At 49.3% G+C, this 144,179-nt stretch overlaps 1 protein-coding gene across 4 annotated transcripts; it reads right to left on the reverse strand.

Annotated features, from left to right (window-relative positions):
• Nucleotides 1–2,401: 2,401 nt before the first annotated feature.
• Nucleotides 2,402–106,419, reverse strand: ARAF (A-Raf proto-oncogene, serine/threonine kinase). 4 transcript variants are annotated; one of them, XM_063936132.1, is made up of 17 exons: nucleotides 106,319–106,419; nucleotides 45,603–45,656; nucleotides 44,574–44,759; nucleotides 44,037–44,140; nucleotides 42,869–42,971; nucleotides 42,591–42,742; nucleotides 42,247–42,333; nucleotides 42,009–42,147; nucleotides 37,901–37,928; nucleotides 37,406–37,524; nucleotides 37,074–37,276; nucleotides 36,812–36,988; nucleotides 24,586–24,632; nucleotides 24,159–24,277; nucleotides 23,928–24,059; nucleotides 15,828–15,962; nucleotides 2,402–3,684 (listed from the first exon to the last, which is right to left on the reverse strand). In XM_063936132.1, exons 3-17 carry the CDS (start codon nucleotides 44,733–44,735, stop codon nucleotides 3,544–3,546), a joined length of 1,848 nt encoding a protein of 615 aa, XP_063792202.1. In that variant the 5' UTR covers nucleotides 44,736–44,759; nucleotides 45,603–45,656; nucleotides 106,319–106,419; the 3' UTR covers nucleotides 2,402–3,543. The 4 variants fall into 4 exon arrangements, with proteins under 4 accessions (XP_063792202.1, XP_063792199.1, XP_063792201.1 ...); XM_063936129.1 differs by having other exon boundaries at nucleotides 44,574–44,829; XM_063936131.1 differs by lacking the exon at nucleotides 106,319–106,419 and adding an exon at nucleotides 106,232–106,314.
• Between the last annotated feature and the right edge of the window lie 37,760 nt (nucleotides 106,420–144,179).

A 144,179-nucleotide genomic window follows, 5' to 3' on the forward strand; every position in this document is an offset into this window, starting at 1 on the left:
CTTGGTGAAGACTGATGTCTTCTGCCGCCGATTTTCCGGACCTCTTCTTGCTTCTGGCTCTGTAAGGGGGACGGCGGCGCGGCTCCGGGAACGAACACCAAGGCCAGTTCCATGCGGTCGATCCCTCTGGAGCTAATGGTGTCCAGTAGCCTAAGAAGCCCAAGCTAGCTGCAAGCAGGTAGGTTCGCTTCTTCTCCCCTTAGTCCCTCGATGCAGTGAGCCTGTTGCCAGCAGGTCTCACTGTAAAATAAAAAACCTAAAATAAACTTTCTTTCTAGGTGCTCAGGAGAGCCCCTAGTGTGCATCCAGCTCGGTCAGGCACAGAAATCTAACTGGGGCTTGGAGGAGGGTCATAGTGGGAGGAGTCAGTGCACACCAGGTAGTCTAAAAGCTTTCTTTTAGTTGTGCCCAGTCTCCTGCGGAGCTGCTATTCCCCATGGTCCTTACAGAGTTCCCAGCATCCACTAGGACGTCAGAGAAAAATTCAATATAGAGGCAGATTGGTTGATATTGGCAACTTCTTCACTATTTAGAAGGTTTGATACATCTCACACTGAGTGAGACCTGGGAGGAGCCTGCTCATATAATGATCAGAGTGGGGTACAAGCATGAGTGTCATCTGGGTAGAGAGATTGAATAGTGAACTGTTTATACATTATTAATGTATTTGTCAGGGTTTCAAAGCGTGCTAGGTCTACAGTACTGGGTCTGCTAAGGGATAAGTGTCCCCGTAAGTGCTGACTTTGTGCAGGAGCTATGACGTGTTAATTCCAGGTACCCCATTCAACAGTGAGTGCAGGTATGTAGCCCAGGCATGCCCCTTTACACGAGCTGGAACCACATACCAACGCTGAACACATAGAAATGCTGCTCAAACAATGCCATCCCTATACTTGGTTCATTCTACACTATGCCAAAGTGTTCCGTCCAGTCTCAAGCTAGGTAGGTGTAAACGCAAATGAGGGAACGACTTTCTACCTGTATTCTGCTTGTGCCCCAAAACAGAGCATGTATCGGAAGGAGGTGTCTACATGGATCACCACTGTTGCCGACACACTCCAAGCGCTCTTCCACAGATTATCCACTGTTGCTCCATGACAAATGCTTAGTAGGACCTATATTGCTCGTCATGAAAGTTATCACCCAAGCTTGCTGCACACAAGACCACCCAGACCAAGATCCAGGACGCTTGTCATGTGAAATCCCTCCAGTTTGAGATCAGCTCCACTAACAGAAGCATTACTGGGACAAATGGAGACAACTTCCAATTTACTAATCCATGAGTCACAGGTGCTGGAGGTTCTAACCCACTAGGAGGCCCGGCCAACCTGTTGCTCTCCAACTGTTGAGAAACTACGAGTCCCAGCATGCTCTACCAGCTGACCGGATGGGAGGGTATGCTGGGACTTGTAGTTTCAAAACAGCAGGAGAGCCACAGGTTGGCCAGGCCTACTGTAGAAGATCTGCTTTCACTACTGCAATGGTTGTGTATCTATGTTGCCACTGTTGCTAGTCGTCATCTTCACTCAATTCGTTTCGGGAATAGTCTTTAGTTCTAGATCAGGGATGGGGAACCTTCAGCCCTCCAGCTGTTGTTGAACTACACATACCAGCATGCCTTGCTACAGTTTTGCTATTTGGCCATGCTAAAACTGTTGCAGAGCATGCTGGGATGTACAGTTCAACCAGCTGGAGGGCCGAAGGTTCCCAATCCCTGTTCTAGATAGTTTTTAGAGAACCCGTCTACTTTGTGTAGGAGTCTTAAGAGGCAATTCAATTAGAGACGATAAAGGCGATAGAAAGCAAGTGTTTTTCTGCAAAATAAATGCTCTACTTACACTAGGGGTGCATAAAATTGGGTAAAAACCTATTTTCACCCTCAAAATGACATGTAATTATTGGGCAATTTAAGATCATTGAAACATTCTAAGTATAGGGAGGGTGTCCCAGTGGTTCAGAACCAAGTCCCGCCATAGGAATTTTCCCCGACTTTTCACCTGCTCAGAGGGGTGGTGAAAAAACATTTGTGTTAAATCCTATGGACAATTATCGCATGTTAACTTCACCTGCAACTGAATTGGCCGATAACGGGTTATCACCTGCAACTGAGCCTTAGCCTTAGTGAGCTATGCCCCTTACAGCCAGCAGAGCCCATCACATTCGTTGCGCCCGTGGTAGGGTCACATAGGTGTATTTGCCTCTCATGTGCTCCGCCATGTACAAAGAATGTGGTCCAAAACGGAAAAAACACTGATAATGGCTCTTCCATGTTCCCTTGTCATTGAATAATACATGTTACATTAACCTAATTTTACCAGCTCCTCCTAAAGAAGGGCAAGGCTGTAAAATAAATGGGAACGTTTTCGGCGTTAACCATTTGTAGAAAGATATGAAAAGTCCACTTTTTACTTTTTTTTTTTTTACACCAAAAACTTATTTTTTATTTAAAACTATATATATTACACATCCTTATGTTCAAATGCATTTAAGATCTGTGTGTATATTCCCACACCTTACAGTTTTATTCACGCCACAAGGTTTCTCAAGCATCACCAGGCTTAAATTAACCCTCTCGTCACTGCGAGGAGAAGGCAAGCACTTATTACAGTTGCACGAGAGACTGACGCTCAATAAATTTCCTTATATCGATTCGCAAAAGAAACCCCCCTCCCACCCCACCCCCATCAGTGAAAACTTTGCTGCAGATTTCCCCCGAGTGACGTAATCAGGCACATTTTAGTCTAGGCAATAAATATCTTCCATAAAGACGAATCATGGCTTGCGTGTGTCTGGGATTTTCAACGTTCCCCGACGTCAGTCTCTTAAAAATGAAATGCGGAATTGATTTTGCACCAGAAATAGGGGCTCTGGCCGTCGGATACAGCAATCATTTAAAAAGTAAAATGCATAGGGGTGGGGTCATATACACCGATTTGCTAATAAAAAATAATCTGTATTGTTTCACAGTGGACGAACCACTTTTTTTTTTTTTTTCCCCCACTGTGTGAATTTACAGAGTCACGGTTGGAGGAAGGCACAAAATGTCACAAGTCTTTCCTGAAATATGTTGCGACACGCACCGTCCACACATTACACCTGCCAGGGTATCACTACGAAACACTGGTCTTAGCATGCGTCACTTGACAAGCTGACCACACACAGTCACGGGATTAGAGGCACGTACGAGGGTCAAATATCTTCGGCAATCCTTTCTTATTCAATCACCCGAGTTGTGTCCTTTTTTGCCGGATAGGTCGGAAATCTAGGAAGAGGGCTCCAGACGGACAAATGCCCAGAGGAGCAGATTGGAGGAAATCTCAGGTAAGAAGACTGACTGTATGTAGTTAAGAGGCGCAGAAAGACAGAGCCAAAGAGGCCAAGCAACATTGAGTATGAAATTGTACCAAGGAGAGAGAGACCACACCGAAAGGACAGCTTATTAATTTCCTGTGTCGTATGTGAGACACCAAAACCAGAGATATACCGCCGCCGCCTCCTCGGGGGGGGGAGGTGATAAAACCGTGGACACCGCACTTCGTCCGGTCACTGGGGAACGAGGCGGAGCGTGTTAATTAGGAAAGGGTTGAGGTCCTCCGAATTGACCGCTCGATGCAATGATGGTTCCGATGCACTGCGCTCTATCTTAGGAAGCGCTCGCTGGAGTAGCTCAATGGAAGAGAGGATCTAAGAGGAAGAGATGAAAGAGAAGACTCAGGACGGAGCCATTCTATACATATACAATAATAAACTAGTAATAACACTGTTCCTATAGTAGGCGAGAGGCCCTCGCATAGCGTAGGAAAGCATTTTGTGGGCTGAATGACCGACATCAGAGAGAATAGTCAATTTAAGACCATTTTAGGGAAGCAATGTAATACCGGAAGCCACACGTTACTAGCAATAATAAATCTGAATTTTAAATATTACAGTAAGGGGCAGATTTACTAAAGTGTGGAGAGAGATAAAGTACCAAACAATCAGCTCCTAACTGCCATGTTACAGGCTGTGCTTGAAAAAATAAGATTTTACTTACCGGTAAATCTATTTCTCGTAGTCCGTAGTGGATGCTGGGGACTCCGTAAGGACCATGGGGAATAGACGGGCTCCGCAGGAGACATGGGCACTTTAAGAAAGAATTTAAATTCTGCTGTGCTCTGGCTCCTCCCTCTATGTCCCTCCTCCAGACCTCAGTTAGAGAAACTGCCCGGAAGAGCTGACAGTACAAGGAAAGGATTTTGGAAATCCAGGGCAAGACTCATACCAGCCACACCAATCACACCGTATAACTTGTGATAAACTTACCCAGTCAACAGTATGAACAACAACAGAGCATCAGTTCAACCCTGATGCAACAATAACATAGCCCTTATTGCAGCAATAACTATATACAAGTATTGCAGAAGAAGTCCGCACTTGGGACGGGCGCCCAGCATCCACTACGGACTACGAGAAATAGATTTACCGGTAAGTAAAATCTTATTTTCTCTAACGTCCTAGTGGATGCTGGGGACTCCGTAAGGACCATGGGGATTATACCAAAGCTCCCAAACGGGCGGGAGAGTGCGGATGACTCTGCAGCACCGAACGAGCAAACACAAGGTCCTCCTCAGCCAGGGTATCAAACTTGTAGAACTTTGCAAAAGTGTTTGAACCTGACCAAGTAGCCGCTCGGCACAGCTGTAATGCCGAGACCCTTTGGGCAGCCGCCCAAGAAGAGCCCACCTTCCTAGTGGAATGGGCCTTAACTGATTTTGGCAGCAGCAATCCAGCCGCAGAATGAGCCTGCTGAATCGTATTACAGATCCAGCGAGCAATAGTTTGCTTTGAAGCAGGAGCACCAAGCTTGTTGGAAGCATACAGGATAAACAAAGATTCTGTTTTCCTGACCCTAGCCGTTCTGGCTACATACACCTTCAAAGCCCTGACCACATCAAGTAACTCGGAATCCTCCAAGTCAGTAGTAGCCACAGGCACCACAATAGGTTGGTTTATATGAAAGGATGAAACCACTTTTGGCAGAAATTGTGGACGGGTCCGCAATTCTACTCTATCCGCATGGAAAACCAGATAGGGGCTTTTATGTGACAAAGCCGCTAATTCTGACACACGCCTAGCCGAAGCCAATGCTAGTAGCATGACCACCTTCCACGTGAGATATTTCAATTCCACCGTTTTGAGTGGTTCAAACCAGTGGGATTTCAGGAAACTCAACACCACGTTAAGATCCCAAGGTGACACCGGGTGCACAAAAGGCGGCTGAATACGCAGCACTTCCTTCACAAACGTCTGAACTTCAGGTAGAGAAGCCAGCTCTTTTTGAACGAAAATGGATAGGGCCGAAATCTGGACCTTAATGGAACCCAATTTTAGGCCCAAAGTCACTCTTGACTGTAGGAAGTGAAGGAAACGGCCCAGCTGGAATTCCTCCGTAGGGACATTCCTGGACTCACACCAAGCAACATATTTTCGCCATATACGGTGATAATGTTGAGCTGTCACGTCCTTCCTAGCCTTTATCAGCGTAGGAATGACCTCATCTGGAATGCCTTTTTCCGCTAGGATCCGGCGTTCAACCGCCATGCCGTCAAACGCAGCCGCGGTAATTCTTGGAACAGACAGGGCCCTTGTTGCAACAAGTCCTGTCTTAGAGGAAGAGGCCACGGGTCCTCTGTGAGCATTTCTTGCAGATCTGGATACCAAGTCCTTCTTGGCCAATCTGGAATAATGAGTATTGTTCTCACTCCTCTTTTTCTTATGGGTATGAGAGGAAGAGGAGAAAATACATAGACCGACTGGAACACCCACGGTGTCACCAGTGCGTCCACAGCTATCGCCTGAGGGTCTTATGACCTGGCGCAATACCTCTGTAGCTTTTTGTTGAGGCGGGATGCCATCATGTCCACCTGTGGCAGTTCCCACCGACTTGCAATCTGCGTGAAGACTTCTTGATGAAGTCCCCACTCTCCCGGGTGGAGGTCGTGCCTGCTGAGGAAGTCTGCTTCCCAGTTGTCCACTCCCGGGATGAACACTGCTGACAGTGCGCTTACGTGATTCTCCGCCCAGCGAAGAATTCTGGTGGCTTCTGACTGAATCAGAACCGGTTGGTCGCGAAGCAGGGTCTCCGCTTGACGAAGGGCGTTGTATACGGCCCTTAGTTACAGGATGTTGATGTGAAGGCAAGTCTCCTGACTTGACCACAGACCTTGGAAATTTCTTCCCTGTGTGACTGCTCCCCACCCTCGGAGGCTTGCATGTGTGGTCACCAGGACCCAGTCCTGAATGCCGAATCTGCGGCTCTCGAGAAGGTGAGCACTCTGCAGCCACCACAGGAGAGACACCCTGGCCTTGGGGGATAGGGTGATTAACCGATGCATCTGAAGATGTGATCCGGACCACTTGTCCAGTAAGTCCCATTGAAAGGTCCTCGCATGGAACCTGCCGAAGGGAATGGCCTCGTATGATGTCACCATCCTTCCCAGGACTCGAGGGCAGTGATGCACTGACACCTGTTTTGGTTTTAATAGGTTCCTGACCAGTGTCATGAGCTCCTGAGCTCTCTCTATCGGGAGATAAACCCTTTTCTGGTCTGTGTCTAGAATCATGCCTAGGAAAGGCAGATGAGCCGTAGGAATCAACTGCGTCTTTGGAATATTTAGAATCCAGCCGTGTTGCAGTTACACTTCCAGAGAAAGTGATACGCTGTTCACCAACTGCTCTCTTGATCTCGCTTTTATGAGGAGATCGTCCAAGTACGGGATAATTGTGACACCTTGCTTCCGCAGGAGCACCATCATTTCCGCCATTACCTTGGTGAAGATTCTCGGGGTCGTGGAGAGACCAAACGGCAACATCTGAAATTGGTAATGACAATCCTGTACCGCAAATCTGAGGTACGCCTGATGAGGTGGATAAATGGGGACATGAAGGTATGCATCCTTTATGTCCAGAGACACCATAAAATCTCCCCCTTTCAGGCTTGCGATGACCGCTCTTAGCGATTCCATCTTGAACTTGAACCTTTTCAGGTATATGTTCAGGGATTTTAAATTCAATATGGCTCTGACCGAACCGTCTGGTTTCGGGACTACAACATGGTCGAATAATAACCCCCTCCTTGTTGAAGGAGGGGAACCTTGACCACCACCTGTTGAAGATACAATTTGTGAATTGCAGTTAACACTATTTCCCTCTCGTGGGGGGAAGCCGGCAGGGCCGTCGGTGGGGGGGCATCTCCTCAAAGTCCAGCTTGTATCCCTGAGACACAATATCTATTGCCCAGGGATCCAACAGGGAGTGAACCCACTTGTGGCTGAAATTACGAAGACGTGCCCCCACCGGGCCTAGCTCCGCCTGTGGAGCCCCAGCGACATGCGGTGGATTTTGTAGAGGTCGGGGAGGACTTCTGTTCCTGGGAACTAGCTGTGTTGTGCAGCTTCTTTCCTCTGCCCCTGCCTCTGGCAAGAAAGGACGCACCTCGGACTTTCTTGTTTCTTTGTGATCGAAAGGCTGCATTTGATAATGTCGTGCTTTCCTAGGCTGTGCAGGAATATAAGGCAAAAGATCAGAATTACCAGCATAGCTGTGGAGACCAGGTCCGAGATCCCTTCTCCACACAATCCTCAGCCTTCCATATGCCTCTTAAGTCTGCATCACCTGTCCATTGCATATTCTACAGGACACGTCAAGCAGAAATCGACATAGCGTTGACTCTAGAACCCAGTAGACTAATGTCTCTTTGGGCATGTTTTATATACATATATCTTAAGACAGCATCTTTAATATTATATATATATATATATATATATATATATATATATATATATATATATATATATATATATATATCTATCTATCTATCTATCTATCTATCTATCTATCTATATCTATATCTATATCTATATCTATATCTATATCTATATATATATATATACACACATATACACAGGTTGAGTATCCCATATCCATATATTCCGAAATACGGAATATTCCGAAATACGGACTTTTTTGAGTGAGAGTGAAATAGTGAAACCTTTGTTTTTTGATGTCTCAATGTACACAAACTTTGTTTAATACACAAAGTTATTAAAAATATTGTATTAAATGACCTTCAGGCTGTGTGTATAAGGTGTATATGATACATAAATGAATTGTGTGAATGTAGACACACTTTGTTTAATGCACAAAGTTATAAAAAATATTGGCTAAAATTACCTTCAGGCTGTGTGTATAAGGTGTATATGTAACATAAATGCATTCTGTGCTTAGATTTAGGTCCCATCACCATGATATCTCATTATAGTATGCAATTATTCCAAAATACGGAAAAATCCCATATCCAAAGTACCTCTGGTCCCAAGCATTTTGGATAAGGGAGACTCAACCTGTATCTATCTATCTATCTATCTATATATATATATATATCTCTATATATATCTCTATATATATATATATATATATATATATATATATATATATATACATACATACATACATACTAGGGTCTCAATCTCTGCTGATAAGGTACCTGTCCACGCTGCTACAGCGCTATAAACAATCGCCGGTCTGAGTAGTGTACCAGAATGTGCACGCTATCTGCAGGATCCCTGAGGATAGCTGTTAAGTCAGGGCTACCTTTTGGGCAAACGTGACACCCTAGGGCAGTGGTTCCCAAACTTTTTTAAATCACGGCACCCTAGAGTATCATAATTTCTCTATCGTCCTAGTGGATGCTGGGGTTCCTGAAAGGACCATGGGGAATAGCGGCTCCGCAGGAGACAGGGCACAAAAGTAAAGCTTTCCGATCAGGTGGTGTGCACTGGCTCCTCCCCCTATGACCCTCCTCCAAGCCAGTTAGATTTTTGTGCCCGGCCGAGAAGGGTGCAATCTAGGTGGCTCTCCTAAAGAGCTGCTTAGAAAACGCCCGTTTACTTTAGTCGGTCGACACAGACACAGACAGGGACACTGAATCCAGTGTCGACGGTGAATAAACAAACGTATTCCTTATTAGGGCCACACGTTAAAGGCAATGAAGGAGGTGTTACATATTTCTGATACTACAAGTACCACAAAAGAGGGTATTATGTGGGATGTGAAAAAACTACCATAGTTTTTCCTGAATCAGATAAATTAAATAAAGTGTGTGATGATGCGTGGGTTCCCCCCGATAGAAAATTATGGGCGGTATACCCTTTCCCGCCAGAAGTTAGGGCGCGTTGGGAAACACCCCTTAGGGTGGATAAGGCGCTCACACGCTTATCAAAACAAGTGGCGGTACCGTCTATAGATAGGGCCGTCCTCAAGGACCAGCTGACAGGAGGCTGGAAAATATCATAAAAAGTATATACACACATACTGGTGTTATACTGCGACCAGCGATCGCCTCAGCCTGGATGTGCAGAGCTGGGGTGGCTTGGTCGGATTCCCTGACTAAAAATATTGATACCCTTGACAGGGACAGTATTTTATTGAATATAGAGCATTTAAAGGATGCATTTCTATATATGCGAGATGCACAGAGGGATATTTGCACTCTGGCATCAAGAGTAAATGCGATGTCCATAACTGGCAGAAGATGTTATGGACACGACAGTGGTCAGGTGATGCAGATTCCAAACGGCACAAAGGTGTATTGCCGTATAAAGGAAGAGGAGTTATTTGGGGTCGGTCCATCGGACCTGGTGGCCACGGCAACTGCTGGAAAATCCACCGTTTTTACCCTAAGTCACATCTCTGCAGAAAAAGACACCGTCTTTTCAGCCTCAGTCCTTTCGTCCCTATAAGATCATATCTGCCCAGGGATAGAGGAAAGGGAAGAAGACTGCAGCAGGCAGCCCATTCCCAGGAACAGAAGCGTTCCACCGCTTCTGACAAGTTCTCAGCATGGCGCTGAGACCGTACAGGACCCCTGGATCCTACAAGTAGTATCCCAGGGGTACAGATTGGAATGTCGAGACGTTTCCCCTTCGCAGGCTCCTGAAGTCTGCTTTACCAAGGTCTCCCTCCGACAAGGAGGCAGTATGGAAAAAATTCACAAGCTGTATTCCCAGCAGGTGATAATTAAATTACCCCTCCTACTACAAGAAAAGGGGTATTATTCCACACTATATTGTGGTACTGAAGCCAGAAGGCTAGGTGAGACTTATTCTAAAAAATTTTTTGAACACTTACAAAGGTTCAAATCAAGATGGAGTCACTCAGAGCAGTGATAACGAACCAGGAAGAAGGGGACTATATAGTGTCCCGGGACATCAGGGATGCTTACCTCTATGTCCCAAATTTGCCCTTCTCACTAAGGGTACCTCAGGTTCGTGGTGCAGAACTGTCACTATCAGTTTCAGACGCTGCCGTTTGGATTGTCCACGGCACCCCGGGTCTTTACCAAGGTAATGGCCGAAATGATGATTCTTCTTCGAAGAAAAGGCGTCTTAATTATCCCTTACTTGGACGATCTCCTGATAAGGGCATAGTCCAGGGAACAGTTGGAGGTCGGAGTAGCACTATCTCGGATACTGCTACAACAGCACGGGTGGATTCTAAATATTCCAAAATCGCAGCTGATCCCGACGACACGTCTGCTGTGCCTAGGGATGATTCTGGACACAGTCCAGAAAAAGGTGTTTCTCCCGGAAGAGAAAGCCAGGGAGTTATCCGAGCTAGTCAGGAACCTCCTAAAAACAGTGCATCATTGCACAAGGGTCCTGGTAAAAATGGTGGCTTTCTACGAAGCAATTCCATTCGGCAGATTTCACGCAAGAACTTTTCAGTGGGATCTGCTGGACAAATGGTCCGGATCGCATCTTCAGATGCATCAGCGGATAACCCTATATCCAAGGACAAGGGTGTCTCTCCTGTGGTGGTTATAGAGTGCTCATCTTCTAGAGGGCCGCAGATTCGGCATTCAGGATTGGATGCTGGTGACCACGGAGCCCAGCCCGAGAGGCTGGGGAGCAGTCACACAAGGAAAAAATTTCCAGGGAGTGTGATCAAGTCTGGAGACTTTTCTCCACATAAATATACTGGAGCTAAGGGTAAATTTATAATGCTCTAAGCTTAGCAAGACCTCTGCTTCAAGGTCAGCCGGTATTGATCCAGTGGGAAAAACATCACGGCAGTCGCTCACGTAAACAGACAGGGCGACACAAGAAGCAGGAGGGCAATGGCAAAAACTGCAAGGACTTTTCGCTGGGCGGAAAATCATGTGATAGCACTGTCAGCAGTGTTTCATCCCGGGAATGGAAACTGGGAAGCAGACTTCCTCAGCAGGCACGACCTCCACCCGGGAGAATGGAAACTTCATCGGGAAGTTTTTTCCACATGATTGTAAACCTTTGGGAAATACCAAAGGTGGACATGATGGCGTCCCGTCTGAACAAAAAACGGGACAGGTATTGCGCCAGGTCAAGAGACCCTCAGGCAATAGCTGTGGACGTTCTGGTAACACCGTGGGTGTACCAGTCGGTGTATGTGTTCCCTCCTCTGCTTCTCATACCTAAGGTGCTGAGAATTATAAGACGTAGAGGAGTAAGAACTATACTCATGGCTCCGGATTGGCCAAGAAGGACTTGGTACCCGGAACTTCAAGAGATGCTTACAGAGGTCTTATGGCCTCTGCCGCTAAGAAGGGACTTGCTTCAGCAAGTACCATGTCTGTTCCAAGACTTACCGCAGCTGCGTTTGTCAGCATGGCGGTGGAAAGCCGGATCCTAAGGGAAAAAGGCATTCCGGAAGAGGTCATTCCTACCCTGGTCAAAGCCAGAAAGGAGGTGACCGCACAACATTATCACCACATGTGGCGAAAATATGTTGCGTGGTGTGAGGCCAGGAAGGCCCCACAAAGAAATTTCAACTCGGTCGTTTCCTGCATTTCCTGCAAACAAGAGTGTCTATGGGCCTCAAATTGGGGTCCATTAAGGTTCAAATTTCGGCCCTGTCGATTTTCTTCCAGAAAGAATTGGCTTCAGTTCCTGAAGTCCAGAAGTTTGTCAAGGGAGTATTGCATATACAACCCCCTTTTGTGCCTCCAGTGGCACTGTGGGATCTCAACGTAGTTCTGGGATTCCTCAAATCACATTGGTTTAAAACCAGTCAAATCTGTGGATTTGAAGCATCTCACATAAAAAGTGACCATGCTCTTGGCCCTGGCCTGGACCAGGCAAGTGTCAAATTGGTGGTTTTTTCTCAAAAAAGCCCATATCTGTTTGTCCATTCGGACAGGGCAGAGCTGCGGACTCGTCCCCAGTTCTCTCCCTAAGGTGGTGTCAGTGTTTCACCTGAACCAGCTTATTGTGGTGCCTGGCACCTACTAGGGACTTGGAGGACTCCAAGTTGCTAGATGTTGTCAGGGCCCTGAAAATATGTTCCAGGACGGCTGGAGTCAGGAAAACTGACTTGCTGTTATCCTGTATGCACCCACCAAACTGGGTGCTCTTGCTTCTAAGCAGACTATTGCTAGTTGGATGTGTAATACAATTCAGCTTGCACATTCTGTGGCAGGCCTGCCACAGCCAAAATATGTAAATGCCCATTCCACAAGGAAGGTGGGCTCATCTTGGGCGGCTGGCCGAGGGGTCTCGGCTTTACAACTTTGCCGAGCAGCTACTTGGTCAGGGGCAAACACGTTTGCTAAATTCTACAAATTTGATACCCTGGCTAAGGAGGACCTGGAGTTCTCTCATTCGGTGCTGCAGAGTCATCCGCACTCTCCCGCCCGTTTGGGAGCTTTGGTATAATCCCCATGGTCCTTTCAGGAACCCCAGCATCCACTAGGACGATAGAGAAAATAAGAATTTACTTACCGATAATTCTATTTCTCGGAGTCCGTAGTGGATGCTGGGCGCCCATCCCAAGTGCGGATTATCTGCAATACTTGTACATAGTTACAAAAATCGGGTTATTATTGTTGTGAGCCATCTTTTCAGAGGCTCCGCTGTTATCATACTGTTAACTGGGTTTAGATCACAAGTTGTACGGTGTGATTGGTGTGGCTGGTATGAGTCTTACCCGGGATTCAAAATTCCTCCCTTATTGTGTACGCTCGTCCGGGCACAGTACCTAACTGGCTTGGAGGAGGGTCATAGGGGGAGGAGCCAGTGCACACCACCTGATCGGAAAGCTTTACTTTTGTGCCCTGTCTCCTGCGGAGCCGCTATTCCCCATGGTCCTTTCAGGAACCCCAGCATCCACTACGGACTCCGAGAAATAGAATTATCGGTAAGTAAATTCTTATTTTTTTTCATGGCACCCCTAAGCCAATACTTTTTTATTGAAAAATGTATAAAGAAATATTAAATTAAGTAAATTGTCTTTATAGGTCATCCTTAGGGTAACTTATGTGGTGAGGGACAAGATTTGCTTCTGATTGTCAATATATTTTATGATTGGCAGCCATTGACACTGGTTTTGCTTTTTACATTGACCATGCAGAATTTAAATTGGTTCTGGACCACCAACCCGAGGCACCCCTGCAAGTGTCCCGAGGCACCCCAGGGTGCCACGGCACACAGTTTGGGAACCACTGCCCTAGGGGAAGATTCCCATCGTATCCTGGCCCTAGTAGGGAAAGGATACTCCCTGAGAATTCTGTGTGGGAAACTGCAGACTCTTGTCTGGAAATTCCCGCTCTTTTTCATCATGAAAGGAGGGAAATTTACCTCAGCTTTCTTCCCCTTAAACATGTGTACCCTTGTGTCAGGGACAGATGAGTCATCAGTGATATGCAAATCATCTTTTATTACAATAATCATATATTGAATACTTTCCTGCCATTTTGGCTGTAACTTTGCATTATCGTAGTCGACACTGGAGTCAGACTCTGTGTCGATATCAGTGTCTATTATTTTGGATAGTGAGCATTGAGAGACTCTGAAGGTCTCTGCGACATAGGGACAGACATGGGTAGATTTCCTGTCTGTTCTCTAATCTTTTGTGCAATAAATTCACCTTAGCACTTAATTACACATATCCAAACAGGTGTCGGCGTTGTTGACGGAGACACCCCTCACACACACATTTGCTCCATCTCCTCCTTAGGGGAGCCTTTTACCTCAGACATGTCGACACACACGTACCGGCACACCACACACTCAGGGAATGCTCATCTGAAGACAATTCCCCCACAAGGCCCTTTGGAGAGACAGAGAGAGAGTATGCCAGCACACACCCCAGCGCTATTAACCCAGGAATAACACAGTAACTTAATGTTAACCCAGTAGCTGCTGTTCATATTGATTTTTGCGCCTAATTATGTGCCCCCCCTCTCTTTTTACCCTCTTCTACCGTGTATCTGCAGGGGAGAGGCTGGGGAGCTTCCTCTCAGCAGTGCTGTGGAGAAAAAACATGGCGCTGGTGAGTGCTGAGGAAGAAGCCCCGCCCCCTCGACGGCGGGCTTCTGTCCCGCTTAAATATACATTTTCATGGCGGGGGCTCATACATATATACAGTGCCCAACTGTATATATGTGTACTTTTGCCAAAAGAGGTCCATATGCTGCCCAGGGCGCCCCCCCCTGCGCCCTGCACCCTTACAGTGACCGGAGTATGTGAGGTGTGTTTGGAGCAATGGCGCACAGCTGCAGTGCTGTGCGTTACCTCATGTGAAGAACGGAGTCTTCTGCCGACGATTTCGAAGTCTTCTTGCTTCTCATACTCACCGGCTTCTGTCTTCCGGCTCTGCGAGGGGGACGGCGGCGCGGCTCTGGGATCGGACAACGAGGGTGAGATCCTGTGTACGATCCCTCTGGAGCTAATGGTGTCCAGTAGCCTAAGAAGCAGGACCTAGCTTCAGAGAGTAGGTCTGCTTCTCTCCCCTCAGTCCCACGATGCAGGGAGTCTGTTGCCAGCAGAGCTCCCTGAAAATAAAAAACCTAACAAAATACTTTCTTACAGCAAGCTCAGGAGAGCTCACTGAACAGCACCCAGCTCGTCCGGGCACAGATTCAAACTGAGGTCTGGAGGAGGGACATAGAGGGAGGAGCCAGAGCACACCAGAATCTAAATTCTTTCTTAAAGTGCCCATGTCTCCTGCGGAGCCCGTCTATTCCCCATGGTCCTTACGGAGTCCCCAGCATCCATTAGGACGTTAGAGAAAAATGACAATTCGGAGCTGATTGGTCAGTGCTTTATCTTCTCCTACATGTCTATACCTTCTCCCTGGGTTGCACAGCTGACACCCAGACTAATGAATGTATACGAATATAACGCTGCAGCCCCCAAAAAAGGTTAGAAAGTCATCTTCCCTACAGACCCTGTGTTCCTGTCGCTGTCCCATAGTACCCCTATCTACTGGTGTGTTCACTCACATCTAGCCTCCTGGCACGTTAAGCAGTGGCATCAGTCGGTAGGGCCATTCATCTTTTTGTGCGACCTTGTCCAATAAAAATGAGTCTTATTCGCAAAATGATGCAAATAGGATGCACGAGCAGCTTACGCTGATTAAAATATTTGTCATGCCTATATTCTATGTACGTCTGCATCTGCATAAGAAATGGTACGTGCTTGTGCGTCCCTTTTTCTGCAAAAATGATGCCTGACGCTAATGGAGTTGCACGGGATCTGTCAGCTCACTCACGCCAGACAGCTCACGCTGCATGGCGTATTGAGGCTAGATGTGTGAGGACACAGCTGTACTACCAAAACCGTACTGATGACTCTCCACGTGTCACAAGACGTGTGGGCTTTTGTCCAGTACTTACAAGGCTTTATCAATGAACGTGTTTGTGATTGGCTAGCCATTAATGTGCCTTATGCAGGTTATAAGCGAGCACACTATCCAAATTATTCTACACTGGACCATTGACTTCTATGTGCTCGTGGTCTGCGCCTGGAGCTCACCTGGGTGAATAGCGGGCGCTCCTCCCTCTTGAATTTCAGGCAGTTCACTAGGAGTCTTTTCATTGCTTTAGGACAGTTATTGGACACTTTGCTGAGGTCAGGACTGAGGTACCCGCGGCCAACCATGAAAATGATCTGTGGATAGAAAGACAGCGGGATAAAATGATTATTAATGATTTCACAATGTGTCCACGTGGCATAGAGGTATCCTGGGAGCGGGCATAGAGCAGGGCATAGGGAGGGTGGCACAGAGCTGTCCTGGGAGCGGCAGCGTGGCACAGAGCTGTCCCGGGAGCGGCAGCGTGGCACAGAGCTGTCCCAGGAGCGGCAGCGTGGCACAGAGCTGTCCCGGGAGCGGCAGCGTGGCACAGAGCTGTCCCGGGAGCGGCAGCGTGGCACAGAGCTGTCCCGGGAGCGGCAGCGTGGCACAGAGCTGTCCCGGGAGCGGGCATAGAGCTGTCCTGGGAGCTGCAGCATGGCACAGAGCTGTCCCGGGAGTGGGAGCGGGCACAGAGCTGTCCCGGGAGCGGCAGCGTGGCACAGAGCTGTCCCGGGAGCGGCAGCGTGGCACAGAGCTGTCCCGGGAGCGGCAGCGTGGCACAGAGCTGTCCCGGGAGCGGCAGCGTGGCACAGAGCTGTCCCGGGAGCAGCAGCGTGGCACAGAGCTGTCCCGTGAGCGGCAGCGTGGCACAGAGCTGTCCCGGGAGCGGGCATAGAGCGCGTGGCATAGAGCTGTCCCGGGAGCTGCAGCATGGCACAGAGCTGTCTCGGGAGCGTGGCACAGAGCTGTCCCGGGAGTGGCAGCGTGGCACAGAGCTGTCCCGGGAACGGGCATAGAGCTGTCCCGGGAGCTGCAGCATGGCACAGAGCTGTCCCGGGAGTGGGCACAGAGCTGTCCTGAGAGCTGCAGCATGGCACAGAACTGTCCCGGGAGCGGGAATAGAGCTGTCCTGGGAGTGGTAGCGCAGCACAGAGCTGTCCCGGGAGTGGGCACAGAGCTGTCCTGGGAGCTGCAGCATGGCACAGAACTGTCCCGGGAGCGGGCATAGAGCTGTCCTGGGAGTGGTAGCGCAGCACAGAGCTGTCCTGGGAGTGGTAGCGCAGCACAGAGCTGTCCTGGGAGTGGTAGCGCAGCACAGAGCTGTCCTGGGAGTGGTAGCGCAGCACAGAGATGTCCTAGGAGTGGTAGCGCAGCACAGAGCTGTCCTGGGAGTGGTAGCGCAGCACAGAGCTGTCCTGGGAGTGGTAGCGCAGCACAGAGCTGTCCTGGGAGTGGTAGCGCAGCACAGAGCTGTCCTGGGAGCGGGCATAGGGCGCGGGCACAGAGCAGCCCTGGGCGCGGGCACAGAGCAGCCCTGGGCGCGGGCACAGTGCTTTCTTGTGGCAGAGAGCTGTCCAGAGGGGGCGGTTGCGGCACAGAGCTGTCCGGGGGGTGGGGTGGGGGGGCGGTTGTGGCACAGAGCTGTCCGGGGGGGGGCGGTTGTGGCACAGAGCTGTCCGGGGGGGGGCGGTTGTGGCACAGAGCTGTCCGGGGGGGCGGTTGTGGCACAGAGCTGTCCGGGGAGAAGGGGGCGGTTGTGGCACAGAGCTGTCCGGGGAGGGGGGCACAGAGCTGGGGAGGGGGGGGGGGCACAGAGCTGTCCGGGGGGGGGGGGGGGGTTGCGGCACAGAGCTTCCCGGGGGGGGGGGGGGTTGCGGCACAGAGGAATAATGACTGCATGCACACCTGACACTACATCCACCCCATAATGACAGAAAGTTTTTGATGATTTGGAGTCTTATCAATGCAATTTGTGGAACCAGATGGCATTTCTTTTGTAGCATATTGGCGTGAATAACTTAATTTTAATTGTAACATAGAAAGGGATGGGAGGGGGGAGAATTGAAGACATTTTGTGTTTCAGACTGACCTCACTGCACCATGGTTGGGCGCAGAGTGGTTGGATCTACGAGTCAGAAGCAAATAAATAAAAGGAGCAGATGACACTTCGGCAGAACCACGCTGGACTAGAGACGGACAGCGGAAGCCCAGCATGGAATGGTTGCTAGCCTTCTAACATAAAATCCAGCAATGATGGATACTGGCCAACGATGGAATAAACCCACAATTTCATAGGAAAAATAAGATTTTACTTACCGGTAAATCTATTTCTCGTAGTCCGTAGTGGATGCTGGGGACTCCGTAAGGACCATGGGGAATAGACGGGCTCCGCAGGAGACATGGGCACTTTAAGAAAGAATTTGGATTCTGGTGTGCTCTGGCTCCTCCCTCTATGCCCTTCCTCCAGACCTCAGTTAGAGAAACTGTGCCCGGAAGAGCTGACAGTACAAGGAAAGGATTTTGGAATCCAGGGTAAGACTCATACCAGCCACACCAATCACACCGTATAACTTGTGATAACTTTACCCAGTTAACAGTATGAACAATCACAGAGCATCAGATAAACTCTGATACAACTATAACATAACCCTTATATAAGCAATAACTATATACAAGCATTGCAGAAGTAGTCCGCACTTGGGACGGGCGCCCAGCATCCACTACGGACTACGAGAAATAGATTTACCGGTAAGTAAAATCTTATTTTCTCTAACGTCCTAGTGGATGCTGGGGACTCCGTAAGGACCATGGGGATTATACCAAAGCTCCCAAAAGGGCGGGAGAGTGCGGATGACTCTGCAGCACCGAATGAGCAAACACAAGGTCCTCCTCAGCCAGGGTATCAAACTTGTAGAACTTTGCAAAGGTGTTTGAACCCGACCAAGTAGCCGCTCGGCAAAGCTGTAATGCCGAGACCCCTCGGGCAGCCGCCCAAGATGAGCCCACCTTCCTTGTGAAATGGGCCTTAACTGATTTAGGCAGCGGCAACCCAGCCGCAGAATGAGCCTGCTGAATCGTGTTACAGATCCAGCGAGCAATAGTTTGCTTTAAAGCAGGCGCCCCAAGCTTGTTGGAAGCATACAGGATAAACAAAGATTCTGTTTTCCTGACGTTAGCCGTTCTGGCTACATAAACCTTCAAAGCCCTGACCACATCCAGTGACTCGGAATCCTCCAAGTCAGTAGTAGCCACAGGCACCACGATAGGTTGGTTTATATGAAAGGATGAAACCACTTTCTGCATAAATTGTGGGCGGGTCCGCAATTCTGCTCTATCCGCATGGAAAACCAGATAAGGGCTTTTATGTGACAAAGCCGCCAATTCTGACACACGCCTAGCCGAAGCCAAGGCTAATAGCATGACCACCTTCCACGTGAGATATTTCAATTCCACCGTTTTGAGTGGTTCAAACCAGTGCGATTACAGGAAACTCAACACCACGTTAAGATCCCAAGGTGCCACTGGAGGCACAAAAGGGGCTGAATATGCAGCACTCCCTTTACAAACGTCTGAACTTCAGGCAGAGAAGCCAGTTCTTTTTGAAAGAAAATGGATAGGGCCGAAATCTGAACCTTAATGGAACCCAATTTAAGGCCCAAAGTCACTCCCGCCTGTAGGAAGTGAAGGAAACGGCCCAGCTGGAATTCCTCCGTAGGGGCATTCCTGGCCTCACACCAAGCCACATATTTTCGCCATATACGGTGATAATGTTGAGCCGTCACATCCTTCCTAGCCTTTATCAGCGTAGGAATAACTTCATCCGGAATGCCTTTTTCTGCTAGGATCCGGCGTTCAACCGCCATGCCGTCAAACGCAGCCGCGGTAAGTCTTGGAACAGACAGGGCCCCTGTTGCAACAAGTCCTGTCTTAGAGGCAGAGGCCACGGGTCCTCTGTGAGCATTTCTTGCAGATCTGGATACCAAGTCCTACTTGGCCAATCCGGAACAATGAGTATTGTTCTCACTCCTCTTTCTTATGATTCTCAGCACCTTTGGTATGAGAGGAAGAGGAGGAAACACACAGACCGACTGGAACACCCACGGTGTCACCAGTGCGTCCACAGCTATCGCCTGAGGGACCCTTGACCTGGCGCAATATTTCTGTAGCTTTTTGTTGAGGCGGTATGCCATCATGTCCACCTGTGGCAGTTCCCACCGACTTTCAATCTGCGTGAAGACTTCTTGATGAAGTCCCCACTCTCCCGGGTGGAGGTCGTGCCTGCTGAGAAAGTCTGCTTCCCAGCTGTCCACTCCCGGAATGAACACTGCTGACAGTGCGCTTACGTGATTCTCCGCCCAGCGAAGAATTCTGGTGGCTTCTACCATCGCCACCCTGCTCCTTGTGCCGCCTTGGCGGTTTACATGAGCCACTGCGGTGATGTTGTCTGACTGAATCAGAACCGGTTGGTCGCGAAGCAGGGACTCCGCTTGACGTAGGGCGTTGTATATGGCCCTTAGTTCCAGGATGTTGTTGGAAATTCCTTCCCTGTGTGACTGCCCCCCACCCTCGGAGGCTTGCATCCGTGGTCACCAGGACCCAGTCCTGAATGCCGAATCTGCGACCTTCGAGAAGGTGAGCACTCTGCAGCCACCACAGGAGAGACACCCTGGCCCTGGGGGATAGGGTGATTAACCGATGCATCTGAAGATGTGATCCGGACCACTTGTCCAGTAAGTCCCATTGGAAGGTCCTCGCAAGGAACCTGCCGAAGGGAATGGCCTCGTATGAAGCCACCATCCTTCCCAGGACTCGAGTGCAGTGATGCACTGACACCTGTTTTGGTTTTAATAGATTCCTGACCAGTGTCATGAGCTCCTGAGCTCTCTCTATCGGGAGATAAACCCTTTTCTGGTCTGTGTCTAGGACCATGCCTAGGAGAGGCAGATGAGCTGTAGGAACCAACTGCGACTTTGGAATATATAGAATCCAGCCGTGTTGCCGTTACACTTCCAGAGAAAGTGATACGCTGTTCAGCAACTGCTCTCTTGATCTCGCTTTTATGAGGAGATCGTCCAAGTACGTGATAATAGTGACACCTTGCTTCCGCAGGAGCACCATCATTTCCGCCATTAACTTGGTGAATATTCTCGGGGCCGTGGAGAGACCAAACGGCAACGTCTGAAATTGGTAATGACAATCCCGTACCGCAATTCTGAGGTACACCTGATGAGGTGGATAAATGGGGACATGAAGGTATGCATCCTTTATGTCCAGAGTCACCATAAAATCTCCCCCTTTCAGGCCTGCAATGACCACTCTTAGCGATTCCATCTTGAACTTGAACCTTTTCAGGTATATGTTCAGGGATTTTAAATTCAATATGGGTCTGACCGAACCGTCTGGTTTCGGGACTACAACATGGTCGAATAATAACCCCCTCCTTGTTGAAGGAGGGGAACCTTGACCACCACCTGTTGAAGATACAATTTGTGAATTGCAGTTAACACTGTTTTCCTCTCGTGGGGGGAAGCCGGCAGGGCCGTCGGTGAGGGGGCATCTCCTCAAAGTCCAGCTTGTATCCCTGAGACACAATATCTATTGCTCACGGATCTAACAGGGAGTGAACCCACTTGTGGCTGAACTTACGAAGGCGTGCCCCCACCGGGCCTAGCTCCGCCTGTGGAGCCCCAGCGACATGCAGTAGATTTTGTAGAGGCCGGGGAGGACTTCTGTTCCTGGGAACTAGCTGTGTTGTGCAGCTTCTTTCCTCTGCCCCCACCTCTGGCAAGAAAGGACGCACCTCTGACTTTTTTGTTTGTTTCTTTGTTCGAAAGGCTGCATTTGATAATGTCGTGCTTTCCTAGGCTGTGCAGGAATATAAGGCAAAATATCAGAATTACCAGCTATAGCTGTGGAGACCAGGTCCGAGAACCCTTCTCCACACAATCCTCAGCCTTCCATATGCCTCTTAAGTCGGCATCATCTGTCCATTGCATATTCTACAGGACACGTCAAGCAGAAATCGACATAGCTTTGACTCTAGGACCCAGTAGACTCATGTCTCTTTGGGCATGTTTTATATATATATATATATATATATATATAAAAATCTCTTAAGACAGCATCTTTAATATATATATATATATACACACACATATACATACTAGGGTCTCAATCTCTGCTGATAAGGTACCTGTCCACGCTGCCACAGCGCTATAAACCCATGCCGACACAAATCGCCGGTCTGAGTAGTGTACCAGAATGTGCACGCTATCTGCAGGATCCCTGAGAACAGCTGTTACGTCAGGGCTATCTTTTGGGCAAACGTGACACCCTAGGGGAAGATTCCCATCATATCCTGGCCCTAGTGGGGAAAGGATACTCCCTGAGAATTCTTTGTGGGAAACTGCAGACTCTTGTCTGGAGATTCCCGCTCTTTTTCATCATGAGAGGAGGGAAATTTACCTCAGCTTTCTTCCCCTTAAACATGTGTACCCTTGTGTCAGGGACAGATGAGTCATCAGTGATATGCAAATCATCTTTTATTACAATAATCATATATTGAATACCTTTCTGCCATTTTGGCTGTAACTTTGCATTATCGTAGTCGACACTGGAGTCAGACTCCGTGTCGATATCAGTGTCTATTATTTTGGATAGTGATCATTGAGAGACTCTGAAGGTCTCTGCGACATAGGGACAGACATGGGTAGATTCCCTGTCTGTTCTCTAATCTTTTGTGCAATAAATTCACCTTAGCACTTAATTACACATATCCAAACAGGTGTCGGCGTTGTCGACGGAGACACCCTCTCACACACATTTGCTCCATCTCCTCCTTAGGGGAGCCTTTTACCTCAGACATGTCGACACACACGTACCGACACACCACACACTCTGGGAATGCTCATCTGAAGACAATTCCCCCACAAGGCCCTTTGGAGAGACAGAGAGAGAGTATGCCAGCACACACCCCAGCGCTATAAACCCAGGAATAACACAGTAACTTAATGTTAACCCAGTAGCTGCTGTTTATATTGATTTTTGCGACTAATTATGTGCCCCCCCTCTCTTTTTACCCTCTTCTACCGTGTAACTGCAGGGGAGAGGCTGGGGAGCTTCCTCTCAGCGGTGCTGTGGAGAAAAAACATTGCGCTGGTGAGGGCTGAGGAAGAAGCCCCGCCCCCTCGACGGCAGGCTTCTGTCCCACTTTCATGTACAATTTTGGCGGGGGCTCATACATATATACAGTGCCCAACTGTATATATGCAAACTTTTGCCAAAGAGGTCTCTAATTGCTGCCCAGGGCGCCCCCCCCCCCCCTGCACCCTTACAGTGACCGGAGTATGTGTGTGTAGTGTGGGAGCAATGGCGCACAGCTGCAGTGCTGTGCGCTACCTCATGTGAAGACTGGAGTCTTCTGCCGCCGATTTCGAAGTCTTCTTGCTTCTGTCACCGGCTTCTGTCTTCCGGCTCTGCGAGGGGGACGGCGGCGCGGCTCCGGGATCGGACGACAAAGGGTGAGATCCTGTGTACGATCCCTCTGGAGCTAATGGTGTCCAGTAGCCTAAGAAGCAGGACCTATCTGCAGAGAGTAGGGCTGCTTCTCTCCCCTCTGTCCCACGATGCAGGGAGTCTGTTGCCAGCAGAGCTCCCTGAAAATAAAAAAAAAACCTAACAAAATACTTTCTTATAGCAAGCTCAGGAGAGCTCACGAAACAGCACCCAGCTCGTCCGGGCACAGATTCAAACTGAGGTCTGGAGGAGGGACATAGAGGGAGGAGCCAGAGCACACCAGAATCCAAATTCTTTCTTAAAGTGCCCATGTCTCCTGCGGAGCCCGTCTATTCCCCATGGTCCTTACGGAGTCCCCAGCATCCACTAGGACGTTAGAGAAAGTACTTCCATAAACTTGGAAACATTGATGGTTGCTAACTACCGGCTTCCGATGTTCATCCCTACATTGCATGACAGGTTTTCCCCACATGTACAAAAATAAATGCATTTGCCCCCCCCTTCCTTCCCCCTCGCATTGCAAAATGGTTTGTTCCAGGAGGAATCTCTATCACAACCTCACACTAGCCGGCACCAAGCCAGTGCAGTGTGGTAATAAGCTACTACCGTGATTTCTGGTCACACGATCGCCTGTGATTAAGGGAACGTGGATTCCGACAGCCACAGATTGTAGTTACTCTACAGCCGCAATCTGACTGCACCTTCGCCCGGCCGGTGTATGAGCGCCACCTTGTGGTCTAATCCGGATTATATCCGCCTCTCACCTGGTCTCTGTTGTTGATATGTGCATAGGGTAATAGTCCGGCCATCAGTTCGTACAGAACCACCCCGTAGGCGTAGACGTCGGACTGGAAGCTGTACGGGCTGTTTTCCTGCATTCTGATCACCTCTGGGGCCTGTCAGAGATAAACAGCAGACGAATAAGAAAAGGTCAACTATAAACAATCACACGCAACAGACCTGATAGAGCCACGGACCTGCGCAGGAGAACCTACCATCCATAGGATAGAACCACTAAGCTGCTCCACCTGCTGTGATCCGCTCCACCGCGTCTTCACCGTGGCCAAGCCAAAATCGCCGATCTTCACGGTGAGCCCCTCGTGCAGGAAGATATCTTTTAGGTAGGGATAAGGAGGAGACAACGGTAACTGTGCCAACAAATCAATGTAACAGACCAACGCAGCACCTGCTTTCTGACTATGGACACATTAATGATGCAGCAGTGAAATTACAGAGAGGCTCTAGGATATATATTTATTTATTTTTTATATTTTTTTTTTTTTTTTTAAGTGTCCAGTAACCCTGATCTGCTTTTGAAGTCGGATTAGTAATCGTTCAGCCTCCAGAGGCTCCCTAACATGTAGACAGACCCCACAACGTTTTACAGCAACACAGACTGTTCTATAGTACACTGAAGGATACTGTTGGATTTCAGGTCTCTGTGTATGATATTCTTGGCATGGAGGTAACTAGAGATAAAAGGACAGTACATGTAAGTGAGATACAACTGTGGCAACTTTGTGCGTTTACTGTACATGGAGCGAAACGCACTTAGGTCAATACAATACAGAGGTACAAAATGCATCCATGCCAAAATAAGAATTTACTTACCGATAATTCTATTTCTCGTAGTCCGTAGTGGATGCTGGGAACTCCGTAAGGACCATGGGGAATAGCGGCTCCGCAGGAGACTGGGCACAAAAGTAAAGCTTTAGGACTACCTGGTGTGCACTGGCTCCTCCCCCTATGACCCTCCTCGAAGCCTCAGTTAGGATACTGTGCCCGGACGAGCGTACACAATAAGGAAGGATTTTGAATACCGGGTAAGACTCATACCAGCCACACCAATCACACCGTACAACCTGTGATCTGAACCCAGTTAACAGCATGATAACAGAGGAGCCTCTGGAAAGATGGCTCACAACAACAATAACCCGATTTAGTTAACAATAACTATGTACAAGTATTGCAGACAATCCGCACTTGGGATGGGCGCCCAGCATCCACTACGGACTACGAGAAATAGAATTATCGGTAAGTAAATTCTTATTTTCTCTGACGTCCTAGTGGATGCTGGGAACTCCGTAAGGACCATGGGGATTATACCAAAGCTCCCAAACGGGCGGGAGTGCGGATGACTCTGCAGCACCGAATGAGAGAACTCCAGGTCCTCCTCAGCCAGGGCATCAATTTTGTAGAATTTAGCAAACGTGTTTTCCCCTGACCAAGTAGCTGCTCGGCAAAGTTGTAAAGCCGAGACCCCTCGGGCAGCCGCCCAAGATGAGCCCACCTTCCTTGTGGAATGGGCTTTTACAGATTTTGGCTGTGGCAGGCCTGCCACAGAATGTGCAAGCTGAATTGTACTACAAATCCAACGAGCAATAGTCTGCTTAGAAGCAGGAGCACCCAGCTTGTTGGGTGCATACAGGATAAACAGCGAGTCAGATTTTCTGACTCCAGCCGTCCTGGAAACATATATTTTCAGGGCCTTGACTACGTCCAGCAACTTGGAGTCCTCCAAGTCCCTAGTAGCCGCAGGCACCACAATAGGCTGGTTCAGGTGAAACGCTGACACCACCTTAGGGAGAAACTGAGGACGAGTCCTCAATTCCGCCCTGTCCGAATGGAAAATCAGATAAGGGCTTTTACAGGATAAAGCCGCCAATTCTGACACGCGCCTGGCCGAAGCCAGGGCCAACACATGACCACTTTCCACGTGAGATTTCAAATCCACAGATTTAAGTGGTTCAAACCAATGTGATTTTAGGAACCCCAAAACTACATTGAGATCCCAAGGTGCCACTGGAGGCACAAAAGGAGGCTGTATATGCAGCACCCCCTTGACAAACGTCTGAACTTCAGGAACTGAAGCCAGTTCTTTCTGGAAGAAAATCGACAGGGCCGAAATCTGAACCTTAATGGATCCTAATTTTAGGCCCATAGACACTCCTGTTTGCAGGAAATGCAGGAATCGACCTAGTTGAAATTCCTCCATTGGGGCCTTACTGGCCTCGCACCGCGTAACATATTTTCGCCAAATGCGGTGATAATGCTTTGCGGTTACATCCTTCCTGGCTTTGATCAGGGTAGGGATGACTTCATCCGGAATGCCTTTTTCCTTCAGGATCCGGCGTTCAACCGCCCTGCCGTCAAACGCAGCCGCGGTAAGTCTTGGAATAGACAGGGTCCTTGCTGGAGCAGGTCCCTTCTTAGAGGTAGAGGCCACGGGTCCTCCGTGAGCATCTCTTGAAATTCCGGGTACCAAGTCCTTCTTGGCCAATCCGGAGCCACGAGTATAGTTCTTACTCCCCTCCGTCTTATAATTCTCAGTACTTTTGGTATGAGAGGAAGAGGAGGGAACACATACACTGACTGGTACACCCACGGTGTTACCAGAGCGTCCACAGCTATTGCCTGAGGGTCCCTTGACCTTGCGCAATACCTGTCCAATTTTTTGTTTAGGCGGGACGCCATCATGTCCACCTTCGGTTTTTCCCAACGGTTTACAATCATGTGGAAGACTTCTGGGTGAAGTCACCACTCTCCCGGGTGGAGGTCGTGCCTGCTGAGGAAGTCTGCTTCCCAGTTGTCCACTCCCGGAATGAACACTGCTGACAGTGCTATCACATGATTTTCCGCCCAGCGAAAAATCCTTGCAGCTTCTGCCATTGCCCTCCTGCTTCTTGTGCCGCCCTGTCTGTTTACGTGGGCGACTGCCGTGATGTTGTCCGACTGGATCAGCACCGGCTGACCTTGAAGCAGAGGTCTTGCTTGGCTTAGGGCATTGTAAATGGCCCTTAGCTCCATTTATGTGAAGTGATGTCTCCAGGCTTGACCACAAGCCCTGGAAATTTCTTCCCTGTGTGATTGCTCCCCCGCCTCGCAGGCTGGCATCCGTGGTCACCAGGACCCAGGCCTGAATGCCGAATCTGCGGCCCTCTAGAAGATGAGCACTCTGCAACCACCACAGGAGAGACACCCTTGTCTTTGGTGACAGGGTTATCCGCTGATGCATCTGAAGATGCGATCCGGACCATTTGTCCAGCAGGTCCCACTGGAAAGTTCTTGCGTGGAATCTGCCGAATGGAATTGCTTCGTAGGAAGCTACCATTTTTCCCAGGACCCTTGTGCACTGATGCACTGACACTTGGCCTGGTTTTAGGAGGTTTCTGACTAGTTCGGATAACTCCCTGGCTTTCTCCTCCGGGAGAAACCCCTTTTTCTGGACTGTGTCCAGGATCATCCCTAGGAATAGAAGACGTGTCGTCGTGATCAGCTGCGATTTTGGAATAATGAGAATCCAACCGTGCTACCGCAACACTACTTGAGATAGTGCTACCCCGACTACCAACTGTTCCCTGGATCTTGCCCTTATCAGGAGATCGTCCAAGTAAGGGATAACTAAAACTCCCTTCCTTCGAAGGAGTATCATCATTTCGGCCATTACTTTGGTAAAGACCCAGGGTGCCGTGGACAAACCAAACGGCAGCGTCTGAAACTGATAGTGACAGTTCTGTACCACAAAGCTGAGGTACCCTTGGTGTGAAGGGTAAATTGGGACATGTAGGTAAGCATCCTTGATGTCCAGAGACACCATATAGTCCCCTTCTTCCAGGTTTGCAATCACTGCTCTGAGTGACTCCATCTTGAATTTGAACCTCTGTATGTAAGTGTTCAAGGATTTTAGATTTTAAATAGGTCTCACCGAGCCGTCCGGCTTCGGTACCACCAATAGCGTGGAATAATACTCCGTTCCCTGTTGTAGGAGGGGTACCTTGATTATCACCTGCTGGGAATACAGCTTGTGAATGGCTTCCAATACCGCCTCCCTGTCGGAGGGAGACGTCGGTAAAGCAGACTTTAGGAAACGGCGAAGGGGAGACGTCTCGAATTCCAATTTGTACCCCTGAGATACCACCTGAAGGATCCAGGGGTCCACCTGTGAGTGAGCCCACTGCACGCTGAAATTTTTGAGACGGGCCCCCACCGTGCCTGAGTCCGCTTGTAAAGCCCCAGCGTCATGCTGAGGACTTGGCAGAAACGGGAGAGGGCTTCTGTTCCTGGGAACTGGCTGTTTGCTGCAGCCTTTTTCCTCTCCCTCTGCCACGGGGCAGAAATGAGGAGCCTTTTGCCCGCTTGCCCTTATGGGGCCGAAAGGACTTATGTTGAGAGGCTACCTGGGGTAAAAATGTGGATTTCCCAGCCGTTGCCGTGGCCACCAGGTCTGTTAGACCTACCCCAAATAACTCCTTTTTGTAATCAGCATCACCTGACCACTGTCTTGTCCATAACCCTCTTCTGGCAGAAATGGACAGCGCACTTACTCTTGATGCCAGTCGGCAAATATCCCTCTGTGCATCACGCATATATAGAAATGCATCTTTTAAATGCTCTATAGTCAGTAATATACTGTCCCTATCTAGGGTATCAATATTGTCAGTCAGGGAATCCGACCAAGCCACCCCAGCACTGCACATCCAGGCTGAGGCGATTGCTGGTCGCAGTATCACACCCGTGTGAGTGTATATACATTTTAGGATATTTTCCTGCTTTCTGTCAGCAGGTTCCTTAAGGGCGGCCGTATCCGGGGACGGTAGTGCCACCTGTTTAGACAAGCGTGTGAGCGCTTTATCCACCCTAAGGGGTGTTTCCCAACGTGCCCTATCCTCTGGCGGGAAGGGGTATGATGCTAATAACTTTTTAGGAATTAACAGTATTTATCGGGGGAAACCCACGCATCATCACACACTTCATTTAATTCCTCAGATGCAGGAAAAACTACAGGCAGTTTTTTCTCACCCAACATAATACCCTTTTTAGTGGTACTGGTATTATCAGAAATATGTAAAACATTTTCCATAGCCTCAATCATGTAACGTGTGGCCCTACTGGAAGTCACATTCGTCTCTTAATCGTCGACACTGGAGTCAGTATCCGTGTCGGCGTCTGTATCTGCCATCTGAGGTAACGGGCGTTTTAGAGCCCCTGATGGCTTTTGAGACACCTGGACAGGCACAGGCTGAGTAGCCGGCTGTCTCATGTCATCAATCTTTTGTAAAGAGCTGACACTGTCACATAATTCCTTCCATAAGCTCAGCCACTCAGGTGTCGACTCCCTAGGGGGTGACATCTCCATTACAGGCAATTGCTCCGCCTCCACACCATTTTCCTCCTCATACATGTCGACACAATCGTACCGACACACAGCACACACACAGGGAATGGTCTGATAGAGGACAGGACCCCACTAGCCCTTTGGGGAGACAGAGGGAGAGTATGCCAGCACACACCAGAGCGCTATATATATATATACAGGAATACCACTATAAAATGTGCTTTTCCCTTATAGCTGCTGTTATTATTAGAAACTGCGCCAAATTAGTGCCCCCCTCTCTTTTTTACCCTTTTCTGTAGTGCAGGACTGCAGGGGAGAGTCAGGGAGACGTCCTTCCAGCGGAGCTGTGATGGAAAATGGCGCCCGTGTGCTGAGGAGATAGGCTCCGCCCCCTTCTCGGCGGCCTTTTCTCCCGCTTTTTGGTGAGTTCTGGCAGGGGTTAAAATACATCCATATAGCCCTGGGGGTTATATGTGGTGTATTTTTGCCAGCCAAGGTGTTTACATTGCTGCTCAGGGCGCCCCCCCCTAGCGCCCTGCACCCTCAGTGACCGAAGTGTGAAGTGTGCCTGAGTAACAATGGCGCACAGCTGCAGTGCTGTGCGCTACCTTGTTGAAGACTGATGTCTTCTGCCGCCGATTTTTCCGGACCTCTTCTTGCTTCTGGCTCTGTAAGGGGGCCGGAGGCGCGGCTCTGGGACCGAGCTCCGAGGCTGGGCCTGTGTTCGGTCCCTCTGGAGCTAATGGTGTCCAGTAGCCTAAGAAGCCCAAGCTGGCTGCAAGCAGGCAGGTTCGCTTCTTCTCCCCTTAGTCCCTCGATGCAGTGAGCCTGTTGCCAGCAGGTCTCACTGAAAATAAAAAACCTAAAACTAAACTTTCACTAAGAAGCTCAGGAGAGCCCCTAGTGTGCACCCTTCTCGGCCGGGCACAAAAATCTAACTGAGGCTTGGAGGAGGGTCATAGGGGGAGGAGCCAGTGCACACCAGGTAGTCCTAAAGCTTTACTTTTGTGCCCAGTCTCCTGCGGAGCCGCTATTCCCCATGGTCCTTACGGAGTTCCCAGCATCCACTAGGACGTCAGAGAAAATATGTTTAAGCCTGCAATGTAAAAGGACAATGCTTTTAAAGGCAGAACAAGGGGTGTTTTGCTATTAAAAGCATTGTCCGTATAAAGTTCAGGCTTAAACAGCAGCTTGCTTAGTAAATACACCGCCCAGTCCTAAGCTAGTGCTAAATTCAAGTCCCCTAGTGGAGGAAGTGGTAATGGCTGTACTTCCTTCCACATAGGAAAGAGCACCCAACCTCTGCCCTCTCCCAAACCCAGGCACCCTGGCAGAAATCTATGTGCAGGGCCCCAAGGGTATGGGTCATTAGGTCAAGTAAAAAAAAAAAATGAAAATAAATGTGAAAAACTCATGTCGACCTTTTTCCATGTCGACCAATAGTGGGCAACCTAAGTCTTGTCGACCTAAATTACCGTAAGCCGGCCCCAAATAGGTTTCACCATTTTGCACATCTAAACGTTCCGCTCAAGGCTACCTCATACTGACAACGTTAAAAAATGCAGACATCGGAACTCCGAAAACACCAACAAAAACACTGTAAATAAATAATAAAAAATAAGATTTTACTTACCGATAAATCTATTTCTCGGAGTCCGTAGTGGATGCTGGGGTTCCTGAAAGGACCATGGGGGATAGCGGCTCCGCAGGAGACAGGGCACAAAAAGTAAAGCTTTTCCGATCAGGTGGTGTGCACTGGCTCCTCCCCCTATGACCCTCCTCCAGACTCCAGTTAGGTACTGTGCCCGGACGAGCGTACACAATAAGGGAGGATTTTGAATCCCGGGTAAGACTCATACCAGCCACACCAATCACACCGTACAACTTGTGATCTAAACCCAGTTAACAGTATGATAACAGCGGAGCCTCTGAAAGATGGCTTCCTTTAACAATAACCCGAATTAGTTAACAATAACTATGTACAACTTATGCAGATAATCCGCACTTGGGATGGGCGCCCAGCATCCACTACGGACTCCGAGAAATAGATTTATCGGTAAGTAAAATCTTATTTTCTCTATCGTCCTAGTGGATGCTGGGGTTCCTGAAAGGACCATGGGGATTATACCAAAGCTCCCAAACGGGCGGGAGAGTGCGGATGACTCTGCAGCACCGAATGAGAGAACTCCAGGTCCTCCTTAGCCAGAGTATCAAATTTGTAAAATTTTACAAACGTGTTCTCCCCTGACCACGTAGCTGCTCGGCAAAGTTGTAATGCCGAGACCCCTCGGGCAGCCGCCCAAGATGAGCCCACCTTCCTTGTGGAGTGGGCCTTTACAGATTTAGGCTGTGGCAAGCCTGCCACAGAATGTGCAAGTTGGATTGTGCTACAGATCCAACGAGCAATCGTCTGCTTAGACGCAGGAGCACCCATCTTGTTGGGTGCATACAATATAAACAACGAGTCAGATTTTCTGACTCCAGCTGTCCTTGCAATATATATTTTTAATGCTCTGACAACGTCCAGTAACTTGGAGTCCTCCAAGTCACTTGTAGCCGCAGGCACTACAATAGGCTGGTTCAGATGAAATGCTGACACCACCTTAGGGAGAAAATGCGGACGAGTCCGCAGTTCTGCCCTGTCCGAATGGAAAATCAGATATGGGCTTTTGTAAGATAAAGCTGCCAATTCTGACACTCTCCTGGCAGAAGCCAGGGCTAGAAGCATGGTCACTTTCCATGTGAGATATTTCAAATCCACCTTTTTTAGTGGTTCAAACCAATGAGATTTTAGGAAGTCCAAAACCACATTTAGATCCCACGGTGCCACTGGAGGCACCACAGGAGGCTGAATATGCAGCACTCCCTTAACAAAGGTCTGGACTTCAGGGACTGAAGCCAATTCTTTTTGAAAGAAAATCGACAGGGCCGAAATTTGAACCTTAATAGATCCCAATTTGAGACCCATTGACAATCCTGATTGCAGGAAATGTAGGAATCGACCCAGTTGAAATTCCTCCGTCGGAGCACTCCGATCTTCGCACCACGCAACATATTTTCGCCAAATTCGGTGATAATGTTGCACGGTTACTTCCTTCCTTGCTTTAATCAAAGTAGGAATGACTTCTTCCGGCATGCCTCTTTCCTTTAGGATCCGGCGTTCAACCGCCATGCCGTCAAACGCAGCCGCGGTAAGTCTTGAAACAGACAGGGACCCTGCTGAAGCAAGTCCCTCCTTAGAGGTAGAGGCCACGGATCTTCCGTGATCATCTCTTGAAGTTCCGGGTACCAAGTCCTCCTTGGCCAATCCGGAACCACTAGTATCGTTCTTACGCCTCTTTGCCGTATAATTCTCAATACTTTTGGTATGAGAGGCAGAGGAGGAAACACATACACCGACTGGTACACCCAAGGCGTTACCAGCGCGTCCACAGCTATTGCCTGCGGATCTCTTGACCTGGCGCAATACCTGTCCAGTTTTTTGTTGAGGCGAGACGCCATCATGTCCACCATTGGTCTTTCCCAACGGGTTACCAGCATGTGGAAGACTTCTGGATGAAGTCCCCACTCTCCCGGGTGAAGATCGTGTCTGCTGAGGAAGTCTGCTTCCCAGTTGTCCACTCCCGGGATGAACACTGCTGACAGTGCTATCACATGATTCTCTGCCCAGCGAAGAATCCTTGCAGCTTCTGCCATTGCCCTCCTGCTTCTTGTGCCGCCCTGTCTGTTCACATGGGCGACTGCCGTGATGTTGTCCGACTGGATCAATACCGGTTTTCCCTGAAGCAGAGGTTCTGCCTGGTTTAGAGCATTGTATATTGCTCTTAGTTCCAGAATGTTTATGTGAAGAGACGTTTCCAGGCTCGTCCATACTCCCTGGAAGTTTCTTCCTTGTGTGACTGCTCCCCAGCCTCTCAGGCTGGCGTCCGTGGTCACCAGGATCCAATCCTGTATTCCGAATCTGCGGCCCTCCAATAGATGAGCACTCTGCAACCACCACAGAAGAGACACCCTTGTCCTTGGAGACAGGGTTATCCGTAGGTGCATCTGAAGATGCGACCCTGACCATTTGTCCAACAGATCCCTTTGGAAAATTCTTGCGTGGAATCTGCCGAATGGAATCGCTTCGTAAGAAGCCACCATTTTTCCCAGGACTCTTGTGCATTGATGTACAGACACCTTTCCTGGTTTTAGGAGGTTCCTGACAAGCTCGGATAACTCCTTGGCTTTTTCCTCCGGGAGAAAAACCTTTTTCTGAACCGTGTCCAGAATCATCCCTAGGAACAGCAGACGAGTTGTCGGCATTAACTGGGATTTTGGAATATTCAGAATCCACCCGTGCTGTTTTAGCACTTCTTGAGACAGTGCTAATCCCATCTCTAGCTGTTCTCTGGACCTCGCCCTTATTAGGAGATCGTCCAAGTATGGGATAATTAATACGCCTTTTCTTCGAAGAAGAATCATCATCTCGGCCATTACCTTTGTAAAGATCCGAGGTGCCGTGGACAATCCGAACGGCAGCGTCTGAAACTGATAGTGACAGTTTTGTACAACGAACCTGAGGTACCCCTGGTGTGAGGGGTAAATTGGAACGTGGAGATACGCATCCTTGATGTCCAAGGATACCATAAAGTCCCCCTCTTCCAGGTTCGCTATCACTGCTCTGAGTGACTCCATTTTGAACTTGAACTTCTTTATGTACAGGTTCAAGGACTTCAGATTTAGAATAGGCCTTACCGAGCCATCCGGCTTCGGTACCACAAAAAGAGTGGAATAATACCCCTTCCCTTGTTGCAGAAGAGGTACCTTGACTATCACCTGCTGAGAGTACAGCTTGTGAATGGCTTCCAACACCGTCTCCCTTTCGGAGGGGGACGTTGGTAAAGCAGACCTCAGGAAACGGCGAGGTGGATCTGTCTCTAATTCCAACCTGTATCCCTGAGATATTATCTGCAGGATCCAGGGATCTACTTGCGAGTGAGCCCACTGCGCGCTGTAATTTTTGAGACGACCGCCCACCGTCCCCGAGTCCGCTTGAGAAGCCCCAGCGTCATGCTGAGGCTTTTGTAGAAGCCGGGGAGGGCTTCTGATCCTGGGAAGGAGCTGCGTGTTGCTGTCTCTTCCCTCGACCTTTGCCTCGTGGCAAATATGAATAGCCCTTTGCTCTCTTATTTTTAAAGGAACGAAAGGGCTGCGGTTGAAAAGTCGGTGCCTTTTTCTGTTGGGGAGTGACTTGAGGTAGAAAGGTGGATTTCCCGGCTGTAGCCGTGGCCACCAAATCTGATAGACCGACTCCAAATAACTCCTCCCCCTTATACGGCAAAACTTCCATATGCCGTTTTGAATCCGCATCGCCTGTCCACTGTCGCGTCCATAAAGCTCTTCTGGCCGAAATGGACATAGCACTTACCCGTGATGCCAGTGTGCATATATCCCTCTGTGCATCACGCATATAAAGAAATGCATCCTTTATTTGTTCTAACGACAGTAAAATATTGTCCCTGTCCAGGGTATCAATATTTTCAATCAGGGATTCTGACCAAACTACCCCCGCACTGCCCATCCAGGCAGTTGCTACAGCTGGTCGTAGTATAACACCTGCATGTGTGTATATACTTTTTTGGATATTTTCCATCCTCCTATCTGATGGATCTTTAAGTGCGGCCGTCTCAGGAGAGGGTAACGCCACTTGTTTAGATAAGCGTGTTAGCGCCTTGTCCACCCTAGGAGGTGTTTCCCAGCGCTCCCTAACCTCTGGCGGGAAAGGGTATAATGCCAATAATTTCTTTGAAATTATCAGCTTTTTATCAGGGGCAACCCACGCTTCATTACACACGTCATTTAGTTCTTCTGATTCAGGAAAAACTATAGGTAGTTTTTTCATACCCCACATAATACCCTGTTTAGTGGTACCTGTAGTATCAGCTAAATGTAACGCCTCCTTCATTGCCAAAATCATATAACGTGTGGCCCTACTGGAAAATACGGTTGATTCGTCACCGTCACCACTGGAGTCATCGCCTGTGTCTGGGTCTGTGTCGACCGACTGAGGCAAAGGGCGTTTCACAGCCCCTGACGGTGTTTGAGTCGCCTGGACAGGCACTAATTGATTGTCCGGCCGTCTCATGTCGTCAAACGACTGCTTTAGCGTGTTGACACTATCCCGTAGTTCCATAAATAAAGGCATCCATTCTGGTGTCGACCCCCTAGGAGGTGACATCCCCATATTTGGCAATTGCTCCGCCTCCACACCAATATCGTCCTCATACATGTCGACACACACGTACCGACACACAGCAGACACACAGGGAATGCTCCTAATGAAGACAGGACCCACTAGCCCTTTGGGGAGACAGAGGGAGAGTTTGCCAGCACACACCAAAAGCGCTATATATATATCAGGGATAGCCTTATAATAAGTGCTCCCCTATAGCTGCTTTGTTATATAAAAATATCGCCATAAATTTGCCCCCCCTCTCTGTTTTACCCTGTTTCTGTAGTGCAGTGCAGGGGAGAGACCTGGGAGCCGTCCTGACCAGCGGAGCTGTGAGAGGAAATGGCGCCGTGTGCTGAGGAGATAGGCCCCGCCCCTTTTCCGGCGGGCTCGTCTCCCGCTATTTTGAGAAATCAGGCAGGGGTTAAATATCTCCATATAGCCTCTAGGGCTATATGTGAGGTATTTTTAGCCTTTATAGGTACTATTTTGCCTCCCAGGGCGCCCCCCTCCCAGCGCCCTGCACCCTCAGTGACTGCCGTGTGAAGTGTGCTGAGAGGAAAATGGCGCACAGCTGCAGTGCTGTGCGCTACCTTTAGAAGACTGCAGGAGTCTTCAGCCGCCGATTCTGGACCTCTTCTGTCTTCAGCATCTGCAAGGGGGCCGGCGGCGCGGCTCCGGTGACCATCCAGGCTGTACCTGTGATCGTCCCTCTGGAGCTTGATGTCCAGTAGCCAAGAAGCCAATCCATCCTGCACGCAGGTGAGTTGACTCCTTCTCCCCTCAGTCCCTCGCTGCAGTGATCCTGTTGCCAGCAGGAATCACTGTAACATAAAAAACCTAGCTAAACTTTCTCTAAGCAGCTCTTTAGGAGAGCCACCTAGATTGCACCCTTCTCGGCCGGGCACAAAAATCTAACTGGAGTCTGGAGGAGGGTCATAGGGGGAGGAGCCAGTGCACACCACCTGATCGGAAAAGCTTTACTTTTTGTGCCCTGTCTCCTGCGGAGCCGCTATCCCCCATGGTCCTTTCAGGAACCCCAGCATCCACTAGGACGATAGAGAAATGTATTGAGCTTTAACATAATATTACTCGGCAGTATCATATTTGAAATCTGCATTAACACGAGCCAGCCACCAGGTGGCGATGTAAGTACGGACGTCATGCAGGTTATTGCACAGGCAGATGTAGAAGATAAACACACAGAATGAGACAGACTATGGGGGAAGTTGGGACATACTGAGAGGTCTAAATGCAGCCAGAAGCAGAGTGCACACAACACAGAATGAGGGAGGGGGGGGGGGGAGGCAATCACTCACTCCATGCCTTGCGCTGTCTGGCGTGCAATGTCGATCAGCTGGAAAATGTCGAACCGCGTCTCGATCACGTGCAGATGACGGTAGAGGCTGCTTCCCTCGCACCACTGAGTGATTATTGCAAAGTTTGGCCTGGTCATGAATCCCATGAAGAGAAGGATGTTGACATGACGCGTTTTCCTGGTAACGGCAAAACGCGCCATTAGAATCAGACGCAAAACACTGTGGGTACGGCAGTCTCCAGGGCCCCTTTCTCTTCTCTCACCTGAGAACCTGCATTTCGTTCTTGAAGGCCTGGATTTGTTCTGCTGTGGGATTGGTCACTTTCAGTATCTTAACTGCCACGTCGCCGTGCCACTTGCCGCGGTACACGGTGCCGAAGGAGCCCGTGCCGATGCGTTTCAGCACCACCACTTCGCTGGAATTCACTTCCCAGTAGTAACTAGAATCCCGGTAACCCAACTGTTTCTGTAATGGGAATAATAAATAACAACAATTAAAACTTTATTTACATTGGCCTGGAATACAGCCAGGTGCGGGAATGAATTTCGTTATCTAGTGTATTACGCTATAAGCCTGTAAGCGCTAACAACTCACCACTTTCTTCTTCTCCTCTGAGGCAGAGGACTTTCGTTCTCTTGTCGGCTCCACGGGCGACTTAGCCGGCGGAGATTTACTCCCAAGAGGAACGCCACCTTTGGGGGTTCCGTCCCTAGCTGAAACCACAGGATACAACAATCGACATGAATATGATTTAGGAGGGGTGGTACTCGCGGGACAGGCGTCACAGCGAGCTGACGTCAAGCTAACAGGTGGAGCAGGATGTATATATTAGCAGGAGGGTGCATACTTGCGGATTAGGGTGCGTGTTAGGGGGGGGGGGTATGAAGACAAGCTGCGTAACTAGGGTACAGTGGCTGGGGGAAGAGACAGGAGGTTATGGAAAAAGCTCATAGTTGGAGGGGGCATGAAGAGCATAGTGGGGGGGGCTAGAAGGGGGGCAGCTGGAGCAGCACAGTGGGTGGGGGGGGGGGGACACAATGTACAGGAGGAGTATACAGACAAGTCGGGTTCTTAGATGGTTTTACTCACGGGTGATAGCGGCGCTCCTTAGTGCCTCCTGACAGAACGTAAAAAAGAGAACAGAGCATGTAAATACAATGAAATGATCAGCTCGTTATCGTCTGGGGGTGACCTCTATTTGATTCAGTTTCAGTCTATACAGAGAGACAATGTGTTGCTGCAGGGGACGGAACGTCAGGTGTGACGGGAGAGGAGGTGATGGCAGGTTATAGCCCTATACCGCACCCTTACCTACACGGTCACTAGATGTCCTCATGTTAAGAACTCGCTGTGACAGGTTACATGTTCCCAGCGCTACATATAATTCATCCCCTAAAAAAATCATCTTCTGCCAGTTTATCCGGTTATAATACAGTACTCCCTGGTCAATGAAATGTGGGTACTCCTATTATTGGCTGGGGCTGAAGAATCATTTATATCTTACACTGTAATACGTACAGTAAGTGGTGCTAACCTACGTAATAAACATCTATGAATACGACATATATACGCAGTGACTTCTGAGGTCATCTATACGATCTGTGCGTTCTATTATCACCACCCCAGTGTTTACTATGAGTGTATTACAAGGAGCAACTCACCGAACTATTCTAAAGATCACTGATATTATAAGTCACCTTGGATTGCTTAGGCTATTATAGGGGCACTTGCGCTACAGTCACAAAAACTCCTCGGTGACTTCCAATATCCCCATAATCACAGGAAGGCCTGCATTATCCATATAAAGAAGTAGCAATAACCGAACATCCAGAATCTGGGGGGGAATAAATGAGAATGTTCCGGGACTCTTCCTCGGGAAATACATGGAGCACGATGAGGGAAAAGATAGAAGTGGTGATTATGGCTATATAAGGCCGCGTTACTGTAGAATTTTCCTCCAGGCACCACATACAGAAAGTGTATGATCTACCAAGCCTCAGCCACCAGGAGCTCCACAACTATATACTGTACAGGCAACACAAACATACTGAAATGAGAAATTAGGAGACCGAAGTGATCCGTATGTTGTTCAGGCAATAAAATCCCTGTTGGTCCCACACCGGGTCATACCAAACTCAAACACACCCCTGCTAGCCTCACACCAGGCCATACCAAACTCACACACCCACCTGCTAGCCTCATACCAGGTCATACCAAACTCACACACACCCACCTGCTAGCCTTATACCGTGTCATACCAAACTCACTACCCCCCTGTTAGCTTCACACCGGGTCATACCAAACTCACACACACCCCTGCTAGCCCCACACCACATCCTACCAAACTCACACATCCCACCTGCTAGCCTCATACCAGGTCATACTAATCTCACACACACCCCTGCTAGCCTCACACCACGTCCTACCAAACTCACACATCCCCCTGCTTGCCCCACTCCAGATCCTACCAAACTCACACACCTCTCTGCTAGCCTCATAGCAGCTTATAACAAACTCACACATCCCCCTGCTAGCCTCACACTGGGTCATACCAAACTCACATACACACCTCTGCTAGCCCCACACAGAGTCCTACCAAACTCACACATCCCACCATCTAGCCTCACACCAGGTCATACCAAAATCACACATCTCACCAGCTAGCCCCACACCGGGTCCTACCAAACTCACACATCCCACCATCTAGCCTCACACCAGGTCATACCAAAATCACACATCTCACCAGCTAGCCCCACACCGGGTCATACCAAACTCACACATGTCACCTGCTAGCCTCATACAGGTCATACCAAACTCGCACATCCTACCTGCTAGCCCCACACCGGGTCATACCAAACTCACACATCCCACCTGCTAGCCTCATAACGGGTCATACCAAACTTGCACATCCTACCTGTCAGCCTCAAACCGTGTCATACCAAACTCACACATCCCCCAGCTAGCCTCATACCGGGTCCTACCAAACACACACACACCTTTGCTAGCCCCACACCGAGTCCTACCAAACTCACACACACCCCTGCTAGCCTCACACCAAGTCCTACTAAACTCACACATCCCACCTGCTAGCCTCACACCAGGTCATACCAAACTCACACATCCCACCTGCTAGCCTCACACCAGGTCATACCAAACTCACACATCCAACCTGCTAGCCTCACACGGGGTCATACCAAACGCACAAATCCCACCTGCTAGCCCCAACACTGAGTCATACCAAACTCGCACATCGCACCTGCTAGGCCCACACCGGGTCCTGCCAAACTCACACACCTCCCTACTAGCCTCATACCGAGTCATATCAAACTCACACATCCCCCTGCTAGCCTCACACCAGGTCATACCAAACACAAACCCCACCCGCTAGCCTCATACCGGGTCATACCAAACTCGCACATCTCACCTGCTAGCCCCACACCGGGTCCTACCAAACTCACACATCCCACCTGCTAGCCTCATACCCAGGTCATACAAAACTCACACATCCCACCTGCTAAGCCTCACACCAAGTCATACCAAACTCACACATTTCACCTGCAAGCCTCATACCCGGGTCATACCAAACTCACACATCCCACCATCTAGCCTCACACCAGGTCATACCAAACTCTCACACACCCCTGCTAGCCCCCCACCACATCCTACCAAACTCACACATCCCACCTGCTAGCCTCATACCAGGTCATACTAATCTCACACACACCCCTGCTAGCCTCACACCACGTCCTACCAAACTCACACATCCCCCTGCTTGCCCCACTCCGGATCCTACCAAACTCACACACCTCTCTACTAGCCTCATAGCAGCTTATAACAAACTCTCACCCCCCCCTGCTAGCCTCACACTGGGTCATACCAAACTCACATACACACCTCTGCTAGCCCCACACCGAGTCCTACCAAACTCACACACCCCTGCTAGCCTCACACCAAGTCCTACCAAACTCACACATCCCACCATCTAGCCTCACACCAGGTCATACCAAAATCACACATCTCACCAGCTAGCCCCACACCGGGTCATACCAAACTCACACATGTCACCTGCTAGCCTCATACGGGTCATACCAAACTCGCACATCCTACCTGCTAGCCCCACACCGGGTCATACCAAACTCACACATCCCACCTGCTAGCCTCATAACGGGTCATACCAAACTCACACATTTCACCTGCAAGCCTCATATCCGGGTCATACCAAACTCACACATCTCACCTGCTAGCCCCACACTGGGTCATACCAAACTCACAAATCCCACCTGCTAGCCCCAACACCGAGTCATACCAAACTCACACATCCCACCTGCTAGCCTCATAACGGGTCATACCAAACTTGCACATCCTACCTGTCGGCCTCAAACCGTGTCATACCAAACTCACACATCCCACCTGCTAGCCTCATAACGGGTCATACCAAACTTGCACATCCTACCTGTCAGCCTCAAACCGTGTCATACCAAACTCATACATCCCACATGTTAGCCTCATAACGGGTCATACCAAACTTGCACATCCTACCTGTCAGCCTCAAACCGTGTCATACCAAACTCACACATCCCACCTGCTAGCCTCATAACGGGTCATACCAAACTTGCACATCCTACCTGTCAGCCTCATACCGGGTCATGCCAAACTCACACACACAGACACCTCTGCTAGTCCCACACCGAGTCTTACCAAACTCACAAACACCCCTGCTAGCCTCACACCAAGTCCTACTAAACTCACACATCCCACCTGCTAGCCTCACACCGGGTCATACCAAACTCACACATCCCCCTGCTAGCCTCACACCAAGTCCTACTAAACTCACACATCCCACCTGCTAGCCTCATACCGGGTCATATCAAACTCACACATCCCCCTGCTAGCCTCATACCGGGTCATACCAGTCACCTCCAGTCATACCAGTCACCACCATTCCCCCTCCAGTGCCACACTGAACGGACCATACCAAACACAGACAGCAGACGTCTTTCCACCCATCCCTCAGCCTCTGCATGACAGGCCCCCGGGCTGGTTTGCCAGTTTTGGTGGTCACCTATGTTCTATTCTCCATGCAGACTGAAACAGTCTACAGACAAACAGGATGTCACACACACAATCTGTCTCCGCTGCGCTGGTCTTCCTGCTCCTAGAACAGCCGCAGAGACCAGCTCCCTCCCTGACAGGGTACCTCAATAATGGAGTTATCCACGGGGCCCGTGGTGCTGTCAATATGAACGTTGGGGGTGGAGGTGGAGCGATGCCGTTGCAGGGGTTGCCCCTCGCCAGGGAATGAAAAGGAAGCAGCTCCTGGGTGTTGTGTCCGGGGGCTGCGGGAGGGAGAGATGGAATGGGGTGGGAACCAGGCAGAGAAATGAAGAGGAGAAGAGTGTGACTGTACAGACAATGAACAGATGGGGCCTCATTACCTGGACGGCTGCGGGGTGTAAGGTTCATGGATGATGCCGTGGGAATAATCCATGTACAAGCAGAAATCTTGATAATTGCCTATTGGCCTGGATAAACGACAGACAAACAAGAAGCATTAGGACAATAAGTTGCGGTGACACAGGATGAGATCTGACTGGAGAGCGTGATGGAGAGAGAAGTGCGGCTCGCCCATCCTGCTCACCCAATTATTGCTTGGTGGCAAACTCACACTATCACTGACCAACGATGGGGGCTGCCCTGATCACACGGCTGAGGTGATCAGAGTAGATGGACGGGGAAGGGGCGCATGCAGACTGAGAGGATAGATCTGATGGCCACTTACTTGGGCAGTTTAGCCATGTCCACACACGCCGTGGGCACTTTACTACTGCAGTGCTGGTGAAACTTGTAGCCACACGTCTGGCAGCGGAAACCGTGAAAGAGAAATTTGAGGCAGAAATCGCAGAACGCCAGGTTGAAATGTGTCTTCCTGACCTGGAGCAAGGAATTGTGGGAGAGGGAAGTGTTACTTGGAGGCAGCAGCAGCTGCTGCTGAGAAATAAAACATAAAAAGCAAAATACAGCGGGTAAAAAAAAAAAAAACAGGGGTGCATTACTCACAAAGTTGTGCATGGACAGGGGGACATCAGCCAGAACTTCCACCATCAGTTCCTCTCCCACCAGTGGAGTAATGTCCGTCTCCCAGTCTGTGAGGGTCTTACGCCTGCAGCAGGAATATATGGGGGGGGGTTAGGTTGGGAGCATAAGTCTGAGAAACGGCCGCAATTACGCAAAGGAAAAACATAACATTTTATTACTGACTTAGGTGGGAATTCAATTGTTTTTTTGCACTCCTAATTATTGGGCGCCCGACAGAGCAATACAATTGTTGCTCCGATCGGTCACGAATGCCGCAGGCAACCATCGTTTCTGTGTTGGCAAGCAGAAAGTGCATAAAGTCAGGCTTTTGCCCACCCAAACTGCATGTGGGTGCAACATGCCCAATAAGTAATGGGCACACAAAAACAATTGGATAGCTTCGCTGGACAGCCGTTACTTACCAGTGCACAAGAAAGCCCATCTGAATAGCACCCACCCCCTAAAAACACAGAAGTTTATTCAAAAGGCCCTAAAGTGCAGGTCTGCAAAGGTGGAGCCCATAACAACCAATCAGATTCTTCTTAACATTTATCTAGCACGTTCCAGAAGATAATAGCTGGAATCTGACTGGTTGCTATGGGCAACATCTTCACGTCAGAAAAGCCCACATTTCAGTAAATACTGTTGTGGCCTGACCAATGAGCATGGCAGTGCCATCTGTCACTTTATGAGCCACCAGTGACATCTACGGAGACCGAGCACCTGACTGGAAGGCTGCACCCTCAGGGACTCAATCTCCAAAATGGCTGCCTCATGTACACAGCCTGTAAGAACGCACCAGAACATTCCTGTCAGTGATCAGTCCAATGCAAGACCGACTAAACAGAGCATCTGTAGCAGCCTGGCGTTACCTAATCCAACGTACGCCCATCTCTGAGTTGTGTTACACAGCGGTGATGCCAGTTTCCAACTAAGCAGAGAAATCAGCTTCTTGGTGCCGACTGACAGAAGCCCATATGCCTGACTGAATATTTATAGAAATTTAAATAAAAACCCAAAAATAGAGAATATTTACCTCATGAAGTACAAAACGCCTCGACACTGATCCTTTATATTGATAGCTTTGTTTTATGTCATCATGTATCATACATAAAAACACATAGTCATACACAAAAACATTGTTCTGTACCCGTGTAGAAGGCGATAGACAGCGCAGCACTGCTGGTTCAGACCGCGCACTTTCAGGGCCTTATCCAGCGAGTCGTAGACAGTCATCCCAGGTCGGACGTTGACCTGACGGCAGACAGAATAACGTGAGACGAGAGAAAATGGCTGTAAACACAATGATATACCCTCTCGCTCTGGGACTCTATTCCGTGACAGGAATATTTGTTCCTGGTCACTGTATACAGCAAAACTGATAGCAGATCACCTGGAGGTCTAGCAAACGTGTTCGCACTGCTGGTACTTATTGGATAAACCGCACATTGGCACTCGAGTGCCTCCAATTCAACCCAAGCCTCTCATCTAGTTAGATTGTAAGCTCTGCAACAAGTCCCTCTTCCCATGCCATAGGTCATCTAACCACAATGTCGTCATTTTTGTGTGCCCTCTAATTCTTGTACATCAGACAAGATTATATATACATACATACATACATACATACACACACACGGTCTAGTCTTAAATATAAAGAGACAGTGAAACCAAGAATAAAAAGACTCACCACCGTCCTCTGCTGGTTCGGTAGATAAACTTTGACAGTACCCCCAGATTTGCCCTCCGGCGGCGGACCTTCGCTCTGCGACCCCCCTCTGGAACCATCGTGCTGGACAGATACCCGCGTCGTGCCAGGGCTGGGCAGCTCCAGGACGGCCGCCGACAACATGACGGCGCTGCCCTTGCCAAGCTCCTGTGATAGAGACCGCAAGGCACCATTGGCAATGTTCGCCGGAGGGGTGTGGGATCGCTTCATTGGTACACTGAAAACAAAACCGGCAAAAATGGCAGGGAGAGACAGACGCAGGTTTTCTGCTTTCCACCCAGAGAAGAAGGACGCCTTCCGTCTGCCTTCCCCGCGCTCACCCACTGCCCTGCGTCTGTAACCAAGCTGCATGTTTCACATAGGAAAGCTTGTTTATGCCATTTGGTGGAACAATACTGCGGCAGATGGGAAAGAGAAAAGACTCATAGGACAGGGAATAGTGGGAGGGGGAGAAATAGACTGCAAGCAGAAGCAGCAGCGAGGCTGGGAGACTGCTTGAGTGTCATAGAGACGGAGAGGGACAGCAGCACAGGAAGCGACAGGCCACAGCTGACAATACGCACAGCGCTGACTGCGGGTGCGAGGGTTGGCACGCAGCGGTGCCGTGCATTATACTGCAGGGCACCTCTCTGCTCAGAATCTTATTGGTCAAGCTGACAGTGCCTGGCATTAGGCCACTATGCACTTATGCGACAGTCGTGAGAAGACCTTATATCCCGGTGGTCAGCAGGGCACGTCGAGCTGCCAGTGAATTTGCAGTGGCGGACTCTGGCACACCCAGAAAATGGTCCCGATTACCTGTCACTCACTTTGCAAATAAATCCTCTGTGCGTGCGCCATAGCTAATCAATTGCTGTGTGCGTCAGTGCGGCTATGGAGCATGTAGTAGGTAACTGCTCCGCTGCGTACAATACTGAAATTGCATACATCTCTGAATCAGGCCGGCAGAACCTGCGCTGACTGCAGTAGGTTAAATTACAGCGCTCTCACCTGGCTGCACCTGGTCTTCAGACACCTTTCCTCAGGCTCCGCAATCTCCACTACCTGCAGAAGAAAGAGGGGTCATGTCAGCATCACCATAAATCACCTCTGTATAATAGCAGGACCTCTGACAGGCCAGTCTGGAGCAGTCAGGTCTGTGTTACCACCTCTATATAATAGCAGGACCTCTGACAGGTCAGTCTGGGGCAGTCAGGTCTGTGTTACCACCTCTATATAATAGCAGGACCTCTGACAGGTCAGTCTGGGGAAGTCAGGTCTGTGTTACCACCTCTATATAATAGCAGGACCTCTGACAGGTCAGTCTGGGGCAGTCAGGTCTGTGTTACCACCTCTATATAATAGCTGGACCTCTGACAGGTCAGTCTGGAGCAGTCAGGTCTGTGATACCACCTCTGTATAATAGCAGGACCTCTCACAGGCCAGTCTGGAGCAGTCAGGTCTGTGTTACCACCTCTATATAATAGCAGGACCTCTCACAGGCCAGTCTGGGGCAGTCAGGTCTGTGTTACCACCTCTATATAATAGCAGGACCTCCGACAGGTCAGTCTGGGGCAGTCAGGTCTGTGTTACCACCTCTATATAATAGCAGGACCTCTGACAGGTCAGTCTGGGGCAGTCAGGTCTGTGTTACCACCTCTATATAATAGCTGGACCTCTGACAGGTCAGTCTGGGGCAGTCAGGTCTGTGTTACCACCTCTATATAATAGCAGGACCTCTGACAGGTCAGTCTGCGGCAGTCAGGTCTGTGTTACCACCTCTATATAATAGCAGAACCTCTGACAGGTCAGTCTGGTGGAGTCAGGTGTATGTTACCACCTCTATATAATAGCAGGACCTCTGACAGGTCAGTCTGGGGCAGTCAGGTCTGTGATACCACCTCTATATAATAGCAGGACCTCTGACAGGTCAGTCTGGGGCAGTCAGGTGTATGTTACCACTTCTATATAATAGCAGGACCTCTGGTAGGTCAGTCTGGGGCAGTCAGGGCAGTGTTACCACTTCTATATAATAGCAGGACCTATGGTAGGTCAGTCTGGGGCAGTCAGGTCTGTGTTACCACCTCTATATAATAGCAGGACCTCTGACAGGTCAGTCTTGGGCAGTCAGGTCTGTGATACCACCTCTATATAATAGCAGGACCTCTGACAGGTCAATCTGGAGCAGTCAGGTCTGTGTTACCACCTCTATATAATAGCTGGACCTCTGACAGGTCAGTCTGGGGCAGTCAGGTCTGTGTTACCACCTCTATATAATAGCAGGACCTCTCACAGGTCAGTCTGGGGCAGTCAGGTCTGTGTTACCACCTCTATATAATAGCAGGACCTCTGACAGGTCAGTCTGGGGCAGTCAGGTCTGTGTTACCACCTCTATATAATAGCAGGACCTCTGACAGGTCAGTCTGGGGCAGTCAGGTCTGTGTTACCACCTCTATATAATAGCAGGACCACTGACAGGTCAGTCTGGGGCAGTCAGGTGTGTATTACCACCTCTATATAATAGCAGGACCTCTGACAGGTCAGTCTGGGGCAGTCAGGTGTGTATTACCACCTCTATATAATAGCAGGACCACTGACAGGTCAGTCTGGGGCAGTCAGGTCTATGTTACCACCTCTATATAATAGCAGGACCACTGACAGGTCAGTCTGGGGCAGTCAGGTCTGTATTACCATTTCTATATAATAGCAGGACCACTGACAGGTCAGTCTGGAGCAGTCAGGTCTGTGTTACCACCTCTATATAATAGCAGCACCTCTGACAGGTCAGTCTGGGGCAGTCAGGTGTGTGTTACCATTTCTATATAATAGCAAGACCTCTGACAGGTCAGTCTGGGGCAGTCAGGTCTGTGTTACCACCTCTATATAATAGCAGCACCTCTGACAGGTCAGTCTGGGGCAGTCAGGTGTGTATTACCACCTCTATATAATAGCAGGACCTCTGACGGGTCAGTCTGGGGCAGTCAGGTCTGTGTTACCATTTCTATATAATAGCAGGACCACTGACAGGTCAGTCTCGGGCAGTCGGGTCTGTGATACCACCTCTATATAATAGCAGGACCTCTGACAGGTCAGTCTGGAGCCAGTCAGGTCTGTATATTACCAAAACTAGAGACAAAGATGGACGCGATTTGCATTCCAAAATGACAAATCGCATCCATTGCCAATAATTGAATGTCTCCCCCCTCTTCCCCCCCCAAATGTGATTCTACCATCAATAAATGACTGAACAGATTATGGCTCCTGGAATGACACGGGCGAATCTGCAGCAACTGAACCCACCACTGACACCACATCATTCTAGAGGAAAGTGCATGTGGGGCGGCTTCTTCTTTACTACAGAAATACGTAGTGCCAATGTAAAAGTGACAGGAGAGTAGGGCTTTCACATCTTAGGGCTCGGTGAGGACTTGATAATGGTAATTATATCCGGATATACAAAAGCACAGATGTGAGAGGGTGATCTCCCGTGATCACATGACTAGATCTGGCATCCGTATACTCAGGAGAACCAGACTTCACAATCCTCTGCTTGCGCCAACTGCAAATTAGTAACTAATAAAGTGTTTTTGGTTTCTTTAAGTTGTCGTTTTCTCCATATATAAAGAGCATAAATAATACATCACCACGCGCGCCACACACACACACACACACACACACACACACACACACACACACACATTTTCTCAGTAAGCAGATTCAATGATCGGTGATGTGCACATCATGTAAGACTCCCATTGGTTCAGAACTCTTTGGAGCCAATTCAATAGACTCCGTGTCAGCTGGCGGCATAAGTACTTACAGTAGCCATGGACTGGCTGATTACTACCTGCAGTAAAAGTCTGCTATTCGGGGTGAGATGAGGGCGAGATTAGGTGCTGTTGCATCGCTTCACCTCGCTCACCCCTAATTGAATCAACCCCTTTATATGAAGAGAATACATATACTGCCTATAAAGACACAGCAGCGTGTCCTAACATTTGGCCTACCCTCTCCGTAGACACATATCCTGTAACATATACACCATATGTAATTACAGCACAGCATATATAACCTCCAGCGCATACACATACCATAGAGGATCGCAGGACATATATCCTGTAACATATACACTATATGGGATTACAGCACAGCATATATAACCTCCAACGCATACCATAGAGGATCGCAGGACATATACCCTGTAACATATACATCATATGTAATAACAGCACAGCATATATAACCTCCAGCACATACACATACCATAGAGGATCGCAGGACATATATCCTGTAACATATACACTATATGGGATGGGATCACAGCATATATAACCTCCAGCACATACACATACCATAGGGGGATCACAGGACATATATCCTGTAACATATAACTATATGGAATTACAGCACAGCATATATAACCTCCAGCACATACACATACCATAGATGACATATACACCATATATAATAATAGCACAGCATATATAACCTCCAGCGCATACACATACCATAGATGACAGCAGGACATATATCCTGTAACATATACATCATATGGAATTACAGAATATCTAACCTCCAGCACATACACATACCATGGGGGATCGCAGGACATATATCCTGTAACATATACACTATATGTAATTACAGCACAGCATATCTAACCTCCAGCACATACACATACCATAGATGACAGCAGGACATATATCCTGTAACATATACATTATATGGAATTACAGAATATCTAACCTCCAGCACATACCATAGGGGATCGCAGGACATATATCCTGTAACATATACACTATATGAAATCACAGCATATATAACCTCCAGCACATACCATAGGGGATCGCAGGACATATATCCTGTAACATATACACTATATGAAATTACAGCACAGCATATATAACCTCCAGCACATACCATAGGGGATCGCAGGACATATATCCTGTAACATATACACCATATGTAATGACAGCACAGCATATATAACCTCCAGCGCATACACATACCATAGGGGATCGCAGGACATATATCTTGTAACATATACACCATATGGAAATACAGCATATCTAACCTCCAGCGCATACACATACCATAGGGGATCGCAGGACATATATCCTGTAACATATATACCATATGGAATTACAGCACACACAGATAGATAACTGCAGAACATATAACCTCCAACACAAACTGGGAGCAAATTAGTTAGACGCAGGCATAATAACGGCTTATGAACGCAATATAACAGCACTCTACAGCGCCTCCTACTGTGCGCCTTACCACACAGCGCCATCGCACAATGTATGCCTAATGTATGTATGGGATGTGGATGCACTGCACATAGCCCGTACATATGCCAGACACAGTACACTAGTATTCTATATCACCCAAAACACACAGTACAGTGTGTGTGTGTGTGTGTGTGTGTGTGTGTGTGTGTGTGTGTGTGTGTGTACATATATATATACATATATATTTTATGCGTGTGTGTGTGTGCGCGTGTGTGAAATGGCAAATACAGTGATGAGCTTGTTTATACCCTATAGCACAGTATAAGTTCCCTATAGAATTTATTGTGGGCAGGGCGCAGAGGTGGCAGGGACACTACATGCGGCTGCCCCCTTATCACTAAAGGGGGTGTGCCTCAGCTGTCGGCGTTGCTAATGGGGGTGTACCTCAGCCATTGCATCACTGATAGGGGCAGTGCCCAGCACCGCTTCCCCCAAGCTCTCGCTTTAATGTGAATAGATGCCATGTGTGTGTGTGCACGGCACCTATTCATGCGGTGGCGGCAGGCTGTTTTACCATTGCGCCGCTAAAGGGGATGGGCGCATTTTGCCCTTTAAAAATCAGGCAGGTCAAGGCACCTGCTAAAACAGTCAACCGTGAAAACTATAAATTATATATATACACATACATACACACACACACATACACACACATATATACACACACATATATACACACACACGCCCCCTATGGCAGATACAATAGTGCACATTGTGGGGCTGATTCGATTGTTGTCTGCGTCTCCTGCTGAGCGTCTATACTAATGGGCATCTATCGGAGCTATTCAATCGTTTCTCCGACAGGCGGCCATTAGTAGTTAACGTGCCTGACAGCTCCGGGTTTTTAAGCGCACAAAGCGGCTAAACCTTTCTGAAGAGCTTGATTGGACGTCCAAAGTCCCGCGCCCAAACTGCAGACTTTTTAACACATTTTTTTCTCGCACCTCTAATGGTTGCAACAAAAAAAATGGCTAACGGGGTCCGATAGACAACCAGCAGGGGGGGCCGGCGACAACTGAATCGGCCCCTAACAGTCCTAGTTTTAAGGACTGCAATACTTGAGTTCAGGTGACTTAATTAGTACAGCAGATAGTGCGATTTAATTATCTGTGCCCAGACATGGATATCACTGTTACCATGGACTGTTGGCGTGCCTTGAAGACCAAGGTTGGGATCACTGCAGTAGTGTATACAGATGGAGCCTCACTTATCTAGGCATATTTGCTGCACCTAGGTGCACCAAGGTTTATTAGCATAAGCCTTTCATCTATTGTTCTCAGCTGCAATACAATACAGAGAGAACAATACAGCAGGGGATTAAGTCATTACAGCACTGGCTCAGGTAATCCTATTAAAGGGAATGATGAGCCGGGCTCCATCTGTACGTTGTAGCACACAGAACGGGTTCAGTATGTATTACCAGCGGACGCGACGCCGGCTGTCCATATCCCGTCCGCTAGAATGCGCAGTGGGACAAGCGCTGAGCCCCGGCCTCGCCACATGATCTATTTCCACTCTAACCCACAAGTGGGAATAGCCCTGGTGTGCCGGTATTCCAGCTGGCGGTTTTGTCGGCTGACGGGATTTCGGCGTTGGTATTCCGGCCACCGGCAAATTGACTGCATCTCCAGAGAACACAGGGGGTTATTCAGAAAGGATTTCACGCAGCCGCCCCGCCCCCGTTTTTGAAGCACCGCCCCGACGAAGCTGTATGATCCCCCACCAGCCCCTGAACGCCAACGCCTGTCATTCAGGCACAGGCGTTCGCAGCCAATGCAATCAGAACGCAGGACCTGCACGTGCGCACTGCCGCCACAGCTGAGGGTTATTGCGGTCGCATCGATTAGCAATGTGATCTGAACAACCCCCACAGTGCACTATATATACCCTATAGCACACAAGGGGGGGGGGGGTTCAATTGTTAGTGCCGACAGCGGTCTCTCCTGCGTGCACGATGGAGCTATTCAATTGATGTTCCCATCGGGCACAAACAGCTGCCGCTAGCATTCGAGTTCGCACCCCCCAGGGCGCCCAAACGGGTCACTTTTCAAGATCATGCTCATTAGTTCAGTCGGGTTTAGCGGCTGTACATGGCTAAATCCAACATTGATGTGCGCGATCGGCACAATAACTAGCATCAATTGAATATCAACCCCGCGATCTCTCGTCACTCTACACAGGAGATCAGGCAGCAAAAAATAAGATTTTACTTACCGGTAAATCTATTTCTTGTAGTCCGTAGAGGATGATGGGGACTCCGTAAGGACCATGGGGAATAGACGGGCTCCGCAGGAGATAGGGCACTTTAAGAAAGCTTTGGACTCTGGGTGTGCACTGGCTCCTCCCTCTATGCCCCTCCTCCAGACCTCAGTTAGGGAAACTGTGCCCAGAGGAGATGGACAGTACGAGGAAGGATTTTTGTAAATCTAAGGGCGAGATTCATACCAGCCACACCAATCACACCGTATAACTTGTGATAAACTTACCCAGTTAACAGTATGAACAACAACATAGCCACGGTACCACCGAAAACTATAACATAACCCTTATGTAAGCAATAATAAGAATTTACTTACCGATAATTCTATTTCTCGTAGTCCGTAGTGGATGCTGGGAACTCCGTAAGGACCATGGGGAATAGCGGCTCCGCAGGAGACAGGGCACATCTAAAGAAAGCTTTAGGATCACCTGGTGTGCACTGGCTCCTCCCCCTATGACCCTCCTCCAAGCCTCAGTTAGGATACTGTGCCCGGACGAGCGTACACAATAAGGAAGGATTTTGAATCCCGGGTAAGACTCATACCAGCCACACCAATCACACTGTACAACTTGTGATCTGAACCCAGTTAACAGCATGATAATAGAGAAGCCTCTAGAAAGATGGCTCACTACAACAATAACCCGAATTTTTTGGTAACAATAATTATGTACCAGTATTGCAGACAATCCGCACTTGGGATGGGCGCCCAGCATCCACTACGGACTACGAGAAATAGAATTATCGGTAAGTAAATTCTTATTTTCTCTGACGTCCTAGTGGATGCTGGGAACTCCGTAAGGACCATGGGGATTATACCAAAGCTCCCAAACGGGCGGGAGAGTGCGGATGACTCTGCAGCACCCAATGAGAGAACTCCCGGTCCTCCTCAGCCAGGGTATCAAATTTGTAGAATTTTACAAACGTATTTGCTCCTGACCAAGTAACTGCTCGGCAAAGTTGTAAAGCAGAGACCCCTCGGGCAGCTGCCCAAGATGAGCCCACCTTCCTTGTGGAGTGGGCATTTACAGATTTTTGGCTGTGGCAGGCCTGCCACAGAATGTGCAAGCTGAATTGTACTACAAATCCAACGAGCAATAGTCTGCTTAGAAGCAGGAGCACCCAGCTAGTTGGGTGCATAGAGGATAAACAGCGAGTCAGATTTCCTGACTCCAGCCATCCTGGAAACATATATTTTCCGGGTCCTGACAACGTCTAGCAACTTGGAGTCCTCCAAGTCCCTAGTAGCCGCAGGCATCACAATAGGTTGGTTCAGGTGAAACGCTGAAACCACCTTAGGGAGAAACTGAGGACGAGTCCTCAATTCCGCCCTGTCCGAATGGAAAATCAGATAAGGGCTTTTACAGGATAAAGCCACCAATTCTGACACGCTCCTGGCCCAGGCCAGAGCCAACAGCATGACCACTTTTTCTGTGAGATAATTTAACTCCACAGATTTAAGTGGGTCAAACCAATGTGACTTTTGGAACCCAAAAACCACCTGGAGATCCCAAAAGTGCCACTGAAGGCACAAAAGGAGGCTGTATATGCAGTACCCCTTTAACAAATGTCTGAACTTCAGGGACTGAAGCTAGTTCTTTTTTGGAAGAAAATTGACAGAGCCGAAATTTGAACCTTAATGGACCCCAATTTCAGGCCCATAGATACTCCTGTTTTCAGGAAATGTAGGAATCGACCCAGTTGAATTTCCTCCGTCGAGCCTTACTGGCCTCGCACCACGCAACATATTTTCGCCAAATGCGGTGATAATGTTTTGCGGTTACATCCTTCCTGGCTTTGATCAGGATAGGGATGACTTCATCCGGAATGCCTTTTTCCTTCAGGATCCGGCGTTCAACCGCCATGCCGTCAACGCAGCCGCGGTAAGTCTTGGAACAGACAAGGTCCTTGCTGGAGCAGGTCCCTTCTTAGAGGTAGAGGCTACGGATCCTCCGTGAGCATCTCTTGAAGTTCCGGTTACCAATTCCTTCTTGGCCAATCCGGAGCCACTAATATAGTGCTTACTCCTCTCTATCTTATCAATCTCAGTACCTTGGGTATGAGAGGCAGAGGAGGGAACCCATACACTGATTGGTACACCCACGGTGTTACCAGAGCATCTACTAGAGATGAGCGCCGGAAATTTTTCGGGTTTTGTGTTTTGGTTTTGGGTTCGGTTCCGCGGCCGTGTTTTGGGTTCGACCGCGTTTTGGCAAAACCTCACCGAATTTTTTTGTCGGATTCGGGTGTGTTTTGGATTCGGGTGTTTTTTTCAAAAAACCCTAAAAAACAGCTTAAATCATAGAATTTGGGGGTAATTTTGATCCCAAAGTATTATTAACCTCAAAAAACATAATTTACACTCATTTTCAGCCTATTCTGAACACATCACACCTCACAATATTATTTTTAGTCCTAAAATTTGCACCGAGGTCGCTGTGTGAGTAAGATAAGCGACCCTAGTGGCCGACACAAACACCGGGCCCATCTAGGAGTGGCACTGCAGTGTCACGCAGGATGGCCCTTCCAAAAAACCCTCCCCAAACAGCACATGACGCAAAGAAAAAAAGAGGCGCAATGAGGTAGCTGACTGTGTGAGTAAGATTAGCGACCCTAGTGGCCGACACAAACACCGGGCACATCTAGGAGTGGCACTGCAGTGTCACGCAGGATGTCCCTTCCAAAAAACCCTCCCCAAACAGCACATGACGCAAAGAAAAAAAGAGGCGCAATGAGGTAGCTGTGTGAGTAAGATTAGCGACCCTAGTGGCCGACACAAACACCGGGCCCATCTAGGAGTGGCACTGCAGTGTCACGCAGGATGTCCCTTCCAAAAAACCCTCCCCAATCAGCACATGATGCAAAGAAAAAGAAAAGAAGAAAGAGGTGCAAGATGGAATTATCCTTGGGCCCTCCCACCCACCCTTATGTTGTATAAACAAAACAGGACATGCACACTTTAACCAACCCATCATTTCAGTGACAGGGTCTGCCACACGACTGTGACTGATATGACGGGTTGGTTTGGACCCCCCCCAAAAAAGAAGCAATTAATCTCTCCTTGCACAAACTGGCTCTACAGAGGCAAGATGTCCACCTCATCTTCACCCTCCGATATATCACCGTGTACATCCCCCTCCTCACAGATTATCAATTCGTCCCCACTGGAATCCACCATCTCAGCTCCCTGTGTACTTTGTGGAGGCAATTGCTGCTGGTCAATGTCTCCGCGGAGGAATTGATTATAATTCATTTTAATGAACATCATCTTCTCCACATTTTCTGGATGTAACCTCGTACGCCGATTGCTGACAAGGTGAGCGGCGGCACTAAACACTCTTTCGGAGTACACACTTGTGGGAGGGCAACTTAGGTAGAATAAAGCCAGTTTGTGCAAGGGCCTCCAAATTGCCTCTTTTTCCTGCCAGTATAAGTACGGACTGTGTGACGTGCCTACTTGGATGCGGTCACTCATATAATCCTCCACCATTCTATCAATGTTGAGAGAATCATATGCAGTGACAGTAGACGACATGTCCGTAATCGTTGTCAGGTCCTTCAGTCCGGACCAGATGTCAGCATCAGCAGTCGCTCCAGACTGCCCTGCATCACCGCCAGCGGGTGGGCTCGGAATTCTGAGCCTTTTCCTCGCACCCCCAGTTGCGGGAGAATGTGAAGGAGGAGATGTTGACAGGTCGCGTTCCGCTTGACTTGACAATTTTGTCACCAGCAGGTCTTTCAACCCCAGCAGACCTGTGTCTGCCGGAAAGAGAGATCCAAGGTAGGCTTTAAATCTAGGATCGAGCACGGTGGCCAAAATGTAGTGCTCTGATTTCAACAGATTGACCACCCGTGAATCCTTGTTAAGCGAATTAAGGGCTGCATCCACAAGTCCCACATGCCTAGCGGAATCGCTCCGTGTTAGCTCCTTCTTCAATGCCTCCAGCTTCTTCTGCAAAAGCCTGATGAGGGGAATGACCTGACTCAGGCTGGCAGTGTCTGAACTGACTTCACGTGTGGCAAGTTCAAAGGGCATCAGAACCTTGCACAACGTTGAAATCATTCTCCACTGCACTTGAGACAGGTGCATTCCATCTCCTATATCGTGCTCAATTGTATAGGCTTGAATGGCCTTTTGCTGCTCCTCCAACCTCTGAAGCATATAGAGGGTTGAATTCCACCTCGTTACCACTTCTTGCTTCAGATGATGGCAGGGCAGGTTCAGTAGTTTTTGGTGGTGCTCCAGTCTTCTGTACGTGGTGCCTGTACGCCGAAAGTGTCCCGCAATTTTTCTGGCCACCGACAGCATCTCTTGCACGCCCCTGTCGTTTTTTAAAAAATTCTGCACCACCAAATTCAAGGTATGTGCAAAACATGGGACGTGCTGGAATTTGCCCATATTTAATGCACACACAATATTGCTGGCGTTGTCCGATGCCACAAATCCACAGGAGAGTCCAATTGGGGTAAGCCATTCCGCGATGATCTTCCTCAGTTGCCGTAAGAGGTTTTCAGCTGTGTGCGTATTCTGGAAAGCGGTGATACAAAGCGTAGCCTGCCTAGGAAAGAGTTGGCGTTTGCGAGATGCTGCTACTGGTGCCGCCGCTGCTGTTCTTGCGGCGGGAGTCCATACATCTACCCAGTGGGCTGTCACAGTCATATAGTCCTGACCCTGCCCTGCTCCACTTGTCCACATGTCCGTGGTTAAGTGGACATTGGGTACAACTGCATTTTTTAGGACACTGGTGAGTCTTTTTCTGACGTCCGTGTACATTCTCGGTATCGCCTGCCTAGAGAAGTGGAACCTAGATGGTATTTGGTAACGGGGGCACACTGCCTCAATAAATTGTCTAGTTCCCTGTGAACTAACGGCGGATACCGGACGCACGTCTAACACCAACATAGTTGTCAAGGCCTCAGTTATCCGCTTTGCAGTAGGATGACTGCTGTGATATTTCATCTTCCTCGCAAAGGACTGTTGAACAGTCAATTGCTTACTGGAAGTAGTACAAGTGGGCTTACGACTTCCCCTCTGGGATGACCATCGACTCCCAGCGGCAACAACAGCAGCGCCAGCAGCAGTAGGCGTTACACGCAAGGATGCATCGGAGGAATCCCAGGCAGGAGAGGACTCGTCAGACTTGCCAGTGACATGGCCTGCAGGACTATTGGCATTCCTGGGGAAGGAGGAAATTGACACTGAGGGAGTTGGTGGGGTGGTTTGCGTGAGCTTGGTTACAAGAGGAAGGGATTTACTGGTCAGTGGACTGCTTCCGCTGTCACCCAAAGTTTTTGAACTTGTCACTGACTTATTATGAATGCGCTGCAGGTGACGTATAAGGGAGGATGTTCCGAGGTGGTTAACGTCCTTACCCCTACTTATTACAGCTTGACAAAGGGAACACACGGCTTGACACCTGTTGTCCGCATTTCTGGTGAAATACCTCCACACCGAAGAGCTGATTTTTTTGGTATTTTCACCTGGCATGTCAACGGCCATATTCCTCCCACGGACAACAGGTGTCTCCCCGGGTGCCTGACTTAAACAAACCACCTCACCATCAGAATCCTCCTGGTCAATTTCCTCCCCAGCGCCAGCAACACCCATATCCTCCTCATCCTGGTGTACTTCAACACTGACATCTTCAATCTGACTATCAGGAACTGGACTGCGGGTGCTCCTTCCAGCACTTGCAGGGGGCATGCAAATAGTGGAAGGCGCATGCTCTTCACGTCCAGTGTTGGGAAGGTCAGGCATCGCAAACGACACAATTGGACTCTCCTTGTGGATTTGGGATTTCAAAGAACGCACAGTTCTTTGCGGTGCTTTTGCCAGCTTGAGTCTTTTCAGTTTTCTAGCGAGAGGCTGAGTGCTTCCATCCTCATGTGAAGCTGAACCACTAGCCATGAACATAGGCCAGGGCCTCAGCCGTTCCTTGCCACTCCGTGTGGTAAATGGCATATTGGCAAGTTTACGCTTCTCCTCCGACAATTTTATTTTAGGTTTTGGAGTCCTTTTTTTTCTGATATTTGGTGTTTTGGATTTGACATGCTCTGTACTATGACATTGGGCATCGGCCTTGGCAGACGACGTTGCTGGCATTTCATCGTCTCGGCCATGACTAGTGGCAGCAGCTTCAGCACGAGGTGGAAGTGGATCTTGATCTTTCCCTAATTTTGGAACCTCAACTTTTTTGTTCTCCATATTTTATAGGCAGAACTAAAAGGCACCTCAGGTAAACAATGGAGATGGATGGATTGGATACTAGTATACAATTATGGACGGACTGCCACGGTTAGGTGGTATAAAAAAACCACGGTTAGGTGGTATATATTATAATAATAATACAATTATGGATGGACGGACTGCCTGCCGACTGCCGACACAGAGGTAGCCACAGCCGTGAACTACCGCACTGTACACTGGTTGATAAAGAGATAGTAGTATACTCGTAACAACTAGTATGACACTATGACGACGGTATAAAGAATGAAAAAAAAAACACGGTTAGGTGGTATATATTATAATAATAATACAATTATGGATGGATGGACGGACTGCCTGCCGACACAGAGGTAGCCACAGCCGTGAACTACCGCACTGTACACTGGTTGATAAAGAGATAGTAGTATACTCGTAACAACTAGTATGACACTATGACGACGGTATAAAGAATGAAAAAAAAACCACGGTTAGGTGGTATATATTATAATAATAATACAATTATGGATGGACGGACTGCCTGCCGACTGCCGACACAGAGGTAGCCACAGCCGTGAACTACCGCACTGTACACTGGTTGATAAAGAGATAGTAGTATACTCGTAACAACTAGTATGACACTATGACGACGGTATAAAGAATGAAAAAAAAACCACGGTTAGGTGGTATATATTATAATAATAATACAATTATGGATGGACGGACTGCCTGCCGACTGCCGACACAGAGGTAGCCACAGCCGTGAACTACCGCACTGTACACTGGTTGATAAAGAGATAGTAGTATACTCGTAACAACTAGTATGACACTATGACGACGGTATAAAGAATGAAAAAAAAACCACGGTTAGGTGGTATATATTATAATAATAATACAATTATGGATGGACGGACTGCCTGCCGACTGCCGACACAGAGGTAGCCACAGCCGTGAACTACCGCACTGTACACTGGTTGATAAAGAGATAGTAGTATACTCGTAACAACTAGTATGACACTATGACGGTATAAAGAATGAAAAAAAAACCACGGTTAGGTGGTATATATTATAATAATAATACAATTATGGATGGACGGACTGCCTGCCGACTGCCGACACAGAGGTAGCCACAGCCGTGAACTACCGCACTGTACACTGGTTGATAAAGAGATAGTAGTATACTCGTAACAACTAGTATGACACTATGACGACGGTATAAAGAAAGAAAAAAAAATACCACGGTTAGGTGGTATATATTGTAATACAATTATGGATGGACGGACTGCCTGCCGAGTTCCGACTGCCGACACAGAGGTAGCCACAGCCGTGAACTACCGCACTGTACTGTGTCTGCTGCTAATATAGACTGGTTGATAAAGAGATAGTATACAATACATACAACAATATACTACTATACTGGTGGTCAGGCACTGGTCACCACTAGTCACACTGGCAGTGGCACTCCTGCAGCAAAAGTGTGCACTGTTTAATTTTAAATTAATATAATATTATGTACTCCTGGGGGCTCCTGCTATAACAACCTGCAGTGCTCCCCAGTCTCCCCCACAATTATTATAAGCTTTGCCTTTTATACATTGATGTGCAGCACACTGGGCTGAGCTGAGTGCACACAGACTGAGTCACACTGTGTGACTGGCTGCTGCTGTGTATCGTTTTTTTTCAGGCAGAGAACGGATATAGCAGAGAACGGATATATTATATTAAAATAAATAAAAGTTAACTAACAACAACTGCACTGGTCACTGTGGTAAACTCTGTCTGACTCTGCACAATCTCTCTCTCTCTTCTAATCTAATTTCTAATGGAGAGGACGCCAGCCACGTCCTCTCCCTATCAATCTCAATGCACGTGTGAAAATGGCGGCGACGCGCGGCTCCTTATATAGAATCCGAGTCTCGCGAGAATCCGACAGCGTCATGACGACGTTCGGGCGCGCTCGGGTTAACCGAGCAAGGCGGGAGGATCCGAGTCTGCTCGGACCCGTGAAAAAAACATGAAGTTCGTGCGGGTTCGGTTTCAGAGAAACCGAACCCGCTCATCTCTAGCATCTACAGCTATTGCCTGAGGGTCCCTTGACGTGGCGCAATACCTGTCGAGTTTTTCCCAACGGTTTATAATCATGTGGAAGACTTCTGGGTGAAGTCCTTACTCTCCCGGGTGGAGGTCGTGCTGAGGAAAACTGCTTCCCAGTTGTCCACTCCCGGAATGAAAACTGCGGACAGTGCTATCACATGGTTTTTCGCCCCGCGAAGAATCCTTGCAGCTTCTGCCATTGCCCTCCTGCTTCTTGTGGCACCCTGTCTGTTTACGTGGGTGACTGCCGTAATGTTGTCCGACTGGATCAACACCGGCTGACCTTGAAGCAGAGGTCTTGCTAAGCTTAGAGCATTGTAAATGGCCCTTAGCTTCAGGACATTTATGTGAAGTGATGTCTCCAGGCTTGACCATAAGCCCTGGATATTCCTTCCCTGTGTGACTGCTCCCCAGCCTCGCAGGCTGGCATCCGTGGCCACCAGGACCCAGTCCCGAATGCCGAATCTGCGGCCCTCTAGAAGATGAGCACTCTGCAACCACCACAGGAGGGATACCCTTGTCCCTGGTGACAGGGTTATCCGCTGAAGCATCTGAAGATGCGACCCGGACCATCTGTCCAGTAGGTTCCACTGGAAAGTCTTGCGTGGAATCTGCCGAATGGGATTGCTTCGTAGGAAGCCACCATTTTTACCCAGAACCCTTGTGCATTGATGCACTGAGACTTGGTTCGGTTTTAGGAGGTTCCTGACTAGCTCGGATAACTCCCTGGCTTTCTCCTCCGGGAGAAACACCTTCTTTCTGGACTGTGTCCAGGATCATCCCTAGGAACAGAAGACAAGTCGTCGGAACCAGCTGCGATTTTGGAATATTGAGAATCCAATCGTGCCGCCGCAACACTACCTGAGATAGTGCTACACCGATCTCCAACTGTTCCCTGGATCTCACCCTTATCAGGGAATCGTCCCAGTAAAGGATAACTAAAATTCCCTTCCTTCGAAGGAATATCATCATTACGGTCATTACTTCAGTAAAGACCCGGGGTGCCGTGGACCATCCCTACGGCAGCGTCTGAACTGATAGTGACAGTTCTGTACCATAACCTGAGATACCCTTGGTGAGAAGGGTAAATTTTGACATGAAGGTAAGCATCCTTGATGTCCCGAGACATCATGTAGTCCCCTTCTTCCAGGTTTGCAATCACTGCTCTGAGTGACTCAATTTTGAATTTGAACCTCTGTATGTAAGTGTTCAAAGATTTTAGATTTTAAAATCGGTCTCACCGAGCCGTCTGGCTTCGGTACCACAATAGTGTGGAATAATACCCCGTTCCCTGTTGCAGGAGGGGTACCTAAATTATCACCTGCTGGGAATACAGCTTGTGAATGGCTTCCAAAACTGCCTCCCTGTCAGCGGGAGACGTCGGTAAAACAGACTTTTGGAAACGGCGAGGGGAATACGTCTCGAATTCCAATTTGTACCCCTGAAATATTACCTGAAGGATCCAGGGGTCTACTTGCGAGTGAGCCCACTGCGCACTGAAATTCATTGAGAACGGGCCCCCACCGTGCCTGAACCTGTAAAGCCCTAGCGTCATACTGAGAGCTTGGCAGAGGCGGAAAAGGGTTTCTGTTCCTGGGAACTGGCTGATCTCTGCAGCCATTTTCCTCTCCCTCTGTCACGAGCAGAAAAGAGGAACCCTTTTGTCCGCTTGCCAACCAGGACTGCGCCTGATAATACGGCGTCTTATTTTGAGAGGCGACCTGGGGTACATCCCCTTTTTTAAGGCAATACTTCCAAATGCCGTTTGGAATCCGCATCACCTGACCACTTTACTGGTATAATTGGACAACGCACTTATACTTGATGCCAGTCGGCAAACATTCCGCTGTGCATCATGCATATATAGAAATGCATCTTTTAATTGCTCTATAGGCAATAATATACTGTCCTTATCTAGGATATCAAATTTCCAGTCAGGGAATCCGACCACGCCAACCCAGCACTGCACATCCAGGCTGAGGCGATTGCTGGTCGCAGTATAACACCAGTATGTGTGTAAATACATTTTAGGATACCCTCCTGCTTTCTATCAGCAGGATCCTTAAGGGCGGCCATCTCAAGAGAGGGTAGAGCCCTTGTTCTTACAAGCGTGTGAGCGCCTTATCCCCCCTAGGGGGTGTTTCCCAACGCACCCTAACCTCTGGCGGGAAAAGGTATACTGCCAATAACTTTTTAGAAATTATCAATTGTTATCGGGGGGAAACCCACGCATCATCACACACCTCATTTTATTTCTCAGATTCAGGAAAACTACAGGAAGTTTTTCCTCACCAAACATAATACCCCTTTTTTTTTTTTTTTTTTTGGTGGTATTTATATTTTCAGAAGAGTGTAAACTTTTTCCATTGCCTCAATCATGCAATGTGTGGCCCTATTGGAAATCACGGTTGTCTCTTCACCGTCGACACAGGAGTCAGTATCCGTGTCGGCGTCTGTATCTGAGGTAACGGGCGCTTTAGAGCCCCTGTATGAGACGTCTGGACATGCACAAGCTGAGTAGCCGGCTGTCTCATGTCAACCACTGTCTTTTATACAAAGCTGACACTGTCACGCAATTTCAACAGTACATCCACTCAGGTGTCGACCCCCCAGGGGGTGACAACACTATTACAGACACTCTACTCCGTCTCCTCATCATTTTTCTCCTCATACATGTCGACACAAACGTACCGACACACAGCACACACACAGGGAATGCTCTGATAGAGGACAGGACCCCACTAGCCCTTTGGGGAGACAGAGGGAGAGTTTGCCAGCACACACCAGAGCGCTATATATATACAGGGATAACCTTATATAAGTGTTTTTCCCTTTATAGCTGCTGTATTGTTTATACTGCGCCTAATTTGTGCCCCCCTCTCTTTTTTAACCCCTTTCTGTAGTGTAGTGACTGCAGGGGAGAGCCAGGGAGCTTCCCTCCAACTGAGCTGTGAGGGAAAATGGCGCCAGTGTGCTGAGGAGATAGGCTCCGCCCCTTTCTCGGCGTCCTTATCATCCGTTTTCTTGTATGTTTTGGCAGGGGTTAAATGCATCCATATAGCCCAGGCGTTATATGTGATGCATTTATTTTAGCCATAAAAGGTTTTCTATCGATTTATTGCGTCTCAGGGCGCTGCCCCCCCAGCGCCCTGCACCCTCAGTGACCGGAGTGTGAAGTGTGCTGAGAGCAATGGCGCACAGCTGCGGTGCTGTGCGCCTACCTTTATCTGAAGACAGGAAAGTCTTCTGCCGCCGATTTTTCCGGACCTCTTCGCTCTTCTGGCTCTGTAAGGGGGGCGGCGGCGCGGCTCCGGTGACCCATCCAGGCTGAACCTGTGATCGTCCCTCTGGAGCTAATGTCCAGTAGCCTAAGAAGCCCAATCCACTCTGCACGCAGGTGAGTTCGCTTCTTCTCCCCTTAGTCCCTCGATGCAGTGAGCCTGTTGCCAGCAGGTCTCACTGAAAATAATAAACCTAAACTAAAACTTTCACAAAGAGCTCAGGAGAGCCCCTAGTGTGCACCCTTCTCGTCGGGCACAGAAAATCTAACTGAGGCTTGGAGGAGGGTCATAGGGGGAGGAGCCAGTGCACACCAGGTGATCCTAAAGCTTTCTTTAGATGTGCCCTGTCTCCTGCGGAGCCGCTATTCCCCATGGTCCTTACGGAGTTCCCAGCATCCACTAGGACGTCAGAGAAAACTATATACAAGTCTTGCAGAAGAAGTCCGCACTTGGGACGGGCGCCCAGCATCCTCTACGGACTACGAGAAATAGATTTACCGGTAAGTAAAATCTTATTTTCTCTAACGTCCTAGAGGATGCTGGGGACTCCGTAAGGACCATGGGGATTATACCAAAGCTCCCAAACGGGCGGGAGAGTACGGATGACTCTGCAGCACCGATTGAGCAAACAGGAGGTCCTCCTCAGCCAGGGTATCAAACTTATAGAACTTTGCAAAGGTGTTTGTCCCCGACCAAGTAGCTGCTCGGCACAACTGTAATGCCGAGACCCCTCGGGCAGCCGCCCAAGAAGAGCCCACTTTCCTAGTGGAGTGGGCCTTAACCGATTTCGGTAACGGCAATCCTGCCGTAGAATGCGCCTGCTGAATCGTGTTACAAATCCAGCGAGCAATAGTCTACTTTGAAGCAGGAGCGCCAACCTTGTTGGCCGCATACAGAACAAGCAGAGCTTCAGTCTTCCTGATCCTAGCTGTTCTGGTCACATAAATCTTCAAAGCCCTGACTACATCCAGGGACTCGGAATCCTCCAAGTCCCGTGTAGCCACAGGCACGACAATAGGTTGGTTCACATGTAAAGAGGAGACCACTTTTGGCAGAAAGTGAGGGCGAGTCCTCAACTCTGCCCTATCCACGTGAAAAACCAAATATGGGCTTTTATGTGATAAAACCGCCAATTCGGAAACACGTCTTGCCGAAGCTAACGCCAACAACATGACCACTTTCCATGTGAGGTATTTCAACTCCACAGTTTTGAGTGGTTCAAACCAAGGTGACTCGAGGAACCGTAACACCACGTTAAGATCCCAAGGCGCCACCGGAGGCACAAAAGGAGGCTGAATATGCAGCACTCCCTTCACAAACGTCTGTACTTCAGGAATAGAGGCCAATTCTCTTTGAAAGAAAATGGATAAGGCCAAAATCTGGACCTTTATGGACCCTAATTTTAGGCCCAAAGTCACTCCTGTTTGAAGGAAGTGGAGTAGACGGCCCAATTGGAACTCCTCCGTAGGAGCGGCTCTGGCCTCACACCAATAAACATATTTCCGCCATATACGGTGATAATGTTTTAACGTCACGTCTTTCCTAGCCTTGATCAGGGTAGGAATGACCTCCTCCGGAATCCCTTTTTCCGCTAGGATCCGGCGTTCAACCGCCATGCCGTCAAACGCAGCCGCGGTAAGTCTTGGAACAGACAGGGCCCCTGCCGCAGCAGGTCCTGCCTTAGAGGAAGAGGCCACGGATCCCCTGCGAGCAACTCTTGCAGCTCCGGATACGAAGTCCTCCGTGGCTAATCTGGAACAATGAGTATTGTTCTGACCCTGCTTCTTCGTATTATTCTCAACACCTTGGGTATGAGAGGAAGAGGAGGAAACACATAGACCGATCTGAACACCCAAGGTGTCACCAGAGCGTCTACCGCTACCTCCTGAGGATCCCTTGACCTGGCGCAATACCGATTTAGCTTTTTGTTGAGACGGGATGCCATCATGTCGATTTGAGGCAGTCCCCAACGTTCCGTGATCTGTGCGAAGACTTCTTGATGAAGTCCCCACTCTCCCGGATGCAGGTCGTGCCTGCTGAGGAAGTCCGCCTCCCAGTTGTCCACCCCCGGGATGAACACCGCTGACAGCGCGCTTACATGGCCTTCCGACCAGCGTAGAATCCTGGTCGCTTCTGCCATGGCCATTCTGCTCCTTGTTCCGCCTTGGCGGTTTATATGAGCCACTGCCGTGACATTGTCTGACTGAATCAGAACCGGTTTTCTCCGAAGCAATTCCTCCGCTTGACGCAGGGCGTTGTATATGGCCCTCAACTCCAGGACGTTGCTGTGGAGACAAGACTCTAGGCTTGACCAGAGACATTGGAAATTTCTTCCCAGTGTCACTGCTCCCCAGCCTCGGAGGCTTGCGTCCGTGGTCACCAGGACCCAGTCCTGAATGCCGAACCTGCGACCTTCTAGTAGGTGAGCACTGTTCAGCCACCACAGGAGAGATACCCTGGTCCTGGGAGACAGTGTGATCTTTTGATGCATTTGTAGATGGGACCCGGACCACTTGTTCAAAAGGTCCCATTGAAAGGTCCTCACATGGAACCTGTCGAAAGGGATGGCCTCGTAGGAAGCCACCATCTTCCCCAGGACCTGAGTTCCTGAACCTTTTCGATCGGAAGAAAAACCTTTTTCTGGTCTGTGTCTAGAATCAGCCCCAAAAAGGTCAGACGCGTTGTAGGGACTAGCTGGGACTTCGGTATATTGAGAATCCAGCCGTGTAACTGCAACATCTTCATGGACAGAGACACGCTGTCCAGCAACTTCTCCCGAGATCTCGCCTTTATGAGGAGATCGTCCAAGTACGGGATAATTGTGACGCCCTGCCTGCGCAGAAGCACCATCATTTCCGCCATTACCTTGGTGAAAATTCTCGGGGCCGTGGAAAGCCCAAACGGCAACGTCTGAAATTGGTAGTGACAGTCCTGCACTGCAAATCTCAGGAACGCCTGATGCGGGGGGAATATCGGAACATGAATGTAAGCATCCTTTATGTCCAGGGACACCATCCAATCACCCCCTCCAGGCTGGCGATGACCGCCCTGAGTGATTCCATTTTGAACTTGAACCTCTTCAAGTACAGGTTCAGAGATTTCAGGTTTAAAATGGGTCTGACCGAACCGTCCGGTTTCGGGACCACAAACAGGGTTGAGTAATATCCCTCTCCTTGCTGGAGATGAGGAACTGTGACTATCACCTGTTGAGTATACAATTTTTGGATTGCTGTCAACACTAGCTCCCTCTCTGACGGGGAAGCCGGCAGAGCCGATCTGAAAAATCGGCGAGGAGGCAAGTCTTCGAATTCCAGCCTGTATCCCTGGGAAACGATCTCTAATGCCCAGGGATCCACCTGCGAGTGAACCCAGACGTGGCTGAAAAATCGAAGACGAGCCCCCACCAGATCTGCCTCCCCCCGGAAAGCCCCAGCGTCATGCGGTGGACTTTGCAGACGCGGGGGGAGGACTTCTGCTCTTGGGAACTAGCTTTGTGCAGCTTTTTTCCTCTGCCTGTCACGAACCTCGGGCAGCGGCGACCGCGCTTGTCCCTGCGGGTGGCCTGGTCTGCCCGGCGCCTCTCTTCCCCTGTCAGTCTCCGGCTTCAGCGGCGGGTCGGCGCTGCTCTCCGGCGGCTTCCCGGAAGCAAGGGCGCCGCCATCACAAGCAAGGGCAAGGAGGCGGAGCAGGTCTGACGTCACCTGTCTGCTCCGCCAATCAGGCTAGGGCGGGGAATTTAAAATCAGATACCAGGCAGAGATCCGATGCCTGAGTATCTTCGTTTCTCCTGTGGAAGCTATGATCCAGAGCTCCCTCGTCCCTGCAAGCATCCTGTGCTTCCAAGCATCCTGTCCCTGCAAGCATCCTGTGCTTCCAAGCATCCTGTCCCTGCAAGCATCCTGTGCTTCCAAGCATCCTGTCCCTGCAAGCATCCTGTGCTCCCAAGCATCCTGTCCCTGCAAGCATCCTGTGCTTCCAAGCATCCTGTGCCTACAAGCAACCTGTGCTTCCAAGCATCCTGTGCCTACAAGCAACCTGTGCTTCCAAGCATCCTGTGCCTCCAAGCACCTCCGTGCCTCCAAGCACCTCCGTGCCTCCAAGCACCTCGTGCCTCCAAGCACCTCGTGCCTCCAAGCACCTCCGCGCCTCAAGCACCTCCGTGCCTCCAGTTACCTCCGTGCCTCCAGTTACCTCCGTGCCTCCAGTTACCTCCGTGCCTCCAAGCACCTCCGTGCCTCCAAGCACCTCGTGCCTCCAAGCACCCCGTGCCTCCAAGCACCTCCGCGCCTCAAAGCACCTCCGTGCCTCCAGTTACCTCCGTGTCTCCAAGCACCTCGTGCCTCCAAGCACCTCGTCCCTCCAAACACCTCGGTGTCTCCAAACACCTCCGTGCCTCCAAGCACCTCCGTGCCTCCAAACACCTCCGTGCCTCCAAGGGTCTCCCAGCACTCCCTGTACTCCCAGTACCTCAGTGCCTTCAATACCACAGTGTCTCCAATATCTCAGTACCCCAGCCTTCATTATTTCTACAAGTCTTGTCTTACAGGAGACCTACAAGAATTCCTCTGGGCCTCCCGCCTGCCGTCTTAGTTCTGCATGAGGAAGACCTACATCCGGCCATCTCTACTACGACCCAGTGGCGGTTCCTCTTCCCGGTCATCGGAAGAAGCCCCGAGTCCACAACACTCCCAAACCAGGTCAGTGATAGTATACTCAGGCCTCATGGACTCGGGGGATCGGAACACGGACTCTAGTGCCATCCAGAACCTGGCTTCTCGAGTGCAAAGTCAGGAAACAGCACAAGGTCAGGTGATGCAGTACCTCCAGCAGTTGTCCGGGCGTCTGGATCAGATTCAGGCGTCTCTGGCCTCAGTAATTCCGGCTCCTGTTCCAGCAGTCGCACCAGTTGCCGTTGCCAGCAATGTTCAACCATCGGCCGGTGTCACTCCACGCCTTCAGTTGCCTACTCCGTCCCGCTATAATGGGAATCCCAAAAATTGTCGTGGTTTCTTGAACCAGTGCGAGGTACATTTCGAGCTACTTGCACACAACTTTCCTACAGACCGGTCCAAGGTAGCATATATTATTTCTCTGTTGGAAGGTTCTGCTTTGGATTGGGTGTCTCCATTATGGGAACGATCTGATCCCATGGTTTCCAACTACACCAACTTCATCTCGTCCTTTCGAAGGATTTTCGACGAGCCCGGCAGAATGACCACTGCTTCTTCCGATTTGCTCCGTGTTCGGCAGGGCGCCCGTTCCGTGGGCCAGTACGTGGTTCATTTCCAGACCATTGCTTCCGAACTACGCTGGAATAATGATGCCCTGAGAGCTGCCTTCTGGAACGGTCTTTCCGACCGGCTGAAAGACGAGCTGGTTACTAGAGATCTGCCGGATCCATTAGAAGATTTGATTTCCCTTTGCGTCAAGGTGGATCTTCGGATGCAGGAGCGTGGAAGAGAACGTAACCGTTCGGATCGTTCCAGGTTCCGGAATCCTACTCCTAGGCCGGTGGCCTCACCTAGCTCAGATGAGCCCATGCAAATTAACCGCTCCCGACTGTCTCCGGAAGAACGACAGCGTCGTCGTGAGGGTAAACTCTGCCTTTACTGTGGAGCCGCAGATCATTTTCTTAAATCTTGTAAAGTCCGTCCGGGAAACGGGCAGACCTAGCTTGTTCCGGAGGAGTCAAGCTGGGAGTTACGACAAAAGCTTCTCCAACTTCGGACTGCTTGCTTCCAGTAACTCTAGTCTCCAATTCAGTCTCCAGGTCTTGTGAAGCCCTATTGGATTCCGGAGCTGCAGGGAACTTCGTTTCTTCCTTCTGTGCCCAAAGTTTGGGTTTAAAGTTACGGCCTATCGAGCGGCCAATTTCACTGACGGCTATCAACGGGACTAGAATTTCCAAAGGTCTCATAATGTGGCGCACGGGGCCAGTTAAGCTGCGGGTCGGGGCTCTACATCAGGAAGATTTGGAACTCTTGGTAATCCCAGAAATGCCCCATGATCTGGTTCTTGGAATGCCTTGGCTGAAAAGTCATAACCCCCACATCGATTGGAAGTCGTCACAAATTCTGTCCTGGAGTTCCTTTTGTCACACTAATTGTCTTACTCCTGTTTGTCCGCTCCGTGTTACCTCCAAAACGGATGAAGAGCACATTCCGGAGGCATATCAAGGGTACAAGGACGTATTTTCGGAACAAGCTGCTGACCTGTTACCACCTCACAGGCCTTGGGACTGCCCTATTGACCTTGTCCCAGGGAAGACGCCACCTCGTGGTCGCACATATCCTCTGTCTCTTCCCGAGACTCAAGCCATGTCGGAGTATATTAAGTCCAATATGCTCAAGGGATTCATTCGCCCCTCTTCCTCCCCTGCTGGTGCAGGCTTCTTTTTCGTGAAGAAAAAGGACGGGGGGTTGAGACCATGCATCGACTACCGCGGCCTAAACGACATTACTATTAAGAATAAATACCCCTTGCCACTAATCACAGAGTTATTTGATAGGGTTCGTGGTGCCCGCATTTTTTCAAAACTCGACTTGAGAGGAGCTTATAATCTTATACGCATCCGAGAGGGGGATGAATGGAAGACTGCCTTTAATACCCGAGATGGGCATTACGAATACTTGGTGATGCCGTTTGGTCTTAGTAATGCTCCCGCGGTTTTCCAGGGATTCGTCAACGAAATCTTTCGTGATATGCTGTATCAGAGCGTTGTGGTATATCTGGACGACATACTGATTTTTTCCAAGAATCTTGTCGAACACAGGACTCAAGTCAAAGAGGTGCTACACCGTTTACAAGAGAATCATCTCTACGCCAAGCTTTCCAAATGTACCTTTGAAGTAACATCTATTCCGTTCCTCGGTTATGTCATCTCGGGGACGGAGCTTCGCATGGATCCGGAAAAGTTGTCGGCCATTCGTGATTGGACTCAGCCTCTTTCCCTGAAAGCAATACAAAGGTTCCTGGGCTTTGCGAACTACTACAGGAAATTCATTAAAGGTTTCTCCACCATTGTTGCACCCATTACTGCCCTGACGAGAAAGGGTTCTAATCCTAGTTTGTGGCCTCCGGAAGCCATTGTAGCTTTTTCTCGCTTAAAGTTAGCTTTCACGACGGCTCCAGTTCTCCAACAACCAAATTTCGAGGAACCCTTCTTCTTAGAAGTTGATGCATCTTCAGTCGGGGTGGGGGCTGTCCTCTCCCAGCATTCCTCTGATAAGAAATTACATCCGTGTGGCTTCCACTCTCGTAAATTCTCTCCAGCCGAACGAAATTACTCTATTGGAGACCAGGAACTCTTGGCAATCAAATCTGCCTTGGAAGAATGGAGATATCTTCTAGAAGGGGCTAAACATGTGTTTACCATCTACACGGATCACAAGAATTTACTGTACATCAAATCCGCACAATGTTTGAATCCTCGCCAGGCGAGATGGGCACTTTTCTTTTCCCGATTCTCGTTCATTATCAAGTACCGTGCCGGGACTCTCAATATTAAAGCAGATGCGCTTTCCCGTTCACAGGTTCCCACAGACGAGGATGAACCTCCGGAGCGGGGTTTAATTCTGAATCCAGTTTCTGTCTCTGCTGCTTTAACTACTCCAGCTCCTCCTCCTGGAAGAATGTCCGTACCAGCTAGATTCCGCCCAGGAATACTACGGTGGGTCCATAACTCCAAGTTTTCCGGTCATCCCGGCGCTCAGAAGATGTACAAGTTTCTGCAAAGGTCTTACTGGTGGAACACCATGAGGAAGGATGTACAAGATTGCGTTAATTCATGTCCCCAATGTACACAACATAAATCTCCTCGTCTGCCTCCTGCAGGGTTACTTCGTCCTCTGCCTATCCCTGTGAGACCCTGGACTCACATTTCCATGGACTTCATCACTGACTTGCCCTGTTCCAAGGGTTGCAACACCGTTTGGGTTATCGTTGACCGTTTTTCGAAGATGGCACACTTTGTGCCCTTGACTGGTCTTCCGACAGCACCGAAACTGGCTCTATTGTTTATCCGAGAACATTTTCGTTTGCATGGGTTGCCACAAGAGATTGTTTCTGACCGTGGAGTACAGTTCACCGCCAGGTTTTGGAAAGCCCTTTGTTCAACTCTACACATTAAACTTAAGTTTTCGTCGGCTTATCATCCCCAAACAAATGGACAAACGGAACGAGTCAATCAAGATCTAGAGACTTTTCTTCGGTTGTATCTCTCTCCTTCACAGGACAACTGGGTGGAGTTGTTGCCTTGGGCGGAGTTTGCCCATAACCATTTGTTTCATTCTTCCACTGGGGAATCACCATTTTTCGTCAACTACGGGTTCCATCCCCGTGTTCCGGAATTTCCAAGCCTTCCGATAATAGAGGTTCCTGCTGTAGCGTCCACTCTACGACACTTTGGACAAATTTGGAGAAAGGTTCATGCTAATCTTAAGCAGGTTTCTGTTCGGTACAAGTTCTTTGCAGATAAGAAACGGCAAGCCGCACCTCAATATAAAGTTGGGGACAGGGTATGGCTGTCCACACGGAATCTCCGGTTGAAGGTGCCCACCATGAAATTCGCTCCAAGGTTCATCGGTCCTTACCCTGTGCTACAAGTCTTAAATCCTGTGGTCTGTAAACTGGGTTTGCCTGCCCATCTTCGCATACCTAACGCCTTCCATGTTTCTCTACTCCGTCCCCTCATACTGAATCGATTCCACTCAGCACTCCCAAGGCCAACGTCCGTAGTGGCAGAAGCTGGAGCGGAGTTTGAAATCAAAGCTATTCTGGACTCTCGTTATCTTCATAAAAAATTACAGTACTTGGTGGACTGGAAGGGTTATGGACCTGAGGAGAGAAGTTGGATTGGGGCTACTGAAGTAACGGCTCCTCGTCTGATTCGGATCTTCCACTCCAGACATCCGACTAAGCCCGGGAAGTGTCCAGGGGCCACTCCTGGAGGAGGGGGTACTGTCACGAACCTCGGGCAGCGGCGACCGCGCTTGTCCCTGCGGGTGGCCTGGTCTGCCCGGCGCCTCTCTTCCCCTGTCAGTCTCCGGCTTCAGCGGCGGGTCGGCGCTGCTCTCCGGCGGCTTCCCGGAAGCAAGGGCGCCGCCATCACAAGCAAGGGCAAGGAGGCGGAGCAGGTCTGACGTCACCTGTCTGCTCCGCCAATCAGGCTAGGGCGGGGAATTTAAAATCAGATACCAGGCAGAGATCCGATGCCTGAGTATCTTCGTTTCTCCTGTGGAAGCTATGATCCAGAGCTCCCTCGTCCCTGCAAGCATCCTGTGCTTCCAAGCATCCTGTCCCTGCAAGCATCCTGTGCTTCCAAGCATCCTGTCCCTGCAAGCATCCTGTGCTTCCAAGCATCCTGTCCCTGCAAGCATCCTGTGCTCCCAAGCATCCTGTCCCTGCAAGCATCCTGTGCTTCCAAGCATCCTGTGCCTACAAGCAACCTGTGCTTCCAAGCATCCTGTGCCTACAAGCAACCTGTGCTTCCAAGCATCCTGTGCCTCCAAGCACCTCCGTGCCTCCAAGCACCTCCGTGCCTCCAAGCACCTCGTGCCTCCAAGCACCTCGTGCCTCCAAGCACCTCCGCGCCTCAAGCACCTCCGTGCCTCCAGTTACCTCCGTGCCTCCAGTTACCTCCGTGCCTCCAGTTACCTCCGTGCCTCCAAGCACCTCCGTGCCTCCAAGCACCTCGTGCCTCCAAGCACCCCGTGCCTCCAAGCACCTCCGCGCCTCAAAGCACCTCCGTGCCTCCAGTTACCTCCGTGTCTCCAAGCACCTCGTGCCTCCAAGCACCTCGTCCCTCCAAACACCTCGGTGTCTCCAAACACCTCCGTGCCTCCAAGCACCTCCGTGCCTCCAAACACCTCCGTGCCTCCAAGGGTCTCCCAGCACTCCCTGTACTCCCAGTACCTCAGTGCCTTCAATACCACAGTGTCTCCAATATCTCAGTACCCCAGCCTTCATTATTTCTACAAGTCTTGTCTTACAGGAGACCTACAAGAATTCCTCTGGGCCTCCCGCCTGCCGTCTTAGTTCTGCATGAGGAAGACCTACATCCGGCCATCTCTACTACGACCCAGTGGCGGTTCCTCTTCCCGGTCATCGGAAGAAGCCCCGAGTCCACAACACTCCCAAACCAGGTCAGTGATACTGCCTTTCCCTCTGGCAACAAAGGATGATCCACGTACCTTCTTGTTTTAATTGGAACGAAAGGACTGCATTTGATAATGAGGTGCCTTTTTTGTATGTTGCGGGGGGACATAAGGTAAGAAATTTGACTTACCAGCCGTAGCCGTAGAGACAAGATCCGAGAGGCCGTCTCCAAACAACTCCACCCCCTTGTAAGGCAAGGACTCCATATGCCGCTTTGAATCGGCATCTCCCGTCCACTGTCGGGTCCACAAGAGCCGCCTAGCAGAAATAGACATAGCATTTATTCTGGAGCTTAATAAACAAATGTCTCTCTGAGCATCCCTCATATACAAGGCAGCATCTCTGATATGCTCTATGGTCATTTGAATGGCGTCCCTATCTAAGGTGTCAATTTCCGTAGATAAGGAATCTGCCCATGCTACAACCGCACTACAAACCCAGGCCGACGCCATAGCCGGTCGAGCAATAGTACCGGAATGATTGTAAATGTGCTTTAAGGTAATTTCCTGCCTGCGATCAGCAGGTTCCTTGAGGGAAGCCGTATCCTGAGAAGGCAGTGCCACCTTTTTGGACAAACGTGTCAGCGCCTTGTCAACTTTTGGCGAAGATTCCCAGCGTATCCTATCAGTTTGTGGAAAAGGATACGCCATGAGAATCCTTTTGGGAACTTGTTGTCTCCTTTCCGGAGATTCCCAAGCCTTTTCGCACAAGTCACTTAATTCAAATGAGGATGGGAAAGTGACTTCAGGCTTTTTCCCTTTATACATGTGTACCCTCGTGTCAGGGACAGGGGGTTCCTCAGTAAAATGCAAAACCTCTTTAATGGCCATAATCGTGTACCGTATACCCTTAGCCACCTTTGGCTGTAATTTTGCATCTTCATAGTCGACACTAGAGTCAGTATCTGTGTCATCGATCTGGGATATGGTGCGCTTCTGAGACCCCGAAGGACCTGGCGCTCCAGGGACAGGCATGGACTGGCTACCTGACTGATCCCTAGCTTCTGCTTTGTCTAATCTTTTATGCAATAGATTGACATTTGCATTCAAGACATTCAGCATATCCACCCATTCCGCTGTCGGCGTTGCCGACGGCGACCTGACATTCAAGCACTCCCCCTCCACATTAAGCGAGCCTTCCTTGTCAAAAATGTCGACACACACGTACCGACACACTTCACACACACACAGGGAACCCCTTTCCTGAAGACAGTATCCCTGTCAAGGCCCTTTGGAGAGACAGAGAGAGAGAGTAAGCCAGCACACACCCTAGCGCAATAACCCTGGAGACCAACACAAATAGTTTTTCCCCAGCAGCGCTGTATAATATGTAAACCGCCAATTATGTGCCCCCCCCCCCTCTCTTTTAAGCACCCTTTCACCGTGTGTAAGCAGGGGAGAGTCCGGGGATCTTCCTCTCAGCAGTGCTGTGGAGAGAAAATGGCGCTGGTGAGTGCTGAGGGAGAAGCCCCGCCCCCTCGGCGGCAGGCTTCTGTCCCGCTCAAACTTAGTGAAATATGGTGGGGCCTCTTTTATATACATGTACAGAGCCCACCTGTACATGTATATATTCTTTATGCCATGCAGAGGTTTATATTGCCATCCAGGGCGCCCCCCCCTGCGCCCTGCACCCTTACAGTGACCGGAGTATGTGAGGTGTATGGGAGCAATGACGCACAGCTGCAGTGCTGTGCGTTACCTCAGTGAAGCTGAAGGCTTCTACCGCCCGATGACTTCTGTCTTCTGTACCTCTAGCTCTGTGAGGAGAACGGCGGCGCGGCTCCGGGGGTGGACGCCCAGTAAGAACCTGCGTTCACCCCCTCTGGAGCTAATGGTGTCCAGTAGCCGAGGAAGCAGTGCCTATCTTTGACAAGAAGGTCTGCTCCTCTCTCCTCAGTCCCACGATGCAGGGAGCCTGTTGCCAGCAGTGCTCCCTGTGAAAAAGTAAAATGTAGAAAGAAAAAATCCAAACAAAAATGCTTCTAGGCAGAGAACTCTGGAGAGCTCTCTGCAGTGCACCCATCTTGCTCTGGGCACAGTGTAAAACTGAGGTCTGGAGGAGGGGCATAGAGGGTAGAGCCAGTGCACACCCCGAGTCCAAAGCTTTCTTAAAGTGCCCTATCTCCTGCGGAGCCCGTCTATTCCCCATGGTCCTTACGGAGTCCCCAGCATCCTCTAGGACAGGGGTGGGGAACCTTTTTTCTACCGAGGGCCATTTGGATATTTATAAAATCCTTCGGGGGCCATACAAGTCTGCCCCCGTGCGCGCCAAAAAAATGGGTGTGGCCAGTTAAAAATAAGAATTTACTTACCGATAATTCTATTTCTCATAGTCCGTAGTGGATGCTGGGGACTCCGAAAGGACCATGGGGAATAGCGGCTCCGCAGGAGACTGGGCACAAAGTAAAAGCTTTAGGACTAGCTGGTGTGCACTGGCTCCTCCCCCTATGACCCTCCTCCAAGCCTCAGTTAGGATACTGTGCCCGTACACAATAAGGAAGGATTTTGAATCCCGGGTAAGACTCATACCAGCCACACCAATCACACCGTACAACCTGTGATCTGAACCCAGTTAACAGCATGATAACAGAAGGAGCCTCTGAAAAGATGGTTCACAACAACAACAACCCGATTTTTGTAACAATAACTATGTACAAGTAATGCAGACAATCCGCACTTGGGATGGGCGCCCAGCATCCACTACGGACTTTGAGAAATAGAATTATCGGTAAGTAAATTCTTATTTTCTCTAACGTCCTAGTGGATGCTGGGGACTCCGAAAGGACCATGGGGATTATACCAAAGCTCCCAAACGGGCGGGAGAGTGCGGATGACTCTGCAGCACCGAATGAGAGAACTCCAGGTCCTCCTCAGCCAGGGTATCAAATTTGTAGAATTTAGCAAACGTGTTTGCCCCTGACCAAGTAGCTGCTCGGCAAAGTTGTAAAGCCGAGACCCCTCGGGCAGCCGCCCAAGATGAGCCCACTTTCCGTGTGGAATGGGCTTTTACAGATTTTGGCTGTGGCAGGCCTGCCACAGAATGTGCAAGCTGAGTTGTACTACAAATCCAACGAGCAATCGTCTGCTTAGAAGCAGGAGCACCCAGCTTGTTGGGTGCATACAGGATAAACAGCGAATCAGATTTTCTGACTCCAGCCGTCCTGGAAAATAAGAATTTACTTACCGATAATTCTATTTCTCATAGTCCGTAGTGGATGCTGGGAACTCCGTAAGGACCATGGGGAATAGCGGCTCCGCAGGAGACTGGGCACAAAAGTAAAAGCTTTATGACTAGCTGGTGTGCACTGGCTCCTCCCCCTATGACCCTCCTCCAAGCCTCAGTTAGGATACTGTGCCCGGACGAGCGTACATAATAAGGAAGGATCTTGAATCCCGGGTAAGACTCATACCAGCCACACCAATCACACCGTACAACTTGTGATCTGAACCCAGTTAACAGTATGATAAACGTAGGAGCCTCTGAAAAGATGGCTCACAACAATAAACAACCCGATTTTTGTAACAATAACTATATACAAGTATTGCAGACAATCCGCACTTGAGATGGGCGCCCAGCATCCACTACGGACTATGAGAAATAGAATTATCGGTAAGTAAATTCTTATTTTCTCTGACGTCCTAGTGGATGCTGGGAACTCCGTAAGGACCATGGGGATTATACCAAAGCTCCCAAACGGGCGGGAGAGTGCGGATGACTCTGCAGCACCGAATGAGAGAACTCCAGGTCCTCCTCAGCCAGGGTATCGAATTTGTAAAATTTAGCAAACGTGTTTGCCCCTGACCAAGTAGCTGCTCGGCAAAGTTGTAAAGCCGAGACCCCTCGGGCAGCCGCCCAAGATGAGCCCACCTTCCTTGTGGAATGGGCTTTTACAGATTTTGGCTGTGGCAGGCCTGCCACAGAATGTGCAAGCTGAATCGTACTACAAATCCAACGAGCAATCGTCTGCTTAGAAGCAGGAGCACCCAGCTTGTTGGGTGCATACAGGATAAACAGCGAGTCAGATTTTCTGACTCCAGCCGTCCTGGAAACATATATTTTCAGGGCCCTGACTACGTCCAGCAACTGGGAGTCCTCCAAGTCCCTAGTAGCCGCAGGCACCACAATAGGCTGGTTCATGTGAAACGCTGAAACCACCTTAGGGAGAAATTGAGGGCGAGTCCTCAGTTCTGCCCTGTCTGAATGAAAAATTAGGTAAGGGCTTTTATATGATAAAGCCGCCAATTCTGAGACACGCCTGGCTGAAGCCAGGGCTAACAGCATGACCACTTTCCATGTGAGATATTTTAATTCCACAGTGGTGAGTGGTTCAAACCAATGTGACTTTAGGAGACTCAACACTACATTGAGATCCCAAGGTGCCACTGGAGGCACAAAAGGAGGCTGTATATGCAGTACCCCTTTGACAAACGTCTGAACTTCAGGCACTGAAGTCAGTTCTTTTTGGAAGAATATTGACAGGGCCGAAATTTGAACCTTAATGGACCCTAATTTTAGGCCCATAGATAGTCCTGTTTGCAGGAAATGCAGGAAACGACCCAGTTGAAATTCCTCTGTAGGGGCCTTCTTGGCCTCACACCACGTAACATATTTTCGCCAAATGCGGTGATAATGTTTCGCGGTTACATCCTTCCTGGCCTTGATCAGGGTAGGGATGACTTCATCTGGAATGCCTTTTTCCTTCAGGATCCAGCGTTCAACCTCCATGCCGTCAAACGCAGCCGCGGTAAGTCTTAGAACAGACAAGGTCCCTGCTGGAGCAGGTCCTTTCTTAGAGGTAGAGGCCACGGGTCCTCCGTGAGCATCTCTTGAAGTTCCGGGTACCAAGTCCTTCTTGGCCAATCCGGAGCCACGAGTATAGTTCTTACTCCTCTCCGTCTTAAAATTCTCAGTACCTTGGGTATGAGAGGCAGAGGAGGGAACACATACACCGACTGGTACACCCACGGTGTTACCAGAGCGTCCCAGCTATTGCCTGAGGGTCTCTTGACCTGGCGCAATACCTGTCCAGTTTTTTGTTCAGACGGGACGCCATCATGTCCACCTTTGGTCTTTCCCAACGGTTCACAATCATGTGGAAGACTTCCAGATGAAGTCCCCACTCTCCCGGGTGGAGGTCGTTCCTGCTGAGGAAGTCTGCTTCCCAGTTGTCCACTCCCGGAATGAACACCGCTGACAGTGTTATCACATGATTTTTCGCCCAACGAAGAATCCTTGCTGCCATTGCCCTCCTGCTTCTTGTGCCGCCCTGTCCGTTTACGTGGGCGACTGCCGTGATGTTGTCCGACTGGATCAGCACCGGTTGACTTTGAAGCAGAGGTCTTCCTAGGCTCAGAGCATTGTAAATTGCCCTTAGCTCCAGTATATTTATGTGGAGAGAAATCTCCAGACTTGACCACACTCCTTGGAAATTTCTTCCCTGTGTGACTGCTCCCCAGCCGCTCAGGCTGGCATCCGTGGTCACCAGAACCCAGTCCTGAATGCCGAATGTGCTGCCCTCTAGTAGATGAGCACTCTGCAGCCACCACAGAAGAGACACCCTTGTCCTTGGAGACAGGATTATCCGCTGATGCATCTGAAGATGCGATCCGGACCATTCGTCCAGCAGATCCCACTGAAAAATTCTTGCGTGAAATCTGCCGAATGGAATCGCTTCGTAAGAAGCCACCATTTTTCCCAGGACTCTTGTGCATTGATGCACTGACACTTGGCCTGGTTTTAGGAGGTTTCTGACTAGCTCGGATAACTCCCTGGCTTTCTCCTCCGGGAGAAACACCTTTTTCTGGACTGTGTCCAGAATCATCCCTAGGAACAGCAGACGTGTCGTCGGAAACAGCTGCGATTTTGGAATATTTAGAATCCACCCGTGCTGTCGTAGAACTACTTGAGATAGTGCTACTCCGACCTCCAACTGTTCTCTGGACCTTGCCCTTATCAGGAGATCGTCCAAGTAAGGGATAAATAAGACGCCTTTTCTTTGAAGAAGGATCATCATTTCGGCCATTACCTTGGTAAAGACCCGGGGTGCCGTGGACAATCCAAACGGCAGCGTCTGAAACTGATAGTGACAGTTCTGTACCACGAACCTGAGGTACCCTTGGTGAGAAGGGCAAATTGGGACATGGAGGTAAGCATCCTTGATGTCCAGGGACACCATATAGTCCCCTTCTTCCTGGTTCTCTATCACTGCTCTGAGTGACTCCATCTTGATTTGAACCTTTGTATGTAAGTGTTCAAAGATTTCAGATTTAGAATAGGTCTCACCGAGCCGTCTGGCTTCAGTACCACAATATAGTGTGGAATAATACTCCTTTCCTTGTTGTAGGAGGGGTACTTTGATTATCACCTGCTGGGAATACAGCTTGTGAATTGTTTCCAATACTGCCTCCCTGTCGGAGGGAGACGTTGGTAAAGCAGACTTCAGGAACCTGCGAGGAGGAGACGTCTCGAACTTCCAATCTGTACCCCTGGGATACTACTTGTAGGATCCAGGGGTCCACTTGCGAGTGAGCCCACTGCGCGCTGAAACTCTTGAGACGACGCCCCACCGCACCTGAGTCCGCTTGTACGGCCCCAGCGTCATGCTGAGGACTTGGCAGAAGCGGTGGAGGGCTTCTGTTCCTGGGAAGGGGCTGCCTGCTGCAGTCTTCTTCCCTTTCCTCTATCCCTGGGCAGATATGACTGGCCTTTTGCCCGCTTGCCCTTATGGGGACGAAAGGACTGAGGCTGAAAAGACGGTGTCTTTTTCTTTATACGGCAATACTTCCATGTGCCGTTTGGAATCTGCATCACCTGACCACTGTCGTGTCCATAAACATCTTCTGGCAGATATGGACATACTTACTCTTGATGCCAGAGTGCAAATATCCCTCTGTGCATCTCGCATATATAGAAATGCATCCTTTAAATGCTCTATAGTCAATAAAATACTGTCCCTGTCAAGGGTATCAATATTTTCAGTCAGGGAATCCGACCAAGCCACCCCAGCGCTGCACATCCAGGCTGAGGCGATCGCTGGTCGCAGTATAACACCAGTATGTGTGTATATACTTTTTAGGATATTTTCCAGCCTCCTATCAGCTGGCTCCTTGAGGGCGGCCGTATCTGGAGACGGTAACGCCACTTGTTTTGATAAGCGTGTGAGCGCCTTATTCACCCGAAGGGGTGTTTCCCAACGCGCCCTAACTTCTGGCGGGAAAGGGTATAACGCCAATAATTTTCTATCGGGGGAAACCCACGCATCATCACACACTTCATTTAATTTATCTGATTCAGGAAAAACTACAGGTAGTTTTTTCACACCCCACATAATACCCTTTTTTGTGGTACTTGTAGTATCAGAAATATGTAACACCTCCTTCATTGCCCTTAACATGTAACGTGTGGCCCTAATGGAAAATACGTTTGTTTCTTCACCGTCGACACTGGAGTCAGTGTCCGTGTCTGTGTCTGTGTCGACCGACTGAGGTAAATGGGCGTTTTAAAGCCCCTGACGGTGTTTGAGACGCCTGGACAGGTACTAATTGGTTTGCCGGCCGTCTCATGTCGTCAACCGACCTTGCAGCGTGTTGACATTATCACGTAATTCCCTAAATAAGCCATCCATTCCGGTGTCGACTCCCTAGAGAGTGACATCACCATTACAGGCAATTGCTCCGCCTCCTCACCAACATCGTCCTCATACATGTCGACACACACGTACCGACACACAGCACACACACACAGGGAATGCTCTGATAGAGGACAGGACCCCACTAGCCCTTTGGGGAGACAGAGGGAGAGTTTGCCAGCACACACCAGAGCGCTATAATTATACAGGGACAACCTTATATAAGTGTTTTCCCTTATAGCATCTTAATATATAATAATATCGCCAAATAAGTGCCCCCCCTCTCTGTTTTAACCCTGTTTCTGTAGTGCAGTGCAGGGGAGAGCCTGGGAGCCTTCCTAGCAGCGGAGCTGTGTAGGAAAATGGCGCTGTGTGCTGAGGAGAATAGGCCCCGCCCCCTTTTCGGCGGGCTTCTTCTCCCGTTTTTCTGACAACCTGGCAGGGGTTAAATACATCCATATAGCCCCAGAGGCTATATGTGATGTATTTTTAGCCAGCATAGGTACTTTCATTGCTGCCCAGGGCGCCCCCCCCAGCGCCCTGCACCCTCAGTGACCGTTGGTGTGAAGTGTGCTGAGAGCAATGGCGCACAGCTGCAGTGCTGTGCGCTACCTCATGAAGACTGAGAAGTCTTCAGCCGCCGATTTCTGGACCTCTTCTCTCTTCGGCATCTGCAAGGGGGTCGGCGGCGCGGCTCCGGTGACCCATCCAGGCTGTACCTGTGATCGTCCCTCTGGAGCTAGTGTCCAGTAGCCTAAGAAGCCAATCCATCCTGCACGCAGGTGAGTTCACTTCTTCTCCCCTAAGTCCCTCGTTGCAGTGAGCCTGTTGCCAGCAGGACTCACTGAAAATAAAAAACCTAACAAAACTTTTACTCTAAGCAGCTCTTTAGGAGAGCCACCTAGATTGCACCCTTCTCGGCCGGGCACAAAAACCTAACTGAGGCTTGGAGGAGGGTCATAGGGGGATGAGCCAGTGCACACCACCTGATCCTAAAGCTTTTACTTTTGTGCCCTGTCTCCTGCGGAGCCGCTATTCCCCATGGTCCTGACGGAGTCCCCAGCATCCACTTAGGACGTCAGAGAAACTATGGGTAGTTTTTTCACACCCCACATAATACCCCTTTTTGTGGTACTTGTAGTATCAGAAATGTTCAAAGCCTCCTTCATTGCCGTGATCATGTAACGTGTGGCCCTACTGGACATTACGTTTGTCTAGTCACCGTCGACGCTGGAGTCAGTATCCGTGACACTGTCACGTAATTCCTTCCATACGACCATCCAGTCAGGTGTCGACTCCCTAGGGGGTGACATCACTATTACAGGCAATTGCTCCGCCTCCACATCATTTTCCTCCTCATACATGTCGACACAATCGTACCGACACACAGCACACACACAGGGAATGCTCTGATAGAGGACAGGACCCCACTAGCCCTTTGGGGAGACAGAGGGAGAGTTTGCCAGCACACACCAGAGCGCTATATATATACAGGGATAACCTTATATAAGTGTTTCTCCCTTCTATAGCTGCTGTATTTGTATTATCTGCCAATTAGTGCCCCCCCCCCCTCTCTTGTTTTACCCCGATTCTGTAGCAGGACTGCAGGGGAGAGTCAGGGAGCCGTCCTTCCAGCGGAGCTGTGAGGGAAAATGGCGCTTGTGTGCTGAGGAGATAGGCTCCGCCCCCTTTTCGGCTGCCTTTTCTCCCGCTTTTTTTAGGAAAACTGGCAGGGGTTAAATGCATCCATATAGCCCAGGAGCTATATGTGATGCATTTCTTTAGCCATATAAGGTTTAAAACGTGTTTTATTGCGTCTCAGGGCGCTCCCCCCCAGCGCCCTGCACCCTCAGTGACCGGAGTGTGAAGTGTGCTGAGAGCAATGGCGCACAGCTGCAGTGCTGTGCGCTACCTTATTGAAGACAGGAACGTCTTCTGCCGCCGATTTTTCCGGACCTCTTCGCTCTTCTGGCTCTGTAAGGGGGCCGGCGGCGCGGCTCCGGGACCCATCCAAGCTGAGCCTGTGATCGTCCCTCTGGAGCTAATGTCCAGTAGCCAAGAAGCCCAATCCACTCTGCATGCAGGTGAGTTCGCTTCTTCTCCCCTTAGTCCCACGATGCAGTGAGCCTGTTGCCAGCAGGTCTCACTGAAAATAAAAAACCTATTTAAACTTTTACTCTAAGCAGCTCAGGAGAGCTACCTAGCATGCACCCTTCTCGGCCGGGCACAAAAATCTAACTGAGGCTTGGAGGAGGGTCATAGGGGGGAGGAGCCAGTGCACACCAGCTAGTCATAAAGCTTTTACTTTTGTGCCCAGTCTCCTGCGGAGCCGCTATTCCCCATGGTCCTTACGGAGTTCCCAGCATCCACTAGGACGTCAGAGAAACATATATTTTCAGGGCCCTGACTACGTCCAGCAACTTGGAATCCTCCAAGTCCCTAGTAGCCGCAGGCACCACAATAGGCTGGTTTAAGTGAAATGCTGAAACCACCTTAGGAAGAAATTGAGGACGAGTCCTCAATTCTGCCCTGTCCGTATGAAAAATTAGGTAAGGGCTTTTATAGGATAAAGCCGCCAATTCTGAGACACGCCTGGCTGAAGCCAGGGCTAACAGTATTACCACTTTCCATGTGAGATATTTTAAGTCCACAGTGGTGAGTGGTTCAAACCAATGTGATTTTAGGAATCCCAAAACTACATTGAGATCCCAAGGTGCCACTGGAGGCACAAAAGGAGGCTGTATATGCAGTACTCCCTTGGCAAACGTCTGAACTTCAGGAACAGAAGCCAGTTCTTTTTGGAAGAATATTGACAGGGCCGAAATTTGAACCTTAATGGACCCTAATTTGAGGCCCATAGACAGTCCTGTTTGCAGGAAATGCAGGAAACGACCCAGTTGAAATTCCTCTGTAGGGGCCTTCCTGGCCTCGCACCACGCAACATATTTACGCCAAATACGGTGATAATGTTGTATGGTTACATCCTTCCTGGCTTTGATCAGGGTAGGGATGACTTCATCCGGAATGCCTTTTTCCTTCAGGATCCGGCGTTCAACCGCCATGCCGTCAAACGCAGCCGCGGTAAGTCTTGGAACAGACATGGTCCCTGCTGGAGCAGGTCCTTTCTTAGAGGTAGAGGCCACGGGTCTTCCGTGAGCATCTCTTGAATTTCCGGGTACCAAGTCCTTCTTGGCCAATCCGGAGCCACGAGTATAGTCTTTACTCCTCTCCTTCTTATGATTCTCAGTACTTTTGGTATTAGAGGAAGAGGAGGGAACACATACACTGACTGGTACACCCACGGTGTTACCAGAGCGTCCACAGCTATTGCCTGAGGGTCCCTTGACCTGGCGCAATATCTGTCCAGTTTTTTGTTGAGGCGGGACGCCATCATGTCCACCTTTGGTTTTTCCCAACGGTTCACAATCATGTGGAAGACTTCTGGGTGAAGTCCCCACTCCCCCGGGTGAAGATCGTGTCTGCTGAGGAAGTCTGCTTCCCAGTTGTCCACTCCCGGAATGAACACTGCTGACAGTGCTATCACATGATTCTCCGCCCAGCGAAGAATCCTTGCCACTTCCATCATTGCCCTCCTGCTTCTTGTGCCGCCCTGTCTGTTTACGTGGGCGACTGCCGTGATGTTGTCCGACTGGATCAACACCGGCTGACCCTGAAGCAGAGGTCTTGCCTGACTTAGGGCATTGTAAATGGCCCTTAGTTCCAGGATATTTATGTGAAGTGACGTTTCCATGCTTGACCACAAGCCCTGGAAATTTCTTCCCTGTGTGACTGCTCCCCAGCCTCTCAGGCTGGCATCCGTGGTCACCAGGACCCAATCCTGAATGCCGAATCTGCGGCCCTCTAGGAGATGAGCACTCTGTAACCACCACAGGAGAGACACCCTTGTCCTTGGAGACAAGGTTATCCGCTGATGCATTTGAAGATGCGATCCGGACCATTTGTCCAGCAGATCCCACTGAAAAGTTCTTGCGTGGAATCTGCCGAATGGAATCGCTTCGTAAGAAGCCACCATCTTTCCCAGGACCCTTGTGCATTGATGTACTGACACTTGGCCTGGTCTTAGGAGGTTCCTGACTAGGTCGGATAACTCCTTGGCTTTCTCCTCCGGGAGAAACACCTTTTTCTGTACTGTGTCCAGAATCATCCCTAGGAACAGCAGACGTGTCGTCGGAATCAGCTGCGATTTTGGAATATTTAGAATCCATCCGTGCTGTCGTAGTACTACTTGAGATAGTGCTACTCCGACCTCCAACTGTTCTCTGGACCTTGCCCTTATCAGGAGATCGTCCAAGTAAGGGATAATTAAGACGCCTTTTCTTCGAAGAAGAATCATCATTTCGGCCATTACCTTGGTAAAGACCCGGGGTGCCGTGGACAATCCAAATGGCAGCGTCTGAAACTGATAGTGACAGTTCTGTACCACAAACCTGAGGTACCCTTGGTGAGAAGGGCAAATTGGGACATGGAGGTAAGCATCCTTGATGTCCAGAGACACCATATAGTCCCCTTCTTCCAGGTTCGCTATCACTGCTCTGAGTGACTCCATCTTGAACTTGAACCTTTTTATGTAAGTGTTCAAGGATTTCAGATTTAAAATGGGTCTCACCGAGCCGTCCGGCTTTGATACCACAAACAGCGTGGAATAATACCCCTTTCCCTGTTGTAGGAGGGGTACCTTGATTATCACCTGCTGGGAATACAGCTTGTGAATGGCTTCCAATACCGCCTCCCTGTCGGGGGGAGACGTTGGTAAAGCAGACTTCAGGAACCGGCGAGGGGGAGACGTCTCGAATTCCAATTTGTACCCCTGAGATACTACCTGCAGGATCCAGGGGTCCACTTGCGAGTGTGCCCACTGCGCGCTGAAATTCTTGAGACGGGCCCCCACCTTGCCTGAGTCCGCTTGTAAGACCCCAGCGTCATGCTGAGGACTTGGCAGAAGCGGGGGAGGGCTTCTGTTCGTGGGAAGAGGCTGTTTGCTGCAGTCTTTTTCCCCTTCCTCTGCCCCGGGGCAGATATGAGTGGCCTTTTGCCCGCTTGCTCTTATGGGGACGAAAGGACTGAGCCTGAAAAGACGGTATCTTTTTCTGCTGCGAGGTGACTTGGGGTAAAAAGGTGGATTTTCCAGCCGTTGCCTTGGCCACCAGGTCCGATAGACCGACCCCAAATAACTCCTCCCCTTTATACGGCAAAACTTCAATATGCCGTTTGGAATCCGCATCCCCTGACCACTGTCGCGTCCATAATCCTCTTCTGGCAGAAATGGACATCGCACTTACTCTTGATGCCAGAGTGCAAATATCCCTCTGTGCATCTCGCATATATAGAAATGCATCCTTTAAATGCTCTATAGTCAATAATATATTGTCCCTGTCCAGGGTATCAATATTTTCAGTCAGGGAATCCGACCAAGCCACCCCAGCACTGCACATCCAGGCTGAGGCGATTGCTGGTCGCAGTATAATACCAGTATGTGTGTATATACTTTTAAGGATATTTTCCAGCTTCCTATCAGCTGGTTCCTTGAGGGCGGCCGTATCAGGGGACGGTAACGCCACTTGTTTTGATAAGCGTGTGAGCGCCTTATCTACGCTAGGGGGTGTTTCCCAACGCGCCCTAACCTCTGGCGGGAAAGGGTATTATGCCAATAATTTTTTAGAAATTAGCAGTTTTTTTATCGGGGGAAACCCACGCTTCATCACACACCTCATTTAATTCATCTGATTCAGGAAAAACTACGGGTAGTTTTTTCACACCCCACATAATACCCTTTTTTGTGGTACTTGTAGTATCAGAAATGTTCAAAACCTCCTTCATTGCCGTGATCATGTAACGTGTGGCCCTACTGGAAAATACGTTTGTTTCCTCACCGTCGACACTGGAGTCAGTGTCCGTGTCAGTGTCTGTATCGACCTGAGGTAACGGGCGTTTTATAGCCCCTGACGGTGTTTGAGACGCCTGTACAGGTATCAACTGATTTGCCGGCTGTCTCATGTCGTCAACAGTCTTTTGTAAAGTGCCGACACTATCACGTAATTCTTTCCATAAGACCATCCAGTCAGGTGTCGACTCCCTAGGGGGTGACATCACTAACACAGGCAATTGCTCCGCCTCCACACCATTTTCCTCCTCATACATGTCGACACAGCGTACCGACACAGCACACACACAGGGAATGCTCTGATAGAGGACAGGACCCCACTAGCCCTTTGGGGAGACAGAGGGAGAGTTTGCCAGCACACACCAGAGCGCTATATATATATAGGGATAACCTTATATAAGTGTTTTTCCCTAATATAGCTGCTGTATATATTAATATGCCAATTTAGTGCCCCCCCCTCTCTTGTTTTACCCTGTTTCTGTTGTGCAGGACTGCAGGGGAGAGTCAGGGAGCCTTCCTCCAACGGAGCTGTGAGGAAAAAATGGCGCTTGTGTGCTGAGGAGATAGGCTCCGCCCCTTTTTCGGCGGCCTTTCTCCCGCTTTTTTGTGGAAAACTGGCAGGGGTTAAATACATCCATATAGCCCAGGAGCTATATGTGATGTATTTTTAGCCATTTAAGGTATTTTCATTGCGTCCCAGGGCGCCCCCCCCCAGCGCCCTGCACCCTCAGTGACCGCCGGAGTGTGAAGTGTGCTGAGAGCAATGGCGCACAGCTGCGGTGCTGTGCGCTACCTTATTGAAGACAGGACGTCTTCTGCCGCCGATTTTCCGGACCTCTTCACTCTTCTGGCTCTGTAAGGGGGCCGGCGGCGCGGCTCCGGGACCCATCCATGGCTGGGCCTGTGATCGTCCCTCTGGAGCTAATGTCCAGTAGCCTAAGAAGCCCAATCCACTCTGCACGCAGGTGAGTTCGCTTCTTCTCCCCTTAGTCCCTCGATGCAGTGAGCCTGTTGCCAGCAGGTCTCACTGAAAATAAAAAAACCTATTTAAACTTTTACTCTAAGCAGCTCAGGAGAGCCACCTAGATTGCACCCTTCTCGTTCGGGTACAAAATCTTAACTGAGGCTTGGAGGAGGGTCATAGGGGGAGGAGCCAGTGCACACCAGGTAGTCCTAAAGCTTTTACTTTGTGCCCAGTCTCCTGCGGAGCCGCTATTCCCCATGGTCCTTTCGGAGTCCCCAGCATCCACTAGGACGTTAGAGAAATGGTACGTGATACACATATGCCCCCAATAGTGCAGTGCCAGATCCACAATTGCCCCCACAGTGCCAGGTATACAAATGCCCCTCACAGTGCCAGGTATACAGATGCCCCTCACAGTGCCAGGTATACAGATGCCCCTCACAGTGCCAGGTATACAGATGCCCCTCACAGTGCCAGGTATACAGATGCCCCTCACAGTGCCAGGTATACAGATGCCTCCACAGTGCCAGGTATACAGATGCCTCCACAGTGCCAGGTATACAGATGCCTCCACAGTGCCAGGTATACAGATGCCTCCACAGTGCCAGGTATACAAATGCCTCCACAGTGCCAGGTATACAAATGCCTCCACAGTGCCAGGTATACAGATGTCCACACAGTGCCAGGTATACAGATGTCCACACAGTGCCAGGTATACAAATGCCCCTCACAGTGCCAGGTATACAGATGCCCCCACAGTGCCAGGTATACAGATGCCCCCACAGTGCCAGGTATACAGATGCCCCCACAGTGCCAGGTATACAGATGCCCCCACAGTGCCAGGTATACAGATGCCCCCACAGTGCCAGGTATACAGATGCCCCCACAGTGCCAGGTATACAGATGCCCCCACAGTGCCAGGTATACAGATGCCCCCACAGTGCCAGGTATACAGATGCCCCCACAGTGCCAGGTATACAAATGCCCCTCACAGTGCCAGGTATACAGATGTCCCCACAGTGCCAGGTATACAGATGTCCCCACAGTGCCAGGTATACAGATGCCCCTCACAGTGCCAGGTATACAGATGCCCCCCCCACAGTGCCAGGTATACAGATGCCCCCCCTCCATCCCCCGTCCCGCTTACCGCTCCTTTCGGCGAGGACACGGAGGAGAGCGCGGCTATGTTGGGCGGCGGCGTGTAAGACTTGAAACCAGCCGCCGGTTCGAGAGCCAATCAGAGCTCGTGGACCGGCAGCCGTGGCTCCTGATTGGCTCACGAACCGGCGGCTGGTTTCAAGTCCTACACGCCGCCGCCACAGCCGCCCGACAATAGCCGTGGTCTCCTCCGTGTGGTGACAGCTGAGACACGCTGCCGCCGGACTGTGCGGTGGCGTGTCTCACTGACACGTGGGCCCACCCCTGCTCTAGGACGTTAGAGAAACAACTGAATTCCCCCCACAGTACAGTATATAGATACACTATAACATACACAATGCAGTATATAAAGCATATAGTAGACACAGTACAGTGTACATACTCTGTAGATGACACAGTACATCATATATACCCTATAGCAGGCACAGCATAGTATATGTACCCTAAAGAAGACAGAGTATATATACCCTAAAGAAGACAGAGTATATATGCCCTATAGCAGACACAGTAGTATTATATACACTATAGCTGGTACAGTATATATGCCCTATAGCAGACACCATATTATATACACTATAGCTGGTACAGTATATATGCCCTAGAGCAGACAGTAGTATTATATACACTATAGCTGGTACAGTATATATGCCCTATAGTAGACACCGTATTATATACACTATAGCTGGTACAGTATATATGCCCTATAGCAGACAGTAGTATTATATACACTATATCTGGTACAGTATATATGCCCTATAGCAGACACCGTAGAATTATATACACTATAGCTGGTACAGTATATATGCCCTATAGCAGACACCGCAGAATTATATACACTATAGCTGGTACAGTATATATACCCTATAACAGACACAGTAGTATTATATACACTATAGCTGGTACAGTATATATGCCCTATAGCAGACAGTAGTATTATATACACTACAGATAATACAGTATATATGACCTATAGCAGACACCGTAGTATTATATACACTATAGCTGGTACAGTATATATGCCCTATAGCAAACACAGTAGTACTATATACACTATAGCTGGTACAGTATATATGCCCTATAGCAGACACAGCAGTATTATATACACTATAGCTGGTACAGTATATATGCCCTGTAGCAGACACAGTAGTATTATACATTAGTGATGAGCGGGTTCGGTTCCTCGGAAACCGAACCCCCCCGAACTTCACCCATTTTACATGGGTCCGAGGCATACTCGGATTCTCCCGTATGGCTCGGTTAATCCGAGCGCGCCCGAACGTCATCATCCCGCTGTCGGATTCTCGCGAGATTCGGATTCTATATAAGGAGCCGCGCATCGCCGCCATTTTCACTCGTGCATTGGAAATGTTAGGGAGAGGACGTGGCTGGCGTCCTCTCCGTTTGTGCTTATTGCTTAATTGTGGGGACTGGGGAGCAGCAGTATTATATAGGAGGTGTACAGTGCAGAGTTTTGCTGATCAGTGACCACCAGTTTTATCCGTTCTCTGCCTGAAAAACGCTCCATATCTGTGCTCAGTGTGCTGCATATATCTGTGCTCACACTGCTTTATTGTGGGGACTGGGGACCAGCAGTATTATATAGGAGGAGTACAGTGCAGAGTTTTGCTGACCAGTGACCACCAGTATATATAGCAGTACGGTACGGAAGGCCACTGCTCTACCTACCGCTGTGTCGTCAAGTATACTATCCATCTAGATTCTATACCTGTGGTGCATTTTAGTTTTGCAGTTTGCTGACAGTGACCACCAGTATATATAGCAGTATGGTACGGAAGGCCACTGCTCTACCTACCTCTGTGTCGTCAAGTATACTATCCATCTAGATTCTATACCTGTGGTGCATTTTAGTTTTGCAGTTTGCTGACAGTGACCACCAGTATATATAGCAGTACGGTACGGAAGGCCACTGCTCTACCTACCTCTGTGTCGTCAAGTATACTATCCATCCATACCTGTGGTGCATTTCAGTTGTGCGCAGTATATATAGTAGTAGGCCATTGCTATTGATACTGGCATAGAATTCCACACATTAAAAAATGGAGAACAAAAATGTGGAGGTTAAAATAGGGAAAGATCAAGATCCACATCCACCTCGTGCTGAAGCTGCTGCCACTAGTCATGGCCGAGACGATGAAATGCCATCAACGTCGTCTGCCAAGGCCGATGCCCAATGTCATAGTAGAGAGCATGTATAATCCAAAAAACAAAAGTTCAGTTAAATGACCCAAAAATCAAAAATAAGATTTTACTCACCGGTAAATCTATTTCTCGTAGTCCGTAGTGGATGCTGGGAACTCCGTAAGGACCATGGGGAATAGACGGGCTCCGCAGGAGACTGGGCACTCTAAAAGAAAGATTAGGTACTATCTGGTGTGCACTGGCTCCTCCCTCTATGCCCCTCCTCCAGACCTCAGTTAGGATACTGTGCCCGGAAGAGCTGACACAATAAGGAAGGATTTTGAATCCCGGGTAAGACTCATACCAGCCACACCGTATAACTCGTGATACTATACCCAGTTAACAGTATGAAATATAACTGAGCCTCTCAACAGATGGCTCAACAATAACCCTTTAGTTAGGCAATAACTATATACAAGTATTGCAGACAATCCGCACTTGGCATGGGCGCCCAGCATCCACTACGGACTACGAGAAATAGATTTACCGGTGAGTAAAATCTTATTTTCTCTGACGTCCTAGTGGATGCTGGGAACTCCGTAAGGACCATGGGGATTATACCAAAGCTCCCAAACGGGCGGGAGAGTGCGGATGACTCTGCAGCACCGAATGAGAGAACTCAAGGTCCTCCTCAGCCAGGGTATCAAATTTGTAGAATTTAGCAAACGTGTTTGTCCCTGACCAAGTTGCAGCTCGGCAAAGTTGTAAAGCCGAGACCCCTCGGGCAGCCGCCCAAGATGAGCCCACTTTCCTCGTGGAATGGGCTGTTACTGATTTAGGATGCGGCAATCCATCCGCAGAATGCTCCAGCTGAATTGTGCTACAAATTCAGCGAGCAATAGTCTGCTTAGAAGCAGGAGCACCTATTTTGTTGGGTGCCTACAGGATAAAAAAACGAGTCAGTTTTCCTGACTCCAGCCGTCCTGGAAATATAAATTTTTAAGGCCCTGACTACATCCAGTAACTTGGAATCTTCCAAGTCCCTAGTAGCCGCAGGCACTACAATAGGTTGGTTCAAGTGAAAAGCTGATACCACCTTAGGGAGAAACTGGGGACGAGTCCTCAATTCTGCCCTATCCATATGGAAAATCAGATAAGGGCTTTTACATGACAAAGCCGCCAATTCTGACACACGCCTGGCCGAAGCCAAGGCCAATAACATGACCACTTTCCACGTGAGATATTTCAAATCCACAGTTTTAAGTGGCTAAAAACCAATGTGATTTTAAGAAACTCAACACCATGTTGAGATCCCAAGGTGCCACAGAAGGCACAAAAAAGGGGCTGAATATGTAGCACTCCCTTTACAAATGTCTGAACTCCAGGCAGTGAAGCCAGTTCTTTCTGGAAGAAAATCGACAGAGCCGAAATCTGGACCTTAATGGAACCCAAATTTAGGCCCATAGTCACTCCTGACTGTAGGAAGTGCAGAAAACGACCCAGCTGAAATTCCTCTGTTGGGGCCTTCCTGGCCTCACACCACGCAACATATTTTCGCCAAATACGGTGATAATGGTTTGCGGTTACTTCTTTCCTGGCTTTTATCAGCGTAGGAATGACTTCCTCCGGAATGCCCTTTTGCTTTAGGATCCGGAATTCAACCGCCATGCCGTCCAACGCAGCCGCGGTAAGTCTTGGAACAGACAGGGCCCCTGCTGTAGCAGATCCTGTCTGAGCGGTAGAGGCCATGGGTCCTCTGATATTATTTCTTGAAGTTCTGGGTACCAAGCTCTTCTTGGCCCATCCGGAACCACGAGCATCGTTCTTACTCCTCGTTTTCTTATTATTCTCAGTACCTTTGGTATGAGGGCAGAGGAGGGAATACATAAACCGACTGGTACACCCACGGTGTCACTAGAGCGTCCACAGCTATTGCCTGAGGGTCCCTTGACCTGGCGCAATATCTAGTTTTTTGTTTAGGCGGGACGCCATCATGTCCACCTGTGGCCTTTCCCAACGGTTTACCAACAGTTGGAAGACTTCTGGATGAAGTCCCCACTCTCCCGGGTGTCGGTCGTGTCTGCTGAGGAAGTCTGCTTCCCAGTTGTCCACTCCCGGAATGAACACTGCTGACAGTGCTAAGACGTGATTTTCCGCCCACCGGAGAATCCTTGTGGCTTCTGCCATCGCCATCCTGCTTCTTGTGCCGCCCTGTCGGTTTACATGGGCGACTGCCGTGATGTTGTCTGATTGGATCAGTACCGGCTGGTTTTGAAGCAGAGGCCTTGCCAGACTTAGGGCATTGTAAATGGCCCTCAGTTCCAGAATATTTATGTGTAGGGACGACTCCTGACTTGACCAAAGTCCTTGGAAATTTCTTCCCTGTGTGACTGCCCCCCAGCCTCGAAGGCTGGCATCCGTGGTTACCAGGACCCAGTCCTGTATGCCGAATCTGCGGCCCTCTTGAAGATGAGCACTCTGCAGCCACCACAGTAGAGATACCCTGGTCCTTGGAGACAGGGTTATCAGCCGATGCATCTGAAGATGCGATTCCGACCACTTGTCCAAGAGGTCCCACTGAAAGGTTCTTGCATGGAACCTCCGAATGGAATTTTGCTTCGTAAGAAGCTACCATTTTTCCCAGGACTCGTGTGCAGTGATGCACCGATACCTGTTTTGGTTTCAGGAGGTCTCTGACTAGAGATGACAGCTCCTTGGCTTTCTCCTGCGGGAGAAACACTTTTTTCTGTTCTGTGTCCAGAACCATCCCCAGGAACAGCAGGCGTGTGGTAGGAACCAGCTGTGACTTTGGAATATATAGAATCCATCCGTGCTGTTGTAGCACTTCCCGAGATAGTGCTACTCCGACCAACAACTGCTCCGTGGACCTCGCCTTTATAAGGAGATCGTCCAAGTACGGGATAATTAAAAACTCCCTTTTTTCGAAGGAGTATCATCATTTCTGCCATTACCTTGGTAAAGACCCTCGGTGCCGTGGACAGTCCAAACGGCAGTGTTTGGAATTGGTAATGGCAATCCTGTACCACAAATCTGAGGTACTCCTGGTGAGGATGGTAAATAGGGACATGTAGGTAAGCATCCTTGATGTCCAGGGATACCATGTAATCCCCCTCCTCCAGGCTTGCAATAACCGCCCTGAGCGATTCCATCTTGAACTTGAATTTTTTTATGTATGTGTTCAAGGACTTCAAATTTAAAATGGGTCTCACCGAACCGTCCGGTTTCGGTACCACAAACAGTGTGGAATAGTAACCCCGTCCTTGTTGAAGTAGGGGCACCTTGACTATCACCTGCTGGGAATACAGCTTGTGAATTGCCTCTAGCACAGCCTCCCTGCCTGAGGGAGTTGTCGGCAAGGCAGATTTGAGGAAACGGCGGGGGGGAGACGCCTCGAATTCCAGCCTGTACCCCTGAGATACTACTTGAAGGATCTAGGGATCCACCTGTGAGTGAGCCCACTGATCGCTGAAATTTGAGGCGGCCCCCCACCGTACCTGGCTACGCCTGTGGAGCCCCCGCGTCATGCGGTGGACTCAGAGGAAGCGGGGGAAGAATTTTGATTCTGGGAACTGGCTGACTGGTGCAGCATTTTCCCTCTTCCCTCGTCTCTGTGCAGAAAGGAAGCGCCATTGACCCGCTTGCTTTTCTGAAGCCGAAAGGACTGTACCTGATAATACAGTGCTTTCTTAGGCTGTGAGGAAACCTGAGGTAAAAAAAATTTCTTCCCAGCTGTTGCTGTGGATACGAGGTCCCAGAGACCATCCCCAAACAATTCCTCACCCTTATAAGGCTCTATGTGCCTTTTAAAGTCAGCATCACCTGTCCAGTGCCGGGTCTCTAATACCCTCCTGACAGAATGGACATTGCATTAATTCTGGATGCCAGCCGGCAAAATATCCCTCTGTGCATCCCTCATATATAAGACGACGTCTTATGTTCGCAAAATAGTATCCCTGTTTGACAGGGTTACAGACCACGCTGCAGCAGCACTATCTGCAGGTCTCAGTCTAGTACCTGAGTGTGTAAATACAGACTTCAGGATAGCCTCCTGCTTTTTATCAGCAGGTACCTTCAAAGTGGCCGTATCCTAAGACGGCAGTGCCACCTTTTTTGACAAACGTGTGAGCGCCTTATCCACCCTAGGGGATATCTCCCAGCGTAACTTATCCTCTGGCGGGAAAAGGTACGCCATCAGTAACTTTTTAGAAATTACCAGTTTCTTATCGGGGGAACCCACGCTTTTTCACACTTCATTCACTCATTTGATGGGGGAACAAAACACTGCCTGCTTTTTCTCCCCAAACATAAAACCCTTTTTTTTTTTAGTGGTACTTGGGTTAATGTCAGAATGTGTAACACATTTTTTATTGCCGGGATCATGTAACGGATGTTCCTAGTGGATTGTGTATATGTCTCAACCTCGTCGACACTGGAGTCAGACTCCGTGTCGACATCTGTGTCTGCCATCTGAGGGAGCGGGCGTTTTTGAGCCCCTGATGGCCTTTGAGACGCCTGGGCAGGCGCGGGCTGAGAAGCCGGCTGTCCCATAGCTGTTACGTCATCCAGCCTTTTATGTAAGGAGTTGACACAGTCGGTTAATACCTTCCACCTATCCATCCACTCTGGTGTCGGCCCACAGGGGGCGACATCCCATTTATCGGCATCTGCTCCGCCTCCACATAAGCCTCCTCATCAAACATGTCGACACAGCCGTACCGACACACTGCACACACACAGGGAATGCTCTGACTGAGGACAGGACCCCACACAGCCCTTTGGAGAGACAGAGAGAGAGTATGCCAGCACACACCAGAGCGCTATATAATGTAGGGATAAACACTATCACTGAGTGAATTTTCCCCATTAGCTGCTTGTATAAACAATATTGCGCCTAAATTTAGTGCCCCCCCTCTCTTTTTAACCCTTTGAGCCTGAAAACTACAGGGGAGAGCCTGGGGAGCTGTCTTCCAGCTACACTGTGAAGAGAAAATGGCGCCGGTGTGCCGAGGGAGATAGCTCCACCCCTTTTTCGCAGACTTTTCTCCCGCTTTTTTATGGATTCTGGCAGGGGTAATTATCACATATATAGCCTCTGGGGCTATATATTGTGATTATTTTGCCAGCCAAGGTGTTTTTATTGCTGCTCAGGGCGCCCCCCCCCCCCAGCGCCCTGCACCCTCAGTGACCGGAGTGTGAAGTGTGTATGAGGAGCAATGGCGCACAGCTGCAGTGCTGTGCGCTACCTTGGTGAAGACTGAAGTCTTCTGCCGCCGATTTTCCGGACCATCTTCATGCTTCTGGCTCTGTAAGGGGGACGGCGGCGCGGCTCCGGGAACGAACACCAAGGACGGGTCCTGCGGTCGATCCCTCTGGAGCTAATGGTGTCCAGTAGCCTAAGAAGCCCAAGCTAGCTGCAAGCAGGTAGGTTAGCTTCTTCTCCCCTTAGTCCCTCGTTGCAGTGAGCCTGTTGCCAGCAGGTCTCACTGTAAAATAAAAAACCTAACATATACTTTCTTTCTAGGAGCTCAGGAGAGCCCCTAGTGTGCATCTAGCTCGGCCGGGCACAGAAATCTAACTGAGGTCTGGAGGAGGGGCATAGAGGGAGGAGCCAGTGCACACCAGATAGTACCTAATCTTTCTTTTAGAGTGCCCAGTCTCCTGCGGAGCCCGTCTATTCCCCATGGTCCTTACGGAGCTCCCAGCATCCACTAGGACTTCAGAGAAATTAAAAGCGTCCGATGAGAAGTGTAAACTTGCCAATATGCCATTTACGACACGGAGTGGCAAGGAACGGCTGAGGCCTTGGCCTATGTTCATGGCTAGTGGTTCAGATTCACATGAGGATGGAAGCACTCATCCTCTCGCTAGAAAACTGCAGTGCCACTCCGAGATGGGCCAGGTGTTTGTGTCGGCCACTTGTGTCGCTTAGCTTAGTCACACACCTACCTCATTGCACCTCTTTTTTTCTTTGCATCATGTGCTGTTTGGGGACTATTTTTTAAATCTACCATCCTGTCTGACACTGCAGTGCCACTCCTAGATGGGCCAGGTGTTTGTGTCGGCCACTTGTGTCGCTTAGCTTAGTCACACAGCGACCTTGGTGCGTCTCTTTTTTTCTTTGCATCATGTGCTGTTTGGGGACAATTTTTTTGAAGTGCCATCCTGTCTGACACTGCAGTGCCACTCCTAGATGGGCAAGGTGTTTGTGTCGGCCACTTGTGTCGCTTAGCTTAGTCACACAGCGACCTTGGTGCGTCTCTTTTTTTCTTTGCATCATGTGCTGCTTGGGGACGAATTTTTTTGAAGTGCCGTGCAGCGGCCGGTGTGTGTGGCTGGAGGTAGGTGCTGGGGAGGGGGGTTGTGTGTGCAGGCTGTGGGGGTACGGGGTGCGGGTGGGTGCCGTGCAACGGCCGGTGTGTGTGGCTGGAAGTAGGTGCTGGGGAGGGGGGGGGTTGTGTGTGCAGGCTGCGGGGGTGCTGGGTGCGGGTGGGTGCCATGCAGCGGCCGGTGTGTGCGGCTGGAGGTAGGTGCTGGGGTGGGGGGGTTGTGTGTGCAGGCTGTGGGGGTGCGGGTGGGTGCCGTGCAGCGGCCAGTGTGTGTGGCTGGAGGTAGGTGCTGGGGAGGGGGGGGGGGGGGGGGGTTGTGTGTGCAGGCTGCGGGGGTGCGGGTGGGTGCCGTGCAGCGGCCGGTGTGTGTGGCTGGAGGTAGGTGCTGGGGTGGGGGGGTTGTGTGTGCAGGCTGTGGGGGTGCGGGTGGGTGCCGTGCAGCGGTCGGTGTGGCTGGAGGTAGGTGCTGGGGTGGGGGGGTTGTGTGTGCAGGCTGTGGGGGTGCGGGTGGGTGCCGTGCAGCGGCCGGTGTGTGGGGCTGGAGGTAGGTGCTGGGGTGGGGGGATTGTCTGTGCAGGCTGTGGGGGTGCGGGTGGGTGCCGTGGCCGATGTGTGCGGGTGTTGGGGAGGGGGGTTGCGGAGGCAGCCTGGGGTGCTGTGGTGGTGCGGGCGGCTTCCGGCCGCCATATGATGTGTGCGGCTGGAGGTAGGAGCTGGGGAGGGGGTTGCGGAGGGCGGCTGTGGAGCGGGTGTCTTGCGGCTTTCATCCGGCATATGATGTGTGTGGCTGGAGGCAGGTGCTGGGGAGGGGGGTTGCAGAGGCTGCCTGGGGTGCTGTGGTGGTGCGGGCGGCTTTCGTCCGGCATACGATGTGTGTGGCTGGAGGCGGGTGCTGGGGAGGGAGGTTGCGGAGGCGATCAGCGGTGGTGCGGGTGTCTTGCAGCTCCCGACCAGGGGCCGATGTGTGCGGCTGGAGGCGGGTGTTGGGGAGGGGGGTTGCGGAGGCAGCCTGGGGTGCTGTGGTGGTGCGGGGTGCGGGCGGCTTTCGTCCGGCATATGATGTGTGTGGCTGGAGGCAGGTGCTGGGGAGGGAGGTTGCGGAGGCAGCCTGGGGTGGTGCGGGTGTCAGTGGGAACAAGTTGTTGGGGAAGAGGCTTCGGTGCGGTGAGTTGCGGGTGTCATTAAGGGTGCGGGTGGCTGTGTGTTGCGGGAAAACCAAGGGTGGGTGTATGGGGTGGTGTGTGTGGTACCGTGCACGGTGGGGCGTCCGTCCAGTGATGGTGCCCTCTGATGATGGTGGCTGGATTTTGTGGCTGTCCACCTGGGAACTGGTCAGAAGCAGGTGACTCCGCCCAGGCCTGTGACTCCGCCCAGCGTTATGGCCAGGCACAGAGTCACAGACTTGGGCTAATATATAGGAGATAGCTGGTACAGTACATATGCCCTATAGTAGTATATACACTATAGCTGGTACACTATATATGCCCTATAGCAGACACAGTAGTATTATACACACTATAGCTAGTACAGTATATATGCCCTATAGCAGACACAGCAGTATTATATACACACTATAGCTGGTACAGTACATATGCCCTATAGCAGACAGTAGTATATACACTATAGCTGGTACACTATATATGCCCTATAGCAGACACAGTAGTATTATACACACTATAGCTGGTACAGTATATATGCCCTATAGCAGACAGTAGTATTATATACACTATAGCTGGTACACTATATATGCCCTATAGCAGACACAGTAGTATTATATACACTATAGCTAGTACAGTATATATGCCCTATAGCAGACAGTAGTATTATATACACTATAGCTGGTACAGTATATATGCCCTATAGCAGACACCATCTAGTATTTATACCCTAGAGCACACAGTACAATACACACACTATAGCAGACTGGGTACAGTGTATATAGCTTATAGCAAACACATATATACCCAATATTACTGCACACACAGCAAAGTGTATATACACCCTAAAGCACACACACAGCACAGTGTAAATAACCTATAGCATACGCAGCACAGTGTATATACACCCTATAGCACCCACAGGACAGTGTATATACCCTATAGCCCCCACAATACAGTGTATATACCCTATAACACACTGTGCTGTATGTGTATATACCCTATAGCACACACACCCATCACAGTGCGTATACCCTATAGCACACACACCCATCACAGTGTGTATACCCTATAGCAAACACACAGCACAGTATATACCCTATAGCACACACACACAGCAGTGTATATACCCTATAGCGCACACACACAGCAGTGTATATACCCTATAGCACACACACAGCACAGTGTATATACCCTATAGCACACACAGTGTATATACGCTATAGCACACAGCACAGTGTATATACCCTATAGTACACACAGCCACAATGTATATACCCTATAGCACCCACACAGCACAGTGCACATACCCTATAGCACACACACATCAGTGTATGTACCCTATAGCACACACAGCAGTGTATATACCCTATAGCACACACACACACAGCACAGTGTGTATATACCCTATTGCACACACACAGCCAATGTATATACCCTATTGCACCCACACAGCAGTGCATATACCCTATAGCACACAAAGCAGTGTATATACCCTATAGCGTGCACACAGCCACAATGTATATACCCTACAGCACACACACAGCACAGTGTATACGTACCCTATAGCACACACAGCACAGTGTATATACCCTATAGCACACACACAGCACAGAGTATATACCCTACAGCACACACACAGCACAGAGTATATACCCTATTGCACACACAGCCAACGTATATACACTATAGCACACACAAACAGCCACAATGTATATACGCTATAGCACACACACAGCACAGTGTATATACCCTATGGCGCACACACACACAGCAGTGTATATACCCCATAGCACACACAGCACAGTGTATATACCCTATAGCACACACACTGCAGTGTATAGAAACATATACCCTACAGCACAGTGTATATATACCCTATATAGCACACACACACACAACAGTGTGTGTATACCCTATAGCACACACACAGCACATAGTATATACCCTATAGCACACACACAGCACAGAGTATATAACCTATAGCACACACAAACAGCCCCAATGTATATACCCTATAGTACACACACAGCACAGTGTATATATACCCTATAGCACATACACAGCACAGTGTATATACCCTATAGCACACACACACAGCACAGTGTATATACCCTATGGCACACACACAGCACAGAGTATATACCCTATTGCACACACAGCCAATGTATATATACTATAGCACACACAAACCGCCACAATGTATATACCCTATAGCACACACACAGCCACAGTGTATACACCCTATAGCACCCACACAGCAGTGTATATACCCAATAGCGCACCCAGCAGTGTATATACCCTATAGCGCACACCCAGCCACAACATATATAACCTATAGCACACACACAGCACCGTGTATATATAATCTATAGCACACACACAGCACAGTGTATATATACCCTATAGCACACACACAGCACAGTGTATATACCCTATGGCACACACAGCACAGTGTAAATACCCTATAACACACACAGCAGTGTATATACTCTATAGCACACACAGCACAGTGTATATACCCTATAGCACACACACAGCACAGAGTATATACCCTATTGCACACACAGCCAACGTATATACACTATAGCACACACAAACAGCCACAATGTATATACCCTATAGCACACACACAGCAGTGTATATACCCCATAGCACACACAGCACAGTGTATATACCCTATAGCACACACACTGCAGTGTATAGAATCATATACCCTACAGCACACACACAGCACAGTGTATATATACCCTATATAGCACACACAACAGTGTTTATATACCCTATAGCACACACACACACACACACACACACACACACAGCGCAGAGTATATACCCTATAGCACACACACACACAGCACAGAGTATATACCCTATAGCACACACACACACACACAGCACAGAGTATATACCCTATAGCACACACAAACAGCCCCAATGTATATACCCTATAGCACACACAGCAGTGTGTATATACCCTATAGCACACACACAGCACAGTGTATATACCCTATAGCACACACACAGCACAGTGTATATACCCTGTGGCACACACACAGCACAGAGTATATACCCTGTGGCACACACAGAGTATATACCCTGTGGCGCACACACAGCACAGAGTATATACCCTGTGGCACACACACAGCACAGAGTATATACCCTATTGCACACACAGCCAATGTATATATACTATAGCACACACAAACCGCCACAATGTATATACCCTATAGCACACACACAGCAGTGTATATACCCTATAGCGCACCCAGCAGTGTATATGCCCTATAGCGCACACCCAGCCACAACATATATAACCTATAGCACACACACAGCACCGTGTATATACAATCTATAGCACACACACAGCACAGTGTATATATACCCTATAGCACAGTGTATATATACCCTATAGCACACACACAGCACAGTGTATATACCCTATGGCACACACAGCACAATGTATATACCCTATGGCACACACAGCACAGTGTATATACCCTATAACACACACAGCAGTGTATATACCCTATAGCACACACAGCACAGTGTATATACCCTATAGCACACACACACACAGCACAGTGTATATATACCCTATAGCACAGTGTATATACCCTATGGCACACACACACAGCACAGTGTATATACCCTATGGCACACACACAGCAGTGTATATACCCTACAGCACACACAGCACAGTGTATATACCCTATAGCACACACACAGCAGTGTATATACCCTATAGCACACACACAGCACAGTGTATATATACCCTATAGCACAGTGTATATACCCTATGGCACACACACAGCAGTGTATATACCCTATAGCACACACGCACAGCAGTGTATATACCCTATAGCACACACACAGCAGTGTATATACCCTATAGCACACACACAGCAGTGTATATACCCTATAGCACACACACAGCACAGTGTATATACCCTATAGCACACACACAGCAGTGTATATACCCTATAGCACACAGCAGTGTATATACCCTATAGCACACACACAGCACAGTGTATATATACTATAGCACACACACAGCACAGTGTATATACCCTATGGCACACACACAGCAGTGTATACACCCTATGGCGCACACACAGCACAGTGTATATACCCTATGGCACACATACACAGCACAGTGTATATACCCTATGGCGCACACACACACAGCACAGTGTATATACCCTATGGCACACACAGCACAGTGTATATACCCTATAGCACAGTGTATATAGCCTATGGCGCACACACACAGCACAGTGTATATACCCTATGGCACACACACACACACAGCACATTGTATACCCTATAGCACAGTATATATACCCTATGGCACACACACACACAGCAGTGTATATACCCTATAGCACACAGTAGTGTATATACCCTATAGCACACACAGCACAGTATATACCCTATAGCACACACACAGAACAGAGTATATACCCTATTGCACATATAGCCAATGTATATACACTATAGCACACACAAACCACAATGTATATACCCTATAGCACACACACAGCACAGTGTATATATACCCTATAGACACACACAGCACAGTGTATATACCCTATAGCACATACACAGCGTATATATACCCTATAGCACACACACAGCACAGTGTATATACACTATAGCACACACACAGCACAGAGTATATACCCTATTGCACACACAGCCAACGTATATACACTATAGCACACACAAACAGCCACAATGTATATACCCTATATTTTATTTTATTATTATTATCCTTTATTTATATGGCGCCACAAGGGTTCCGCGGCACCCAATTACAGAGTACATATGCACATAATCAAAACAGTGACTTACAGTTGATGACAATTTAGGACAAGTACAGGGTAACTAAGCATAACTACACCAGTAAATGACAGAGAAGTTCCAGGTGGCCAAAAAACTGCGGAATTTGGGCAGTTGAAGATTATTAAAGTAAGAAAAGGATAAGCACATGAGGGAAGAGGGCCCTACTCGTGAGAGCTTACAATCTAAGGGGAGGGGTAGACAGACAGGGGTGACACAGATGGGGTACATAGAGAGCGTAGAACAGAGGATAGCACACACACAGCCCCAATGTATATACCCTATAGCACCCACACAGCAGTGTATATACCCTATAGCGCACCCAGCAGTGTATATACCCTATAGCGCACACCCAGCCACAACATATATACCCTATAGCACACACACAGCACCGTGTATATATAATCTATAGCAGACACACAGCACCGTGTATATATAATCTATAGCACACACACAGCACAGTGTATATATACCCTATAGCACACACACAGCACAGTGTATATACCCTATGGCACACACACAGCACAGTGTATATACCCTATGGCACACACAGCACAGTGTATATACCATATAGCACACACAGCACAGTGTATATACCATATAGCACACACAGCACAGTGTATATACCATATAGCACACACACACACAGCACAGTGTATATACACCATATAGCACACACACAGCACAGTGTATATATACCCTATAGCACACACACAGCACAGTGTATATATACCCTATAGCACACACACAGCACAGTGTATATATACCCTATAGCACACACACACACAGCACAGTGTATATATACCCTATAGCACACACACACACACAGCACAGTGTATATATACCCTATAGCACACACACACACACAGCACAGTGTATATATACCCTATAGCACACACACACAGCACAGTGTATATATACCCTATAGCACACACACACACAGCAGTGTATATACCCTATGGCACACACGCACACAGCAGTGTATATACCCTACATCACACACAGCACAGTGTATATACCCTATAGCACACACACACACACACACACACACACACACACCACAGTGTATATATACCCTATAGCACAGTGTATATACCCTATGGCACACACACACACACAGCAGTGTATATACCCTATAGTACACACACACACACAGCAGTGTATATACCCTATAGCACACAGCAGTGTATATACCCTATAGCACACACACAGCACAGTGTATATACCCTATAGCACACACACAGCGTATATACCCTATGGCACACACACACACACAGAACAGAGTATATACCCTATTGCACACACAGCCAATGTATATACACTATAGCACACACAGCCACAATGTATATACCCTATAGCACACACACAGCAATGTATATATACCCTATAGACACACACACAGCACAGTGTATATACCCTATAGCACATACACAGCGTATATACCCTATAGCACACACACAGCACAGTGTATATACCCTATGGCACACACATCACAGTGTATATACCCTATGGCACACACATCACAGTGTATATACCCTATAGCACACACAGCAGTGTATATATCCTATAGCACACACACAGCACAGAGTATATACCCCATTGCACACACAGCCAATGTATATACACTATAGCACACACAAACAGCCCCAATGTATATACCCTATAGCACACACACAGCACAGTGTATATACCTTATAGCACACACACAGCACAGTGTATATACCCTATGGCGCACACACACACAGCACAGTGTATATACCCTATGGCACACACACAGCACAGTGTATATACCCTATGGCACACACACACAGCACAGTGTATATACCCTATGGCACACACACAGCACAGTGTATATACCCTATGGCACACACACAGCACAGTGTATATACCCTATGGCACACACAGCACAGTGTATATACCCTATGGCACACACACACACAGCACAGTGTATATACCTTATAACACACACACACACAGCAGTGTATATACCCTATAGCACACACACAGCACAGAGTATATACCCTATGGCACACACAGCACAGTGTATATACCCTATAGCACACACACAGCACAGAGTATATACCCTATGGCACACACACAGCACAGTGTATATACCCTATAGCACATACACAGCACAGTGTATATACCCCATGGCACACACACACAGCACAGTGTATATACCCTATGGCACACACAGCACAGAGCATGTCAGCACAGCACGTACAATATCAGGAACAGCTCGCTCCCGGCATGCTCAGCTCCCCAGCGGTGCAGGGCGGGATGACGTCATGGCGGGCCCGGTCTCACTCACCTGGTACTCGGAGCCGCCGCCATGTCACACGGAGAGCGTCCCGGTCCCGCCCCCTCACTCGCCCATTGCTCCAGGACAGACACCCGCGGCTTGCTATTGGTCGGGGGAGACGTTACTCAACCCGCCCAGGGACCCACCCACTGCAAGCAGCAGGGAGAGGGCGGCAGTGACGTCACGTGGAGGCGGGGTTAGACGGCAAATTACGTCATACGGAGACCTGAAGAAGCAGGCTGCAGGAGTGTTCCTGTTTAGTGTGTGCAGTGTGTATACTGGGTGTCTGTGGTGTGTATAGTACTGTGCTAATGTTATATGTATAGTACTGTGCTCAGGTTTTATATATATATACATACATATATATATATATACATATATATATATATATATATATATACATATATGTGTGTGTGTGTGTCTAAAAAGCATATATAGGGGGCGCTCCATAGTGCATAAAAGTCTTTGATAGAACATGAATTCACAATAAAAGCAAATGGTAAAATTTTGCTTGTACCAACCGGCAGCCAGTGTGGTTTGGTTACCACATGATTCCATATATATTCCGCCTGGCAATTACTGGAGCAACCGGCATGAGGCAATGATGCACTCCTCAACCCGCCGTTGGCCACCACACGAGGCTCACCACGGGTAGGATCACATAAGCCGTCCACCGCGATGCCAGTAACTCCGGTGGTCCGTCTCAGCACTCCTGCTCCGCTGGCGCCTCCTGACACCCAACTCACTGGGGACCCTGGCTGGCGGGTTATGTGATCCTTCCCATGGCGGCTGATGGCGGGCTGAGGAGTCCATCTTTGACAGATAGTGTGCGTCACTTTTTCCACATTTCTCTAACGTCCTAGTGGGTGCTGGGAACTCCGAAAGGACCATGGGGAATAGCGGCTCCGCAGGAGTCTGGGCACAACTAAAAGAAAGCTTTTAGACTACCTGGTGTGCACTGGCTCCTCCCACTATGACCCTCCTCCAAGCCTCAGTTAGATTTTTGTGCCCGGCCGAGCTGGATGCACACTAGGGGCTCTCCTGAGCTCTTAGAAGAAAGTATATTTTAGGTTTTTTATTTTACAGTGAGACCTGCTGGCAACAGGCTCACTGCAACGAGGGACTAAGGGGAGAAGAAGCGAACCTACCTGCTTGCAGCTAGCTTGGGCTTCTTAGGCTACTGGACACCATTAGCTCCAGAGGGACCGACAGCATGGAACTGGCCTTGGTGTTCGGTCCCGGAGCCGCGCCGCCGTCCCCCTTACAGAGCCAGAAGCAAGAAGAAGTCCGGAAAATCGGCGGCATGAAGACTTCTGTCTTCTCCAAGGTAGCGCACAGCACTGCAGCTGTGCGCCATTGCTTCTCATACACACTTCACACTCCGGTCACTGAGGGTGCAGGGCGCTGGGGGGGGGGGGGGGCGCCCTGAGCAGCAATAAAAACACCTTGGCTGGCAAAACAATCACAATATATAGCCCCAGAGGCTATATATGTGATAATTACCCCTGCCAGAATCCTTAAAAAAGCGGGAGAATAGTCCGCAAAAAAGGGGCGGAGCTATCCCCCTCAGCACACTGGCGCCATTTTTCCCTCACAGTTCCGCTGGAAGGAAGCTCCCTGGCTCTCCCCTGCAGTCTACACTACAGAAACAGGGTAAAAAAGAGAGGGGGGGCACTAAATTTAGGCGCAGTAAATATTATAGCAGCTATAGGGGACATAATTCAGTTAGTCCCTGCAGTATATAGCGCTCTGGTGTGTGCTGGCATACTCTCTCTCTGTCTCCCCAAAGGGCTTCTGTGGGGTCCTGTCCTCTGTTTAGAGCATTCCCGGTGTGTGTGCGGTGTGTCGGTACGGCTGTGTCGACATGTTTGAGGAGGAAAATTATGTGGAGGCGGAGCAGATGCCTGTAGAAGTGATGTCACCCCCTGCGGGGCAGACACCTGAGTGGATGGTTTTATGGAAGGAATTACGTGCAAGTGTCGACTCCTTACACAAAAAATTTGATGACATGCCAAATGCGGGACAGCCGGCTTCTCAGCTTGTGCCTGCCCAGGTGTCTCAAAGGCCATCAGGGGCTCTAAAACGCACGCTACCTCAGATGGCAGACCCAGATGCCGACACGGATACTGATACCAGTGTCGACGACGATGAGTCTAATCTAATGTCCACTAAGGCCATTCGCTGCATGATTGAGGCAATGAAAGAGGTGTTACACATTTCAGATTTAAACCCAGGTACCACAAAAAAGGGTATTATGTTTGGGGAGAAAAAACTACCCGTAGTTTTTCCCCCATCTGAAGAATTAAATGAAGTGTGTGAAGAAGCGTGGGCTTTCCCTGATAAAAGATTGATAATCTCAAAAAAATTACTAATGGCGTTCCCTTTCCCGCCAGCGGATAGGGCACGTTGGGAAACACCTCCTAGGGTGGATAAAGCGCTCACACGTTTGTCTAAAAAGGTGGCACTTCCGTCTCCGGATACGGCCGCCCTGAAGGAGCCTGCGGATAGAAAACAGGAGGCAATCCTGAAGTCTATATATACACACACAGGCATTATACTTAGACCAGCTATTGCGTCAGCATGGATGTGCAGTGCTGCCGCTGCGTGGTCAGATTCCCTGTCAGAAAATATTGACACCCTAGACAGGGACACTATTCTGCTAACCATAGAGCATATAAAAGACTCAGTCTTATACATGAGAGATGCACAGAGGGAGATCTGCCGGATGGCATCTAAAATAAGTGCATTGTCCATTTCTGCTAGGAGAGGCTTATGGACCCGGCAGTGGACAGGGGATGCAGATTCCAAAAGGCACATGGAAGTTTTGCCTTATAAGGGTGAGGAGTTATTCGGGGATGGTCTCTCGGACCTCGTTTCCACAGCGACAGCTGGGAAGTCAGCATTTTTATCCCATGTTCCCTCACAGCCTAAAAAAGCGCCGTTTTATCAGGTACAGTCCTTTCGGACCCAGAAAAACAGGCGAGGAAAAGGCGGGTCTTTTCTGTCCAGAGGCAGAGGTAGGGGAAAAAGGCTGCAACAGACAGCTGGTTCCCAGGAGCAAAAGTCCTCCCCCGCTTCTTCCAAGTCCGCCGCATGACGGTGGGGCTCCACAGGCGGAACCAGGTACGGTGGGGGGGCGCCTCAAAAATTTCAGCGATCAGTGGGCTCGCTGACAGGTGGATCCCTGGATCTTTCAAGTAGTATCTCAGGGGTACAAGCTGGAATTCGAGGCGTCTCCCCCCCGCTGTTTCCTCAAATCAGCCTTGCCAGCAACTCCCTCGGACAGGGAGGCTGTGCTAGAGGCAATTCACAAACTGTATTCCCAGCGCGTGATAGTCAAGGTGCCCCTACTTCAACAAGGACGGGGTTACTATTCCACACTGTTTGTGGTACCGAAACCGGACGGTTCGGTGAGACCCATTTTAAATTTGAAATCCTTGAACACATACATAAAAAAATTCAAGTTCAAGATGGAATCGCTCAGGGCGGATATTGCAAGTCTAGACGAGGGGGATTACATGGTATCCCTGGACATCAAGGATGCTTACCTGCATGTCCCCATTTACCATCCTCACCAGGAGTACCTCAGATTTGCGGTACAGAATTGCCATTACCAATTCCAGACGCTGCCGTTTGGTCTGTCCACGGCACCGAGGGTGTTTACCAAGGTAATGGCGGAAATGATGATACTCCTTCGAAAAAAGGGAGTTTTAATTATCCCATACTTGGACGATCTTCTAATAAAGGCGAGATCCAAGGAGCAGTTGTTGGTAGGAGTAGCACTATCTCAGGAGGTGCTACACCAGCACGGTTGGATTCTAAATATTCCAAAGTCACAGCTGGTTCCGACGACACGTCTACTGTTCCTGGGAATGATTCTGGACACAGTCCAGAAAAAAGTGTTTCTCCCAGAGGAAAAAGCCATGGAGCTGTCGTCTCTAGTCAGAAACCTCCTGAAACCAAAACAGGTGTCGGTGCATCACTGCACGCGAGTCCTGGGAAAGATGGTGGCTTCTTACGAAGCAATTCCTTTCGGCAGGTTCCATGCCAGAATCTTTCAGTGGGACCTGTTGGACCAATGGTCCGGATCACATCTTCAGATGCATCGGCTAATAACCCTGTCTCCAAGAACCAGGGTGTCTCTACTGTGGTGGCTGCAGAGTGCTCATCTTCTAGAGGGCCGCAGATTCGGCATACAGGACTGGGTCCTGGTGACCACGGATGCCAGCCTTCGAGGCTGGGGGGCAGTCACACAGGGAAGAAACTTCCAAGGACTATGGTCGAGTCAGGAGACTTCCCTACACATAAATATTCTAGAACTGAGGGCCATTTACAATGCCCTAAGTCAGGCAAAATCCCTGCTTCAAAACCAGCCGGTACTGATCCAATCAGACAACATCACGGCAGTCGCCCATGTAAACCGACAGGGCGGCACAAGAAGCAGGACGGCGATGGCAGAAGCCACAAGGATTCTCCGATGGGCGGAAAATCACGTGTTAGCACTGTCAGCAGTGTTCATTCCGGGAGTGGACAACTGGGAAGCAGACTTCCTCAGCAGACACGATCTCCATCCGGGAGAGTGGGGACTTCATCCAGAAGTCTTCACACTGATTGTAAATCGTTGGGAACGGCCACAGGTGGACATGATGGCGTCCCGCCTAAACAAAAAACTAGAGAGATATTGCGCCAGGTCAAGGGACCCTCAGGCGATATCGGTGGACGCTCTAGTGACACCGTGGGTGTTCCAGTCGGTTTATGTGTTCCCTCCTCTGCCTCTCATACCAAAGGTACTGAGAATAATAAGAAAACGAGGAGTAAGGACAATACTCGTGGTTCCGGATTGGCCAAGAAGAGCGTGGTAACCGGAACTTCAAGAGATGATCTCAGAGGACCCATGGCCTCTGCCGCTCAGACAGGACCTGCTGCAGCAGGGGCCCTGTCTGTTCCAAGACTTACCGCGGCTGCGTTTGACGGCATGGCGGTTGAACACCGGATCCTAAAGGAGAAAGGCATTCCGGAGGATGTCATTCCTACGCTGATTAAAGCCAGGAAAGATGTAACTGTAAAACATTATCACCGCATATGGCGGAAATATGTTGCTTGGTGTGAGGCCAATAAGGCCCCAATAGAGGAATTTCAGCTGGGTCGATTTCTGCACTTCCTACAGGCAGGAGTGTCTATGGGCCTAAAATTAGGCTCCATTAAGGTGCAGATATCGGCTCTGTCGATTTTCTTCCAAAAAGAACTAGCTTCACTACCTGAAGTTCAGACATTTGTAAAAGGAGTGCTGCATATTCAGCCCCCTTTTGTGCCTCCAGTGGCACCCTGGGATCTCAACGTGGTGTTGAATTTCCTAAAATCACATTGGTTTGAACCACTGAAGACCGTGGATCTTAAATATCTCACGTGGAAAAGGGTCATGTTATTGGCCTTGGCTTCGGCCATGCGTGTTTCAGAATTGGCGGCTTTGTCATGCAAAAGCCCTTATCTGATTTTCCATATGGATAGGGCAGAATTGAGGACTCGTCCCCAGTTTCTCCCTAAGGTGGTATCAGCTTTTCACTTGAACCAACCTATTGTAGTGCCTGCGGCTACTAGTAACGTGGAGGATTCCAAGTTGCTGGACGTAGTCAGGGCCTTGAAAATTTAGGTTTCCAGGACGGCTGGAGTCAGGAAAACTGACTCGCTATTTATCCTGTATGCACCCAACAAACTGGGTGCTCCTGCTTCTAAGCAGACTATTGCTCGCTGGATTTGTAGCACAATTCAGGTGGCGCATTCTGCGGTTGGACTGCCGCGTCCTAAATCAGTTAAAGCCCATTCTACAAGGAAGGTGGGCTCATCTTGGGCGGCTGCCCGAGGGGTCTCGGCTTTACAACTTTGCCGAGCTGCTACTTGGTCAGGGGCAAACACGTTTGCAAAATTCTACAAATTTGATACCCTGGCTGAGGAGGACCTTGAGTTCTCTCATTCGGTGCTGCAGAGTCATCCGCACTCTCCCGCCCGTTTGGGAGCTTTGGTATAATCCCCATGGTCCTTTCGGAGTTCCCAGCATCCACTAGGACGTTAGAGAAAATAAGATTTTACTCACCGGTAAATCTATTTCTCGTAGTCCGTAGTGGATGCTGGGCGCCCGTCCCTAGTGCGGATTGTCTGCAATAATTGTACATAGTTATTGTTTAATAACGGGTTATTGTTATGAGCCATCTGTTGAGAGGCTCAGTTTTGTTTCATACTGTTAACTGGATATGGTATCACGTGTTATACGGTGTGATTGGTGTGGCTGGTATGAGTCTTACCCGGGATTCAAAATCCTTCCTTATTGTGTCAGCTCTTCCGGGCACAGTATCCTAACTGAGGCTTGGAGGAGGATCATAGTGGGAGGAGCCAGTGCACACCAGGTAGTCTAAAAGCTTTCTTTTAGTTGTGCCCAGACTCCTGCGGAGCCGCTATTCCCCATGGTCCTTTCGGAGTTCCCAGCATCCACTACGGACTATGAGAAATAGATTTACCGGTGAGTAAAATCTTATTTTTGTGACGTTACAGTTTTATTCCAAAATTGAATACATTTTTTCCCTCAAAATTCTACACCCAATACCCCATAATGACAACGTGAAAAAAGTTTTTCCTCTAACGTCCTAGTGGATGCTGGGGACTCCGTAAGGACCATGGGGAATAGACGGGCTCCGCAGGAGACATGGGCACTTTAAGATGCTCTGGCTCCTCCCTCTATGTCCCTCCTCCAGACCTCAGTTTGAATCTGTGCCCGGACGAGCTGGGTGCTGTTCAGTGAGCTCTCCTGAGCTTGCTGTGAGAAAGTATTTTGTTAGGTTTTTTATTTTCAGGGAGCTCTGCTGGCAACAGACTCCCTGCATCGTGGGACTGAGGGGAGAGAAGCAGCCCTACTCTCTGAAGCTAGGTCCTGCTTCTTAGGCTACTGGACACTATTAGCTCCAGAGGGATCGTACACAGGATCTCACCCTCGTCGTCCGATCCCAGAGCCGCGCCGCCGTCCCCCTCGCAGAGCCGGAAGACAGAAGCAGGGTGAATATGAGAAGTAAGAAGACTTCGAAATCGGCGGCAGAAGACTCCGTTCTTCACATGAGGTAGCGCACAGCACTGCAGCTTGCGCCAGTGGCGCACGCAGGGGGGGTTTCCGAGTACCCAGAAACCCCCCCTGATTGGCCAAAGTCTTTTAAGAGATGGAGACAGCTGTGTCTCCGTATTACTACAAACCGCGATCGCGTACGCGATCGCGATCAGAGCTGCTGCAGGGAGCTCTTGTTGGCAGAGCTCTCTGCATAGAGCAGCGCTGTCAAATGAGCCACCGCCAGGTCCGTTTTTTCTGCCCCCAGGATAGTACCTGCCCACCACGAGCGGAGACGTCTGACACGCTCAGCAGCAGGTGTCCGGCAATGCACTGCAGTAAAGTGAAGAAACTCCAAATAAACTACATCTCCCAGCAGCCCTTGCTGCCAGGAGCTGTAGTGTATTTGTACTTACTTCACTTTACTGTAGTGCGTTGCCGGACACCTGCTGCTGAGCGTGTCAAAGGAGGACAGAAAGGTACTGAGCTGCCGCCTATCCCCAGCATCATAACGTTCTGGAAGCTCCCCGTGGGGAGATGGAGTACCTGTGTCAGAGCTGCAGCTGCGGGTTAGTTATATGACTGGGCTGATGCTCATGCCTGTGCCAGCTGTAATGCTGCAAAGGGGCCATGTGACTTTTGCTCCTCATCCTGGGGCACTGCAACTGTGGGCATAGTGTAAGGGGCACTGTTACTGTGGGCATAGTGTAAGGGACACTGCAATTGTGGGCATAGTGTAATGGACACTGCAATTGTGGGCATAGTATAAGAGGCACTGCAATTGTGGGCATAGTGTAAGGGGCACTGCAATTGTGGGCATAATATGTAAGGATCACTACAACTGGACTTTTTCCATGAGTAATCCATGGGGCGCCATATTTGCTTAAGTAAATATTTGCTTACCAAACAATTTGACCCCGGCCCTGGCCATCGCCTGCCCGCCCGCCCACCAGAGACGCCAGCTGCCGCAGTCATTGCCATTGGGCTCGGGCACCGCAGCAGCCGGCTGTGACCTCTTGTATGGTGATGCGGATGTGACTCACAGGTCACGAACGCTACGTCGCCTGCCAGCTAGCCCGCCCAGCCAGTCCTGCTTCGTTGTGGTTGGAACCAGGATGCTGGGAGGGAATGCTCTGCCTCTGTGCTGCTCCTCACTGCTGTAATACTGAGATGGAAACCTGAGCTGTAAACTGAGGTTGGAGCCAGTGTTTTTTTTGTTTTTTGTTTTTTATTTGATTGATTGATTGATAGTTTTGGAATTATTGTTGTGTTTGTTTACAATGTATGGAAAAACGATGTGGGCACAGTGTGTGGAATTACTGTGGGGGAAGGGAGGTACAAGGGCCCTCATTCCGAGTTGATCGGTCGCAAGGCGAATTTAGCAGAGTTACACACGCTAAGCCGCCGCCTACTGGGAGTGAATCTTAGCTTCTTAAAATTGCGACCGATGTATTCGCAATATTGCGATTACTAACTACTTAGCAGTTTCAGAGTAGCTCCAGACTTACTCTGCCTGTGCGATCAGTTCAGTGCTTGTCGTTCCTGGTTGACGTCACAAACACACCCAGCGTTCGCCCAGGCACTCCCACCGTTTCTCCGGCCACTCCTGCGTTTTTTCCGGAAACGGTAGCGTTTTCAGCCACACGCCCCTGAAACGCCGTGTTTCCGCCCAGTAACACCCATTTCCTGTCAATCACATTACGATCGCCGGAGCGAAGAAAAAGCCGTGAGTAAAAATACTTTCTTCATAGTAAAGTTACTTGGCGCAGTCGCAGTGCGAACTTTGCGCATGCGTACTAAGCGGATTTTCACTGCGATGCGATGAAAAAGAACGAGCGAACAACTCGGAATGAGGGCCAATGTGTAGCATTACTATGAGGGGTTAAGATGAGCGGAATTACGATGTGGGCAGTGTGTGGAATTACTGTAGGGGGTACAATGTGTGGCATTACTATGTGGACACAGTGTGTGGAATTACTGTGGGTGGAGGGGGGTACAATGTGTGGAATTACTTTAGGGGACAGTGTGGTGTATTTACTGTGGGGGACAGTGTGTGGAATTACCATTTCTTTGTTTTATTACTGTGGGGGTGAATGTATTTGTTTTATTTCTGTTGATATATTTGATTTAAAAAAAAAAACGTACAAGTTTAAAAAGGTTAAACAATCACTGGCATAGACTGTCCAGATGACCTGGTTTTCTCCTCTCAGCCTGGCCTCGGGTACAGTATGTGTGTATAGTATGTTAGTGGTGTGTTTTGTGCATGTGTAATGTATACGTGTGTGTGTGTGACAAATATACAAAACAGATACATATTTTTTATACACACATATATATATATATACAGACACAAACACACTCCTACGGAAACCCCCCCCCCAGTAAATCCTGCGTTTGCCCCTGTGCGCCATTGCTCCAAACACACCTCACATACTCCGGTCACTGTAAGGGTGCAGGGCGCAGGGGGGGGGGGGGCGCCCTGGGCAGCATATGGACCTCTTTTGGCAAAAGTACACATATATACAGTTGGGCACTGTATATATGTATGAGCCCCCGCCAAGAAAATGTATATTTAAGCGGGACAGAAGCCCGCCGTCGAGGGGGCGGGGCTTCTTCCTCAGCACTCACCAGCGCCATGTTATTTCTCCACAGCACCGCTGAGATGAAGCTCCCCAGCCTCTCCCCTGCAGATACACGGTAGAAGAGGGTAAAAAGAGAGGGGGGCACATAATTAGGCGCAAAAATCAATATAAACAGCAGCTACTGGGTTAACATTAAGTTACTGTGTTATTCCTGGGTTAATAGCGCTGGGGTGTGTGCTGGCATACTCTCTCTCTGTCTCTCCAAAGGGCCTTGTGGGGGAATTGTCTTCAGATGAGCATTCCCTGAGTGTGTGGTGTGTCGGTACGTGTGTGTCGACATGTCTGATAAAAGGCTCCCCTAAGGAGGAGATGGAGCAAATGTGTGTGTGAGGGGTGTCTCCGTCGACAACGCCGACACCTGTTTGGATATGTGTAATTAAGTGCTAAGGTGAATTTATTTCACAAAAGATTAGAGAACAGACAGGGAATCTACCCATGTCTGTCCCTATGTCGCAGAGACCTTCAGAGTCTCACAATGCTCACTATCCAAAATAATAGACACTGATATCGATACGGAGTCTGACTCCAGTGTCGACTACGATAATGCAAAGTAACAGCCAAAATGTCAGGAAAGTATTCAATATATGATTATTGTAATAAAAGATGATTTGCATATCACTGATGACTCATCTGTCCCTGACACAAGGGTACACATGTTTAAGGGGAAGAAAGCTGAGGTAAATTTCCCTGCTTTCATGATGAAAAAGAGCGGGAATCTCCAGACAAGAGACTGCAGTTTCCCACAAAGAATTCTCAGGGAGTATCCTTTCCCTACTAGGGCCAGGATACGATGGGAATCTTCCCCTAGGGTGTCACGTTTGCCCAAAAGGTAGCGCTGACTTAACAGCTATCCTCAGGGATCCTGCAGATAGCGTGCACATTCTGGTACACTACTCAGACCGGCGATTGTGTCGGCATGGGTTTATAGCGCTGTAGCAGCGTGGACAGGTACCTTATCAGCAGAGATTGAAACCCTAGTATGTATATATGTATATATATAGATATATATATATATTAAAGATGCTGTCTTGAGATATATATATATAAAACAGGCCCAAAGAGACATTAGTCTACTGGGTTCTAGAGTCAACGCTATGTCGATTTCTGCTTGACGTGTCCTGTAGAATATGCAATGGACAGGTGATGCCGACTTATGGGGCATATGGAAGGCTGAGGATTGTGTGGAGAAGGGATCTCGGACCTGGTCTCCACAGCTATAGCTGGTAATTCTGATCTTTTGCCTTATATTCCTACACAGCCTAGGAAAGCACGACATTATCAAATGCAGCCTTTCGATCACAAAGAAACAAGAAAGTCCGAGGTGCGTCCTTTCTTGCCAGAGGCAGGGGCAGAGGAAAGAAGCTGCACAACACAGCTAGTTCCCAGGAACAGAAGTCCTCCCCGGCCTCTACAAAATCCACCGCATGTCGCTGGGGCTCCACAGGCGGAGCTAGGCCCGGTGGGGGCACGTCTTCGTAATTTCAGCCACAAGTGGGTTCACTCCCTGTTGGATCCCTGGGCAATAGATATTGTGTCTCAGGGATACAAGCTGGACTTTGAGGAGATGCCCCCCCCACCGACGGCCCTGCCGGCTTCCCCCCACGAGAGGGAAATAGTGTTAACTGCAATTCACAAATTGTATCTTCAACAGGTGGTGGTCAAGGTTCCCCTCCTTCAACAAGGAGGGGGTTATTATTCGACCATGTTGTAGTCCCGAAACCAGACGGTTCGGTCAGACCCATATTGAATTTAAAATCCCTGAACATATACCTGAAAAGGTTCAAGTTCAAGATGGAATCGCTAAGAGCGGTCATCGCAAGCCTGAATAGGGGGAGATTTTATGGTGTCTCTGGACATAAAGGATGCATACCTTCATGCCCCATTTATCCACCTCATCAGGCGTACCTCAGATTTGCGGTACAGGATTGTCATTACCAATTTCAGACGTTGCCGTTTGGTCTCTCCACGGCCCCGAGAATCTTCACCAAGGTAATGGCGGAAATGATGGTGCTCCTGCGGAAGCAAGGTGTCACAATTATCCCGTACTTGGGACGATCTCCTCATAAAAGTGAGATCAAGAGAGCAGTTGCTGAACAGCGTATCACTTTCTCTGGAAGTGTAACGGCAACACGGTGTTATGATTCCAGCACTCCTGGTCAGAGGAGATCTTATGACAAGGACCGGAGCACTGGAATGGAATGCTGGGGACGGGAGCAGGAAAGAATAATAGCCCCTGGCGCCCTAACTCTGTTGTCTCACCCGTGCTGTCAGAAATCCCTTGCGAGACTATGGTTTCTTGAGCCCTTGGCAGCCGCGTTTGAAGGGCGGATTATGTCTGCCCACCTCCGATGCCCCCCGGTCTTAATGAGAGACAAAGGGAAATCCGAGGCAGGATGATAACAAGAGGCCTTCTATCTAACAAACAGGCCAGGGGCTACGAGCTAACTAAAAAACCTAAAGTATGTGCGGAAAAACCGCCAGGGAAAAGGACAACCAAAATCCACTTGTCCAATACTCCTACTCGGCACCGCCGAATACCAGAGTGGACCTGTGGAAGCGGAACCCTCCGCAAAATGCTCCAAACACAAATTATAAAGGGTAAAGCGGCCGAGCCGCTACACACGGCAGAGCCGCGACTCACGAACACCACTGGATGTTAAACGGTGATCAGTCAGGACTCCAGGGACGAGATGATAACTCCCGAGTACAGGACTTCAGAGGACTGGAATGACCGGATACAGCAGGACTGGAAACAGACTCTCAGCAAACAAGACAGCATGCAAGAAGCTATTACCGGCGTCTGTGAGAAGCCCTGAGAGTGTATTTAATGAGGAGTCCTCCAATCAGCTGCTGACAGAGCTGATTAGAATCAATGCCGTGCAGCTGCCTTGCTGCACGGCCAGAGAACAGGTGCACTTATTAATTCCAAAAGGACCCAGCAACGGGGAACGCGGTCCGCCATTGGCGTCCCCGTTGCTAGGGTCCGTGCGGCTCAGCGCGCCCGGCGTCTAGCGTTGCTAGGGAGCCGGCGGCTGTACGCGCACGGCGTCCCTAGTTGCTAGGCGCCGGGCCGCGCAGACGAGCGGACCCCGGCGCCTAACAGTACCCCCCCCCCTTGAGGAGGGGTCAAGGAACCCCTAAAGCCAGGTTTCCAAGGAAATTCCCGAAAAAATGCCCTCTTGAGCCTCGGGGCATGAAGATCCTTATCCAGGACCCAAGACCTTTCCTCCGGACCATAGCCTCTCCAGTGAACCAGAAAATAAAGCCGGCCCCGGGAAAATTTGGAATCGAGAACCTTCTCCACCAAGAACTCCTGTTGTCCCTGTACATCCACCGGAGATCTACCCTGAGAGATCCTCCGAGGAAATCTACTGGAAGAAACGTATAGTTTCAACAGGGAGCAATGAAACGTATTTCCAATCCTGAGAGATCTTGGTAAACGTAACCGGAAGGCAACTGGGTTGACTCTTTTAATAATAAGAAATGGCCCAATAAATTTGGGTCCCAATCTAGCCGAGGATTGTCTAAGCCTGATGTTACGAGTCGACAACCATACGCTATCTCCCACCTTAAAAGTGCAAGGACGTCGGAGCCTGTCAGAAAAATTTTTCTCTCGAAAGGCCGCTTTTCTGAGAGCAAGGTGCACTTTTTTCCAAATGGCTCTGAGATGGGAGGTTAAGGTTAGCGAGGAGACTGAGGAATGATGAAAAAAAGAATTAGCTCTGGGGTGAAAACCAAAAACTGAAAAGAATGGAGACACTTTAGTGGAGGAATGACAAGAATTATTGTAAGCAAACTCCGCCAACGGAAGAAACTCGGACCAATCATTCTGGAGTTTGGCTGAATACAAACGCAAATACTGTTTCAATGATTGGTTAACTCGCTCGGTTTGCCCGTTGGATTGTGGGTGGTAACCGGATGTTAACGACAATTTTATCTTTAATGAAGCACAAAAACATTTCCAGAATTGTGCGATGAATTGTGGACCCCGATCAGAAACAATATCAGTAGGCAACCCATGAAGTCTGAAAACATGGCGGAGAAACAAAACTGCCAACCCTTGGGCAGATGGCAGTCGGGGAAGAGCAATGAAATGAGCCATCTTGCTAAAACGGTCCACTACCACCCATATGACTCGGAATCCGGCTGAAAGGGGAAGATCAACCACAAAATCCATGGAAATATGAGACCATGGCCTGAGAGGGACATTTAAGGGCATAAGTTGCCCGATAGGCAAGGAACGGGGAACCTTATGCTGTGCACAGACCTGACATGAATAAACAAACTCCTTAACGTCTTTAGAAAGACCAGGCCACCATACTGAGCGAGAGACTAACTCCAAAGTCTTAGAGATTCCCGGATGCCCGGAAACTTTGTTATCATGGAATTCCGTTAAAACAGTAGCTCTCAAAAACTCAGGGACGTAAAGACGACCAGCAGGAGTATTTCCAGGAGCTTGGTGTTGAAGCTGTTTTAACTGGGTAAATAAATCTTGTGTGAGGCCTGCCCAGATGACAGAGGATGGAAGTATGGGAGTAACAGGACTGTTATTGTGAACCGGAAGAAAGCTGCGTGACAGGGCATCAGCCTTTGTATTCTTGGAACCAGGCCTAAAAGTGATTATAAATTTGAAACGAGTAAAAAATAAAGCCCAACGTGCCTGCCGGGCATTAAGCCGTTTAGCCGATTCGATGTATTGCAGGTTTTTATGGTCAGTCAATACTGAAATAGTATGTTTTGCTCCCTCCAGCCAATGCCTCCACTCCTCGAAAGCCCACTTTACCGCCAGTAACTCCCGATTACCAACGTCATAGTTGGATTCAGCGGAGGAGAATTTCCTGGACATAAAGGCACAAGGATGTAATTCCAGAGACTCCGGATCCTTTTGAGAAAGGACAGCCCCCACTCCAATCTCCGAGGCATCAACCTCCACAACAAAGGGCAATTCTGGATTGGGATGTCTGAGGACTGGAGCAGAGACAAAGGCTTGTTTCAAGGCCCAGAAGGACAACTCAGCTTCACGCGACCAGTTGGTAGGATCCGCTCCTTTCTTTGTCAGAGCTACAATGGGAGCAACCAGGTCAGAAAAAGAATGAATGAACCTCCTATAATAATTCGCAAACCCTAAAAAGCGCTGAATTGCTTTTAAATTGGTGGGTTGCGCCCAACTAAGGATGGCCTGGAGCTTCTTTGGTTCCATGGAAAATCCCCGAGGGGAAATAATGTACCCTAAAAAAGATACTTCCGTGATATGAAACTCACACTTCTCCAGCTTGGCATATAAATGATTCTCACGTAACTTTTGAAGAACCAGACGCACCTGGGCAACATGTTGTTCCATTGATTCAGAATAAATCAGGATGTCGTCTAAGTAAACGACCACGAATTTCCCTAGGAAGTCACGGAGCACATCGTTAATGAGGTCTTGAAAAACTGCTGGAGCATTAGACAAGCCGAACGGCATCACCAGGTACTCGTAGTGACCCGACTGAGTACTGAAGGCCGTCTTCCACTCATCTCCAGATTTAATTTGGATGAGGTTGTACGCTCCTCTAAGGTCAATTTTAGAAAAAATCACAGTCGAACGTAACTGATCAAAGAGTACAGAAATCAGCGGCAAAGGATAAGTGTTTTTAACTGAGATCTTATTCAGGGCTCTAAAGTCAATGCAAGGTCTAAGCGAGCCATCCTTTTTCTCCACAAAGAAGAAGCCTGCACTTAAAGGAGATTTTGATGGTCTAATAAATCCTTTCTATAGGCTCTCCTTAACATAATCATTCATAGCCGCAGTTTCTGGCCCAGATAATGCATATAGTCTTCCCATTGGCAAAGCGGCACCAGGAATTAGCTCAATAGCACAATCATAAGGCCGATGGGGAGGCAGAATGTCCGCATTGCCTTTGGAAAAGACATCAGCAAACTCCTGGTATTCCACAGGAATGAGTTCTGGAATGACAGCTGCTACTCTGACTGGAAACGTAATACATTCCTCAGCACAAAAAGTTCCCCACTGTGAAATCTCCCCTGACCGCCAATCAATGGTGGGATTATGAAAGGCCAGCCAAGGGTGACCCAGAACAACTGGAACTGCTGGGCAATGAGTAAGAAAGAACTCGATTTTTTCAGAATGTAGAGCTCCTACTGTAAGTAATACAGGGGGTGTACGGAGAGAAATAACCCCATTGGACAGTGGACTCCCATCTAAGCCATGCATGGTGACACACCTACCCAAAGGTAACTGAGGAATGCCTAAGGCCTTAGCCCAAGTTAAATCCATAAAGTTTCCTGCAGCTCCACTGTCAACAAAAGCCGACACCGAAGAACTGAGGCTGCCAAAGGAAACTTTAACTGGGACTAAAAGGGAGTTATTCGAGGAGATAAGCTGCAGACCTAGGTGAACCCCCTCACAATTCACCTGGTCAAAGCGTTTCCCGACTTGTTCGGACAATTACAAGCAAAATGTCCCTTACCCCCACAGTACAGACAAAGACCAGAATTTTGCCTTCTGGCTCTTTCTTCAGGAGACAGCCGGGAGAGACCCATCTGCATGGGCTCCTCTACGTCTTCAGGAATGGAATATACACACGGACTTGACCTTACAGGTGCTCCTTTTTCAGCCCTCCGCTCTCTGAGACGACGATCAATCTTAATAGAAAGCCCCATGAACTTATCGAGAGTCTCAGGAGCGGGGTACTGAAGGAGACTGTCTTTTATAGACTCTGATAAGCCGAGGCGAAACTGACTGCGCAGGGCTGGGTCATTCCAGCCACAGTCGTTCGACCAACGGCGAAACTCCGTACAATAAATCTCCGCAGGATTCCTACCCTGTCTGAGAGCGCGCAACTGACTTTCAGCGGACGCCTCTCTATCAGGGTCATCATACAAGAGCCCTAAAGACCCAAAAAAAGCGTCAACTGACAACAATGCCGGATCCTCTGCTTTTAAACCAAATGCCCAGGTCTGAGGATCCCCCTGGAGCAAAGAAATAATAATCCCGACCCGCTGAGATTCAGTACCCGAGGAAGTCGGTCTTAAACGAAAATAACGTTTACAGGATTCTTTAAAATTAAAAAACTCTTTCCTATCACCAGAAAAACGGTCAGGCAAATGCATCTTTGGTTCAGGGACTACCTTCGGAGAAGCTCGCAAAAGATCTTCCTGCGACTTCACCCGAAGAGAAAGATCCTGAACCATCTGAGTAAGTTCTTGAATCTGGCTGACTAAGAGCTGACCAGGATTTGGCCCTAAACCTGTTGGATTCATGAGGCCGATAAATTCTCACAAAACTGAATGAGAAAAAAATTAAACCCCGTTTAATTTTTACGTTTTGGTAAGGCCGGTAATAATGTTATGATTCCAGCACTTCTGGTCAGAGGAGATCTTATGACAAGGACCGGAGCACTGGAATGGAATGCTGGGGACGGGAGCAGGAAAGAATAATAGCCCCTGGCGCCCTAACTCTGTTGTCTCACCCGTGCTGTCAGAAATCCCTTGCGAGACTATGGTTTCTTGAGCCCTTGGCAGCCGCGTTTGAAGGGCGGATTATGTCTGCCCAACTCCGATGCCCCCCGGTCTTAATGAGAGACAAAGGGAAATCCGAGGCAGGATGATAACAAGAGGCCCTCTATCTAACAAACAGGCCAGGGGCTACGAGCTAACTAAAAAACCTAAAGTATGTGCGGAAAAACCGCCAGGGAATAGGACAACCAAAATCCACTTGTCCAATACTCCTACCCGGCACCGCCGAATACCAGAGTGGACCTGTGGAAGCGGAACCCTCCGCAAAATGCTCCAAACACAAATTATAAAGGGTAAAGCGGCCGAGCCGCTACACACGGCAGAGCCGCGACTCACGAACACCACTGGATGTTAAACGGTGATCAGTCAGGACTCCAGGGACGAGATGATAACTCCCGAGTACAGGACTTCAGAGGACTGGAATGACCGGATACAGCAGGACTGGAAACAGACTCTCAGCAAACAAGACAGCATGCAAGAAGCTATTACCGGCGTCTGTGAGAAGCCCTGAGAGTGTATTTAATGAGGAGTCCTCCAATCAGCTGCTGACAGAGCTGATTAGAATCAATGCCGTGCAGCTGCCTTGCTGCACGGCCAGAGAACAGGTGCACTTATTAATTCCAAAAGGACCCAGCAACGGGGAACGCGGTCCGCCAGTGGCGTCCCCGTTGCTAGGGTCCTTGCGGCTCAGCGCGCCCGGCGTCTAGCGTTGCTAGGGAGCCGGCGGCTGTACGCGCACGGCGTCCCTAGTTGCTAGGCGCCGGGCCGCGCAGACGAGCGGACCCCGGCGCCTAACACACGGCTGGATTCTAAATATTCAAAAGTCGCAGTTGGTTCCTACGGCTCATTTGCCTTCCTAGGCATGATTCTAGACACAGACCAGAAAAGGGTTTATCTCCCGATAAAGAGAGCTCAGGAGCTCATGACACTGGTCAGGAACCTGTTAAAACCAAAACAGGTGTCAGTGCATCACTGCACTCGAGTCCTGGGAAGGATGGTGGCATCGTACGAGGCCATTCCCTTCGGCAGGTTCCATGCGAGGACCTTTTCAATGGGACTTATTGGACAAGTGGTCCGGATCACATCTTCAGATGCATCGGTTAATCACCCTATCCCCCAGGGCCAGGGTGTCTCTCCTGTGGTGGTTGCAGAGTGCTCACCTTCTCGAGGGCCGCAGATTCTGCATTCAGGACTGGGTCCTGGTGACCACGGATGCAAGCCTCCGAGGGTGGGGAGCAGTCACACAGGGAAGAAATTTCCAAGGTCTGTGGTCAAGTCAGGAGACTTGCCTTCACATCAATACCCTGGAACTAAGGGCCGTATACAACGCCCTACGTCAAGCGGAGACCCTGCTTCGCGACCAACCGGTTCTGATTCAGTCAGAAGCCACCAGAATTCTTTGCTGGGCGGAGAATCACGTAAGCGCACTGTCAGCAGTGTTCATCCCGGGAGTGGACAACTGGGACGCAGACTTCCTCAGCAGACACGACCTCCACCCGGGAGAGTGGGGACTTCATCAAGAAGTCTTCACGCAGATTGCAAGTCGGTGGGAACTGCCACAGGTGGATATTGCGCCAGGTCATGGGACCCTCAGGCGATAGCTGTGGACGCACTGGTGACACCGTGGGTGTTCCAGTCGGTCTATGTATTTTCTCTTCTTCCTCTCATACCCTTAAGAAAAAGAGTAGTGAGAACAATACTCATTTTTCCGGATTGGCCAAGAAGGACTTGGTATCCAGATCTGCAAGAAATGCTCACAGAGGACCCGTGGCCTCTTCCTCTAAGACAGGACTTGTTGCAACAAGGGCCCTGTCTGTTCCAAGACTTACCGCGGCTGCGTTTGACGGCATGGCGGTTGAACGCCGGATCCTAGCGGAAAAAGGCATTCCAGATGAGGTAATTCCTACGCTGATAAAGGCTAGGAAGGACGTGACAGCTCAACATTATCACCGTATATGGCGAAAATATGTGGCTTGGTGTGAGGCCAGGAATGCCCCTACGGAGGAATTCCAGCTTGGCCGTTTCCTTCACTTCCTACAGTCAGGAGTGACTTTGGGCCTAAAATTGGGTTCCATTAAGGTCCAGATTTCGGCCCTATCCATTTTCTTTCAAAAAGAGCTGGCTTCTCTACCTGAAGTTCAGATGTTTGTGAAGGGAGTGCTGCGTATTCCGCCCCCTTTTGTGCCCCCGGTGGCACCTTGGGATCTTAACGTGGTGTTGAGTTTCCTGAAATCCCACTGGTTTGAACCACTCAAAACGGTGGAATTGAAATATCTCACGTGGAAGGTGGTCATGCTACTAGCATTGGCTTCGGCTAGGCGTGTGTCAGACTTAGCGGCTTTTGTCACATAAAAGCCCCTATCTGGTTTTCCATGCGGATAGAGCAGAATTGCGGACCCGTCCACAATTTCTGCCAAAAGTGGTTTCATCCTTTCATATAAACCAACCTATTGTGGTGCCTGTGGCTACTACTGACTTGGAGGATTCCGAGTTACTTGATGTGGTCAGGGCTTTGAAGGTTTATGTAGCCAGAACGGCTAGGGTCAGGAAAACAGAATCTTTGTTTATCCTGTATGCTTCCAACAAGCTTGGTGCTCCTGCTTCAAAGCAAACTATTGCTCGCTGGATCTGTAATACGATTCAGCAGGCTCATTCGGCGGCTGGATTGCCGCTGCCAAAATCAGTTAAGGCCCATTCCACTAGGAAGGTGGGCTCTTCTTGGGTGGCTGCCCGAGGGGTCTCGGCATTACAGCTGTGCCAAGCGGCTACTTGGTCAGGTTCAAACACTTTTGCAAAGTTCTACAAGTTTGATACCCTGGCTGAGGAGGACCTTGTGTTTGCTCATTCGGTGCTGCAGAGTCATCCGCACTCTCCCGCCCGTTTGGGAGCTTTGGTATAATCCCCATGGTCCTTACAGAGTCCCCAGCATCCACTAGGACGTTAGAGAAAATAAGATTTTACTTACCGGTAAATCTATTTCTCGTAGTCCGTAGTGGATGCTGGGTGCCCGTCCCAAGTGCGGACTTCTTCTGCAATACTTGTATATAGTTATTGCTGCAATAAGGGCTATGTTATTGTTGCATCAGGGTTGAACTGATGCTCTGTTGTTGTTCATACTGTTGACTGGGTAAGTTTATCACAAGTTATACGGTGTGATTGGTGTGGCTGGTATGAGTCTTGCCCTGGATTTCCAAAATCCTTTCCTTGTACTGTCAGCTCTTCCGGGCACAGTTTCTCTAACTGAGGTCTGGAGGAGGGACATAGAGGGAGGAGCCAGAGCACACCAGAATCTAAATTCTTTCTTCAAGTGCCCATGTCTCCTGCGGAGCCCGTCTATTCCCCATGGTCCTTACGGAGTCCCCAGCATCCACTACGGACTACGAGAAATAGATTTACCGGTAAGTAAAATCTTATTTTTGAGATTTTTGCTAATTTATAAAAAAAATAAAAAAACGAAGTAATCACATGTACATAAGTATTCACATCCTTTGCTCAATACTTTGTTGATGCACCTTTGGCAGCAATTACAGCCTCAAGTCTTTATGAATATGATGCCACAAGCTTGGCACACCTATCTTTGGGCAGTTTCATCCATTCCTCTTTGCAGCACCTCTTAAGCTCTATCAGGTTGGATGGGAAGCGTCGGTGCACAGCCATTTTCAGATCTCTCCAGAGATGTTCAATCGGATTCAAGTCTGGGCTCTTGCTGGGCCACTCAAGGACATTCACAGAGTTGTTCTGAAGCCACTCCTTTGATATCTTGGCTGTGTGCTTAGCGTCGTAGTCCTGCCGAAAGAAACCGTCGCCCCAGTCTGAGGTCAAGAGCGCTCTGGAGCAGGTTTTCATCCAGGATTTCTCTGTACATTGCTGCATTCATCTTTCCCTCTATCCTGACTAGTCTCCCAGTTCCTGCCGCTGAAAAACATCCCCACAGCATGATGCTGCCACCACCATGCTTCACTGTAGGGTTGGTATTGGCCTGGTGATGAGCGGTACCTGGTTTCCTCAAAACATGAAGCCTGGCATTCAAGCCAAAGAGTACAATCTTTGTCTCATCAGACCAGAGAATTTTGTTTCTCATGGTCTGAGAGTCCTTCAGGTGCATTTTGGCAGACTCCATGCGGGCTGCCATGTGCTTTTTACTAAGGAGTGGCTTCCGTCTGGCCACTCTACCATACAGGCCTGATTGGTCGATTGCTGCAGAGATGGTTGTCCTTCTGGAAGGTTCTCCTCTCTCCAAAGAGGAATGCTGTAGCTCTGACAGAGTGACCATCGGGTTCTTGGTCACCTCCCTGACTAGGGCCCTTCTCCCCAACTTGCTCAGTTTAGACGGCCGGCCAGCTCTAGGAAGAGTCCTGGTGGTTCCAAATGTATTTCATTTACGGATGATGGAGGCCACTGTGCTCATTATTTTTAATCAATTTGCAAAAATCTCAAAACATTTTTTTTTCACATTGTCATTATGGGGTATTGTGTGTAGAATTTGGAGGAAAAAAATTAATTTATTCCATTTTGGAATAAGGCTGTAACATAACAAAATGTGGAAAAAGTGAAGCACTGTGAATACTTTCTGGATGTTATAATGCAGACCCCCGTAATCTCTGGTGGTGTCACAGTGCAGACCCTCGTAATCTCTGGTGGTGTTATAATGCAGACCAGTGGCGTAACTACTGCCCCGCAGCCCTCGCGGTGGCTTGGAGGCGCAGGGCTGTGGGGGCGCCGCCACTGATTTAGCGCAGACTGACATGCGGACGAGCCGTCCGCATGTCAGTCTGCTGTCTCCCTCCTTCCCTAGCTGCTGCTGTAAGGAGGGACACGGAGGGCACAGCGCGCGCCTCTCTTGTGTCCCTCCTGCGTCTCCGGCGTGTCTATTGAATGAAGTGCCCGTTTGTGAGCTCTGATTGGCTTACGAACCGGCACTTAATTTAACAGAGCCGCCGGAGACGCGGGAGGGACACAGGAGAGGTGCGCGCTGTGCCCTCCGTGTCCCTCCTTCACTGGGGAGCGGGGGGGGGAGCTGCCTGTACCTGGACCTTGGGAAGCATATGTGGCACTGGGGGAGGGGGAGCATATTTGGCACTTGGGGGGGGGGCATATGTGATACTGTGGGGTATATGTGTACCTGGCACTTGGGTGGGGGGGCATATTTGGTATTGGGGGCATGTGTGTACCTGGCACTTTGGGGGAATATCTGGCACTGAGGGCATATGTAGCACTGGGAGCACTGCCCTAGCAACAAGCATTACCCCCTAGCAACGAGCATGACACCCAGAGCATGAAACCCCTGGCAACGAGCATGACGCCCTGAGCATGAAAACACCTGGCACCGTGCATGGAACCAAGAGCATGAAACCCCTGGCAACGAGCATGACACCCAGTGCATGAAACCCCTGGCAACAAGCAGGTAATTTAAAAGTAATTAGAAGCCTTACTGTAGGACTTAATGTGTAATGGGCATTGCGGTGTGTGGCATAATGTATCGCGGACATTGCGGTGTGTGTCATAATGTGTCACAGGCATTACAGTGTGTGGTATACTATATCACGGGCATTGTGGTATGTGGTATAATGTCTCAAGGTCATTGCAGTGTGTGGCATAATGTATCACGGACATTGTGGTGTGTGGCATAATGTGTCAGGCATTACGGTGTGTGGCATACTATATCACGGGCATTGTGGTATGTGGTATAATGTCTCACGGTCATTGCGGTGTGTCATAATGTGTCACAGGCATTGTATGTGCTATAATGTATCAGGGGCATTGCAGTGTGTAGCATAATGTATAACGGGCATTGCGATTCCTGTCATAATGTGTCACAGGCATTACAGTGTGTCATAATGTGTCACAGACATTACGGTGTGTGGCATAATGTGTCGGGGGCATTATGGTGTGTGCATATTGTGTCATGTGCATTATTGTGTGTGGCATAATGTCTAAGGGCCATTGTAGTATGTGGCATAATGTATACTGGGCATTACTATAAGGAGGAAAAATGCCAAATAATGTAAGGGGCATGAATCAGGATTAATTTTCTTTCCTGTGGTGGCCAACGTCTGGGCGTGCAGGTTGCAAAACTGGGGTATAAGGTAGTCTTTTCCTGCAATGCCACGCCCCTTTATGTGAAACCACACCCATTGCAACAAAGCCACGCCCCTTTTCCCGGCGCGCGCAGGTTCATCCCTTTGCTAGTGCCAATTATGGGGGATGGGGGGGGGGCGCCGGAGAATTTTTTGGTTTGGGGGAGAAAAATTTCTAGTTACGCCACTGATGCAGACCCCCGTAATCTTTGGTGGTGTCACAGTGACAGTGCAGCCCCTTTTAATTTCTGGTGGTGTTATAAAGCAGACCCCCGTAATCTCTGGTGATGTTATAATGCAGACCCCCGTAATCTCTAGTGGTGTCGCAGTGCAGACCCCCGTAATCTCTGGTGGTGTTATAATGCAGACCCCCCGTAATCTCTGATGGTGTCAAAGTGCAGCCCCTTGTAATTTCTGGTGATTGTTATAATGCAGACCCTCGTAATCTCTGGTGGTGTTATAATGCAGACCCCCGTAATCTCTAGTGGTGTCGCAGTGCAGACCCCCGTAATCTCTGGTGGTGTTATAATGCAGACCCCCCGTAATCTCTGATGGTGTCAAAGTGCAGCCCCTTGTAATTTCTGGTGATTGTTATAATGCAGACCCTCGTAATCTCTGGTGGTGTTATAATGCAGACCCCCGTAATCTCTAGTGGTGTTGCAGTGCAGACCCCCGTAATCTCTGGTGGTGTTATAATGCAGACCCCCGTAATCTCTGATGGTGTCAAAGTGCAGCCCCTTGTAATTTCTGGTGATTGTTATAATGCAGACCCTCGTAATCTCTGGTGGTGTTATAATGCAGACCCCTGTGATCTCTGGTGGTGTTATAATGCAGACCCTCGTAATCTCTGGTGGTGTTATAATGCAGACCCTCGTAATCTCTGGTGGTGTTATAATGCAGACCCCAGTAATCTCTGGTGGTGTTATAATGCAGACCCCAGTAATCTCTGGTGGTGTTATAATGCAGACCCCAGTAATCTCTGGTGGTGTTATAATGCAGACCCCAGTAATCTCTGGTGGTGTTATAATGCAGACCCCAGTAATCTCTGGTGGTGTTATAATGCAGACCCCTGTGATCTCTGGTGGTGTCGCAGTGCAGACCCCCGTAATCTCTGGTGGTGTTATAATGCAGACCCCCGTAATCTCTGATGGTGTCACAGTGCAGCCCCTTGTAATTTCTGGTAATTGTTATAATGCAGACCCCCGTAATCTCTGGTAGTTTCACAGTGCAGACCCTTGTAATCTCTGATGGTGTCACAGTACAGACCCCTGTAATCTCTGGTGATGTCACAGTGCAGCCCCTGTAATCTCTGGTGATGTCACAATGCAGCCCCCGTAATCTCTGTGGATGTCACAGGTCAGCCCCTTGTAATCTCTGGGGGTGTCACAGTACAGCCCGCCGTAATCTCAGGTGGTGTTATAGTGCAGACCCCTAATCTTCATTCATTGTACAGTGCCAGACCCCTCCCTCCTAATTTGTTGTGGTGTTAAAGCCAGAGCCGGCGCTCAGCAACTTCTGCAAAGCAGGGAGGTGCCAGGCTGAAGAGGCGCTCTCCCCGCTCTGCTGCTGCATCTGTCACCTCTCCCCGCTCTGCTGCTGCTGCATCTGTCACACTGTATGACAGGAAGTGGTGCCGGCAGCATGAAGCGCGGTCCTGGTGCAGGTCTCTCTGACTCGTTCCCTTCAGCTTCCTCCCTCCTTCCAGCTGAACCTTTGGCAGTGGCGCCGTCAGCACTCTCTCGCTAATCTGTGTGTAGTAAGTGCCTCACCCCCCCCCCTCTCTATCCCCGCCCCTTCCCCTGTGGACACCGGGGCTAATTCAGACCTGATCGCTAGTGAGTGATTTTTGCACTGCTGCAATCAGATAGTCGCCGCCTACAGGGTGAGTGTATTTTAGCTGTGCAAGTGTGCGAACGCATGTGTGTCAGAGCTGTACAAACAGATCTTGTGCAGTCTCTGCGCAGCCCAGGACTTACTCAGCCGCTGCGATCACTTCAGCCTGTCTGGTCCTGGAATTGACGTCAGACACCCGCCCTGCAAACGCTTGGACACGCCTGCGTTTCTCTAACCACTCCCTGAAAACGGTCAGTTGTCACCCACAAACGCCCACTTCCTGTCAATCTCCTTGCAATCGCCGGTGTGAACGGATCCGTTGCACAAATCCATCTCTGAGCGGCGATCCGCTTTGTACCCATGCGACGCGTCTGCGCATTGTGGTGCATACGCATGCGCAGTTCGGACTTGATCGCAGGCTGTAAGAAAACGCAGCCTAGCGATCAGATTTGAATTACCCCCACAAGTGTAAGGGGCACTTCTAGTGTAAGGTGCATTATGTGGGGCACTACTACTGTGGGCGGCTTCTGGGGTGTCCACGAGCACCACCTCATTTTCTGGAGCCTCCCGGAGAGTAGGCAGGTATGGTCCGGTATCTGTGGGCTACATGCGGAGGTAGCCAGTATTTACCCTGCATGCTAGATCATTTGCCCCCATGCGCTGCATCGTGGTTTGTCCAGGTGCAAAGTAACTTGGGTGGTCATTCCGAGTTGTTCGCTCGTTGCCGATTTTCGCTATATTGCGATTAGTCGCTTACTGCGCATGCGCAAGGTTCGCAGAGCGCATGCGGTTAGTTATTTTACACAAAAGTTAGGTATTTTACTCACGGCATAACGAGGATTTCTCTGACGTCCTACTGGATGCTGGGTACTCCGTAAGGACCATGGGGTATAGACGGGCTCCGCAGGAGACTGGGCACTCTTAAAAGAAAGATTAGGTACTATATCTGGTGTGCACTGGCTCCTCCCTCTATGCCCCTCCTCCAGACCTCAGTTAGTATCTGTGCCCGGCCAGAGCTGGATGCACCCTAGGGGCTCTCCTGAGCTTCCTAGAAAAGAAAGTATTTGTTAGGTTTTTTATTTTCAGTGAGATCTGCTGGCAACAGACTCACTGCTACGTGGGACTGAGGGGAGAGAAGCAAACCTACCTGCTTGCAGCTAGCTTGGGCTTCTAAGGCTACTGGACACCATTAGCTCCAGAGGGATCGAACACAGGCCCAGTCCTCGGTCGTCCGGTCCCGGAGCCGCGCCGCCGTCCCCCTTGCAGAGCCAGAAGAACGAAGAGAAGTTGAAAATCGGCGGCTGAAGACTCCGGTCTTCATTAAGGTAGCGCACAGCACTGCAGCTGTGCGCCATTGCTCCCTTAGCACACCACACACTCCGGTCACTGATGGGTGCAGGGCGCTGGGGGCGCCCTGGCAGCAATTAGATTACCTTACTTGGCGAAAAGCACATAATACAGTCTGATAAACTGTATATGTTCATTAACCCCCGCCATTAAAGTACATAAAAGGACAGAAGCCCGCCGCTGAGGGGGCCGGGCCTTCTTCCTCAGCACACCGGCGCCATTTTCTCTTCACAGCTCAGCTGGAAGGAAGCTCCCCAGGCTCTCCCCTGCAGTATCCTGGTACACAAAGGGTAAAAAAGAGAGGGGGGGCACATAAATTTAGGCGCAAAACTGTGTATATAAGCTGCTATAGGGGAAAAATCACTCAGTATAGTGTACATCCCTGTATTATATAGCGCTGTGGTGTGTGCTGGCATACTCTCTCTCTGTCTCTCCAAAGGGCCTGGTGGGGGAACTGTCTTCAAATAGAGCATCCCCTGTGTGTGTGGTGTGTCGGTATGCGTGTGTCGACATGTCTGAGGTAAAAGGCTCCTCTAAGGAGGTGATAGAGCGGATATGTGTGTGGGAGGGTGTCTCCGTCGACAACGCCGACACCTGTTTGGATATGTGTAAGTGCTGAGGTAAAATTATGGCACAAAAGGTTAGGGAACAGAAAGGAAATCTACCCTGGTCTGTCCCTATGTCACAGAGTCCTTCAGAGTCTCTCTATGTTCACTATCCAAAATAACAAAGTATCGACACGGAGTTTAACTCCACTGTCGACTACGATAATGCAAAGTTACAGCCAAGAGGGCTAAAAGATATTCAATATATGATTATTGGAATAAAAGATGATTTGCATATCACTGATGACTCATCTGTCCCTGACACGAGAGTACACATGTTAAGGGGAAGAATGCTGAGGTAAATTTTAGAGATGAGCGCCTGAAATTTTTCGGGTTTTGTGTTTTGGTTTTGGGTTCGGTTCCGCGGCCGTGTTTTGGGTTCGAACGCGTTTTGGCAAAACCTCACCGAATTTTTTTTGTCGGATTCGGGTGTGTTTTGGATTCGGGTGTTTTTTTCAAAAAACACTAAAAAACAGCTTAAATCATAGAATTTGGGGGTCATTATGATCCCAAAGTATTATTAACCTCAAAAACCATAATTTCCACTCATTTTCAGTCTATTCTGAATACCTCACACCTCACAATATTATTTTTAGTCCTAAAATTTGCACCGAGGTCGCTGTGTGAGTAAGATAAGCGACCCTAGTGGCCGACACAAACACCGGGCCCATCTAGGAGTGGCACTGCAGTGTCACGCAGGATGTCCCTTCCAAAAAACCCTCCCCAAACAGCACATGACGCAAAGAAAAAAAGAGGCGCAATGAGGTAGCTGTGTGAGTAAGATTAGCGACCCTAGTGGCCGACACAAACACCGGGCCCATCTAGGAGTGGCACTGCAGTGTCACGCAGGATGTCCCTTCCAAAAAACCCTCCCCAAACAGCACATGACGCAAAGAAAAAAAGAGGCGCAATGAGGTAGCTGACTGTGTGAGTAAGATTAGCGACCCTAGTGGCCGACACAAACACCGGGCCCATCTAGGAGTGGCACTGCAGTGTCACGCAGGATGTCCCTTCCAAAAAACCCTCCCCAATCAGCACATGATGCAAAGAAAAAGAAAAGAAAAAAGAGGTGCAAGATGGAATTGTCCTTGGGCCCTCCCACCCACCCTTATGTTGTATAAACAAAACAGGACATGCACACTTTAACCAACCCATCATTTCAGTGACAGGGTCTGCCACACGACTGTGACTGATATGACGGGTTGGTTTGGACCCCCCCCAAAAAAGAAGCAATTAATCTCTCCTTGCACAAACTGGCTCTACAGAGGCAAGATGTCCACCTCATCTTCACCCTCCGATATATCACCGTGTACATCCCCCTCCTCACAGATTATCAATTCGTCCCCACTGGAATCCACCATCTCAGCTCCCTGTGTACTTTGTGGAGGCAATTGCTGCTGGTCAATGTCTCCGCGGAGGAATTGATTATAATTCATTTTAATGAACATCATCTTCTCCACATTTTCTGGATGTAACCTCGTACGCCGATTGCTGACAAGGTGAGCGGCGGCACTAAACACTCTTTCGGAGTACACACTTGTGGGAGGGCAACTTAGGTAGAATAAAGCCAGTTTGTGCAAGGGCCTCCAAATTGCCTCTTTTTCCTGCCAGTATAAGTACGGACTGTGTGACGTGCCTACTTGGATGCGGTCACTCATATAATCCTCCACCATTCTATCAATGTTGAGAGAATCATATGCAGTGACAGTAGACGACATGTCCGTAATCGTTGTCAGGTCCTTCAGTCCGGACCAGATGTCAGCATCAGCAGTCGCTCCAGACTGCCCTGCATCACCGCCAGCGGGTGGGCTCGGAATTCTGAGCCTTTTCCTCGCACCCCCAGTTGCGGGAGAATGTGAAGGAGGAGATGTTGACAGGTCGCGTTCCGCTTGACTTGACAATTTTGTCACCAGCAGGTCTTTCAACCCCAGCAGACCTGTGTCTGCCGGAAAGAGAGATCCAAGGTAGGCTTTAAATCTAGGATCGAGCACGGTGGCCAAAATGTAGTGCTCTGATTTCAACAGATTGACCACCCGTGAATCCTTGTTAAGCGAATTAAGGGCTGCATCCACAAGTCCCACATGCCTAGCGGAATCGCTCCCTTTTAGCTCCTTCTTCAATGCCTCCAGCTTCTTCTGCAAAAGCCTGATGAGGGGAATGACCTGACTCAGGCTGGCAGTGTCTGAACTGACTTCACGTGTGGCAAGTTCAAAGGGCATCAGAACCTTGCACAACGTTGAAATCATTCTCCACTGCACTTGAGACAGGTGCATTCCACCTACTATATCGTGCTCAATTGTATAGGCTTGAATGGCCTTTTGCTGCTCCTCCAACCTCTGAAGCATATAGAGGGTTGAATTCCACCTCGTTACCACTTCTTGCTTCAGATGATGGCAGGGCAGGTTCAGTAGTTTTTGGTGGTGCTCCAGTCTTCTGTACGTGGTGCCTGTACGCCGAAAGTGTCCCGCAATTTTTCTGGCCACCGACAGCATCTCTTGCACGCCCCTGTCGTTTTTTAAAAAATTCTGCACCACCAAATTCAAGGTATGTGCAAAACATGGGACGTGCTGGAATTTGCCCATATTTAATGCACACACAATATTGCTGGCGTTGTCCGATGCCACAAATCCACAGGAGAGTCCAATTGGGGTAAGCCATTCCGCGATGATCTTCCTCAGTTGCCGTAAGAGGTTTTCAGCTGTGTGCGTATTCTGGAAAGCGGTGATACAAAGCGTAGCCTGCCTAGGAAAGAGTTGGCGTTTGCGAGATGCTGCTACTGGTGCCGCCGCTGCTGTTCTTGCGGCGGGAGTCCATACATCTACCCAGTGGGCTGTCACAGTCATATAGTCCTGACCCTGCCCTGCTCCACTTGTCCACATGTCCGTGGTTAAGTGGACATTGGGTACAACTGCATTTTTTAGGAGACTGGTGAGTCTTTTTCTGACGTCCGTGTACATTCTCGGTATCGCCTGCCTAGAGAAGTGGAACCTAGATGGTATTTGGTAACGGGGGCACACTGCCTCAATAAATTGTCTAGTTCCCTGTGAACTAACGGCGGATACCGGACGCACGTCTAACACAAACATAGTTGTCAAGGACTCAGTTATCCGCTTTGCAGTAGGATGACTGCTGTGATATTTCATCTTCCTCGCAAAGGACTGTTGAACAGTCAATTGCTTACTGGAAGTAGTACAAGTGGGCTTACGACTTCCCCTCTGGGATGACCATCGACTCCCAGCGGCAACAACAGCAGCGCCAGCAGCAGTAGGCGTTACACGCAAGGATGCATCGGAGGAATCCCAGGCAGGAGAGGACTCGTCAGAATTGCCAGTGACATGGCCTGCAGGACTATTGGCATTCCTGGGGAAGGAGGAAATTGACACAGAGGGAGTTGGTGGGGTGGTTTGCGTGAGCTTGGTTACAAGAGGAAGGGATTTACTGGTCAGTGGACTGCTTCCGCTGTCACCCAAAGTTTTTGAACTTGTCACTGACTTATTATGAATGCGCTGCAGGTGACGTATAAGGGAGGATGTTCCGAGGTGGTTAACGTCCTTACCCCTACTTATTACAGCTTGACAAAGGGAACACACGGCTTGACACCTGTTGTCCGCATTTCTGGTGAAATACCTCCACACCGAAGAGCTGATTTTTTTGGTATTTTCACCTGGCATGTCAACGGCCATATTCCTCCCACGGACAACAGGTGTCTCCCCGGGTGCCTGACTTAAACAAACCACCTCACCATCAGAATCCTCCTGGTCAATTTCCTCCCCAGCGCCAGCAACACCCATATCCTCCTCATCCTGGTGTACTTCAACACTGACATCTTCAATCTGACTATCAGGAACTGGACTGCGGGTGCTCCTTCCAGCACTTGCAGGGGGCGTGCAAATGGTGGAAGGCGCATGCTCTTCACGTCCAGTGTTGGGAAGGTCAGGCATCGCAACCGACACAATTGGACTCTCCTTGTGGATTTGGGATTTCGAAGAATGCACAGTTCTTTGCTGTGCTGCTTTTGCCAGCTTGAGTCTTTTCATTTTTCTAGCGAGAGGCTGAGTGCTTCCATCCTCATGTGAAGCTGAACCACTAGCCATGAACATAGGCCAGGGCCTCAGCCGTTCCTTGCCACTCCGTGTGGTAAATGGCATATTGGCAAGTTTACGCTTCTCCTCCGACAATTTTATTTTAGGTTTTGGAGTCCTTTTTTTACTGATATTTGGTGTTTTGGATTTGACATGCTCTGTACTATGACATTGGGCATCGGCCTTGGCAGACGACGTTGCTGGCATTTCATCGTCTCGGCCATGACTAGTGGCAGCAGCTTCAGCACGAGGTGGAAGTGGATCTTGATCTTTCCCTAATTTTGGAACCTCAACATTTTTGTTCTCCATATTTTAATAGGCACAACTAAAAGGCACCTCAGGTAAACAATGGAGATGGATGGATTGGATACTAGTATACAATTATGGACGGGCTGCCGAGTGCCGACACAGAGGTAGCCACAGCCGTGAACTACCGCACTGTACTGTGTCTGCTGCTAATATAGACTGGTTGATAAAGAGATAGTATACTCGTAACTAGTATGTATGTATAAAGAAAGAAAAAAAAACCACGGTTAGGTGGTATATACAATTATGGACGGGCTGCCGAGTGCCGACACAGAGGTAGCCACAGCCGTGAACTACCGCACTGTACTGTGTCTGCTGCTAATATAGACTGGTTGATAAAGAGATAGTATACTCGTAACTAGTATGTATGTATAAAGAAAGAAAAAAAAAACACGGTTAGGTGGTATATACAATTATGGACGGGCTGCCGAGTGCCGACACAGAGGTAGCCACAGCCGTGAACTACCGCACTGTACTGTGTCTGCTGCTAATATAGACTGGTTGATAAAGAGATAGTATACTCGTAACTAGTATGTATGTATAAAGAAAGAAAAAAAAACCACGGTTAGGTGGTATATACAATTATGGACGGGCTGCCGAGTGCCGACACAGAGGTAGCCACAGCCGTGAACTACCGCACTGTACTGTGTCTGCTGCTAATATAGACTGGTTGATAAAGAGATAGTATACTCGTAACTAGTATGTATGTATAAAGAAAGAAAAAAAAACCACGGTTAGGTGGTATATACAATTATGGACGGGCTGCCGAGTGCCGACACAGAGGTAGCCACAGCCGTGAACTACCGCACTGTACTGTGTCTGCTGCTAATATAGACTGGTTGATAAAGAGATAGTATACTCGTAACTAGTATGTATGTATAAAGAAAGAAAAAAAAACCACGGTTAGGTGGTATATACAATTATGGACGGGCTGCCGAGTGCCGACACAGAGGTAGCCACAGCCGTGAACTACCGCACTGTACTGTGTCTGCTGCTAATATAGACTGGTTGATAAAGAGATAGTATACTCGTAACTAGTATGTATGTATAAAGAAAGAAAAAAAAACCACGGTTAGGTGGTATATACAATTATGGACGGGCTGCCGAGTGCCGACACAGAGGTAGCCACAGCCGTGAACTACCGCACTGTACTGTGTCTGCTGCTAATATAGACTGGTTGATAAAGAGATAGTATACTCGTAACTAGTATGTATGTATAAAGAAAGAAAAAAAAACCACGGTTAGGTGGTATATACAATTATGGACGGGCTGCCGAGTGCCGACACAGAGGTAGCCACAGCCGTGAACTACCGCACTGTACTGTGTCTGCTGCTAATATAGACTGGTTGATAAAGAGATAGTATACTCGTAACTAGTATGTATGTATAAAGAAAGAAAAAAAAACCACGGTTAGGTGGTATATACAATTATGGACGGGCTGCCGAGTGCCGACACAGAGGTAGCCACAGCCGTGAACTACCGCACTGTACTGTGTCTGCTGCTAATATATAGACTGGTTGATAAAGAGATAGTATACTCGTAACTAGTATGTATGTATAAAGAAAGAAAAAAAAACCACGGTTAGGTGGTATATACAATTATGGACGGGCTGCCGAGTGCCGACACAGAGGTAGCCACAGCCGTGAACTACCGCACTGTACTGTGTCTGCTGCTAATATAGACTGGTTGATAAAGAGATAGTATACTCGTAACTAGTATGTATGTATAAAGAAAGAAAAAAAAACCACGGTTAGGTGGTATATACAATTATGGACGGGCTGCCGAGTGCCGACACAGAGGTAGCCACAGCCGTGAACTACCGCACTGTACTGTGTCTGCTGCTAATATAGACTGGTTGATAAAGAGATAGTATACTCGTAACTAGTATGTATGTATAAGGAAAGGAAAAAAAACCACGGTTAGGTGGTATATACAATTATGGACGGGCTGCCGAGTGCCGACACAGAGGTAGCCACAGCCGTGAACTACCGCACTGTACTGTGTCTGCTGCTAATATAGACTGGTTGATAAAGAGATAGTATACTACTAATATTATATATACTGGTGGTCAGGTCACTGGTCACTAGTCACACTGGCAGTGGCACTCCTGCAGCAAAAGTGTGCACTGTTTAATTTTAATATAATATTATGTACTCCTGGCTCCTGCTATAACCTATAACTGGCACTGCAGTAGTGCTCCCCAGTCTCCCCCACAATTATAAGCTGTGTGAGCTGAGCAGTCAGACAGATATATAATATATATAGATGATGCAGCACACTGGCCTGAGCCTGAGCAGTGCACACAGATATGGTATGTGACTGACTGAGTCACTGTGTGTATCGCTTTTTTCAGGCAGAGAACGGATATATTAAATAAACTGCACTGTGTGTCTGGTGGTCACTCACTATATAATATATTATGTACTCCTGGCTCCTGCTATAACCTATAACTGGCACTGCAGTAGTGCTCCCCAGTCTCCCCCACAATTATAAGCTGTGTGAGCTGAGCAGTCAGACAGATATATATAATATTATATATAGATAATAGATGATGCAGCACACTGGCCTGAGTCTGAGCAGTGCACACAGATATGGTATGTGACTGAGTCACTGTGTGCTGTGTATCGCTTTTTTCAGGCAGAGAACGGATTATAAATAAAACTGGTGGTCACTATCAGCAAAACTCTGCACTGTACTGAGTACTCCTAATGCTCCCCAAAATTAGTAAATCAAGTGTCTCTCTAATCTATTCTAAACGGAGAGGACGCCAGCCACGTCCTCTCCCTATCAATCTCAATGCACGTGTGAAAAATGGCGGCGACGCGCGGCTCCTTATATAGAATCCGAGTCTCGCGATAGAATCCGAGCCTCGCGAGAATCCGACAGCGTCATGATGACGTTCGGGCGCGCTCGGGTTAACCGAGCAAGGCGGGAAGATCCGAGTCGCTCGGACCCGTGAAAAAAAACATGAAGTTCTGGCGGGTTCGGATTCAGAGAAACCGAACCCGCTCATCTCTAGTAAATTTCCCTCCTCTCATGAGGAAAAAGAGCGGGAATCTCCAGACAAGAGACGGCAGCTTCCCACAAGAGAATTCTCAGGCTGTATCCTTTCCCCACTAGGGCCAGGATGTGTTGAGAATCTTCCCCTTGGGTTTCCTGTTTGCACTAGCTATTCTCAGGGATCCTGCAGATAGTGTGCACATTCTAGTATACTACCCAGACCGGCGATTGTGTCGGCAGGGGTTTATAGTGCTGTGGCAGCGTGGACAGGTACCTTATCAGCAGAGATTGAGACCCTAGTATGCATATAAATATTTTAAGATGCTGTCTTAAGTGATAGATATATAATTATAAAGCATGCCCAAAGGGACATGAGTATACTGGGTCCTAGAGACAAAAGCTATGTCGATTTCTGCTTGATGTGTCCTGTAGAATATACATTGGACAGATGATGCCGACTTAAGAGGCATATGGAAGGCTGAGGATTGTGTGGAGAAAGGTTCTCGGGCCTGGTCTCCACAGCTATAGCTGGTAATTCTGATATTTTGCCTTATATTCCTGCACAGCCTAGGAAAGCACAACATTATTAAATGCAGCTTTTCGAATAAAGAAACAAGAAAGTCTGAGGTGCGTCCTTTCTTGTCAGAGCCGGGGGCAGAGGAAAGAAGCTGTACAACACAGCTAGTCCCCAGGAACAGAAGTCCTCTCCGGCCTCTACTAAAATCCACCGCATGTCGCTGGGGCTCCACAGGCGGAGCTAGGCCCGGTGGGGATACGCCTTCGTAAGTTCAGCCACATGTGGGTTCACTCCCTGTTAGATCCCTGGGCAATAGAAATTGTATCGCAGGGATACAGGCTGGACTGTGAGAAGATGCCCCCTCACCGAGGACCCGGCGGGCTTCCCCCCAAGAGAGGGAGCCAGTGTTAACTGCAATTCGTAAATTGTATCTTCAACAGGTGGTGGTCAAGGGTCCCCTCCTTCAACAAGAGGGTGTTATTATTCGACCATGTTATAATCCCGAAACCAGACGGTTCGGTTAGACCCATATTGTATTAAAATCCCTGACCATATACCTGAAAAGGTTCAGGTTTAAGATGGAATCGCTAAGAGCGGTCATTGCAAGCCTGAAATGAATCGGGACATAAGGGATGCATACCTTCGTGTCCCCATTTATCCACCTCATCAGGCGTACCTCAGAATTGCGGTACGGGATTGTCATTACCAATTTCACCAAGGTAATGGCGGATATGATGGTGCTCCTGCGGAAGCAAGGTGTCACTATTATCACATACTTGGATGATCTCCTCATAAAAGCGAGATCAAGAGAGCAGTTGCTGGACAGCGTATCACCTTCTCTGAAAGTGAAACGGCAACACGACTGGATTCTATATATTCCGAAGTCGCAGTTGGTTCCTACAGCTCATCTGCCTCACCTAGGCATGATCCTAGACACAGACCAGAAGAGGGTTTATCTCCCGATAGAGAGAGCTCAGGAGCTCATGACACTGGTCAGGAATCCATTGAAAACCAAAACAGGTGTCAGTGCATCACTGCACTCGAGTCCTGGGAAGGATGATGGCATCATACGAGGCCATCCCCTTCGGCTGGTTCCATGCAAGGACAATGGAACTTACTGGACAAGTGGTCCGAATCACATCTTCAGATGCATCGGTTAATCACCCTATCCCCCAGGGCCAGGGTGTCTCTCCTGTGGTGGCTGCGGAGTGCTCACCTTCTTGAGGGCCGCAGATTCTGCATTCAGGACTGGGTCCTGGTGACCACGGATGCAAGCCTCCGAGGGTGGGGGGCAGTTACACAGGGAAGAAAATTCCAAGGTTGTGGTCAAGCCAACAGACTTGCCTTCACATCAATATCCTGGAACTAAGGGCCATATACAACGCCCTAAGTCAAGCGGAGTTCCTGCTTCGCGACCAACCGGTTCTGATCCAGTCAGACCGCAGGGGCTCATGTAAACCGCCAGGGCGGCACAAGGAGCAGGGTGGCGAGGGTAGAAGCCACCAGAATTCTTTGCTGGGCGGAGAATCAAGTAAGCGCACTGTCAGCAGTGTTCATTCCGGGAGTGGACACGACCTCCACCCGGGAAAGTGGTGACTTCATCAGGAAGTCTTCACGCAGTTTTGCAAATTGATGGAAACTGCCTCAGGTGGACTACATGGCGTCCCACCTCAATAAAAAGATAAAAAAGGTTTTACGCTGGGTCAAGGGACTCTCAGGCGATAGCTGTGGTCGCACTAGTAACACCGTGGGTGTTCCAGTCGGTCTATATATTCCCTCCTCTTCCTCTCAGACCCAAGGGCTGAGAATTGTAATAAACGGAGGAGTGTGAACAATATTCTTTGCTCCGGATTGGCCAAGAAGGACTCGGTACCCGGAACTGCAAGAAATGCTCTCAGAGAACCCATGGCCTCTGCCTCTCAGTCAGGACATGTTGCAACAGGGACCCTGTCTGATCCAAGACTTACCGCGGCTGCGTTGGACAGCATGGCGGTTGAACGCCGGATCCTAGCGGAAAAGTGCATTCCGGATGCAGTTATTCCTACGCTGATAAAGGCTAGGAAAGACGTGACAGCAAGACTTTTTCACTGTATATGGCGAAAATAGGTTGCTTGGTGTGTGGCCGGGAAGGCCCTACAGGGGAATTCCAGGGGGGTGGATTCCTGCACTTCCTACAGTCAGGAGTGACTATGGGCCTAACATTAGGATCCATAAAGGCCAAGATTTCGGCCCTATCCCTTTTTCTCTCAAAAAGAACTGGCTTCACTGCCTGAAGTTCGGACGTTGTTACAGGGGTGCTGCATATTCAGCCCCTTTTGTGCCTCCAGTGGCACCTTGGGATCTTAACGTGTGTTGGATTCCTAAAATCCCACTGGTTTGAGCCACTTAAGACCGTGGAGCTAAAATATCTCACGTGGAAAGTGGTCATGCTTTTGGCCTTAGCTTGGACTAGGCGTGTGTCAGAATTGGCGGCTTTGTCATGTAAAAGCCCATATCTGATCTTCCATATGGAAAGGGCAGAATGGAGGACTCATACCCAATTTCTCCCTAAGGTGGTATCATCGTTTCATTTGAACCAACCTATTGTGGTGCCTGCGGCTACTAGGGACTTGGAGGATTCCAAGTTGCTGGACGTAGTCCGGGCCCTGAAACTTTATGTTTCCAGGACGGCTAGAGTCAGAAAAACTGACTCGCTATTTATCCTGCATGCACCCAACAAGCTGGGTGCTCCTGCTTCAAAGCAGACTATTGCTCGCTGGATCTGTAGCACGATTCAGCTTGCACATTCTGCGGCTGGACTGCCGCATCCTAAATTAGTAAAAGCCCATTCCACGAGGAAGGTGGGCTCTTCTTGGG

Source organism: Pseudophryne corroboree, chromosome 8 (assembly GCF_028390025.1).
Source record: "Pseudophryne corroboree isolate aPseCor3 chromosome 8, aPseCor3.hap2, whole genome shotgun sequence".
NCBI lineage: Eukaryota > Metazoa > Chordata > Amphibia > Anura > Myobatrachidae > Pseudophryne > Pseudophryne corroboree.

Coding starts and splice junctions, on each gene's coding strand:
- ARAF (XM_063936129.1), bottom strand. CDS start 44,822: ATGAAGCGATCCCACACCCCTCCGGCGAACATTGCCAATGGTGCCTTG. Junction 42,148..42,246: donor TACACCCCGCAGCCGTCCAG/GTAATGAGGCCC, acceptor TCCCTCCCGCAG/CCCCCGGACACAACACCCAG. Junction 15,963..23,927: donor ATATCAACAACAGAGACCAG/GTGAGAGGCGGA, acceptor TTCTATCCACAG/ATCATTTTCATGGTTGGCCG.